The 144,179-nt window shown below is 38.8% G+C and overlaps 3 protein-coding genes across 7 annotated transcripts; all 3 read left to right on the forward strand.

Annotated features, from left to right (window-relative positions):
- The first annotated feature begins 4,585 nt into the window (after positions 1 to 4,585).
- Positions 4,586 to 77,370, forward strand: RGS17 (regulator of G protein signaling 17). Of its 4 annotated transcripts, none has more exons than XM_040060613.2 (5): positions 4,586 to 4,726; positions 46,836 to 46,979; positions 68,605 to 68,694; positions 70,550 to 70,784; positions 74,720 to 77,370. In XM_040060613.2, exons 2-5 carry the CDS (start codon positions 46,861 to 46,863, stop codon positions 74,906 to 74,908), a joined length of 633 nt encoding a protein of 210 aa, XP_039916547.1. In that variant the 5' UTR covers positions 4,586 to 4,726; positions 46,836 to 46,860; the 3' UTR covers positions 74,909 to 77,370. The 4 variants fall into 4 exon arrangements, with proteins under 4 accessions (XP_039916547.1, XP_039916551.1, XP_039916546.1 ...); XM_040060617.2 differs by having other exon boundaries at positions 68,617 to 68,694; XM_040060612.2 differs by having other exon boundaries at positions 4,605 to 4,730.
- Positions 77,371 to 81,434: 4,064 nt separating this feature from the next.
- Positions 81,435 to 92,408, forward strand: MTRF1L (mitochondrial translation release factor 1 like). Its single transcript, XM_040059983.2, has 7 exons — positions 81,435 to 81,927; positions 83,213 to 83,292; positions 83,914 to 84,097; positions 87,431 to 87,594; positions 88,500 to 88,617; positions 90,393 to 90,529; positions 91,128 to 92,408. Exons 1-7 carry the CDS (start codon positions 81,645 to 81,647, stop codon positions 91,341 to 91,343), a joined length of 1,182 nt encoding a protein of 393 aa, XP_039915917.1. The 5' UTR covers positions 81,435 to 81,644; the 3' UTR covers positions 91,344 to 92,408.
- Positions 92,409 to 93,814: 1,406 nt separating this feature from the next.
- On the forward strand, positions 93,815 to 100,164 carry FBXO5 (F-box protein 5). Of its 2 annotated transcripts, none has more exons than XM_040059979.2 (5): positions 93,815 to 93,856; positions 95,730 to 96,466; positions 96,777 to 96,867; positions 98,026 to 98,187; positions 99,418 to 100,164. In XM_040059979.2, exons 2-5 carry the CDS (start codon positions 95,745 to 95,747, stop codon positions 99,667 to 99,669), a joined length of 1,227 nt encoding a protein of 408 aa, XP_039915913.1. In that variant the 5' UTR covers positions 93,815 to 93,856; positions 95,730 to 95,744; the 3' UTR covers positions 99,670 to 100,164. The 2 variants fall into 2 exon arrangements, with proteins under 2 accessions (XP_039915913.1, XP_039915916.1); XM_040059982.2 differs by lacking the exon at positions 93,815 to 93,856 and adding an exon at positions 94,718 to 94,797 and having other exon boundaries at positions 99,418 to 100,084.
- Positions 100,165 to 144,179: the final 44,015 nt, after the last annotated feature.

The following is a 144,179-nucleotide window of genomic DNA, read 5'->3' on the forward strand; positions in this document are numbered from 1 at the left end:
AAGATTTTAATGGAAATACATAATAGACCAATTAAGTAAAAACAATATATAAAGCACAAGTCTTTGCAAATTCATTTTACCTTCACAAAAATATATGACATTATAAACTAAATAAAACACAATGAAAATTACTAAATTCTACTTGAGAGAGCAATCAATGTGCTTTTTTTACAAACCTTCTTAAGTACGGAATTATCACTAAATCTCTGTATAATTCTCATTTTCTGAGAACAATCATGTGCTTAAAGGATTTCTTGACTCAGGATCAATTTTTTAAAGTAATTATTTATTGATAAAAAAGTTTCAGGGACATCACATTACAATAATCCCATGACTTTTAAGGGTAGGGATGATAATGTGGATGTCAAAATTAAAAAGAAATATTAAAGATTTTTTGGATCAGCAAGCTAAGTAAAAACTAGCATGTCGTTGTTTAACCTTAATCTTGATAATTTATTGTGGATTTGTCAAGATTCATAGCCTTGGGATTATTAATCACTAGAAACAGACATGTTCCAAATAACTTCATGCTAAATGTCATTTCTTGAGAGATACAAGTGAAGTTTCTGACTCCTAATCTTAAATTTTACTATTGGTCCTTTCTGTTCTGTGCCACTTAAAAACCAGAAATGTTTTGCTGCCGAGTGCAAAGATCACCCAGTTATTGAAGCAAATCTCCATCTCCTGCCTCTGTGCAATGGAACATTATGGAATCTATTCACTCTGGCTGCTAAAGAAGAGGAATGGAATACATTTAGCTCTAGGAATCGTGCATATATTTGGTGAAATGGTAAAATGATACCACTTCACTACTGAGCTGTGATCAAGAGATCACCAGGGCAGCTCAAGCCCATATGAAGCCATCTCAAGCATTAGAGATATAGTTCAGTTTGGTTTAGTAGCAGTGACATTTTTCTTCTGAGTCAACAGACTTCGGATTTTGGTGGCTTTTGGCACATAACACCAGCCTTTGAAACACTGACTGCTCAGCCAGAGTTTACAGAAACAGCTGCAAAACAAGATGCCATTATCCCTGGGTCTTGCTCTGAGTAAGCTACAAGAGCACTGCCATCTGTAAAGAGCAGTTCTTTAATAAAGGGACTTCTGAAGCCTTTGTTTCTGCATACAAACAAGCCAAATTATAAATGTCGCTCGGGGAAATCTGAAAGTGGACTCTCAGAGACAGATTCTGTGCTCAATTTGCTGCTACTGAGGAAAATAAAAATCTCCCTACCACTGAGATGCTGTAGCTCTAATCACATTTACAGGCAAGCTTTCCATCCAAAGAGCCAACTGAAGATGATAATTTCTTCAACTCAGTTGCTTTGGGACAAGCAAGATGTGGGGGTTGGTAGTTATTATTTTCTTTTTTTTTTTTTTCATTTTCATGGTTTTATGTATAGCAGTACAGAAAGGTCTATTTAATTCTTTAAATGCATCTTAATAGTGTCAAGTAGCTTCAGACAGCCTGATAGTTACAAAAAAACCCCACGGCTGAAAAAGAACTACAGTATTTCAGAGACATAGATAAGAAGGATTCAGGAGTCACCTTTTTTGCATGAAGTAGACCATAAATACATAAATACATCTCTGTAACTGCAGGACATTTTTCTTACCTATTTCCCAGCTGATAGTACAAACACAAGTGTATTCAAGCTGCTACAGTACTGCTGCTTACAGGAAAAAAAAAAAAAAGAAAAAAAAAAAGGAAAAAAAAAGTATATGATCTGTGTTTCAAACACAGTTCAAATATTTTATTTTGTATCATACTGAAGTCATGCTGGGGCCACAAGAGAAGATCATGACTTTATGATCAATATTAGGTATTCAACTATTGAGTTGTTTTAACTTCAGCCTTTGATTTTCTTTATGTTTAAAATATGCAGGGAATACTATTAGCTGACTCTAACCTTGAAGAGATTATGAACATGACAAATTTTAAATGACTGGATTTCTACAGGTAGAATATGAAGTTGCCTGAAATTATATAGTCAACGAAAAATAATGTAGATTTAATACTGGAAAATAAGGAACCTAGCTTCACACCCATTAAATTCAATAGGAATTCTACAGATATTTAACCTTACAATGTTGAAGTAAAATGATTTTATTAGATTTATTTGGACTCTTTTTTCCAGAACACCTCCTCAAGTAAATGTTACAGGTTTTCACAAGTTCTTTTATAAAAAAATTTCTCCATCCATTTCCCTTCTTTCAAAAGACAGTGACAATTCTTTGGAAAAACAGTACAAATAGGTTTTAATTAATTAAAAAAAAATAAAAAAAAAGGAGAAAATGGTAATAAGGAAACCATTTGGATTAAGAAATGCAAAGAAGCATGGAACAAAACCCATAAACCAGGGAAAGAGGATAGAAAGGCCTGGAAGGAAAAGTCATTGAGAGCAATTGCAGGGCTCTAAAATAGGCACAAGGATTAGGCAGTGGCCAGAACAGAGCAGCTGAACAGCTATTGAAAGGAAGTGGGTTTATAAACAGGAGTTCAAGCAACAACAAGGAATGGCTTCAGTGCAAGAAACTACGGTAAATAGGAATGACTGGGCTTGTTCAGTGCTGTGGGAAACATTAAGAGAGTAATAAAAAGCGTTTATTAATTTAAACACTTTAAGCATAGCATCTTCAAACTTGTAGAATTCAGTATTTTTCTGATACATGGATAAAATTATTTTCCTTCAATCCTGCCCGTTACTCAGTCTCCCACTACTGTCGCCCTTTTAAGCTGAACGTCTCTATGCAGCTACGAAATCTGTAGCTGCTTTAAATGGTTTCATAGTTTTTGTCAGAGTAGGGCTGTCTTCCTAAGATTAAGCAGGTTCACAGTCTTTACTGTGAAGTATTTAAGCTTCAACTTTTGAGTTTAAAGTCAAACAAGTCTTGAGATTATTTCCTAAATATGGAGGTTTTTCCCAATTGAGGTCTAAGAATAGCACTAGTGCTCTTTAAAGCTGTGGTAAGATACTCAAGAAATATTTAAAGCATTGCAATTAACTAATAAAAACACTTAATGCTTCAGAGATACATTTAATCCTTTGCAATAGTCTTTTGAGCACTGTTTCTAGAGATAGGGAATATAACTTAGATTTCCATAAGGACTACCAAATTGCCATGCCAATAACCTTTGGTAATCAGGCTTCCAGTTCAAGGACTTTTTCTTGACAAGGATCAAGATCAGAAGAAAAGAGAAGCCATGGTTTTATGGGGAGAGACTTTCAGGGAGATTAACACTGACTTTAGTCCTTGTGAGATTCAGAATTTGAAGTTAGTATCCCAGAAGACAAAAAGTAAGCCAGACAACCATGCCTGCTACTGTCGTGTTTTAAATTAGTTGAGCTTTGAATACAGATTCCTGAGAGCCGAGCTGGTTTTGATGTGCTCTTACAGCTCTCATGCAAGCTAGCCCTTTTGGACTGGTTTCAATCCTTTTCATTTCAGCCTAATATATGTGTGATTTTGTCTTCAGTTTTTGTAGCACTCCACTTCGGGCTCTAGACAGGATACAAAGGTGTGTTGGCTGCTTTTGCAAAGAGAATTGAAACATATTAATGGCAAGCCACAGAACCACCTTAATGCAGCCTCGTGCCTTTTCATACCATCTTGCCAGACTGTTTTAGTGAAGTGGGAAATGCAGTGCGTCTTCTCCTTAGATATTAACATTTCTGGATTTGTAGCATGATTTGGCAGGATCCAGATGTCAAATATGTATTTTTCCAGTGCTGTTAATCTGGAGTATCAGGCTTCAGATTTCTAAGGTGTAGAGGGAAACGTAAACAACGTTCTGTAGTGAGCCAAAATTTGGAAACTGGAGTATGGAGATGGGACAAAATAACTGGCGAGACCTGGCAGGATTCAGGATTCACAGTCACATTTTCAGAGCATCGAGCATCCTGGTCTTGATTCTCATGTTTGACACCGACAGATCCATGCAGATCCACTCTGGTTCTTTACTCAGAAATTGTATTTCGGGCGTCGAACATCAAAAAATGACTCGGCCACTAAATCCCCGCCTCTCCCTTGGCTTCAGAGGAGAATGAAGCGCGGGATAGTAGCGGTTTATGGGCGTTCTGATTTTTTTTTTTTTTTTTTTTTTTTTTTTAATCTGTTCGGACATACCGATGTGGGCACCAAAGTAAAAGCAAAACCGCAGCCCAGCACCTCTAGCGCTTCACTCCTCAGCGCGGCGGCGTGTCGCTCCCGCCGTCACAGCCCACCAGCGGGGATGCCGCCGCTCCGGCCCCTCCGCCCGCCGAGCTCCCCGCCCCTGGCTGCCGGGGGACCGTCCCTGCGAGCTGCGGTGCTGCCCGGCCGAGCAGCCCGGGGCGGGCGAGCGGCGCTGCCGGGCCGGGGCGGGCCGTGACTCCCCCGCCGGGCCCGAGCGGGGAACTCCCGCCGCCGCCGGGCTCCGCCGGCGCTGGCACGGCGCATGTGCGGGGGCTCCCGGCTCCGCGCCGCTCCTCGCACCCTCCCGCCCTCCCTCCCTTCCTCTCCGCCGCCCTCCCTCCCTCCCTCCCTCTCTCTCTCTGCCCCCCTCCTTCCCTCCCTCCCTGCCTGCCTGCCTGCCTGCCCGCCCGCCTGCCGCCGCCTCCCTCCCTCTCCCCGCCGGCTGGGTGCTGAAGTTGGGCGGATGGCAGCGAACCAGCTGCGCTAGGGGACGAGCCGCACCAGCCCTTCCCGGGATCGCTCAGCGCCAACTGCACGCAGCCGGGCGGGGGTGGGTAAGGAGCTCCGCGCTTATTTCAGCCTGAACCGCGATAAACGGCACCAAAATGTCTGCTTTATAGTGATGCAAAGGGTGTGTGTGTGGAGGGGGGGAAACCACACCGACCAAAGGGAGGGATGTGGAGGGGGGAGAAAGAGGAAAAGGAAGGAGGGAGACCAGAGGGAAGATGGATGGATGGATGGATGGATGGATGGATGGATGGATGGATGGATGGATGGATGGATGGATGGATGGCGGGACAGTGCAACAGAAAATGTATTCACCGGGGGACAGGCTGTGTGTAAGCGTGCCTGTGTGTGTGTAACAACGAGCGGCTTCGGCGCCGACGTTGCAAGGTGGAGTGAGCGTGTGTATTTCTGTGTGTGTGCGTGTGTGTCCTGCCCGCGATGCACAAAGGGGTGGTGAGAGGCTCTACCCGCGCCCCGCCATCTCCGCCGCCCCCCGGTTTGTGCTGGGGGTGCCGCGGGGCATCCGCCGCTCCGGGCGATGCTGCCCAGCCCGGCAGGGGAGGGATTTGGGCCGCCCCCGGGGAAGCCGGGGGCACGGGCTGGCGGTGTGACAGCCGCCAGATCGCAGGCGAGGCAGCGCTCCTCCTGTCTTTCCTCTTGACCTTCCCGTGCCTGTAACGTTGGTCTGCTTCGCGCGAGCAGAGGTGGTGTAATTTTTATTCATATTATTACTGTTGTTGTTATTTCGATCCGAGGAGCCGGCGGAAGGTGAGGGTGAACAAGCGAGTCGTTGCCCTAAGATCAGGAGTTGCTTTCCCATTCCTCCCTCCCTCCCTCTGCCCCCTTTCTCGGCTGCCCCCCCGGGCCGGGCAGGACCGGGGCCGGGGAACCCCGGCGGGCAGCGGCCGCGGAGCCCCGGGCGGCACCCAGCCTCCCCCGCCCGCCGTACCCTGCGGCACCGCCATCCCTCTGCCCCGGCCTCCTTCCCGCCCCTCCCCTGGAAATGTCGGCGGGAGGCGGGCGGGGGCCGCGGGAGGAGCAGGTGGCCGGGCGGGGCAGGGATGCTCCCGGTGCGCCGTGCCCGGCTCCGAGCAGCGCGGGACGGCGGCGCGGCCCCGAGCGGAGCGGGGATCCCTGCGCCGCTGGGGAAACACCCGCAGCCGCGGCGCTCGGTGCGGCGGGGATGCGTGCTGCTGCCCAGCGCCCGACACCCGCCGTGCGCTGCTCCCGCGGGACGAAACCGCCCGCAATTAAGAACGCCGAGGTCGCCTCGCTTGCTCGGCTGCCAACCTAACGTTCATCTCTATCCCCTCTTGTTGGTTTAGAAGGAAATCTTACTGGCGCTGTGAGGCTTAGGAACAGCAGGGGTGAAATTCATGGTTTTCAGTATTCGGTTTCTTCGTTTCTGTAACTGGATTTTCACCAACGTGTGCCATAGGTTTGCAGCCAGATGCTTTTGCAAAATGGACGAAATCTGAAATACCCTCCTAAGTAAATATAAGTAAATTACATATTGGCTGGCAATACTGTTATGGCTAACAGGTGAAAAATAGCTTCTTACAAATGTACTATTCGTGCATTACAAACGTGGGGAGTTCTATAAAGGAAGTTGATTCTTTTTCACATCAGTGGATGTTAGTGACATCATCCTTATGTAAATCACTGGGAAATTTACCTGTGGCACAAGCCATTTAGGCAAACAAACTATTTAATCTTTATAGAGAAACACTGTTGCATGCCGTTATCACTGTTATCAAACACATATTTTTATTCTAGCCCCTACCCAGAAAAAGCAAAGTCCTAATAAAAGATGAGTGAGCCCCACCCCAGGAAGTTTATGGCCTAAGACGCAAATGCTATGATACACACAAGTACTTGCCTCCCTGAAATAACGTGAGCATTAAAGCATTTAAATGCCTTTCTCCATCAAGGCCTTAGATCCTTTTAAGTAGCCAAAATAAGAACATAATTTAATTAAAAGAATACGATCAAATGAATTGCTGTAGTGACTTGAACATCTAGTCCAATATCCTGGCTCTGACTACAGTCATTAGCAGACGCTGAAGGGAGAAAAACGTAAGAAACAGGACTGGCAAACAGGGATCTTTTCCTGGCATATCCTTTCAAGTTTCAGCAACACATAGAACATGGATTTCTTATAGTGGAGTTTGGTCTCAGACCATCATATTTAATAAACTTCGAGTTTCCCTACTCCCTTTTTAACAATCTGTTTATGCTTTGGTCTCAAACCGGTTCTGTGGCAATGAGCGCCACAATTTAATTATGATTTGTGTGAAAAAGTACTTCCTTTTGTTTGCTATGAACCTGTTGCCTGATAATTTCACTCAGTGCTCCTTAGCTTTCGTCTGTGACAAGGAGCGCATGCTGTATCTATCCAAGGTGCCAGGAATGTCCTCTCAAACCAGAGCAGGTACAGCACTGGCAGATCAGGTCCCTTCATTTTCCCTATCACCAAGCTGAGAGCCCTGCCTAGGAGCTTAAAGCTGTACTCAGCCCTCGGTCTTTATCTTGAAATCTACAGATAAGAATAGTTATTCTTCTTGTTATGCAACATGGACACTTATGCACAAAGAATTGCCCTGAACTCATGAACTCCTTTCAAGAAAGCTACTGAGAAGCTGTCTGTTGAAAAATACTCCCTGCACTATTGATTTGAAGTCTGACTGACAGCTTGGTGAAAAATTCCCTATCCCAATGCAGTTTTCTACCTACCCTGAAAAGAAGATGAAATATTTTATTCTTAATGGCAATTCTTTTTTTTTTTTTTTTTTTTTTTTTTTTCTTTTTTTTTCTTTTTTTTTCTTTTTTTTTAACAACTATAATAAATACAAAATGCAGACTCTATGTCCAGGGATAGATAGATAGATAGATAGATAGATAGATAGATAGATAGATAGATAGATAGATAGATGATATCTAGATATAGATATATATAAATATAGATGATATAGATATAGATAGGTGAACTCTGTACATTTGAAGTAGCATAATTTATAATTGTTCTGTGTAATGTTCATTATAAGGATGTGAATATTGAACAACATGCACAGTTTCAAAAGGAAAGTTTAAATGTTTGATAAAATGTAGCTGATTTGTAAGGAGCTATAACACAATTTCTTCTTCAGAAGAGTGCTCCTGAGTTCAGTCCTGCTTGAGGAGGTATTGATCAGACCAGCATTGCGGAATACTTCCCAATCTCAGTGATAGCCTCTCTTTGATTTTGTCATAAGAATAATAAAGGAATGAGGAACAAGAGAATACAGAAGCACAGCCCTGGCCCAAAGACACAGAAGTTCTCACAGTTTTAATTCGGCAGCAGACACAACTTGGAGCAACACAATACACAGCAGAATGTGATGAAGCAGAGAAGAGTAGAAACCCATGAGTTGTGAAATTCTTCACAAAAAAATGAAATGCTGGAAACCTCAGATACGTTAATCCCCATCTCCCAAAAGACTAAATGAAGGAGAGGCTGAGTGGTATTGTTATGGGGACAGGATAGGAGGAATGTCAGCCAGTCTCAGACTTAAGCCAGTCTTAGACACGATTTTCTACTTACAAGTGGCAAATATATGTCTCTGTGTGTATATGTAGCGAAATGTGTATATATATGTGTAGATATATATATGGTAGATACATTTTTCACTAAAAATACATTATCTCAATTAAATTTTACAATCCTAGTATTTTTAAATAGCACTTTCCTACTTGTATGCTTCACATGCATGCCTTTAAGTATGAACATATGGAGATTCTTATGAATACGCCAGAAGTGTACAAAGTGAAACAGTATTAGCTCTTGCAGAGATGTTCATTACAGTTCCATTATCTCCCTCCTGATCATGTCTTCATGATATCAGGGATTTATTTTGCACTCATATCAAGATTTCAACTTTTTTAGTGAAAAATATGTCCCTACCATACTAGTAGTGCTTATTCTGTGAATAAAGGATGAGTTTTCTAAGAACGTAAAATTCATGTGCTAATTGGCTTGAGCTAAAATTTGTTAAAAATTAAATCCTTCACAAAATTTAACGTTTTTGTTGACATACCCTTTTTTCTAAGTAGTTTTTAAAATGAAATAATGCAATCAAATTTTCCATACCATTAATTAATTGAAAGCTTGTGCATAGGGTATAAAAACAAATGAATAGATTAAGTTGTAATTAAGTTTATCTATTCATGGTTTTAGCTAATGGCTATGGCTATTCAGGCTGTAAGTAGAGTTGTGAGAATAGCTTTGCTCCTGACTCCTGGGGTTCCACTGAACCCTCCAAAGAAGCCCAGCCCTTCAGCTGGGTACCTCTGCAGGTCTTGGCTGCAGAGGGTCTGAGGAAGTGAGCTGCATGCCTGTCTCTCCCCGATTCTCTGGAAAGTTAACCATTTCAGAGAGGTCTTTTCTATAAAAATTTTTTGTCTCTGCTTGAAGTCCAGTAATTGCTCTCAAAAGGTTTTCCTTGGCATTGCTGCTGTCTCTAGCGTGCACAGAGGAAGCAGCCAAGCAGTGTGACTGTGGCAGAAACCTTGGGGAATGCTTAAAGCACACAAACAGATTAACTTGGGGTCTGCTCTGCTCCTCCTGCCCAGCCACCATGTAACCTGTGCCTCGACCAAACTGACATAAGGGCTTGATTCCCTAGTGTGCTTTCTCTGATTTGCACTGCTCCAGTGATGCAAAATAGATGTAAACTCAATTTAAATGACTTGTGTGCTTTGAAAAATTTTTGTTGTTCTGGTATATTAATGAATCTGGACTTAAATAAAAGTATTTTAATCAATTTAAGGTTGATTCTATCATATCATAAAAATGTTGCATCATAGCTTATTCTTTAAGTTCTTTGCTTATAAAATATAAATGAAATGCATCTTAACTTCCACACAATAGAAATTTTCATACATTATTTACTTTGTAAGCAAATGGCAGCATGTTTTTAGAAATCAGTGAATATCTAAATAGAACGTATGTGGAAAATTACAGGTAGGGAGATAAAACAGAAAGAAAATTTGATAAAATCTTAAATCCAGCAGCCAAGCATTAAAAACATGTGCACACCTTAAACACTACATCTATGCTGCATAATCTTTCTCCATACAAAACCATTATATATCTAGCCTAGTGAGAAAAGGGTAAATTAAACAGTGATGCATTAATGCAGCTATGTAGCCTGTGCTACCAAAGCAGCTTCATTTAAAGCAGTTTGGCTGCTCTCATCTCTCCAGTGATGCCAGCTCCGTGTATGCTGAAATATGAGAGATCACAAGCTGAACCACTGTATATAGCCCATCTCTGTACATACAGACTAGCAGAGAGAAGGTCGCAGTAGCGCTGCCTTTAAAAGATGCAGCCACTAGGTCTCAGGTCCCTGATTAATTGATTATGCCACTTTGCTAAGTTCAAGTCCAAGCAAGACTTGAGGTCTTGTTGTTTTTGTTTTGTTTTGTTTTTTTAAAGGAAGGGTGAATATGGTTTGCTGTATTATGTTTTTGCTGCATTATGTTTTGCTGTGGTATGCTGTAACAATGTCTTCATTTATCAGAAGCTCATGTCAGTTAAAGTAAAGTAATCCTGTGAGAGAAAGCAATTAAACCCCAGGAAGCATGGATGAAGGCTGTCCTGGTATCCTTAGCACAGCGCTTTTATACCTGCTTCCAAGACCAGGTTGGACATGGCTTTGAGCAACCTGGCGGGGGGGTTGGAACTAGATGATATTTAAGGTCTGTTCCGTCCTAAACCACTCAGTGACTCTGTGATTCTCCGATTCTGTAGTTCAGACAGCTCTCAAGAGAGAGAACTCAGAACAATGAGCACCCTTAGAGCAGCGTGTCCTAGGCACGTCGCAGCTGTGGCAAGGAGCTGCAGGAAGTTCTGACATTTCTCACAGTACCACTGCCAGATTAGTATCACCATATGTATGCTGGTCTCATAGAAGCTTAAATTAGAGGGAAGTCATAGAATGTCTGGGCTGGAAGGGCCCCTACATATATTTTAGTTGCAATTCCCCTTGCCATGGACTGGGACACCTTCCACTAGGCTGAGTTGCTCAAAGGCCCATCCAACCTGACCTTGAACACTTCCAAGGATGGGGCAGCCCCAGGTTCTTGGGGCAACCTGTTCCAGTGCCTCACTAGCCTCATAGTGAAGAAATGTATAGTAAAATTTTAATACCACTGTTGCTGTTTATGGTTTGCTTAATGGGAACAACCTTCTGAAGTAAGGAATTTCTTATCCAATCTGCCTTATTTTGACAGTACTGCAGACAGCACATGCTCTCTGATATTCACATTGCACCAGACCTTTGGGTGGTGTAGATTCTGCTCTCTCAATGATTTGCATCATATGAAAATTGAGAACAGTGAATAATAACTTCCTGTACAAGAGCTTCACAAGTAGCCTTGATGTAATGAATGTAGGTGGGAAGTGTCATCCCAATTACTCAGTGTCCAAAAGGTACTTTTATTTCCAAGTCTTATTATCTTCAGAAATTACAAAGTCCTAAAATATTAATCAGATGCTTCATAGCTTTCAAGATGGGTTTGGGAAGAGTGAGATGTAAAAGTTATTTTTTTATCATTCATGTAGAATAGTTTAAAAATATATCTACTGTGTTGTAATGCAGTTGTCTTATAATGGTCTGATAATCTAACTGATACAGTTTGATATATCTGATAACCTGGTAACTGGAATCTAATGTGTAGAATTTTTTCACAATTATATGTATTACATATATGTATTACATTTGTCCAAGTATTATAAACACTGACTCTCACAATGTAAAAACCCCAGATGATGTTAATAAACAGAATCTCAGCTGTATGGTAAGCATTGTGCTGATCACAATAGACTAGGCTATTTTCAAATTTTTGATTATTTGATATGTAAAATTAAGTCACAGAGCAACCACAAAAGAAATAAGTACTCATGTGGTGAGAATCTTGAAAGGATAGTGGGAATACCTCTATCCAGTGAATGCAGCTACTTCATAAACTATGAAGTTGTGAAGGCAGCAGCTTTGAGCTGATAGCTCGTGTAGGACTGGGCACTGGTCAGTGATTCAGAATACAGAAATCTGACTGTTTATTGGATTTGTCCCCAGCTCTCTCTGCAGCCATCCCATATCCAGCATCTGTCTCAAAGCCTATGCCTACACTGCTAATTGCAGTCTAGGATAGAGAGAGCTGACAAAGTTAAGACAGTCAAAAAATCTAGTTAAAGCAGCACTAGCAAGAAAGTTACCTTATTTTACCTCTACTATCTCTATGCCATCTCGCATCCTGCGGTACAGACTACTCAGAAACTGAGAAATACACTCCTGAAATTTTTCTATTTTTAACCTAAATGGCTCCTGGAGGCATTTACCACCAAATATGTTCCATACACCTTCTACCGTTGTCTTAGCTCTTTTTAACCTGCTTCAATTGATCAGTAACCATCTAAGAAAATCACAACTCTTGTTTCAATAGCAGTCAGTGCTAAAATACAGAAGGAACATGGCGTTCATGTGGCTGTGTAAGATTTCAGCTTTATCTGGCCAAGGTATCACAACTCCTGTGGGTGCAGGATTTCACTGAGCACTTCTTTTAGTTGCCAAGACTCTCAGTTTTTGTTAAGGGTCCTGGGTTTTCTCTCTGCAAACTAACAGAAGCCTGAGCTTTAGCACCAGAACTTGATTGTCTGTGTACTGAGTTCTTAAAATGGAAGCAGACCTGACTGGAAAGTTACCACGTTCCAGGGATCACTCCCAATCATACGCTAATATGAGGCTGACCTGTTATGCAGAGCAGGTCACTCTAATTGTATGAATGAAACTAAATTGGCCATTTAGCCTCAGAGCCAGAGAACAAGCCCGGGAACTGTTTCTTTCCAGCACAGGTACGTCACATCTCTTCAGGAAGGCTTCTGCCTTTGGCCTGCATTCTTTCTCCTCAGGAATATGACATTAACCAAAGGAAACTGTGTTTGCTGGGATTTACTTAACGATGGATCCAGATCATCTCAAGTCAGTGACTTGTTTTTTTCAGCTTATGTTGTTCCCTTGATATTTGCCTACCACAAACGAGAACACTGCAGATTTTTATGGTTCCTTCTATTTTGTTCCCAACAGAGGGGTAGGTTGTCAGGTTGTATTAACGAACATATGCTTGAAGGATCCAGTTAGTAACACACCTGCTTAATAGTTATTCCCCATGTCTAATTTCAGACCAAAATTTATGAGCTTTTAACAGATTTAATGTTTATCATGCTGACTTTTGCCATGTTTATTCTAGAATCTCAATGTTGTATTCACTAACAGAAGTCAACATATTTATATTGATAATACCATCAATCTGACAATCTTATATAAAATATTTATATAACCCTCTCAAACCCATCTCAAATATATATGGCTTTAAAAATTACGTTTAACAAAACTTACATTGAATGGCTTTAACTATACTGAGTTCACTCAAGTCCTTCATGTACATATTACTGTTAATATTCTATCAAACCTGTGGGACAAGGAAGTTATGATTTATGTTCAACATTAATAGTTTTTCATACATAACAGGAGAGAGAATTGTTTGAACATATTTTTAAAGAAAGTGTAAAGTTTAGGAAAAGTGAGTGGCTCATATCTCCACGTGCATGAGGTAATAGGAAAATTATGTATCTTGTATGACCTTCTGCTGAGCATTTTTCTTGCTCAGACATATAATGCTTTGGCAAGTACAGTGTCCTGGTTTCATACAATGTGACGTTTCAGGAACTTCTAAGAAAATGGAGACTCCAGAAAGATGAAAATAATAAAAGAGGAGGTGACTACTCATCACATTATTATTATTATTCTGAGAATCTAGCAATTTAGCAAGCACTAAGAATAAATAAAGAACACATTATGAAAATACTATTCCTGTCCTTCCAGATTTTTGGGATTTAGACCTAATAAGGGCTTTTTAATTGTTCCATCACGGTGTCTTTTCTACAAAGAGAGCTCACTTTTCGATCAACCACTACATTACCCTGGCATGCTAAGACAACAACACTGCTTTTCACAGAACAGAAATGCAGATACATATCACTTAACCAATTAGAGAATCGCACAATAAAATAGTGGCAGATGCAGTAATTAAATATACGGGGCAAAATTCTTGTTGATTTCAACAGTTAAAATCTAACATTAAGAATCTTGTCTCCTATTCCAGCTTCCCTGTTACCAAAGTAATGCTTATATATAAACATCAGAGAGAGCTTGAGATCCAGCAAATCTCCAGATCCAGACAATCTCCAGGACAAAATCGGGAATTTTCAGCTGAATAAGAAACTAGTCTTTCTGATCCAGTATTCTTACTCATTTGAAGATGACCAGGGTAAAACCTCTTCAGTATGTCCTTTTGAATATGTAATCTGAATATCAATATGAAAAATATTAATGAGGGCCATGTTAGAAAAAAAGTTGCTCAGTGAGCAAAACACTGCAAAAACATGAAGACTTTGGATGGTTGTGCAACGTAGGCCTGTATTTAGAAAATGAAAAAGAGAGAATGGAAGCATATGGCAAGTAGCATGGGATACCTCCTGCATATATGTAACCCATAATTTTCAGCTCATCAGTTCTTTAAAAAGATACGGGATTTCAGGGATCCATTAAACCTCTACCTCTACATCTGTCACCCTCATAAAATGACTTAACTCCAGTATAGTCAACTCAGTCCTGTTCATAACAGAATAGCATCTGTCCTAGCTTTATCAAATTATGTGTTAAAAAAAAAAAAATCACATTTCTTTTAGCTTGATTTTTTTTGTGATGTGGGTTCCTGTAGTATTGCAGTTATAATACAATAAATTACTTTTACAGGCTACAAAAGGGAGTGGACTAACTAGTCAATGCATACCTAATTCTAATAATGAAGGCAGCATACTTAAAATTACTCTGAATTTTAACAACATTTCAGTCTTGGATGCAATCAGAACTAGGGGAGATACTTTACTCAGTCCATATCAGCATGTACTTTATATATGCTTATATATATTTCTTTGTAATTTAGCCTCAGATACTTTGAATTAATTACCTTCTGGTTATCACTGTGAGAGGACGCACCCATGGGCTGTGGCATGAGTTACCACCAGCCACCTTCTCCAGTAAATTTCCCGTGAAGAATGCAGATGGCTCAAGTAAATGCTTATTTTGTAAAGAAAGGAAGTAAGTTACGGTATGTCCCTTGAAAGATGGGGGAGAGGTCTCCTTGAATTCAAGAAAATATGGTCTAAAAGAGCTTTAATGTAAGAAGTCTAAATTTATTGGAAAGCATAATGTATTGCTGATCTAGCTACAGATGGGAGACGGTTCATAGGCGTTTTAAGACTCCAAATAATTGAATTGCTATTAATGGTCAAGACATTTTTCCATTAAATTGAATGGACTTCTGTGGCAGAAACCATTCTTGCACGCGATGCTGGTCATCGTTCACATTTCAAACATAGGATTGTAAGGCTCCATTTATGCTCTGTTAAGTAGAGATTGTTCTGATGGGCAGGGAGATCATACACAACAGGGGCACAGAATGCCAGAGACAGTTTCATTTTGACTGCTTAATATTTGGTGAGGTACTATCTGGAATAATCTGAAGACAGTATTTTATGTTTTAAAACTAAGTTGGGTACTATTCGTACAGCAGACTGACTTTTTTTGTTGGTTTGTTTCTACGTTAAACCCTGAGCTATTTAGGTGAGACACTGTTTTAAATTGTGTTACAGTCCTGTCCTCTGAGGTGGAGAGTGTATGCAGCAGGGTGCCCAGGAAATCAGCTGCTATTGAACCAGGCAGGCAGTGTGTGCTCAGCAGCGCTCTGGGTTAGGCTGCTGTTCAGTAGCATGGCTGATTCCAGCAGGTGCCACAGTAGCAACTTTAGGAACATTGGAAAATAGGAACGGATGCTGAGGGAAAAGCCCTGACTAATTTAATCCCAAACTCTGTCTGTTTCCATCAACCAGTTCTTACTTTTTCTTTCCTTCTCTTGATCAAGTTGATATTAAGAGCAGGAAGTCTTTTTTGTTTTGTTGTTGGTTTGGGTTTGTGGGGTTTTTGCGGAGGGAAAGAGGAGGAGGTTTTTTGTGTTTTCTTGTTTCATTTGATTTGGTGGTTTTTTGTTTGTTTGTTTGGGGGTTTTTAAACATCTATTCTTACCCAGAGGCTGTTCCAGATCTCCTGTTGAAAACCTTTTTCTCATTTCCAGCCGCATTCACTCAAAGACTGCTTGTTCTTCATTTGCTCTTGTGCAATGATCCATATTAAATTGTTCTTCCTCCCTTCCATTTTTTCACCTGACACATTCATATCCCTCCCTTTTAAACATTTGTCCCAGAAACTCACTTTAGATCTTTAGAACATGAAAAAAAATGAAGAGAACACTTAGAATGCAGAATCCATATCTTGTAAAACAAGGGGGCTCAAATGTCCTGTCAAGAGCTCACCTCCCAGTCACAAAACCCCTCCTCCAGCCTTTTCCCTTCACAACTCATCTGTGGAGCTCCCTGGAGTAGGAAGACAGTAAAGCCTGTGTGACTGGTCCATGAGCATTCTCTCCTGTTTATATAAAGGAGATCCCTTGATGAGGAGTACTTAGGGTGCAGCTTGCGCCTGAAGAAATTTTAGAAGTGTGCTGCTTGAATTTCAATGCTGTGTGACCCAGTGGGATCATCCCTGTGAACAGTGGCAGCAAAACACATAAAGTCACATGTATAAGATTCACCTACATAACTACATAAACTTTAGGGCAACCTAAAGGGTTTTGGTTTTTTGTTTTTTTGTTTTGTTTTGTTTTTTGGGTTTTTTTTTTTGGGGGGGGGGGGGGGGGGTTTTGGTCCATCATCAAAATACATTTCCGAATTGATTTGAGTACAAAATAGCTTCAGTATTAGTATAATTTCTCTTCTCAGACAAAACGACTCTTTCAGGAAACTCTTCTGTGTGTTACTTAAAAGTGCTTCTCAGTCTTGGTATCCTGTGGAACTAGATAAAGATGTAAAATTTTAGCGTAGACATGTACTCGTCTAGAAGAGAAGGGTTCCAGCAGTAGCAACTGTGTTGCAAATGCATTGTTCACCTACATGAGATTGCACAGGACAAACAGAAATGTCATAACTTTGATTTGTTGTGCATGACTCACCTTCTAAAGAAAAGATCACAAGAGAGAATTAAACATTTGTCAAGGAAATGAAGAATCCTGGCCACTAAGATGAATTGGTGATTGTTGATGATTGTTCTCAGACTTCTGCTCTCTTGACCCACTTGCAGACTTGAATGGAAACTGATCATTCTTCTTTATGAGAGTTTCACAGTCACATCTAAAAAGTTGTTTTTAGAGCCAAGGAGAGGTTTGAAGTGATGATAACCATGCTGTATCCTTTATTCCACTTGTTAACATCCTACCTGTTACTGTGTACTGTGAAAAATAGCACTGTCTCAGGACAGGCACTTCACTAGGAGGAAAAAAAAAAAAAAAAGTCAGCACCCAAGCCCTTGGTGGCTGAATAAGGATCAAACATTTAATGTGATCAGCAGGCAGTTCTGCCTCCTACGCTCTCCTGCAATTATAACGTTCAGTTTACTTTTTCTATTTTAAAATAATTGTATTGTTCAAACAAAAATAAAACCATTCAGAAAAGGTCTAAATTTGGCTTTCAGACTCAGTTTTTGAATGCCTGGTCACTGCTTCTGAGTGAGGTATAATGGAAATGGAAATGTCAGTGCTATTAGCACATTGAAAACGTTTCCATCCACATCTCTTTCCCAAGATTTTGCATAGAAGAAATATCAGCAGGCAACGTGTGTCAAGTGTATTATCTATGTGTGCCAGAAAGGTGTTCCCTGATCAGAAGGAGCAGCCACTCCAAGGTTGTAGGTATGCAGACACTTTTTAATCAAGGCAGTATGGAGCTCAGAGACTCCCAACAAGCATGTAGAGACAACACTGAGATGGCCTGGCTGCCCAAGATTAGCACTTATCTTTTGAGTGTCCCGTGGATGGTCCACTGCGCATCCCACCTGAGTGCCTGAGCCTTCCTGGCCCTGCTGCTGTTGTGATGCCACACACAAGCACAACTAATCTTGTCATCTTGTTCCCCAGAGAGCAAAAAGTTCCCCAGCACATGCTTATTCTTGCTAGGACTCTAATCTGCAACTCCCCAAAAAGAAAATTTCAGGTGTGTATTTAAACAGAACACTAGTGGCAAGGATATCTATTCTGTGTCAGTCTTTCTCCAAAAGTCATAGCACAATTATATCAATAAGGCTGCAAGTTAAAGTGAAGCCAGAGAAAAAAAAAATCCAGGAGTTTTGAGACATTTAGATTGTGTTTGAGAAACTTTTAAAAATATTCTCCATGGAAGTATCACAATACTTGCCTACAGGTCTGCCCCAGTGAGGAAACCATCCAAATCAGTAATTGCAAGGCAAATCTCCTTCCTGCACTTCCCGCCAATGAAACAATAAACATGAACACAGGCATTCACTCTAGCAGAAAAATCTGCAAAATCTTGCTTTTTGACCAGACATGCAGGTGGTTCAATTTAATTCTCACTAGTTCTTTCCACAAAGCTAAAAAAAAAAAAAAAAAAATCCCTGAAGGAAGAAGTGCTTGAGTCAGCTCCACAGAGAACAGTTTATCCTTTTCACTAACTGGGATGAATCTTCTATTGAGATGCTAAGTGTTGTATCATTGCTTTCTATACAGCCTTTCTATAAGATCTAAAGAACTTTTTATGCCACATTTATATTCATTGTGAGATTTTTGCCCCTGGCTCTCCAGCTGTTTCCTTGCTTACATCCTGAGGCAAGAACTGCTGAACTTGGGGAGCAGGAAGACTGAATTATTGACAGGGAGAGACAATTTTAGAGTGTGTACACCTCAGAACTGGCTACCCAGATGTTCCAGGTGAAGGGACAAATCTCAAGAGCGGAGGTAATAACCAGCAAAGACTGATGGAACACAGAGAAGTTGAAAAGCACCTTTAAAGTCTGAAGGGGCAAGAAGCAGGCATAATAGACAGTGAGACAGAAATCTCAGTAGGTACCAGTGAAGGGTACTGAGTGTAACATGGATCTGGATGCTAGTTAGTAAAGAAAGAAGGAAATTAGTAAAGAACAGGTGAATTAAAAGGCTACAGTGATAAAGTCTGGAAGTTTGGAATAGCAGAGACGGACACTGAAAAATAAATGTCTTAGAGTCACTTTTAAAAATATAAGCTGATTTCTAATAGCTTTTGATTATTAGAGGATGTCTGTAGCATTTGAGGAATTGGGTCTTATAGGGAGACCCATATAATTAGGCTTTGTTCAGCCTAATTATTAAGAAAGATATTACAGAAATCTTGCCTTAAAAAGAGTTAAAAATTAAAATAATCCCTTTATGTGCAATAAATAATGGCATATGGGCACCACCAACAACAAAACCATCCACACTAAACCAGATTTTCTTTTCCTATCTGCAACTAGAATTTGCTCCTGAAACACTTAAAACTATGTGTCATTCACCGAAATTTCCTTGATCTTGAGACAACAGGAGATAAGAGCCAACAATTAGATTCCTGCTCCTGCTTTCTGATCCTTCACCGTGGTCACAATAAGTAAAACGCCCCTAGCTAAGCAAGAGCAGATGATCTTGAAAAGAAAGGAGATCAGCTTTCCCAGCACTGTGCATTCTTTGGATCTGAAGATCTGCATGAGAAGAGGAAAGAAGGCAGACAACTTTTGATGGCAATGAAAGGTTACCACTATTTGCTGCATGTGGCAAATCTACCTGAGACCTTTCTTACTTGCAGCACACTTTCTATTACGAGACTGTGGTCCTAATGAGGAAGGTACTGCTGAGTTAACTGCAAGTCTCAAGAAGATTTTATTGCTGTTACAGATAACTTGAAATTTCCTTGTATCTCTTAGAATTTAAAACCTAATTTTGTTGAATTGTTTTTGTCTTTTTTTTTTCAAAGAGGCAACTTTCTACTATCCAAAATTTCCCTAAAATTATTTTCAGCAATTCTGTTTATGGAAGAAGGATAGATATTAGAGTAGCATAATTATTGGTGCCACTGGTGTCCTCTGGCAAACAGAAAGTGGCCATTTCAGTAATGCCATAAATATATATTCCAGGATCAAATCTAAGAACTTCATCATTCAAAGGATACAGGCATTTCCAATAGCCATCTTCTTGAGGAAAGCACTGGGCTTAGATGAGAATTAAAAAACGCGATTAAAATATTTCTCTTAATTTAAACATTTTCTGTAGCTCCTTCTTCCATGCAGCCTTCTAGGGTGAGGTATCTGCCCAGGTGGAACTGGCCTAGCATAGAGATGGACAAGGAGGAATTTATCTTCTTTACTGGGATAACAATAGCTGCTGTATGCACCTTGACCCAAAATTGCTACATATTCCAGGCATCCAAACTAGGACTGAGTTGGCCTTCAGTCCTCTAAGAGGACTCTGAGTTTTTAAGAAAACACAATATCCCATTGCCTTCTTACCCTTAGGTACCCAAATTTCCCCAGTCAAGTGCATTGAGTGCCTATTACTCATGCTTGAAACTGCATCCTGCTAACTAGGTCACAACCAGCTCTCAGCAGGACGTGTTGTCTGCCAGAAATCTCAGAGGAGCTTGGTCCAGAAGACACGCTGAGAGTGTGCTTCTCATTTTCTAAAAGAGCTGAACTCATCACAAAACACTAGACGCAAATGAACTGTCATTCCAAAACACAGCCAGGGAAGGAGGTTGGTCAGGTGTGAAGTTTGGGGTTATTTCATCTCTCCTGCCCTCACCAAAACTCTTGCCATTTTCTCAATTTTTCTTTTAATAAAATAGAGGAGAAGGGTCAGGTTCAGCCAGGATGTGATACACCTGCCTTCATCCAATGTGAAGCTGAGGGAATTCAGACCTTCCCGTCCCCACCACAAAAATTCTGCTCTAATCACCAGTTTTGAAGATAGTCAAAGGCAGAATCAGTCTCCACTGTTACCGTTGACACTGTGCTGTTTTGCTAAAAAACCTACCCAAGGCCCCATAAAAAAATTAAAGAGAAATTAGACAGGAAGACAGTGGAGCATCCACCATTGCAATGTTCACTGACGAGTAGGAACACCTTGATTTCTGCCTTTTTCTAAGCCCTAAAGAGCGTAGGAGCCACATTATTTGATCTTTGCAATATTGAATAAAAACAAGAAAGCACATCCACCATCTCATTTTAGAAAGCATGTTCTAGTCCATAATGTGTTTTTCTTTTAATGAATGACTCAGGGTCCTAAATCTAGGTGAGGGCCATGGCTGCAAATGTCAGTCATTCTGCAGTCCAGGCGGGCTTTCTCCATCCTGGGAAGGGAGAAGGGCAAAGCACTCTCTTGGTTACCAATCCTTCACTCTGAGTTGTGCAGCATTTTATGCCAGTCCAAGCCAGAACTGCTGCCCCTCCCTCTCTGCCACATATAAGTGACTGCAGTGAATCAATTTGGAGAGTTAATCCTCCTGACAGCTAATCATTGCTGCTACAGAGTTAGTTTTCTGCCACAAAACCTACTTGATTCGTGTTACCACATGGTAGAAACACATCAACCAGAAAACAGGAGTTAAAGGATTGATGGTTTGAACTTAATTCGCTTAAGTTGCCAAGGAACCTCATGCTTGGGATGCTGCTTTTGGGAATTCATGCTGAAATGTCTTATGTTATCAAGGTATTGCAGGTGCCCAGGTACTTTACACAAGGTCTTTCTCTTCTATGAGAGGGAAAAAAAGTACAAATCCAACAAAAAACATACAAAAATATACACACACATGCACACACACACTCACCTCCAACCTCCCCAAAAAAACACTCTAAAAGCAAATGGCTCATAGCCTCTCTGCACCCAGAGCTCTCTGGTCTGAGTGAGAACAGCTTTGGGGAACCCAGAACTCTGCACAAGGCACACCAGAAGCAGAAAGAGCATCACACTGGCTTTCTTATTTCCTCATTTTGGTAAAAGCGCACATGTAAACTGATTTTTTTGTTTTTTCCTTTGGTGTTCTATTTATTGGGTTCCAGTTATAACTTTCACAGTTATGCTTGTGTTTAATATTTTTTATGTTACAAAAAATATGACCATATGCAATAAGACTAACTTATAATAAATAACTGAACCAAAAGCTAAAAAAAAATGGTCAACTTACCAAAACTTACTATACCTACAGAAAATGTTGCTTAGAACAGACAGACTGCCAAGTTCTCTTCAAAGAACTGGACATCCTGAAAGGTGTTTATCCTTGCCTAGAAGTTTGGCAGCTCTGTGGTTATCCTAAACCTGTTATCCCATAGCTTCTTTCTCTTTTGTGTTTACTAGCTACACTATAATCAAGTCTCCTTAAACTTCACCTGGGTGAAAATACTTACCAAACCTGAATGCTGGGTGAACTAAAGACAGACCTTTTCTAAGCATTTCATCTAACACAGCTTTTGGTCAGGGCAAAGATGAACTCTTCTGAGAGTTGTATCAGACAATTTTGAAATTGTTGCTTTCTGTAGAAGAAAAAAACAACTTTTTTTTTTTTTTTTTTTTTTTTTTTTTTTTTTAATCTTTCAAGTGCCATGGGAACATCAAACAAAATCACTTGCTGGGGTCATGACCCATGCTGATGGAAGCAGAGTGTGGATGGATTTAGAAAACTCCACTTAACATTTCTGAATTACCTGTCAGTGCCTGGTTCCAGAGACCCATGGAAGGGAAAAGAGAATGTTCCCCTAGTCCATGAAATTATCAGTATGACAGGTGTCATATGTGGGAGATAAAAGCTGTTGTTTAAAAGCAATTGTGGGACTGATCAAATAATGCACATCAGTTTTGTTAATTCCGGACCTTAAGGGTTTCCTTAATACAGACAGGTACCTCCCACACAGCAGCTTAGAGAAATACTAATAGTAAACTTTTACAAGTTAAAATTTTTCTCTTGCCATATCCATTTCTTTTATATCTGTCATTGTCATCTTGTCCAAGTGCCTCAGAATCTTAAAGATCTTCCACTCAAGTCCAAGCTCATCTTTTTGACTATAATCAAAAAGAAAAACTCCTTTCTCCTCATTGTCAGTCACTGATTCTTCCACCTGGTTTTAGAAAGCAAGGTTCCCGATGAGCAGAAAAGGTACTTAACCCACCTCTCTTGCTTCCCCTGTTGGCTTTGTATCTGCTACGTCCCCTTTGATGCAACCTGCTCAAAGGAGAAGTCTGGAGCCACTCACTTCAAACCTGGAAAGATTTTTAAATCATATATACGTTTCATGAAATGGAAGAATTAAGCTTTTTGAGAATACCTGATATATATGATTTCACATCCTCTAGTGTCCAACTCCTATTGAAAGAAGAACCTTACTAAAAGACAATAAGCAATAATTTAGTCAGGTTTCTTAAATTCCAGGATAGTCCTCAGCTACTGGATTACCTTTCCTCTCCAGTTTGTTGACTATCTCTGATCAATGTGCTACAGGCACAAGTGGAACTTCCTTTGTTAGCTGTCTATTTGAGTCGTGAATGGCCAGCTGTTCTAGAAAGTTCAATGCTTATGTTCTTTAGTGGAATCTGAACACTTTCTCTTAAAACTCCTCTGGCTTATCTACTGAGACACTGCCAGATGTGAAGGGTTGCAAAAACTGAGAAAGTGTTCACATCTCCACAACCAGATTTTCTATTTAGTTAGTATAAACATTAACTCTATGCTGTTGGACTTTTTTTTTTTTTTTTTCCTTGAAGTAACTGACACATTTTAGAGAGAGCAGTGAAGATGAACACTGAAAGACAAATCAAAAAAAAACACCTGTGTGGTCTGTTAGGGGAATGCAACAGCAGAGAAGACTGCTAAAACCAAAAAGCAATAAGTGAGAGGGGTTTTTATTCTAGATTAAACTTTAATTATAAGGATTGCACCAGGAGCTCAGAACTTATTTCTTCAGTTCAAAAGCGTGCAAGCATCTTTGTGTGAATCCAAGAAGCAGACTGACCAATTTTTTAAAGGTTCTCATGAAAGTGACACAAATGGACAGAAATGGGAATAAATGAATAAATGGGGAAGCAATATTTCTATCCATTGCTACAGTAACTTAGATGGAAAAGAATATACCATTAAAAGTGAAACAGTGATAAAAGCATATCACTAGACCACTAACTTTGCCTTGCACTTTGTTGTAAAAGCTAGGGATCATCAGTCTGAGTGTTCTGAAAGCTTCTCCATTCATCAGGACTCAAAAAAGCAGTTCCTGCATTTTGTTATGAGTCAAGCCAACAAAATGTTTTTAATGGGCTTTCAGGCTTGATTTTGGAATTATCATAGTGTCACTTATGGTAAAACTAGAAAAAATAATAGCATCTGTCTTGAATATAGCCATCTCAGCCCCATTACACCATAGCAATGCCATTAAAAGCAAACTGGTTTTCCTGTCTTGTCTGCCTATTAAATTATCTTCCAAAGTGATAGCATTCTTACCAGGAAAATTTGCCAAGCATGTCTAAAGAATGATTAACTGTTTATATATTACATCAATTTCTCCATCTATTGCAGTTTCTGATTTCCTTTCATTTATGTCTTGAGCATCGCATCTAAAAAGTAATTTGTTGCCCCCATTTGATAAAAAACACACTCTGTATATGAAGAAAACTAGTGTTCAGCTTGCATCTAGGTTAGTATAAGATAGTTAGGAGATTATGGATTAGCGACTTGAAATTTAAAGAAATTCATCTTTTCAAGAAACTGTGGTATGTGAAGTATGTTGCCGGACTTTGGGTTGGGGTTTTGGTGTTTAGGGTTTATTTTAAACATCATCCTTCAACCTTTCCCAAAGGAAGCACACTGAAGTAACCCATGTAAACTGCAAGTGTGCCCACAGGGTAACTAATGTCAGCTGTCACTGAAGAAAATGTTCAAGTGTGCAATGGTGTAGATCATTTAGGATGGGATGGAAAACCCTGAATCTTTCATATCATTTTGGGGACCAAATATGACATGGTGCTGAAGAACAAAGTATTGTTCTCTTGAATTGAGTATTGTTCTCTGCAGTTCATCCCTCATAAAGTCACTTGAATTAATGGACTTTGATCACTAAACTACCAAAAAGGCAGAGCTTCAGCAGGAAACCAGACAGATTATTCCTGAAATCTGAGGTCAGTCTGTTGTAACTACATGGCTGCTGAACCTCACTGCCTCAAATCAGTTTTCTGACATGGTAAAGCATAAACCATCATTTTTTTTGCCAAGTGGCTGTGAGCTGCTCACTAGAGCCTCACAGCAGATATCTCTGCGACTGAAGGATAAGCACTCACTGGATAACAAGGGAGGACAGGGAGCAGAGAAAGGGACCTGAAAAAGCTGAGGCAACTGGCAGAACTGCTTTTGTAAAGGAAAACAAGTCCAGCACCTGCAAATCCCTGCATCATGGCATATGTCATTCTCTTGAGCAGGAGCAGGGAGTAAACTGTCCTCTGCACTTGCCCAGGAGTAATCCTGACTCATTTAGGAGACAGGGTGTTTCCAAGCTATTACATGGCTTTTGGTAGAATTAATCACTCTGCTTCTGCTTGTTCTTAGCAATTCGATATCTCATTATCAAAATTCTTGACTGTCAAGAAAATAAGACAAAAATCTGAGTCCTATACCATTTCCTCATTCTTTGTAAGAGTAAAATATGCAAGGAAAACATCCATTCTGTTTTAAGAACCTTGTTCCTCATTTCCCTGACCATAAAAAGAGAAGAAAAGAGGGAAAACCCACCAAAATTTTAATTGTATCCAATATGAAATATATTCAATTCTATCTGGAGACCTTTGGGCAATTCAAGAAAACCTTGTGTTCTGAATACTTACTCTGTGATTTCCTGTATAACTGCAAAATATCCTACCAAAACCTTACACACTTGCTTTTATGTTTAGATGGACAGTTACAGGAAACCAAAACTCCACTTCCTTCTGGGGTTATTTGGGAACCTGATGCGTATCTCATGTGTTTGGAATCTGATGGAAATGCTACGCAAATGCATAAAGCTGTTTTCTTACCAAAATGTGTCTTTGCAATGGGATAAGATGGAGTTAAACCAGAAATATATCTGGGCAGCTTTATTGGGTCACTGGTTGAAATGATTATTCTTTGATCTGCACTACAGCTGCTCTTTAAATTATGCTTCTTTTCCTACAGCTCATGTAAAGCTTTTGGTCACTGTTCACTTTCTCATTTAAAAATACCAGTTTACATAGCTTTTCCAGTTTATAAGTAAAAGGATGGTAAATGGCGCCTAATAATTTCTAGGTGCATTTATGATTCGGCAACAATAAAAAACAGCTATGCAAATAACAGATTTCTTGTGATTCCTTGCAAATTTCTTTCTTGTGAAAGAAATACCAGGGTAATTTCATAATCTTTGAACCACAACTTTTCAGATACCAGTCACTTTGTATCGCTCAGTTTTGCACCCCTGATCCATTCACTTGTCCAGAGAAGAAACCTTTCACCCAGTTCAAGTGCTGAAGGTGCAATCAAGACGAAATATCTTGGCATAACATGCAGTAAATGTGATTGTAGTCACTTTGTAGTCACTCATGGCTTTAAGCATGAAGAGGAGTAGTTTTTGTTATCACATATACAATCACATGATTTGTTTTTGCATAAACATAAGGTTTGCCATAAACATCAGATATTATAATTATTATATCAGGTATTATATAATTATACTATTATATTTCTCCACATACTTTTTGACTATATGATGCTACCTGACTGTGTGAAGCTCTAGCTTTTCCTCTCCATTATGCCCAAAGTGTCCCATTCCTTCAGTTCAATCGTCTACTTGTCTATTGGTGCACTCAAAAGGAACTGAGCTAGCTAGCAGAGGTAGCCTAGATGTCTGTAACAGAGGAGATTAAATTGCCAAAAAGTTCTAAATGTTGTCTGGTTTTTTTTGTTTTTTTGGTTTTTTTTTTTGTGAGATACTCAGAATAACCAATTTACTTCTAGCTTTCATTATTTGCTTTTGTACATACTATTGCCATTAAAATATGATTTTTTTTATTTTTTTTTTAAGTGGAAAAGCTTTGGTAACCTAAAAACCTTTCATTAGTATTCATTCTAAGATAAATACTAAGCTTGCTATGGGGGAACACTTTTCTCCTGTAAAATAACCAGGTATACGTAACTGAATCAGTAGCAATCAGTTGATTAGAGACAAAATTAAGGTATTTATTTACATCATAAAATGCAAGCAAATATGGTTTGGGTACAAGAAGAAGTCTCAGTGTGTTCGTTAAGTATTGGTTTGTCTGTTTTTCTTAATCAAGAATTTATAAATTCTATAGCTTGAGCTCTGCTTTCTCCTCTGAATTGTTTGCCCATTTTTAGCTATACTGCAACCATTTTCACCATTCATGTGGAGGCACTCAGGGTGTTCTCAGCACAAATGCTTGAAAGCAGAATAAATTGGATTCCAGAGGGGAATGAAACTTCTAAATCTAGAAAATTAGTGGTTTATAGGCAAGTAGGAAATGGATATTATAATAAATATTTGGTATTCTACTTTTCACTTGCTGGCATCTCTAGGAATGTGTTGACACAGAGTCTTGAACGATTCCAGTCTAGAGCCAGAAAGATCTGGCCTGTCCCAGGAGCATATTAATATTTTCAAAACTGTTTCTGCCCTGAATAGTAAAAAAAGTCTTAAACATAACCACCCTTCACACATGGGAAAATGTGGGTATTTGGTTGGACTTACTAAAACAAGGTTTTGTTATTCCTTTATTTCGATTCACAATACAGATTGATTAATTTTGAACCAAGGATTTCTTTTCATTAAAAGCTGCTCTTCATTGATACAAAACAAAGCTAACTAAACCCTTTCAGAGAGATATTTTGGCAAGTTCCAAACTTGCTATATAAGGGTTTTTTTGACAACATCTGTAAAAAACTTTTTTTCAGCAGTCAGTTTAGATTTTGACAATTGTAGTTTTTTCTAATAAATATTTAATTGAAAAATTCCTGACCATAACTCTACTAGATTGATGTGGGAGTTCCTAGAAGTTGGCACTGTGCAAAAGAAATACGATATTTGTGTAACCCAAGGAAGAAAAAAAAGCTGGGGAGTGAGGGCATAAAAATTAAGGTGATGTTTTCTCAGGCAACTTCTTCCCCAGAAGAATCTCTGAGGAGCAGAAAGCATAACTGATTTTGTTGGCTGTGACTGCAAGGGGAAGTAGCATGGCCGAACTGGGATTGCTTAATGCCCTGGCTATTTCCCTGGAAATGCCCTGGAAAGCATCTGCACACCTCTGCAGGACTCAGGATTTCAACAAGCACAATGCCGGTAAATAAAAGTTGAAATTTCACAGGAGACTGGTGTCATCAGTATCTCTTTTTGATGAAAAAAAAAAAGATTAAAATCTAGATTTTTATTTTCCCCATGGAATAGCCTTTGTGACAGTGATGCCCCAAAAAAGTTTATGTTCTGCTAATTTCAGGGTTCAGAGAAAACTCTGTGCATGAGCAGAGTTGCAGAGCTACCTGTTCCTCTTGAAATGCCTTAATAGAATAATTACCTTGCCAGTTACAAATTAGCCCTGCTTATAAAGCATCCCCCCCCTTTTTTAGGCTGAATTTTCAAGAAAAACAATGAGGTTGTTCTTTGCTGCCATTGCACCTCCCACCAGATTTATTACTGCTGCCTGGGCAGAGGCGGTGGCAAGGTGCACAGACAGCAGAAGTACTTGCAGCAGGAGCTGTACCTGTGGAGGTGGAAAAGGTGAAATCATAAGAACCGCATCAAAAGAGTTGGGTACATGTAGGATGAGTTGGAATTCCTGCACTCCTAGGAAGAGGAAATGAGATGCTGGAGAGATTTCAAACATTTTTATTCCTCCAAATCAAATCCTATTTTTTTTTTTCCTTTGTTCTTCTAGAGTACAGCAGGAGCATAGTGATTACAGTCTCCCTGTGCAATTCCACCTTTCTATCCAGAGAGATTTGGGGGCCAGATATAATTAATCCTTTTCTTGTGCACTTGAGAATGCCTTGGGATATTCTCCAAGTCTCATCTTCAGCAGACACCTTTGCTCCCCAAGGGGAATTTATTCACTGCCACGAATCACTCACTTTGAACATCTTAATCAATATGTTTCAAAAGAGTTTGAATAAATTATGCTGGGATTCTCTGGTGAATAATTCTTCATCTAAAAGAAAACAAACTCTCCTTGAGATGTGCATTGTGTGTAATTCCAGAGGAGAACTGAAAAAATCACAGACATACCCTGGATACCTGGTTCACTACAGCAGCTGCTCTACAGTGTGAATTTTAGGCAACAATAAAACAAAAAGATAGAAGATACTCAGGGTTTTAGTGTAGTGGCAGAGGTTGTTCTTTGAATCATAACAGCAAAAGTAGTCTCATTTGCATAGGTCTTGCTGACATTAAAGCCCTGGATGCACCAAGGTTATAACAGATCACTTTCCCAGCCTCAGCAGGTAATGGAACAAAGTCTGCAGTCTTGAACTGCTGAGTGAGATGTAGGTGGGGACAGAGATGGAATCAGTAGAAGTGCCAAAGTGGCTGGCGTTCCTGATCGGTGCAAGAACACCCAGGCCCTCCACACCTCTGCTAACGAAGAACACCTACAACAGACTCAACAGAGTAATTGCATTTACCACTAAACAAGATGATAAGAATTTGGCCTTTTGTCACTAAAATGTCAAGTTGTTAATACAAGTAATAGTTTCAATACAGGGAATTAAAATAATAAGTAATGAGAATAGGAAAGGACCCTCTCCAGTAAAATTATTCTTCTGGATTAATTTGAATTTGAAAAGAACACAAAACTGATTGAAGTGACTTTTTGAGCATCTTTTCTGTAACGTAAATCAACTTGCACAAAAATTAGAATTTCAATCCAACAGTAATCTGCCTTATTTAAATATTTGTGTTCATTTCAGATAATTGAAATAACTCTGCAAAACTTCTGACCTTTAATTATAACAACTCCAGTCGAAGTATTTCAGGCATTACTTGCAGAATAGCACCTTCCCGTTGCACCAAGATCTTCTTCCTGTGAGGCACTTTCAGTAATGGGACTTCAGTGATACATTGTGGGGTTTAGTCAGTGAGGGAAAAGCAGTACATCAGAGGAGATAAATCTACCAAATGCTCACAGCATTCGGGAAATTGATGAATCATGGCATCAGTGGCAGAAGCAGTCTAATATTGAACTGAACAAATCTGAGAGGAGGCAGGGAGAGGGGAGAATTCCCCCAATGAGAAACTTAGAACGTAACTAGTAAAATCTTTCCACCACTACCACACCGCTGGAAACCTTTAGTGTTGAAAAGATTCTGTTTTCCAGCAGTCACAGGGAAACTGATTTATCCTTGGCAGAACAACATTACATGTTGTTCTGTAATTTGCAGCAAGACACAACTTCCTGTTGGCTTCTGCAGAATCTTTTGTATTCCTGAACTATAAAACTCAAATATCTCTCAAAAAATTTGCCTAATATCTGCTATGAGCAGCAACATTTAATTTGAGTCCTTTTTTTCTGGGAAAAATGTCCAGTCATAGTTGTGAATATTACTGAGTAATTCACAAGTGTTTCAGGATAGAGTAGATTATTTTGAAGTTTTGTTTATGGATAAATAAATCACAAGTAAGATACCTGGTGAGTTCACAAGAACGTGAGCAAGAGTGTCCAGCAACGTCATCTAAATAATTTTTCGTAAGCCGTTTTTTGTTTCAGCTGAATTGCTTTCCTGTCAGAGTGCTTTTACTAATGGAGCACACAACTTCCAGGTTCTCACCTTTTTCATTAACTAGATTCAGGTTATCTGTAATGATTAATCAGCTTGAAAAGAGCTGCTTGCACCATGCCTTTAACCACTTCCTGCTTGTGATTGAGAGCACTGTCTTGACATGGGAGGGAAGGGCGGCAGATGTGTTTACATAAAAACAGGGAAAAAAATTCTCCCTCATGTCAGGTTCCTGCCTCCTGCAGTAAGAATTTCTTGTGGTCTTGTCTCAGCCTGTTTTGGGGGACCTCATTTCTGCAGTTCCCTCTGTGTAACAGCATCCTTCTGTGGGCTGGAAGCAGGGGTGGAGCCACATGCTGGGTTTGGAGGAGGGAGGACACGGAGGGACCTCTCAAGAGATGTTGACCTCGGCCAGGCAGCAGTCCAGAGATGACAAAGCAGTAATGGAAACTGTCACCCCAGCCTTAGAAGAAGAAGAGAGCTGGGCATCCTCCACTGAGAGCTGGAAGTCTGGAAATGGGAAAGGCTAATAGAGAAGTTTTAGATATTCTTTGATTTTGACAGGAGTCTGTGCTATTTGAATAGGAAGGTGGGCAGGAGCATTATGTTTCCAAAAGTAGATGGTAATAAAGAATCTGTCAGGTTTTATTATTTTTAACAACTCAAGTAGAGGTGGCTAATGGCCTATGGTATGCTCAAACTAGGAGCAGTGCACAAAAATAAGCCCCAGAAAAAACAAATTTTATAACAAGATATTACATGCAAGTAAAAATAGATTAAGGACTGGTCTAGATTTCAAAGGTAATTTGGGGAAGGTGAATTTAGATACAAAACCCCACTAGGAGTGCAATTTGAGACAAATCCCTTGGATTACTGAAAGATCTGTAATTGACTCCTATCAATATGTTTAATAGGCAAAGGAAGGTCCTCTGCCTGAAGTTTCAAATGATAAGCAGGACTCTGACTTCTGAATGCCATTCTACTTCAGCACTATTTCCAAATGCATTTTATTTATGTCCTTGTATTCCACAATGTCAAAGTCCACCATGGGCAGCACCACACAAACAATATGAATACGTCTGGCCAGTGTGGAGAAACCAAAGGAACTGTGTTAGATTTTGCCCTTAGGATGACTCTGCAAATTTTTGGAAATGTGATGAGCAGAAGAATGCTTTGTTACAGTGCAAGACAGCCCTGAAATAGAAGATGAACGGATTATTAACTGCAGGTATATGGTGTGCTCGGTTATCCAACACTGAATGTTGATGAACAGTTAGTGCTGACAGTATTTCAGAGAGAAAAGCAGTAGATAGTAACAAGTAACCAGAAACAGAATTGTCCAGGTGACTTTTCCCCTACAAGAGGACAGCTAGATGACCAAGAGAAGAGGTAACTAAACCCTGCCGTACTGCTGGGGGAAGCATTCCTGTTAGGGCCTGTATCTGTTATATGTGTAATATCTCTTTCTTTGTCTGTGAGTTGTGCTCCCTTCAGAAGAGGCTTCAGTTGGCCTCCAGTGGAATGGTAGTCCAGAGACCTCTGCCCCCACATGCTCTGTGGGTGTCACCTGTGCCTGCCCTATCAGCCCCACTTTGTTCCACATCTGTGAGCTCCTCTCTACAGTACAGGGCAATTCTTCTCCATCAGTTGTCTCCAAGCATAAATGAGTAGTTCCACTGGGACTTTTTTGTTCTTCTTGTGTGTAGTGTGGAATGAAGCCACTCCAAGAGATGTGTATTGGAATTAGCAAGGACTGGCAGAGTGGCATTAGGCATTCTGACCTGTGTCAAGTGAGCTGGGAAGAAATGCTGAGATTTGCTGTTTTGGTTGTGCATTCACTGAATGTACTAAAACTTTGCAAGAGGCCTGAGTCAAATATAAAACTTAACAGGGAAGAACAATTTCGTTTGAGAGCTCTTGAAACAAAGCAGTGGTCTCTTATATTGAGAAATATTGTTTAATGTCCCTCTCTTAGGCTTGTGTTCTTACTTGTCATTGCACTTAGTTGCACACCATTCAGATATCAACAAGGAAAGACATAAAGTAGAACTCCGAGGCTCCACAGTTGTGTTAAATATTCATCTTGTGTCTCAAAGGATAAGGATTTATTTAGCTGTAGCAAATGTAATATTTTTTACTCTGTGAAAAACTACCATGTCAGAGGAATCTCTGCTCCACATCCTGAAACCTTAGAAACCACTACTATGAAACAACCTTATGTCTAATACTTAAAACACAGATAGCTTTGTAATAAAATTAATTTCACGCAGTTTTCTGTGATTTTTGTATTTTTTAGGTTATTTTTCTAAAATCTTTTATACCTAAGGTTTTAGAGTATCGTCAGAGATCTCTCTTCAGAGTGAGAGCCTCATCTTCACTTTGCTTCAAATTAGAGAAATTTTAGGGGCTGATTCAGTACAGAAAGTACTACAATAATATGGATGTTTTTCAAAGTCTTATCATACAGAACATGTTGTATTTTTCGTAAGAGGAAATATATGTCTCAGTCCATAACAAGCACAGTGCCCTAATTTCCAGTTTGTTCACTCAACAAAAGCTTCATTATTCTTTTATTGTAAAGGGTTTTAGAAGAAAATGTAGAAGAAATTGCTATGGTAGAGATTTTAAAGCAACTGATTCCATATTGCATATAAATATAGAGCATACACTACCTTTTGACTCAAAAGAATCAGCTGAGGCAAATTAAAACAGAATAGAAATATTTTGACCTGAAATGAGAGCTAGGTGAGGCCCTTCAGATGGAAAATGAAATTTTTATGGCTTAAGTGACTAAAAAAAAGCCTAAAGAAACAATTTTTTCTAACTCTTGCCTTTTTTAAAAAGAGACTTAGGTAGTTTCTAACATTAAGCTTTCTCCTTAGCCTGCTGCAAATCTTGGTAGCTTCAACCATATTTTCTAATTTTATTGCATAGCTTGTTTCTCCTCCCCAAAGCAGCAGAAGAAACTGCACAATTGACAGGACTGAATCTAGCCTAAATACTCCTGACACAGGGAAATAAAACCACAGAGGGGTCTAGCTCCACTGAATTCAATGTAGCTGAGCTAGAGAGCAAGCGCTAGTCTCCTTCCACACCCTCTTCCAGCCTTTCTTCTTTGCCTCCATGACTGAAGGTAGCTCCTGGATCATGGATGTGGCTGGAAAAAACAGAAATTATTTGGTGGTGAGCTATCCAGAGCTCAAAGCTTTTCACCATTCATCTCGTTTCTGACTTTTCATGTTGTTTTCCCAACAGCTGATCCTTGCTGTGTCTGCCTTTCTCTCTCCACTGATTTCTTGTATGTCATTCCATTTCAACCAAATGACAGGTCACACTTTCAGAGACAGTCTCAAAGGCAGAAAATTAAGCCAAGTGCCTGGAAAAAATAAAAAAAAACCAAGTAAAGGACAGAGGCTCTACTGAAGCTTTTGTGGAGAGAATCACAGCTGAGTATCTGGGAGAGGGCAAATTGTGGGGAAGGTGGAGTTGCAGATAGCTGGATGGGCCAGATCTGCCATGACCATCATTTTTTTTTAATCCACTTAATGCTGTACTTAAACATACAGTCAACAGGCTTCCCAGAGCTCCTCTTGCACAGTTCTTTAAAATTAAAACATCACCTTGTCCTTTTATCATTGCAGACATTATTTTTCTAAAATTCAGCAAAATCCCCCTAAGTATATTTCACTGGCTAGAGGATGCATTTCTGTTTCTGCAAAGCTCTGGGTTTGGTGTTTTTTGGGGTTTTTTTTGTTTGTTTTGTTTTCTGGGTTTTTTTCTGTTTTTTGTTTTGGTTGTTTGTTTGTTTCTTTTTGTTGTTTTTGTTTTCTTTATGTTATGAAATATTGGGTAAAAGGCTGCCTCTGAACTTCCCTTGTGAAATCTGTCATCTGTGTAGCATTAAACAAGGACATCAGGCTGTACTGCCAATGAACAGAGCTTTTATGGGAGGGGGATTTTAAACCAGACGTTCACATCAAGCTCCACTCAGTCACGTGACAGCAGTGTTTCAAGAGGTCTTCTCAGCTGATCTTCAAAAACCTATCTTTTTAAGTTAAGTCAATTCGCTCTATCTCATTGCATACTCTGGTGGAAGAGCCGCTTTACTGCCTCGCTGTGCAGTGACATAGGTAGTGATTGCAGTCTGTGTTAATGCTCAGCATGAGAGCAGAGAACCTGTAAATGTACGGATATGACTATAGAAGTGAAAATTTCATACAAATTTTTCACGTTTCCAAAGATTTTGAAGGTTTTAAGTTTTTGCAGCATGTTTTCCGTCCCTTGTGGTTTAGCAGATTTTTTTTTTTTTTTTTTTTTTTTTAAACGTTGGTATAATAAAAAGATTATGAAAAACCATGAACTTCATATTATGGAAGAGTAGTTTAAAGTTCCATCCTTTAAACTTTATAAAAACAGAGCATTACAAATAGACCTTTTTATGTAAGACTCTTTTGTAATTCACTTATAAGTGGTATTCAAAAGGTTTTCTGTGTTTGGATGTATTTTGCTCTTTTCTGGTCATCAAATAATTTGCAATTTTTTTTTCTCTCCTTAAGCTTTGAAAAAATGCAGTAAGACCACAGCCTTCCCTAGGCACATATTGCTTCAAGTAAACATCATAGAAAGAAAAAGGAGAACAAATTAAATTCTGAAATATCACTTACTATTGTTGTTTGTCCTCTAAAGTAAAATATCCTTTCTGAGAAGGAAAAATGATGGATTGTTTCTATCAATTTTTTTATTTAGCATTTGTAGAAATTATAGAAAAAATAACTCACATGCTTGGCAGGGTAAAAAATGGGAGGAAAAAAAAGGAATAAAATCTTCTATATTGTTTTGCAATATTAAGTTTTCCATACAGCAATAACTGTCAGATTCTGCAGGAAAACATAATTTTTCTTTGCTGTTGGTGAATATGAAAATACATGCACAGCTTGCTATAAAAAATTTGTTTACTGGGATGGTTGGCATTTTGTATTTTCAAACTGACACATTAAAAAATGACCATGGGAAGAGAAAAGAGTGGAGAAGAAATAATTTGGTTTGTTTTCTTTCTCTGAACCTCCATACTTCCCCTCCAACACACAATATGCTAAATAGTTTTCCACAGTAGTTTCAGAACATCTTAAGCTCTCTGCCTCAGTGTGGTACTTTGGAAATTTCTATGAAATGAGAGATACCACTTAGACTGGTATTTTCTGTTTAATTTAGACTTTATATTTTTAGACTTCACGCTTGCACCAGACCTCTAAGTTTAGAGGAGGGAGACTGTGCTACAAGTGTTCTCTTGTGAGTGTCTATGGAGTAGCCATTCTTCCAGGCAAGGTAACAAAGAAGACACTAGTGAGCATTCAGGCAGCTGAGGCAGATGCTCAAGTGATGAAGTACACAAAGGAGGCTGCAGCTTTCTGCATGGGAATCCTTTCCAGCAAGAGAAGGGATAAAATGAGGACAAGAGAAAGGAAACTTGCTTTGTCTCTCTGAAAAGACAGTAAGCTCTCAAATGCTGTTATAGTGGCAAGGAGATTTCACCTGGAACTCTGCTTTTGGGTTTGTTCATTTTTTTTTTTGTCCGCAAATCTGTTTTTATTTTCTGTGCTGCCTAGTGAGATGTAGTGAGTCTTGCTGCAGCAGCATTAGGCACACATCTCTCTTGCTCTGCAGATTATCAGTTTCACAGCAGAGCTGGCAGACACCGTAGCCAGGCAAAGAACGTGACCTCAGAAGAGGGAAGGAGGCCATGGGAAATGAACTGAGCTAGGACACTGGTACAGATCAGGAGAAGGCAAATAGTCCCATGAAATCCTGTCACATTGGCTGAGTGCATCCTGTACCACTGCCCTGGGTTGTTGCAGGTGAGTACAAATCAAGGTTTGAAGAGCATAGTGCCATAATTTTTAAAAACCCTGTTCTCTGCTGTCAGAGAACCTTTGATGCAAACAGCCTCAGGGCCTAGACTGGTGGCTTCCACCCCACAGGGGTGTGTTAGGCTTGGGGCATGGCTTGTCTTTTCCATCAGATCTAGGTAGAATTTTTATATATTTGACCACAACAATGTTGTTGCTGAAATGTTTGTTTTGTTAGCATATAAATATTGTTCAAGACACACAGTAGCTGAAAGCTGTGTGCCTGGTCTATATATTAAAAAGTCTCCCATTAGAAGTTTGGCTTTTCAAGCCATATAGTTTGTGTTGTCCCAGACATCCACTCTAATTTCTTGCTCCAAAATGGTTCTAACCCAAGATTTAGTCAGGTAAATTCATGGTTTTTTCTTCCATCCTTATTTTTTCATTGTCTTCCCATTTTCCCACTCCAGTCAGCTTTTTCCTGGTAACTTGCTGGTGGCTGTGATCAGTCCCCCATCTCTCTCTGCACTGGTGAAGCCCCAGCCATGTCCCAAAAACAGCTGTAAGGGACACAGAGCTTGGGGGAGGGAGAGCACCTATGTAGCAAAGCCTTGAGGAAGTATGTGTCCACAGCACTCACTCCAGCACATGCATACATCCTGAACCCTTCTGCTACTGAAGAAGAGGGCCATATTCTTTTAATGAGTGGGAAATCCTCACATGTGATAGACCATGAGGGATGTGATGCAGATCACCTCTGTATCAGCAGATGGAAAAATGAGTGTTGCCATATGAAACATGCAGGTAAACGAAACAGCACTCAACACAGAACAAGCAAGTACGGTGGAAGATTCAGACAGTAGAAATACAGGATTTCAGACAAAAAAAAAAGACTTCCCCAAGCATGGCAACAATGGCTAATAGCTAATTCTAATAGCATGTGCCAGCATGGTGAAAAAGAGCACGTCCCTTGCACATAGCAGAACTGGTCTCCTCTTATTTCCTCAGCAGCAAGCATCAGCACTGTCTATAAAAGTACGAGTACCAGGAGCTTGCTATGAGTTTAACAGAAGTAGCAAGGCATGTGAGAGAGACGTGGAGATTCACTACAGGTGGGTAGGCACCAGCCTGGCCACTCTCTGCCAAGGGCAAATATTTTTTTAGTTCTATGATCATGAAGTTCATAGAAACTGTAATGTGAGCAGAGCATGGCACCTAGACAAGCCCTGCCCCTGCCTTTCAGGCTGGAAGCAGCCTATCTGAATGTAGTGCTTGCATTCACCTTCTCCCACTGTTCCAAGCCATCAGAAAGACTTTAAGACTTCATGCCACCTTCTGCTTCTCTCCCTCTGTTATACCATATTAAACAAATACCTTCACTACACCATCATCTCTTAATTTTGTTTATACTTATTGTTGTATTTTATTTTTTTCCTTTTGAGGGTTACTGAGGAAAGGAGGGCTAGAACACACAGAAATCATGTCAGAAGATATCTCAGAAGTCAGTCAGTGTAACTAAAATCAGCATGACTACCAAATATTGATTTATTTCAAAAAGCCTCTAGTCAGGAAGCCTTTTTGAAGCTCCTGTTCAAAATTTGAGACTTTCATTTTGAAAAGGAAATTGAAAAAATAAAGGGCCTTTGTAGTAGAGGACGCAAGTCTTCATCTTACAGTGAAAATGTGGATTCTGTCATTTCAGAGACTACAGACATGTCCAAGGTGGTTTTGAGAAAAGCTCTTCTCACATTAAAACAATTTTCCTGATCCTTTCCTTTGTCTTTCAGCCCTTAGCAACATGTGCACCACAAAAGTTATGTGCACTTATTTGATTAAAAGTTGCCATTTCTGCAGATAAAAATTTTCCAGAATGGTCTTATCTGCAGAAAAAGTACTTCACCAACAATAAAGCTTGTTTGACGCTTGTATTGCACCTGCAAATCTGTTTAGCCTATGTTGGACACAAATTCTTGTGCTATGCCTATGACTTTTTTCTTAAATTTCTGCTGAAATTTATACAGAATCTTTGCAGTTCACATAACCCCCAAATGACAGCTGGCTTTTTATACACAGAAAAGGCTTTGAGCACAGGAAAACTTATTTAGAAATTACAACGCTAATGCATAAAATGAAGCTCTCTGGGTTCTCAAGTGTCTTCTTAGTGTCCTCTTTATGAGGAATGTCAGAGATCTTAACAAAACACTTATTCTCAGTAATATGTCAAGGTCTGTATTTCCCCACTGTAAGGAAATTATCTTCTCAGCTTTTTAAAGTGTACTTGCTTCATGTCAGTGGAAGCCATGCTAGCTATAATGAATAGTTACATAGAGGTCATGTAAACAGGATTTTTAGATCTTTTTCAAACAAATGTTATTAAAAACAATACACTTAAGAATAAATAAAAGGTTTCCTGAGGAGTTTTACATTTTGCTTTTTATAAAATGTTCCTGAAGACTGTAAAGTGCTCTTAATCATAATTTTAGTGCAGCTTCTTAAAAACCACATGCAGCCATCTCAAACTTTTCAATAATGCATTACTGTCAGGTTTAGTGTTTTGTTACTGAACAAGAATATCTGATTCAGAAGCACAAATATATATCTACTTGATGATGTGAAGATTTAAGCAAAGCTTCTTCAGGATACCAAGTTCACCATAACATAACAAAAAGAAATCTCAGACATCATTTATGAGTACAGAAGGTGTCTGGCAAAGTCATAAAAAGAATATTACTGTACAAAAGACAAGGATTTCATAGTCTTCGGCCAAATTGCACAGTTTCAATTTAAATGAACATTTGCATAAGAGTGTTCTACCCTAAATAAAACATTTAATGTCTGAATACTTTCTGCCAGTTTTCCACTAGATTTTTTTTTCTTTTTATCCTATCCTATAATGGATAGAATTTCCACTTTATCACCTTCTCAGGGCTTGCTGTGAAAGACTTTAGAAAGTCCTACATCTCCAGGTCAAAAGACCTGATGGGAGAGAGATGGCAGTAGTAGATCACGTGTCTTGAATTTTTTATTTTTTCACAGAATCACAGAATACAGAATTTTTTAAGTTGGAAGAGACCTTCAAGATCATCGAGTCTAACCCATCTCTAATACCTCAACTAGACCATGACACCAAGTGCCACATCCAGTCTTTTTTTAAACACTTCTAGGGATGGTAACTCCACCACCTCCCCAGGCAGAACATTCCAGTATCTTATCACTCTTTCAGCGAAAAACTTTTTTCTAATGTCCAACGTCTATCTCCCTTGTCGCAGCTTGAGACTGTGTCCTCTTGTTCTGTCTGTTGTTGCCTGAAGAAAGAGACCAACCCCCAGCTGACCACATCCGCTCTTCAGGAAGTTGTAGAGAGTGATGAGGTCACCTCTGAGTCTCCTTTTCTCCAGGCTAAACAACCCCAGTTCCCTCAGTCGTTCCTCACAGGGTTTGTGCTCCAAGCCCCTCACCAGCCTCGGTGCCCTTCTCTAGACGCACTCGAGCATCTCAACGTCCTTCCTAAACTTTTTTGCTGAGTTTCAGTAACTAAATGAAGAGCAAGATATTTTGCTGTAGATGTTCAAGTCCTTAGTTCTCCAAAAACAAAAGTCAGTAACTTGCAATAACCTGTTCTCTGAGCCAACAGGTATTCAAAACCTATGATGTCAAATGTTCAAGATAACTCCATTGCCCTTCTTCTGGTAGATTCCTTCTTCTCCATTACTTTGTATGAATTTATTTGTAAAGTACTGCATGGCTTTCAGGATTTAGCAACAAAAAGAGAATGTACCCATGTGGAGATTTCTCTTGTGCAGAGTGAGTAGTGTGAGTGCCATTGCTGTAGGGTAGCTGTCAAGTGGTCAGCAGCACTCAAATGGGTGCCTGTGGTTCTGCTGTCTTGATTTTGCTGTTCATTCAGCATTGCAAGGGGTGCATGGAAATCTTTGTAGCTCAGAGACAGCTGGTAAAATCTTGTGGTCTGTCTTCATTTATCTTGTGGTACCTTTAAAACACTCCTCCAAATGAATTAATACAGCACAAATAAAAAAAATCGATGTTGTGTTAGGGCTGTCTTTGCATTGCAAGTACAGCACATGCATCGATGATATTATTTAACTGGCAGCTGTATCCAGACTGTGTTGCATAGTTCTGTTACTCTAGAATGTCTGTTCTTAAAAACCCTGTGGATTTAAAACAGATAGCATATCACACTGGATTTAAAAGAAATAGCACATCACAGATCATTGCAGCATTCCCTGAGGGTTTTTGATTAGTGTTTTGAGTTTAAAAAGTGGTCTATAAATTGACTGACTGCTGAAAAAGACCTGACTATTTGGAAAAAAAAGCAACAACAACAACAACAACAACAACAACAACAACAACAAAAAGTCAAGAGTATTTCAGGGTTATCTTTGTCACTCTCCTGCTGGCTATTTTAGGAAATTAAAACCCAAGCAACCAATCAAAATCTTGTAAAAGCCATCCAATTATTCCCAAACAACTCATTTTAAAAATTCAAGGAAGTGTTCTAATAAACATTGAGATTTTCCAAATACATGGAATATATTCTAAAATGGTAGTTTGAAGTCTTGAATCCACAGGATTCAAAGCTTTCCTCAGTCTACACTTTGGTTCTCACAGTGAAGTCTGGATGGGATCTTAAATAGATATTGTCTACCTTAATACTTAGGTTTTAAAGGCTTTCAAAATCCCTAAACTTAAAAACAATCCTTGTTAAGAATCAAGTGAATGCCACTAAAGACAATGAAAACAAGTATGGTTGAGTGATAGATAGAGTCACATCTAGGTCTGAAATAAATTGGCATATAAAGTACAAATTTATATAAACTACACAGTTGAGGTTTGGGTCCTTTATTTTCAAAGTCAAAAGAAGTACAGCAGTGTGGGAGAACTGATGTGATAGATCACAAAAAAGGAGATATTTTAAGGGCTAAGTTTCTTGCCTGCAGAGTAAATCACCCTCTATATCCTTAAGTCATTGACTGCACCTTTCTCTTGCAAGGTGATCTTTCTTGCCTGTTGTAAATTTTGAAAAAGGACAGATTGCTCTAGCTGATTCTGCACCAGTTCTGTCCCAAAATCTTGGCCATTATGTGTCCTGCCTGCAACAAAGACAAAATACTTCTTCCTTGCTGTATAAAATGGTGTGTGTTTATCCTCACTCTTAGATGATCTCTCTCTTTCAAAACAGCTGTTAGATAATGGTTCCAGAAGATAAGATAGAAACTCTTCTCAATCCCCTGTGGAGTTTCAAGATGTTTCTAAGATTTCATAGCACAGGAGCTTCTCCAGGGAATGCTTTCACAATGCTAAGAAGGGGACAGAAATTATTACAGGGGAGTCATGTGCAAGGGGAAGCTCCAAAACAAGCAAAGAGGGCCAGATGGGACCAGTGCCTAAAGTTCAGAAAATTGCAGTACTGTAATGACAGCCTTTTGAGGCTAGGGGAAAAATATCTATTAAAAAATATATATATATTTAAAAAAAAAAAAAACAAAACCCCTCTTTATCAGAAGAGAGACATCAAGTTAAATGATTGAAATTATGCAGCCTGTGTTTTTTGCCATGTCCAATACTTTGGGAATCTCTGGGGAAAACACTTTAAAACCTGTCTAAAACTTAGCACAAATCCTACAGGAGGTAGAGAGTCAGGGAAGTGCAGCAATTCAGAAATTGCCTTCTTTTTATTTTTTAGAGGTACTCTGTGGAATTTGAAGGAACTACAGTCTGTATTCAATAGGGCTTCCCAGGTATAAATGTAATAAGCCAAATAATTCTTCCATCAGTTATTTCTTTTGAGCAGTCTTCCCAAGACAGTGCGCTTTGCACAAGGGGATTTCTGTAATAATTACTCCTGGGAACCCAGTTGAATAAGTGGTAATTACACTATCTAAACACAGAAATAGATCCTTCTGCCATTGGTTCCAGAACTAATAGGAAACCTTAGTCCAAATTTCTAAGAGTATTTTAGCATTCATGGTCTTCCAGCACTGCGAGATTGAAGATATACACAGGGTTGCACAGATTTTCTTGCTCTGCAGCTTATAAAAGCCACCTGTCTCATAACTGGTAAAATAAACAGCAGCTGTACCCTTGGGTTCCTTTCCTCAGCTACAGAGTAGGACCAGCAGATGTTCTGCAAAATGAAGTCCTCCATGATTATGGGATTGCTCAAAGGGCCATAATACCAACCCACCTCCAAGAGAATGAGTCAGTCAAGCAAGCTCGAATACTATTCCTATTTCCTATCAGTACAAGCAGAAATCATAACACAGTTAGTAAACCATGCCACTAAATGGAGGCAAAGAACCAGATGCAAAACTAGCAGAAGAAATTAATGCCTTGTGATGGTCTGAGAGATCATATGTAGCGTGCCAAGGAGAAAAAGCATTTCCTTGGACAAAAGTCCCACCTTCAACACCCGGTACTTTTGCCAAGCTAGAGGGTCTCGGGAAGAGTGAAAATGGTGAAAAAGCTAAAAGGCAAACTGAGGTCTTGTACTATCTGTACTATTCTAAAAGGTCTACTCAGAATCAGTTCACAACATTCTAGTCCTTTACAATTACGTACTAACTTTCACACTTTGGAAAAATTGTTCATCTCAGCAGAGTGACTTGCTGAATCAAAGATTCTAAATTTCTTTTTTATGCCTTGGACCATGGCACCAAATATAAACCTTCTGTCTACTCAGTCTCTAAATATAGTCAAGAATTAAGATATTCCTGCTTCTGCATCCTAAATAATCTAATGGAATCAATTACTGTTTTGCGTAGATGGCATCTGGTATTTGCAAATAAAACAGGAAACATGAAATCCAACCAAAATAAGCATGAAACTAAAGTTTCCACCCATTCAACTACATCCTCAGTAAATGTAATAATTTTGCATCACAGGGTGGGTTTTTTCCTATTTCTTATAGACTTCAGCCTAAAGCTCTCTGAGAGAAAGTAACAGAAACAGAAGAACAGAGCTGATGACTTTGACTTCAGCCACTAGTTAAGCCAGTGAACACTTCATCTATTCACTGAGAACACTGTCCCATTGCTTGGAGTTTCAGCCTCATGCTTTTATTGAGCAGGGGAGCAGTCATGCCAAGCAAAATCACTTTCTTTGTACCATGAGACACAGCAAGGTTCAGAGTGAACACCGATGTCAGCTGTGGAAAGGAGAGAATTGATTATATACAACTTTTTCCCACTGTGCCACTAAGATCTTTGTCCATTATATTTGGAAGATAAGGATAATCCCACTGTACATTATCTGTGTTTACAACCCATTTCAAAATATATCCCACTGCAGCACTTTGCTGGGTTTGCAATTAATGCTTTATTGTGCTAGAGCCAGAATCTCCTTGGATGTACATACAGGATTTGGGGATGATGCTCACTCTTTCTTCCTCTCTTCCTTCCTCAGGAAAAAAAAATCTTTACTGTGAGAGGAAAAAAATTCTTTACTGTGAGAGTGGTGAGGCTCTGGAAAAGTTTGCCAAGAGAAGTTGTGGGTGCCCCACCCCAGCAGGCCATGTGGGATGGGGTATTGAGCAACCTGCTCATGGCAGGCAGACTAGAACCAGATGATCTTTCAGGTCCCTTCCAACCCACGCCGTTCTATGTGACTCTATGATGCCTTTCTTTTTTTTACTTCCCCTCCCCCCAAATACAGCCTAAATAGATAAAAATAACTTTACCTGCAATCAAGGACTGCCCTCTTCCTTCACTAAATAATGCATGGCCAGAAAGGAGATGGGTTGTGCGCCTCCCCTTACTCCAGAGCTGTTAAAACATAGCAAAGCAAGCATCTCTGCTCTAAAGACTGGCTAGACTGGCTCTGAGCAACCTTGGAGGAAGCCATTTCTCCTGAAATGCTCCACAGTGGAGAGCTGTATTTCCTCACAATTCTGTGTCCTGCCAGACTTGCAAACCTCTGAAACAGTTGGCCTCAGTAGTTCATACCAAAGGATGAATGCTGGAGACTTTTCAGTGGTTGAGGTTGCTGGGCAGGATTAAAGGTGTGAACCATTCCTGTGAAACCCCACTTCTGACAACATTCTGTGTGTTGGGAACTGCAGTTGTAGATTTTACCTTTCTGCAGCTGCATAATTCCCGCCCATTTCACCATCACTTGTTGACAGTGTGAGCAGGAATGGAAGAAAGTGGTCCCCAAATTCTCCTTGCCTGCCTGATGTTCAGTTTTCTCCCCTGCTCTGTCCAAGTGCTCACATCTTCCCAAGGTAAATGAGAAAGTCACTTGAAGCAAGTTAAACCTATTTTTTTTTCCTTTTCCTTCTAGATTAAATTTCAGTCATGCCTATTCTTTTATCAGATTCACCAGGTACCTGTACAAGTGCTGGTGCCAACACAGAGAAGGGGGACAGCTCAGGTGAGGGAATCAGTGACCATGAATGCAGGAGAAAGAAAGAGGTATATTTATTTTAGTGGTAGCAGCATCTTGTGGAGTGGTAAAGTTTTTGTGAAACTACAGTGAAGTCACCAACTGTCATCATCATCGTCTGAATGGATAACCTTCACCCTGTCCCCTTTATTTATAGTGCCACATATTCTAGCCAATGTACATTTTTTATATATATAGATAAAATGGTGAAAAAATATTCAGGTACACAGGTGGAATGAATGGGATTACAGCCCAAAAAACGCCTAAATATGAGTAACTTACTGGTTTTGGAAAAAAATAATTTTTGTTTGTTTGTTTGTTTTTGTACAAATATTTCTAGAATCAGTATCTTACTTTAAAGAAACAAAAGTTCTATTCGAAACTTGCTGGAAAAAATACCAATTCACAGCATGGCACAGCTATCTATGAAATAATTTAGCTGCATCATGCACAGTCAGCAGAAGTTCTGCACTGTAATTTGAAGAAAGAGACTTCATACAGTCACTTACTCTCTGAGCTACATATAATGCTTCACCAATTTTCCTTCCTTCCTATCTGTCGAAAAAATATGGGCAGTTATCCAGTTACACCAGAGCACCCCTTGTAAACACCAGAAGTTTGCATCTGACATGAAAAAAAGGTGTGGGTTTTGTTTGCATGTCATTTTAATTTTCAAGAGCAGCTATAAACCATAAGTAATGTCAACAGCATAAGCAGGTGCACTACCAGTGATAGTTAAATGGTTCTTCATTGTTTGATTTGACCAAACACTTCAGAAATTACTTGATTCTACTCAGTGACAGTATACGTGGAAAAGGAAGGTATGCAAGAAGCCAGAATAACCACCAACCTTGAGTTTTAGAGCATGAGTGTGAGTTCTGATGCTTAGTATCCTTGTTGTGTGTGGTTGTGTGTAAGCCGTCTAGAAGGACACTATTGCAGAATAAAAACCTCAGAAGTTTTAGCAACCATGTGAATGAAAACTCACAGCTGCTGCTTGAGTGCCTGTAGAAGAAGTGGCATGTCTCTTGTTTGTCTGTGCATGGTGTACCCAGGTGGCAAATCAATTAGAGTTTGCCTTTCCCCAGCACTCCTGGTTGTAGCAGGCTGCCCTGGGAGTGTGGAGCACGGTACACGCTGCTCACACCAGGCCATCTCTATCTGCTTCTGTTTCAGACCAAGCTCCTCCCCACAGTAATCTGTTGGTACTTTTTCAAAGGCAAAAGGACTAAATTTTACTCTAATTTATGTGGTTTTACTAGCCATTACTCTGAGAAACTTATAGTTGTTGTACAAAGACGTGAGTCATTAGAAGGACCGTGACATCTAAACCTTCCTAAATAATGTAACTTAGCAGTAAATGTTTAACTTCTTTTGAAGACTTCGATAATGCATAGTATGCTACTTCCAGCTGCATATTTTTAGTCACTGGAAGGAAAAAAAAAATCTTGGCCTAATAAAACCTAGGAAAAACTGGCAATGAGCAAAGAAGGTCTGTGGCCAGAAAATATTCTCAAAGGTGGAAAAGTCTTTTATAAATACATATTTATTATTGATTTTATTTAATAAGAATAACTCTTAAGTAGAAAGACTCTCAATTATGACATATAAAAATCTTGGCCCTTGCCAGACAGCTGCCCTTGATATAATATCACTTACATCATTGGTCCAACGTAGGTTAAAGAAACCAAAAAGTAAAAAAAGACAGTTTCCAACTCCTGTTTAAGGTAAATAACCATCCTGCTGTATTTTTAGCTATATATTTAGTACGAAGGAAACAGCTCTGATAATCCTATGGTAAGGAACAAGGCAGTCTCTCCCAAGTGCTACAAAAGCTGTATGGCTTGCTGTTAAAAACACTGATAATAAACAGCTCTCTGAGTCCAGCCAAAGCAGTGAGAGTGGGCGTGATTCAGCGGCACAGGAGCGTAAGCCTGTCACTGAGATGTGGTCTTCTGGAAACTCCTTTAACACAATGGAACTATTTCTTGGCTCGCTCAGTCGATGGTCAAGTGCTTTTGTTGCCGTGAGCTGTGAGAACCAGTTTTATCAGACATTGCTGTAGAAATGTGAATGTGATTTATGACGGTCTGTAGTAATTCTGTACATCTCTTATGTCTGTGTTCTTATAGCCACTTGGGCACTGAAGTAGCTGAAATGAGAAAGAGGCAGCAGTCACAAAATGAAGGAACATCAGCTGTGTCTCAAGCACCTGGAAACCAAAGGCCCAACAACACATGTTGCTTTTGTTGGTGCTGTTGCTGCAGCTGTTCATGGTATGTCCTGTAGTATATTTGCTTCCATATCCACCACAGGTAAACTATGAGAATGGAAAGCACTGGGAACATGTTAAGTTCGGGGAGAGGAGACACAATTTAACTTTTCACTTAAAAAATTGATATTAATATTCCCTGGTTTGGTTGGATATCTTGTGATGGGGAAAAGGAAAGAATAGTAAATTCAAGCTATATTTATCCTACTTAAACCATAACTAAATGAGGAAATTTCAGGTGTAAAACTTATATTTATGAGTGAGAGACTCAATAATGACTGTGTTATAGATTGCATTCAAAACTTTTTTTTTCTGCTTGTACTTTTGATAGTGCAGTTCTAGACATTCAGGAGAATAAAAGGGAGATGGTCGTAAATGTGAATATGTGGTGTCCTGTTATATTACTAATATAAATCCTATAAATAAATTCCAATTTATCTTTTAAATGGAGTGGCGTAATTTTAGTGGCTGCCTTTTCCTCAACAAAGAGGTCCTTTTCCTCAACAAAGAGTTCACTTCTAAAGGCAAAGATTTAAAGTCAGTTTCAGAAATAGCTTTAAATTCTCAGTGTCTTGAGACGCATCAGATCTTTATTTCTTATTTTTATGAACACAGTATTGAATATAAGGTAAATGACATGCGGTACTGTTTAGAGCCTCTACATCATATTAGCCAGACAGTTTAGCTTTCTTGGAGTGACCATTCCTCTGTGTATCTATGTTATTTTCACTTCGGTCAGCCATCGGGCCGCAGTCTAAAATCTGAGGCTATTTGCTGCAGTATGTTTAAAAATACATACCAGCATATATGCACTAGGTACCAAATGAGACAGGTTTTTTCCAAGATACTGCCACATCATGGGGGCAGAAGCAGGGTGGACCTGCCTTGGCTGTTACTTCCAGTTTCACCTGAAGACGGAGTATATTTGGAGCAAGGATGAGCCAGACCCCAAGTTTTACCAAGTTACTTTGCAGTATGTTCAATCCATATTGAGAAATAGGTGGAAGTGTATTAAACAGGAAATAAAGAGAGAGTGTTTTGTCACTTTTCTCTCTGCTCTGGGACAAGGGCACAATATCAGCTATACTGTTACAGGCCAGAGATTCATTTACCTCAATATCCTGTTTCAGGAAGTGACCTTTATCAGATACCACAAGACAAGGACAAAACAAGCAGATATTAACCTCCTCAAAATACCCACAGTAAAACACCTCACGACAATTGCCAATCTGCAGCTTAGGGATTTCCTGGCCCAGAGTTCCTTTCTGTGCAGTTTATAGACCTTGGTGGAATTTCCTTAATTTGTCAAACCATTTTCTGAAGCAACTTCCTGAACTCATCTAAAGTTTTGGCATCCAGGGTTTCCTCTAGCAATAAATTCTTCAATGGACTGTGCACCTCATGAAGTATTATGCCCTTTTATTTGTGCTAGCCTACTAGAAACTAATTTCATTTGAGGCTTCCTTGTTCTTGAAGAACAGTGCCTAATCATTCCCAGGATGGCCAAGATTTTGCAGAGCACTCTCATACCTCCCTTCAGCTGTTTTTGTTGTTGTTGTTTGCTTGTTTTCCCCACAGTCTTCTCTATTTTAATCTTTGTGATACCAAAACTGACCCAGACCATGATTTATCCTTATCTGTCCTATTTACTCACCTACCTTGTATCTCTCTATCTACCTTTCCTATTCTACTATTTCCTGTCTGAGATGTGTGACAAGATCTTCTTTGTGGTTGAGACATGGGTGCACCATGTTTTGTGTTTGCTCTTGAGTTTTGTTACTCATTCCTAGCACTCTGCTTATTTTTTAACAACCCCAGAGATGATATTTTCATGGAATTATCCACTCCCAATACAACATCTCTTTCCTGAATGAAAATAAAGCCCATCATTTTGCATGTACAGAAAGGGTTGGCTTTTGCCTTGCTTAATAGAATATGAATAATAATCATATAATATCAATAGTATTCAATAAAATATCTTTATAATTTCTAAAACTTAATGACATCTGATTTCATTTTTTAAGCATGCTGCAACTCAAGAAATCTTAAATTTTACAATGATACTCTATTTTGAAGCTCTTGTGACCCTTGGAGTGCCTCCAGTCCTTAGAAGGCAATACCATTATATATGTAAACAGCTTATGCATATTAAACCTAAAATAGAGCAATTGTTGATTTAAAACATAGGATTTACCTTCAGCTGCTCTAGTAATTGTTTTTACTGTCTTTCGGGGTTTTTAAGGGCTTGAGGTTGGGATATTTTTTTTGCAAAATAGGTTAGACAGAGCATGGAGAAATCCTGTTAGCTAGTTTTCAAGATTAAGTCAAGTGATCAAAGGAATAGTTAGGAATAGTTTGCTAAAATCAAAAAGTATTTTCCAGCTTTAACTTCTATGATTCTGTAGTGGAAACTCCATTAGAAGAAAGATGGGACATAACTTTGAAAAATGCAGTATGAAATGTTTCAGAATCTCAGCTAAAATGAAGTAACTGACTGTGATGGCAAATTTGTTTTGTAAATCAAAACTGTCTGGGAAGAGTATGTTACTGTTCTTGCCTCAGTTGTCCACACTAAAAAAAAATACAAAAATAATAATAAATTTTAAAAAGTAACTAACTTTATTATTCTTTCATATATAGGGGGTTCTAGCTAATTCATTCTCTAGGGTAGTTCTCTGTAATAGAAAATCCTAATCAACAATTGTAACAGGGACTCTGGACTTAATGTAATTACATGCTTTCCCTAATTCCACAGGTCTTTGTATTTGAGTAACATGAATTCCTCAAGAAATGCCTGTCTGGAAATCTTGCTGGTTTCATTAATGGGGAAGGCAATGTTCTATCATGATTAGAATTTTCTTCAGTTTTTCACCTGTGTGTGACTGACCATAGCTCTTGCATTACTAACTGCTTATTGCCTCAACTTCTTCACCATTCACAGATATGGGAGGAGCATGTCCAGATTTTAGTTTTAAAAAATCCCTTTTTACTGTTCAGATAGTTAGTTCAATAGTTCCTATATCCAAATAAATCATTAGAATTCTGAAAATATCTTTTGTGAATCATATGGTGCTTGTTTTCTTCTGTTCTACCCCATGTCAAAATCAAAGTAGGCATTAAGTCTTCTGTTTGCAAAAGAGCATAGGCAAATATTCACACCTTTGTTTGAGTAAATATTATCTTGCCTAATAGACACTTGTTAAGAGAAAAAAAAAAAAAAATCTGTACATCTTACTAAAAACCTTTTTTTTGTTGTTGTTTTTCTCTAATATATCTTTCTTAAAGATAACAACTATTTGGAGGGTTTCTCTGTTGTTATGGGATAATCCTTGTAGGTAGCTCAGCCCCAAGCAGATGCATACTACACCCCTCACCAGCAGGATGGAGAAGAGAAATTAGAAAAGCGAAAGTGACAAAATTCTTTCATTGAGGTAAAGAGTTTAATTGATAAAGCAAAGCTGTGTGCACAAGTAAAGCAAAACAAAAAATCCATTCACAGCTTCCCATCAGTTCAGCCGTGTCCTGGAAAGCCATGGTCTGTCACATGTTACCGTGACTTGGGAAAACAGATGCTACACAGCTCTCAACCTCCATCCTTCCTTTTTCTTCCTCAGCTTCTGCTGCTGATCACAGTGTCATGTGGTATGGAATATCCCTTTGGTCAGTTGTGGTCAGCTGTCCCAGCTGTGTCCCCTCACAGCTTCTTCTGCACCCCCAGCCAGCCCACGGACAAGGCAGTGTGAGAAACAGAGAAATCCTTGATGCTGTGCAGTGACTGCTATAACATTAATGTGTTACCAACATTGTTTTGGTCAAAAATCTAAAACATAGTGCCATAAGGATTCCTATGAAGAATATTAACTCCATCTCAGCCAGACTCAGTACATCTATTGGCACTGAAATTGCTCAGTTTAGAGGGACAAACAAGACTTATTACCAAGGTTTGCTCAGACTGAAAAAGAATGGAGATTAACAGGACTGTTAAGATGGCTATCTTATTTTAATAGGTATGCTCATTATGTTGCCCAACTCGTTTAAACTCTGAACTTGTTTCTGAGTTCAAGTAGTGAAAGAAACACTAGTCCTCCTCAGTGGAAAAAAATAAAGTGCTTCTGAAGTTCCCAACAGGAAACACTTGCCCTTACAGCAGAAGAAGATGATACATCCCTGTGTTCTCTAGACCTTCCTCTCTTCACTGACCAGACATAGACCTTAGGCACTCATTTCAGGAAGACTGCCAAATTAAAGTAGCTAACAGACAAGTACCAGTCATGTACCTATGGTCCTGGACTGAATCACCCCATGTTTTAAGCTTCTGCAAAGCTCCATTTCAATAGAGGAGAGAAGAATATGCTTCCTTACAAGGCATAATTTCAATGACTTGGGTAGCCCGAGACTTGCAAGATTTGCAGTAAGTCTTCTAACATGACAGTCCATAATTGCCTCAATTATGCTTTCTCCAGAGAGTTGTCCATTTAGTACTTAGAGCTGTGACTTTATAGTTTTGAGCTGTTCAGCAAGGTTAGAGGAGTAAGTCTGCTATTTCATCCTCCCAACTCTGTTTAATAATCCATTACTCCAGCTTCCTGAGCAGATATAAAACTAGTTGTTCTCTTGCAAACACTTGTAAATTACATTCTTCAAAAAAAGTCTTCAGGCACTAGCACAGGAAGATTGGCTTTTCTGCCAATTTTATTTTGCTTTCTCCTTTGTCTCCCACCCAGAGCAGGAGTCATATCTTTTTATCCCCTCTTCCTTTCATAAGGTGCTCAGTGAATTTGAAAACTGTGGGACACTCTGCTGCCTGATAATCTGTCTCCTTTTACTGTACACAGAAGGCTCAGAAGGGATCTGACATCTACCCTGCAAGAGACCTTAGCAGCATGGCAGTCTGGTGGACATGACAAGGCTCCCAGGGGATAAGTGAAGATGATCACTTAGCTTCACTTCTAGCTTGATTGAAGTGAGTGAGCTGAAAGGCCTTTACCCAAAAATGTAACCATTAAAACAGCTGAAGACTTGTGGAAGAGAGTTTCCCACACACAAGAGATTCCAGGGAAGATAGGGTATTTGCCATCTTGGCAGTAAACAAGAGTTGCTCTTGGCAAGAAACCTCTCTCCTCAATTTTTATAACTTGTCTATGACTGCTGTGAATTACTCTGAAACTTCTTCCTGATGAAGTTGCTATACAAATATTTTTCTGTATTAAAGAGAACATTTTCCTTGCAAGAGTGTCACAGTTTACTTGGGCCCACGAGAAAATATTTCTGTCACTTATGCCATGAACATGAAATGGCAGACCCAGTTCTAAGAGCAATTTTAAATTGCATTTATATTTGTTCTCTATGGGGTTCAGTGTTATCCTCCTAACAAACGCTGTGCTCTAAATGGAGGGAAAAAAAAAAAAAAACAACACCCAGTTTTTTCTTTTTTCTTTCTTTCACTTCCCACCTCTCTAGTACTTTGGAAGAATAACATTTTCCTGGCATATTCAATGTTAGTTTGCTATCAAAAAATTGTGTAAAGGCTTTGTGTGAGTCTATACAAGATATTTTCTTGTATAGTCATGGCTGCTTTATTTTATTTAACTGTGGTAGAAAGTTTGAAGGACAGGGAAGCAAGGAAAAGATAGAAACAAAACCAATTTAATGCAAAAAATTATAGCCACATGTTCATAAGTATGTGGAAAACAAAACCCATATCCTTCTTCCCATGCCTGTCTGCAGCAGAACTTTTAGACTAGTAGAAGACTTAGAGGTGGACTGGTACAAAAAAGTCACCCAGGCCCCAGGACTTTGTTAAAGCTTCTGGCAAGAAAATAATATCTTTGAAACAAAAGCACTGATTTTGAAAAATTTATTTCGGCTTTTAATTTTGTTTTTAATTCTTTTCCTCCCTGAACACGTAGGACAAGGCGTCTAAAACATATGTGCTCCATTCACAGTGTTTTACCTTTTCAAAACATCACATCTGTGAAAAGGGAAATATGGAAAAGTGTATCAGGAACTTTTTTTTTATTCTAGTTTAGAATACAGAAGTGCAGTCTCTATTTTATTGAAATAGAAGGTGATATTTTTAAAAATATTTAATGGGAAAAGATGTTCCAATCTGAGCCTTTTTATACTTCAAAATATCACAGAACACCCTTACATTTTTACCACTTGCTATTGCAGAGGTCAAAGATGAAAATATTCCATCTCTGTCCTGGAGAATAATTTATTCTGAGGGAGAAAAGGCTTAGGAACTCATGCTTTGTGGAACTATGGGACAATATCTTATGATTATCAGAGTGCAATGGGCAGCACTGGTGCTTTCTTAGGAAAGTAGCACTAGTTCTTTGATGGGTAGTATTTAAAGCTGGATAAAATCCATTATCTGGTTTGTCACAAAAGCTAATGAATGTGATATTCATGAAAATCAGTCTTAAATCACCTTTTCTTCAAATCCACATATCCTCAGTGCCGAGCTCTTGAGAGAAAGCTGGCAGACATTCCAGCTGTCAATAGAATGCACCATGGGGTGAGTGGAGACTGAGGATTCAAGTATCTAGTCCTCAGAAATGGGCCTCTCAAGGTTCCCTGAGATAGTTAAAATAAAAGAATTAAATTATCAGCATTTGGAAAAGTAATCAGAATGCACACTAAAAGTAAATAGCTTGTCAAGCTGTTTTTTCTCATACTTCTCTAAGTTAACAGTGCTTATTAAATACTGCCCAAGTAAAGCATTTCTTTTCCCTTTAAAGCAAAAGAAAAGGATGATCTCTAAACTGAAAAAAAAAAAAAAAATAATCAGAGCAGGAAAGCAGGTCTTCCTAATAAGTATGAAATTTAATAAGCTCTTTCTCCTTTACAATTAAGACAGGGGAAGTGATTTTGCTGGAAATTTATGGAAGTTTAGGTCCTCAGGGCAGGCTGGAGACAGGTGGCTCTGTGCATGCTTGTTTACACAACTCTCCTAGGGCAACACAGCCTGACTTGCCAACCTCTGGGCTTGTACCCTTCTGTGACACTGGGCCAGATTGTCAGTGTTAGCCTAATAACTCCCAGAAGTCTGCTCTCTCCTTGAGCCAGACCACAAATTTACCTCATATGTGATTCAATACACAGCTTATCCCAAAGCTCCAGAGCTGACAAATAAAGGCAGCTTTGACCAATTCTTGCACCTCCCTATGAAGCAGATGTGAAATGCTGCCTTTTCAAAAGAGGGGGGCATATTTCTTTGTCACAAGATGTAAAGGTAGGTGGGCTCACAGATAAGCTAACTGCTCCTAACTACTAGTCTATAATATTTCCTGCATCTGCTTCTAAAGAGTAAGATGTGAATGCAGGAAAACAAGATGTTACTGGCAAACCAAAAGGACTTTAGAAATAACATTTACAGAAAACAAAAAGTTAGTGTAAAAATAATGAAAGGAAGCTTAAATTTAACCTATTGAATCTCATGGGAACCTGCCTTGGTCACTATGGAGCCCTCTTATGAATTACTCAAATATATCTCACCTGCCCTCATCAAAAAGCAGCTAAGAAGTCCCTTAATCCAAGCTAATGCACCACCTTTTGTCTTCCTTTCTTCTTCTTAGCCTCTTGCCACCTACCTCCAAATTCCAGTGGGAGCACAAGCTCTTGTGCAGCCTTGGAGCAGGGCAAAGGACAGTGAGCCACCAGCCCCCACAGCAGAAAGGGGTTTCCACAGGAAATTTGCCAAGAAGTAGATTTGACGCAGGCCATTGCTTCCTGGGACATGTAAAGTAAATTAAAATCATGACCATCTCTAGGAAAAAGCTGTAAGCTACACACTGCATTTATTTTGGCAAGTGGTGCAAAGAGGTAATCACTAAGACGCTGCCAGTCTACCATGAAACCATGGTGGAAGCACAAAGATATGCAAGACACTACGCAGATGTTCAGCATATATAAATAACTCTAAAGTAGTCTCCAACCAAGAACCCTGGTTTGAAAAAGCTTCTAACACAGTAAACTGAGTCTAAGTCCATGCAAACTGATGTTTCTGTTTTCAAAGGTATGAGGAAAACTTGTTTCTCCCCATAATAAAATAATAATAAAAATAGAAGGCTAATGGGAACAGTGGAGCAACAGCTTCTTCAGCAGCCAGTCTGTTAACTTTCATCACAAGCCAGTGGTAGAATCCTCATTAACGTCAAACCCAGCCCTGGGCTCTCTGTGCCAAGCTTTCCTAGTATCAGGATTTTATTCTTAATAATTTAAACTTTGAAAGTTCATTTCATTTTGAGGAACAGATGGAGGGTCATGTGTTTACTGATATTTTTCCCCATCTGTGATAACACAAGCAGGTTAGAGAATGAGTAGATTGTAAGCATAAGAGATTAGCAAATTTTAAATAAATGTTTCTGAAGATTCACAAATGAAATGCAGATTCCTTTGTGAATAGTACTACTAAGACACAAACCCATGATCAGTTCTAACTGCGGAAAATAGTCCTATTTCAAGCAAACATTTCTGTAAAGAAAATTACAGTAAAAAATCAGAACTGCAGTTCTTCTAAATTAAAGAATAAATACATGCTCAGAGGGGATTTGGGATTACACAAGGTTCATTCTAATTCAGTGGTGCAAAAGACACCAACAGTAGCTCCTTAGAAGGAGAGAGCAGACTAAATCTAGTTTACTTTAGAAAATGATCTTGATTCTGTCCTGGCACAGAACACAAGAGTGTATTCAGGGACAGCTGCTCTTGAGGAGATTGGAGGGAGAGAAAGCAGTGGCAGAATCACTTCACTGCTGAAAAGCAGCTTGATGCCTCCTCTAAGACTGTTTAAGAGATGGATTGCTTCAGAGCATCAGCATCTCGGCTCTGCTTTCCCCCTCATACCCATTTCCCACCTGCCTGCACCAAAATGCTGTTCAGCTTGGTGGCTGTGGAACACTGGCTGGAGAAAGACTCGTAATGTCATGACAGATTTTCTGTCACCAGAGCACAGCTTGACTGTTTCTGTAGAGAAAAGAAAAAAAAATAAGGAGTGCTGAGAATGCCTGAATCCAGTTTAGGCTGTGATTTACAGATATTAAGAGTTTGGAGCCTTTGAAATCTTCCCTGACAGGGTTTGGGCTGCTTTTGGTTTTCTTATGACAAATCTGAAATTAGATATTTACACAAAGATTCATTAACTCAGACGTCCATGGAAAACCACATAAACAGAGAAGCACGTGAAAGGTCACAATGGATCTGAGATCAAAATATCACCTGAAGTAAGGCATGTTGGTAGATGGTGAAATTTGAAAAGTGCCAGAGTCCCCTTGCAAACCCTCTGAACTTTATTCATTGTGGAATAATAAAAACTTTAATATTCAACATGCACAAACAATAACAAAACACCCTTATCCAAATTAAACACACTGACAGTGTCTATTCCACTAAGCAAACTAAGCAGGGCCGGGGTCTAATGGGCTACAGTCAGCCTGTACAGTAAATTGTTAGCAGGTGTTAATTCCCTGGCAGAGATTTGGCCAGTGCCAAAGTGCAGTGTCGGCCAATGGCCTGCGGCAGGGGCAGAAACCCTGTTTTGAGTATGGGCTTTGCTGGACTGGAGCTATGTGTTGCCAGTCAAACTCAGGACTCTCCTAGACCATTTTATCTGCAAGAATAAATGCAGCCTGTAGTTCCAAAGCAAAAAGGAAAAAAAAATTAGGCTTCTAAAATCTGTCAGCAGCAGAATTTCCATCTTGCATAGGTTTCTTTTTTAACCGTGCATAATTCCAAATCGGTTTAAAATGTCAGTTAAAACAGGAATAAATGTCTAGCACTTTGAAGAGAAAAAAGGAGAATATTTCATGGAAATGGGTCTGGACCCCTAGTAGGAAGCACCTATTAGGTGGAGATCCTCTCACTAGAAAAGTGGGTTGGACATTCATTATGCGAGTCAGAAAGGCAAAGAAGATATGAGTCTTATCTAGTCATCCTTAATAATTCCATAGCACATTCATTTGTCTATATGGCAGTTCTGGTTCCTCTGAAATACCTGGTTGAGGGCTGGATACTGGAAGATGCTGAATACCCATTATGAAAGGATGGGTAATTTCAGTTCTTGTTGACATCCATGCTGAAAGTGCTTCCCAACTGAGGGCCTTGTCTAACAAAATTTGGAAACCAGCACCAATGAAACAGATGTCTGTAATATACACAGACTGACACGGAGGGTCTCAATCCCATTTGTTATCTGGAAGAATGTAAAGTGGGACATCCCCCATCTTACTTGACTGCGATATGAATAAGCGTAAACTAGTTTAGTCCAGGATGATTTCACAAAATATGATGTTCATAAACATCATAATAGGAACTATCCTTTGAAATTTCCTAAAGCACTCTTTAACTGGATCACTCTGAAATACCTTATGAAAAGAAAAATGTGAGTTCAGTATTAATGTTTCCAGGCATCCCTTCCCACTTGGAAGCTATATGTAAATCTGTGGAATCTATCTACATTAGCAAAGTAGTGACCCTATTCAAGCTCAGTTCTTTACTTTTGCTCCAACTTTAATATCTGAAAACCAAGAATAATAAAGAAAAAGCCACTACAGAAGCTGAGACTAGGCTCATTTATCAGAATTAGTTGAGACCATTAGGCTTGCTTGCTAGTGATTTGGAGGGCTTTTATTCATCTAACTACCCTTTGAAGGGATGCATTTTCCATTTCTTTGAACAGTACAGAACTGTCACTTTTAATTGTCTCAGACACATGAAGGAATTGCTTGCAAAATAGCTGTAGCCAGGAGTAAAGACACTGCAGATTGTTTACTAATTAAATGTGTCCATCATTCAAGATGGAATATGAATGGTATTATTATTCTGAAGGAAGGAATGAAGCTGACAGCCAGACTATAGCGAACTGTTGGGTGACCTGCCAAGAGAAACACATCCTTGAGTTGAATATTGCCTAAAGCAGAAACCATCTCTAAACTAATGGAAGAAAGCTAGAGTAGCTCCAATAGAAATCACTGGTAAGCAAACTTTGGCAAGCTTAGGGTTTCTTACCTGTACAGAAATTACATTCCACATATGAGAACAAAAATCTCAAAAAAATATCCTTGAAAGGACTATCAGTTTAAAAAAGTTGTAATTACTTCTGTTGTGGCTATCAGGTAAAAGTAATATAATCTCTTTAAGGTAAAATAGGCAGAAAATATATTTTCTTACAGCTTTTTGGAAGAACAAAAATTGTAAGCAAAAAAGAGTTTAGGAAAGTCAGATTGCTTTAAATCACTAGTTCTTTCCTCTCTTGCACAGGTCCAAATTTTGCTTTGTGCTAGTCTAAATTTGAGGGAAATATTGTCCTTTATTTCAGAAGTTCAAGTACAGTGCACACTGGTAGTTTCCATCTGCCTTTGAGCTCCTGCTGAGCTGCAATATCTGCAGGTAGGAAGAATAAATAAGTCACACAAGAGCAGAGGAAGAAAACAACACATTCAGCAAGGCTGTCCATTAAAAGGGCCAGTCTTTTTTCACATAACATTTAACTTGGATTGACCTTGAGAACAATTCTCTCCTTCACCCTGAAGTCACCCTGAAATCACCCTGAAATGTAAATATAATTGAATTTTTTTAAGCAGACCCCTAAACTATTCCTCAGTTGCACTCTGTTTTTAAATATGTTGTTTGTGGCACTACTGGCCATGCCTCGAGCAGCATACACAGTTCTGGGCTCTTCATTGCAAGAGCCCTGGGTAAACTGGAGAATCCGGCAGGGGGCCTCTAAAATGATTAAAGGACTGGAGCTCCTCTCCTGTGAGGAAAGGTTGGGAGACCTGACATGGTTCCACCCGGAGAAGAGAAGGTTCAGAAGGATCTTATCAGTATGTATAAATATCTGAAGTGAGTGAACAAAGAAGATGGAGCCAGGGTGTTTTCAGTGATGCCCAGTGACAGGAGGAAGGCAAGGAAAACAATCTATAACACAGGAGGCTCCTTCTCAACATCAGAAAACACTGAGCTCAGTGCACTGAACTCAGTTTTAAGATTGCAACTCAGATATTAAATGTTTGCAAAACATTTCTGGGTTTTTTTGTGAATATTTTAGGAGAACATCCCTTTTATCAATGGTTTTCCAGCAGGTTAGTTTTTCCATTACCAATACTTCTGGACATTTTCTAAAAGACAGAAGAATCAATATAAAAATTACATCAAAGATCACATTGCAAATATCAATTTATGATGGAAGATGTATTGATATATGGATTTTTAATTCTACAAGGCTTTGCTTTCAAAATTTTCATGGGGTCCAAAAAGAAAATGTAGTTTGGACAAATTTGACAATTTGTCTGTTAACATACACTAATTTCAACTTTGATGTAAAATACATAAGAAAAATATAGCTCGTGGTTTATAAAGAGACTGTTAATCTGACTGTCCCTTATGAAGGGAAAAGGTTACCAGATTTTATATTTACTCCATTTTAAAATATTAAATGTACAGGAAAGGGAAGAGAGTGAAACACTGCAGATTAGATAAAACCTTTTAAGTACCTGCCTTACCGAGCATATCGCTCTATGACTTACTTTAGTTTAGCACTCATATTTCAGTAAGGATTATCTACCTTCACAGTGCCATGTGGGATGCAATTAATAACCTTATATAATGATCTTACATAAACTCCAAAATCTTGGCCAAGACTTCCCATTAACAAAGGGATGATTATACTCTTAAGAAGTAGATCATCTGGGTCCGATTCTGCTCCTACGCAAGCTGAGGAATAGCACAACGTAATACTATCAGGACAGAGTTAAATGTCTTAACTGACTAAAACCTTAATAGCCTGAGGTGCTCCAGATATCTTAAACTGTGATTTCCACCAATCTCCTTTTTCTTTTATGGTTTATAGTTGAATCTATATTGACTTTTGACCAGTTAGGCTGAATGCTGCACAGTATTAAGAAAGCATAACAATTGAAAACCAGTGAGAAATCAAACCCACTCTCCCCCACATTCTAAGTACAGCAGAAAGACACAATCTCAAATGAACCAAGAAGTTTCTTATTTTTCATGGAAAGTTCACAGCTCTCAACATAGATGATCTGGCCTTATCATAAACCTTTGAACAAAAGAACTCACAACTTAATCCAGGTTTGCACAATGAAGAAAGTTTGGACCCTATTAATCTGTAGTATTTTAAAGTGTATTTCCTTCTGAACTCTTCAATATCTCACAGCACTAAAAGCTATTCCTTCACACAGAAAAGTTGAAATAGCACTGCAAGAGCAGCACTAAAGAATAAACACAGGAAAATGGGCAGTGATTCTCTCAGTCACCCTGGATTGCTGCTACAGCATTGGTGTCAGAAATAAGAAAGTGAGTGGGCCAAGATACCCATCTTTAGGCACAAGAGGTTTTGACTTCATCTCTGTTTCTGTGTCCACACACTTCACAGCCATACCGTCAATGCTACTCTTCTAGAAATCTCAAGACTCTTTTAGGGAAGCAAGGATACTTTAAATACAAAAGACAAATGCAGTTTTTGTTGTGCATTGGGATTTTTAAGGCTGTAAGGCATTGTTCTTCACACCTCTCTCCACAGTTCTAAGTATAAACACAATTCTGAGGGGAAAATGGAGGTGCTGTTTGCAGGACTCTGGGAAATGAGGCTTTAACAAATACTCCATGTGTCATGAAGTTAGGAGTTATACCTGCTGGATTTCCTGATGAGCTGTTTTCTTAATAGAAAATCTCTCCTCTTGTAATCAGAAAGCCTACTGGAAAAGAAATCTGCTATGACAGAACATAATTCTTTCAAAGAGCTTCTTTAAGTTAAGCATAATATTTCATTTAAATCCATTCTTTTATTACATTAACTAAAATTACTCACAAAAGATTAGTAAGAATAGTGACAAATAACAATGAATAAATCCAAGACAACTGATTATTTAATTTTAAATTGTAATGATAATTATTTTTAGAACTATCAAAAGCAGTTAGGAAATATCATTAATTAGTAAACTAATTTTAACTGTCAAATCTGTGCAAAACACAAACTCAGTTCCATTCAGCTGCATTCTCCATAAAACCCTGTTCGAAGGGCCTGTGAAACCACTTCTGTATCCATCCTGGGTAGGAAAAATCAGACGAGAAAATTTACACCTTGCGCTCCTGCTTGGCCCACAGGATTTATGGTATGCAGAAATGTGCATATGGGAGTCAGAAGTCTGCCTGCATTTAATATTACTGGATTCCAAGCAGAGGACCCTAAGCTTTTTCACTGAAAGCACATTCACAGTATATATAATATATATATATAGTGCCTAACCGTCTGTTACAGACTGTTTCTCAGCTGTACGCTCCTCAAACAGACAGGAAAAAAGGGGAGAAATAGGAACTACAACACTACACACACTACAACATAAACTGAATCAAGGAGGAAAATACAATGAAGAAAAATTGGAAAGGAAAAAATTGTTGGTTTTCTAGCCATTGGAAGAAACAAACCACTTATTTAATTTTTACTTTTTTGTGACTTATGAGAAAAAAATAACAGGCCAGTTATTACTGCAGCTCTTGTTGTTAAAGTCTAAAACAACGAGACCGCACTGTAAGCTGAACAAAGAGCTGGGAGGTTTGTGACTCCACATTCTATCCCCCACCTGATGCTTTGAAATACTGGAGGAGTTTTAGCTGAAGTACAAAATCTCTAGGATGGTTAACTTGCAAATACTTGCATCATTAAAAAAAAAAAAAAAAAAAGTTTGGGGTTTTTAGTTACATGAAATAAGACTCACAGAATCAGATGTCAAGTTTATAAATTCAACTTGCAAACATGTTTTTTCCACTCTAAAACAGCTGAGTCCAAGTTGGAGTCTATGCTTGTTTGTTTTTTCCTTTTAAAAACAATTTGGATGATACATGCCTCTTGCACCATCTTATCACCTAAGGCAAATGTAACTGGCACTCAGAAAACACAGCACCACAGGTACCTGGGCTTTTTGAAAGGAGTTTATAGTTTCAGTGGGCACTGCCAAGTGGGCTGATTACAGCCTTATGGTAATTGTTGGCTTTCCCCCAACAGACTGTTTTCCTATGTCAGTCTGCTAAACACAATCTCATCATCTAGTTTTAAGCACAAGACAATTAATTTTTTACTCAGATTAGGATGTAGCTATTTTTCATAAATTTCTAACTTGTTTTCAATATAAAATTTTATATCCTACATTTCTTTATTGAAGTCAGTGAAGAGCTGTAAATCATTATCTTGTTAAAGAACTAAGATTGACACTAATGACAAAAAAACTTTCACTTTTTTTTATCTGTTTCTTATGTGTAAAATAATTATTAGGTTCTGCTGACTGAGTTAAGACCATATTCTGATCAGTTTAAGCAAATGTTTCCATAGGCTTTTGACCACTATTTCCCTTCAAAGTAGTCTCACAGACTACCAAGGCAGACATATGGGAATAACAAGTTTGCTATGTATCACTTATGTTCGACTTGCAGACCTCCAGGTATCCATGCAAGCCTCCACTCTAGAATTCATTTATTGCCACAGATTTCCCCAACATTTTGAATATACTGATGATATTGGAAGAGTTGTAGAGCTTTAGTCTGTCTTGCTATTCTTACAAGGACATAAACTCAGGGTCAGATAAGAGATGGGTCCCCTTTCTCTCTAATACAGCTAGGGACTTGATGGATATGCTGCAAGTTTATCTGAGCCTATGAAAATATTTAGTACAAGGCACCACCTCTTCATAAAAATAATTATTGTAGGTCCAGTTTTTCTCAGAATAATTGTTCAGGATATTATTCACTTACTGTAACAAAAAAATCAAGTCTCAACTTAAAGGAGCAAATTTTTTACCCTTTACTCAGCTTGCAAAAAAAGAGCTATCCTTGGATAATATGGTTGATGTAACATTTCATTCTCATTATTACCTATTTTTGCGACATTAAAAGGGAGAAGACAGTGATTGAGATTAACATAGCTATATTGTTCTTTATGAATGGATCACAATATATTGCCGTTATTTTTCATTATTGCTTTGCACAGTGTCACAAAATCATCATTCTCCTCTGCATAAACAAACACAGTCCCGACTAGTACTCAGTAACATCAAGGTTAAATATTCCAGCTGTCAGAAAAAACAAGGTGACAAAATGATTTTGAGTCATGAGTTAATTCAGGTTTCATAAAAGAAATTAAAGAATCCCAGTACAGTTGTCTTCTTCATTATCATTCAGCATATGGGATATTGGGACCACAACTATCTCTGACATCTAACAGAGCATGCCTCAGAATTTAGTAGTGAGCTTCTGAATAGAATTGTGCAAATAATTGATTTTTCAGTGACTGACTGTTGAACCACAGTATTGAAGACTATTTGATCAGATTGAACTACACTCAGAAATGAAAAAGATACTAGCATGCAGGTTTCTTGCATCTGAAATAAAACCAGAAAAAATATATTTGCTCATATAGCATATGTTAAGCCAAACACTTGTAATAAAATCAAAGGAATCAGAGAGTGTGGAGATCAGCAGGAGCAGACCCATTTTTAATTGAAGAGTGAAGGTATTTACCCAGCTGGCAAAAGACTGAGACAAAGATGGGCACCAACACTAAAGTTTTCAAAACTACCTTCCCCTCATTTCAGGAAAATGCACTAAAGATATGTTCTTGTTTTCATGTACAGCAATTTGTTTGTTTAAAGGCTCTTCCTCTTCCAGTCAGAAGAGCAAAAATATTTCCTATCTTAATCTATTTGGTAAATTTGGTAAATTGTGTTTTTCAAGACTTTTGGGGAAAGGTCATTTTACATCATCTACCATTGTAATTTTAAAATCATATTTAAATCTTGATCTCTTGAGGTCTTTTGTGGGGAGAGAGTTGTGGTGGGTTTTTAAAGAAAGCTAAAAATACTATATATCTTGATCTGATGATAATAAAAATTTCTAGGAGTAGGATAGGGTGAAGTACAGTGCTAGTGAGATATATTCTTTCAAAGCATTGATCATTGAAGGAAATCTGTCAGAACATCTGTTATCTGGAGAATCTTATCTGAATATTGATTTTCATGGGAAAACAAAATTCTACCTTCAGATTATGTATGAACAATTGATTTAATGTGACCTTTGGCCTAGAATAAAGAAGATTTTTCTGTTACATTTGTGGCTTGAGGGCTCATGGCTCTGCTGCTTGACATAAACAGGTCCAGCCTAAAATGCAGTCACTGCCCAGCAGATTACAAATTCCAGCCAAAAAATAGAAACTGAGCACAGATCTCCTAAATGGCCAACCCAATAGCCTATGAAACTAGTTCACATTGTCCCAGTTTGATTTCTACTCCTTATCTGCATGGCAGTACAAGAAAAAACCACCATTAAGGCAAGAGGTTTTAATAGTCACATTATCTTCAGTGCCAGACATAATTGCAAAGTACTGTGATGATATACTGCATATGAGGCACATAGCAGAGAAAATACCTGAATGAATAGTACCTAGTGTCAGCTATGCATGGGCAGAATATTAATCTTGGCACCTCCCACAATGGCATGGTTTTCTTGCCATAGTGAAAACAGTAATTTCACTGATTCACCAGATTTAGGCTACTGGTACTTGAGAACGTGACTCTTGGGAACCAATTAAATTCCACTTGTTTACTGGATATAAAGAGAATGAAAGATCAGGTCCAAACTCTAAATTTCCTTCAGTTTCTTAATGGCAGTTGAAGGTAAATGCTGCAGTAGGGATGCAGCTTACAAAATGGCTAAAACCATCCGCTGCAAATAGCTGGAGAAAGAGTCAGTGAGATACATGCCCTTAAATTAGTTCAACTCTTGATGATTCTGTACAATTAGCTTGTCTTTTTTATCTTCTCACGCAACAGGGTGCTTCTATACTCATTTAGGTACATAATTACTCAACAGAACAATTACTTTATTGCTTAACTTGAATATTAACAACCAAATAAATAAAGATCAGTTTTCTAAATCCCGGCAGCACCCCCAAAAACACATCAGCTAGAAACCTGGACACACCTTTAATTGTGGTTATTTGTTCAATATGTATGCTTCTTCAAGTAGTCCCTGATCATTAACTTTTTTACCAATAAGTATGTGAAGTTGCAAAATATAAACACCTTCACTCCAAGAAGAAATTACTGGTAATAATACTGTTGCTGTAAGTAGTTCAAGAAACTTATTGGTTTTGTAGCAGTCAGGAAAGGTATGTTGAGCTCAGGCCACAGAAATATTTTTTACTATACACTCCAGAGCAATAAAATCAGCATAGAAGTGGGCAGAACAAACCTTCCATACAAATAGAGAACAAATTCATGCTAGTGCTTTCCATTTAAACTCTGCCTTTAGACATCCCAAACTCTCCCTTTTTAAGGCATTAATAGTTTGGTTGTGCTTTTGTCACGGGTAATTTGCATCTCTAAATTTTAAAGATATTTCCTGGGTGTATTCCAACTAATTAATAATAGCACCAAAGATGTCAGTTTGCATCAGATGTCTCTCTAGTGCACCTCCCTTTCATTTAACTACTTTTTGATAAGCAATTTCCTTTTCTTACAGCCTTAAATAAGATAATTTTGTTAATCTTTAGGCCATTACTTTTAGCCTGTTTAGTATTACACTATACAGCATAAACCTTCTGACACAATCAGCTAGCTTCAATGATGGATTAATGTATCAAGGACATCAGCTCCAGGTATGCAGAACACCTTTCCTGCTGCAGACTGCTTGAATTCCACAGAGAAATGTAAACACATAGGGTGTTTCCAGCTGAATATAGCAACATGGGAAAGGGCAGTGCAGTGTTGTCATTTCACGTTAAAAGGTAGCAATCTGTTATTGTGATCAGTTACTTAAAGGCTGCTTTCAAGCTAGCTTTGCAGTCAAAAATGCTTAAATATTTAATTCTTTTTCTAAGATAGCATGAACCAGTTCCTTGAGTGAAAACAGAACATGCCTGAATTGAACGTACTTCGGTATAAAAATTATGGTTTCATTCACAGTAAAAAAAATAGATCAAAAGTAACATATCTGATGGAACTCTAGCCTTGACAGATGTAGATAAATAAAAGTTGAAAGGTAGTGCTAGTTTTGTCACAGGAACATAATGCAGAATTCAGGCCAAGATGAATTACAAAAATATCACTCTTTTAAATACAATGTCCAAACTTGTTCCAACCCAGTGTGCCATTTCTGTCTTTGGAGCGTTCTCTGTTTTGCAGCCCTGATTAACTTCAGACATTAAACTCCAGTTATGGATGGTGAGATGAAGGAATCAGGGCCAAGTGTGTAGCTTGCATTGTCACTATGGTATAGATACCAGAAAACTGCACACTATGTTCCAGGCCCACAGTCTGAAATTTCTATTGTTTGTTTTGTTGTTTGGGATTGTTTTTGTTTTTTAAGAAAATAAAAGTGCATACTGTCTATTAGTTATTCCTTTGATAAAAAAAATAAAAAGCATTGCAATGAAGTCAACATGGCCTTCTTGCTCCTATTCCTATTTCTCTTATTCACTGCTCACTACTTCACTATCCATTGTTTCCCCTTTATCAACCCATGACGGTTTTCCCAAGTCTAGCAGAAATTTTGCATGAGCAAAGCAAACAGTATTTGACCCCAAAAACCAAATTAAATTAGGAATGTATACTGACTGCTCTCAGATGAGTCACTTTCTGCTTCCAGTAAGACTCTGCATCCATACTTTGAATGTCTAGTGCTTGACAAGTAAACTATCTCAGTCCAGTTTAGTTGCTGCTCATGTGATGGAGGAAGGAAATTGGGCAACTTCATTCTCTTTTAGACAGACTCAGATGAACATCTTATTGCATTCACAACGTACACAAGCTGATTCTTCCTTCCATGGTGTTATTCTTCCATGGAACCAAAGGATAATTTGCTCTCTGCTAGCAGCAGAGAAGACAGAGGATGCTGCTCTACCTATGGACTGCAAAGGAGGGAAGGAGGGAGGGGGAGAGAGTTTTGTGCCTTCCCTGCTTCTCCCTCACTCCAGCTTTGTGTTCTGGCCAGACGCAAGGTGACCCTAAGAAGTTACATGTGTGGACTTAAAGATTACAAAACAGAAAGAAAGTGGATGGTCCTATTTTTTTTCTCCTCCTGTATATGGAAATCCTTTCTGTCTTTCCTGGGTGCTCCCTCTGTAGACTGACGAACATCAGATCAGAGGAGATGGAAAGGCTTTTTACCTGCCAATCCCAGAGTTCAGGATGTGTTGTTTCTCCTGCAGCAGTTGATGACACCCTAACAACCTTAGCAGCACTGGAGCTGCATTCCTACGCTGTAACAGGGGAAGCAGGACCAAGGGCCTGAACTAAGGTCTTGGCAGGTAAGTGAAGGAGCAACCAGTATCAAAGAGCTTCGTTTGCAAGTGTACGTCTTTGTAATGTTTAAGTCTTAATATGTGCTCTGCTTTACCTGGGAGCTTAAACTTCCAGTTTTCAGAAGAGTATTTGAGAATACCTATTAGCTCTGTCAAATGCTTGGGAAAAAAAATGTTGAAGAAACCCATAAATACAGAGAACCTATAAAGATTATTTGTGCTAAAGATATCTCAGAGCTGGAATTTCTTCTTAGAGTTGAGCAGGAGTTATTTAGATCAGTGGGGAAGGGAGAAGCTTATTTTGTAGCAACACTTGGATTGAGAGCATCATTGTATGGTGAATACTTAATATTCAAAATATGAGCTCTTGAGATCGGAAGGGGGATTTTTTGCTTGGTTGCTTGTTTTCTCTCAACCGGACACATAGGGAACACCTGATGAAAGAAAATTTCCATCTCCTTACTACATTCCACTTCTTAAGCTTAATTATCAGAACCATGTTTTCCATATGAATATCTATATCACTCAAAACATACTTTATTTCAATAGTTGTGGGTTTGCTGGCAATACCGTGTTCAGAAGATTCACAGAGAACACACACAGAGGAAGTCTTTACCACTACAGCAAGTCTGATTAAAAAGATATTTGCAGAAAAATAAGTGATTCTATCTAGCGGTTCAAAAAAGGAGTTTAAAAAAAAAAAAAAAAAGTTAAAAACATCCTTGTATAAAGGAAGTCTTTCTTTTCCTTGCTTGTGGTAATATGAGAGTAATAGATGCCTTTCTTCTCGGAGGCCAGTGTGCTTTACTTTTTGGAATGGAAAACAAATTTAGGTCAGAAGAGGAAATCATAAGGAGCTGCCACATGCTAAGTTCTGTATCTGAGCCATCTACTGCTACTGTATCTTGGAGAGAGAAAAGGGAACATTTATAAAGACTGAAAAACTATCCAGAACTGGTGGGGCATCAAAGCCCCATCAACACCCAGTTCAGATATTCATATCCTCCCTACTCATACTGTTGCTAGTATTTTCAGTTAACGAAGTGAAATTACTCCAAAAGTGACCTCTAAGTATTTGCCCATCTTTCAGTCAATAAACTGTGAGCTTCTAAAAATCTGCATGTGCTAATAGTAAATTAATATTCATCACAGTTCAGGGGAAAAATCATATAATTTTTTTTCTCCAAAATTTTAGACACAAGAGTGAAAAGTTATACCCTATACAGGTCTATATCTTTTAAAAGTTTGCATTACTATAGTCATTGTTTTAAATTAACTTTCTCTAGACAAAATAAAGTGTTGTACTACATTGCAGCCTCACTGTTAGGAATGAAGACAGAGGAGACAATGCAGGAAGGCCAACACATACGACCAAACTGGAGAGTATCCAGGTCACAGAAGAATGGTAAGTTGGTCAAACTGTTATCTAATAAGTGTTTTGTCTTTAACTAATATCAAGAATTGTCTTGGGTTTAATTCTTTGGGAATGTCCTTTCGATTGCTTTTCCTACAAAAATTCTATACAAAAGGAAGCAAAATCTGTCCTGACAATGAAATGACAGCAGAGACATTCACAAGTCAGGCTTATTTACAGTTTCTTATTTATGGGGAAGTACCACGGGGAGAAATGGAAGTGCATGACAGTTCCATAGGTGGGTGTCTGTAAGAAGCCTCTGCTCAGGCTGAACCTGTGACAGCATTTTTTCCTGTCTGTCCAGACAAGAAGAAAAAATTATAGTCAAAAGTGTACTTGTACTTTGTGACCAGACTTTTAACGTGACTACCTTTCATAAAACAGCTTGAACTACAGTTTCACTGCAATTAACCAAAAAACACATACCTTCCAATCTAGGTTAAACATACTGAAAGTCTGAGCTTCTACTTCTGTCTAAAGCTTGGAACCATGTTTCTTGTGTGGGAAAAAATGGTAATCTGTCAGGGGCCCTGAGTTCTCTAATCCCATAAGAAGGCAATTAAAACTTTAAACTACATATGTGATGGTAAAAACAACCCAAACAACTCATTGTCTTTATTCCTAATCATGGTCTTTTATGAGAAGACAATATCATAAATTTCTACAAAATACAATAGTGAAGAGGACTTCCCAATAGACAGTAAGAGAGCACAGGTTGTTTGTCAGCCCCATCCACTTCAGCAAGATCTTTGCGCTCTCTGCTGAGGAGAGTGCAAAGTCCTGAGAGGACTATGCACCTTAAAATCTGTGTTTAAACTTTTTCATTCCGTTTACAATTACATTGCAGTTAAACAATTTTGATTTATCACAAATAGCGTCCCATCATCCAGTCTGCCTTGCATGCAGATTAGGAGTTGATAAATTGACCTTAACAGAAATGATATAGACAAATGTCACTTATTGTGCATCATGGCAACACAGAAGCTAATGACAAGAGCTAGTAAAGCTCTTGTGTTGGATCAGGAAGGAGAGGGCGAGTGCTCAAAATTAAGTTTGAAACTATATCAATTGTTGTTAAGTAATCTGGAGAATTACTTTCTTAAGGTATTCATTGGTACATTAATGGATTAGTGCTGCCGTTAAGTCTTCTGATCTCTTACCCGGTGCATCCACTGGTAAAAGCCACAGATAATTTCCTTCAGGAAATGGAAATAAGGACTTTTCCCCGTTTCTTCTCTTTCCAGTCTTGCCATCAAAATCCATCACATCTCATGCCAAAAGGTCATTATTCAGGTCAATAGCATGAAACACAGGGAAGCTTAGTAACCCCTAGGTACAAGCACAGAAAAATATGCTCATTTAAAATGTCTCTGAATTACTACTTTGTTTGGCCTCATTCATATACCTTTGGCTGCCAAGAGCTATTTGTTTTTCTTGTTCTTCCCAAACCGTGTACAGTCACCATCAGAGGCAGGCAGGGACATCAGGTGTCATCTAAACTCCTCACAAGAGTCTATTTCCAGCTTCCTGGAATCTCCTTTAACTGCAGAGAGAGGAATTCAGTGCTGTTGTGGGATTTTGTCTTTGAGCCACATGGATAAGAACACCAGCAGAAAAGTCAAGTGTAAAGTCAAGTGCATGTCTCATAACATTAAACACATTTCATGGGCTATTGGGATAATGAATGCACAAGAGCAAACAAAATTCCCCTGTTACTACTGAAGCCTTGTTACTTCCAGTTTTCATTTGGGAATAAAGTGCAGTTGAAAGGAGAATTTTTGGATGAATGCATGAAAACACTGTTACAAAAATAGAAGCATATTTGTAATGATATTTCCTTTTGCAGCCAAAACCCTACTGCAGATGAAATTTTGTCTTGGGCTCAGAATTTTGACAAGATGATGAAAACACCAGCTGGGAGGAACCTTTTCAGAGAGTTTCTCAGAACGGAGTATAGTGAGGAGAACCTGCTTTTCTGGCTTGCATGTGAAGATTTAAAGAAGGAACAGAACAAGAAAGTTATTGAAGAAAAAGCAAGACTTATATATGAAGATTACATTTCTATACTATCACCAAAAGAGGTAAAGCTGTAAATGTTACATTTGTTTTCTGTTACACCAGAGCAGAAATGTTATACAGTGGACTACCAGGTGAGGGTCTGAAAGTCTGCCAGATGAAAGTCTTAGTATGAACATTAGTTCAAGAAAGGGAGGGACAGAAACAGTAGCGATGCAGGCACTGGGCCTTTTAGCATTACCAGCCACAACAGATCCAATTTCTCTGTAAGGTTCAAGAAATTCCAGTAAAAGAAGGCTGAGAAATATGTTTGCTTCTTTAGTAATGCAAATGGATTTCTCAAGAAAAAGCACCAAAATAAAGGAATTTAAACCAGAATCTTTATAGATTTAGCTGCTGCTACAATTGTCTGGGAGAAAATCCAAATTTCCACTGGTTATTCCTATGTGAGAGTCCAAGAATGAAGCTGACATATTTTATCTAATGAAATGCATAATATCTAAGGAACTGTATAAGATTTTTTTCAACTCTAACTGAAATAGAAAAATTTTGAACTTATCTTCACCTCTAGTAAAGAAAAAGCATCCCTATCCTACCATGTTTTGTAATACAAAGAGATATATAAATATATAAGCACTATAGAAGAGTTTTTCTTAGGCCACATCATGTACCTTTATCTTCTTTTCCTTGTCTTTGTGCATTGCATTTGAATTTCTGCTCAATGGCATTATGCTAATTTATGCTCACTGTGGACCTTGCTTCCTACTTTTTACGTCTTCACTGCATTCAGTAGTAATTTGCAACTTCATTCATATGAATGAAGTCAAAAGTGATTTATAGCTCCATTATCTTCTCTTGTGCCATAGTATCTGCTTTTGCTTTGGAGTGAAATACAATTGCCAATACAGCAAGCCAATAATAAGTCTTTCTTCTAATACTGTATTTTTACCAGATAGGTACGAGATGAATGCTCAACTGTCTTTTTAAGCTGAGATCAATCAGCATTTAAAATTCAAACACTAACTAAGCATTGTTTGACTTAGAGTTTAACAAAACTATTCACGCACTGGATGTGTACAGATCTCATCAATGTGGTTGCTCCTGCCCATACTGGAAATCTTAAGAGGCAAACAAGAACTCTTTGCAATGCATTAGAACAGCATGGGAACTGAAAAATTCTTGTTCATCCAGGCATCCCTTTCCAGATATTGCCTTTTGGCATAAGAGCAGAAATATTTAGCATAACTCATTCATTAAAGAAGTTATTGAGGCAGAAGGTCTTCGTGTTCCAAACAGACACTTCATATTCATCTGTTTAGCAAGAAAATACCGTTAGTAATTCCAACTAGTTTTGCCATCTGGCATTACTGAGTCACTGAAGAAATACAATGCAAATTAACAGTTCAATAATTAATTTTGTTTTTTGCATTCTCTAAGTGCAATTAACTTTTATTATGCTCAGTAGCTCAAAACCCCACTATCATGAAAAATTTGAGGAGGTTTTTATCCCATCTATTATGTTTGATATTGAAGAAGCAATTAGCTGCACAAACTGTTTTTACTGATATAAATGTGTGTGCCTGCATGTCAGGGGGAGAACTGCTTAAGTCTTAGTGTGTCCTTTCTGTGCAGCAGAAATGCATTAGTCTGGGCTTGAAATCTATTCAAACACATTCTGAAGACACATGGCTGCAACACTGCCACTCAGAACTACCATAGCACTGTACTCCTGCCTGCACTCACTGGCTTGAGTAGCACCACTGGTCTCTAATAGTTGTGCCTGGTGACTGATAACCAAGTGACAGCAAATATTGAAGGAGAAAGAGCTTGTGTGCTCTGCACTCCAATATGCCAACAAACCAACAATGCCAGATTCTACGGCTGGTACTGAAGATAGAATGCAAATGCTTATTTACTTCTCAGTACTGTACCATACTATGTCACACCAGGGTATTTCAAAGACTTCTCTTTACCATGTATGAAAGCACAGGTTCACACATCCAAACATATTCTGAGTTTCCATCTTGCTTATCATCTTTCATGTATCAAGGTATCTTAAAGCATGGGCCTTTCCAGGGTTAAAGTCAATCCTTCAGGCAGCAAGAATATCTTTGTATGGTGGCAGAGCAGTAGGGTCAGATTGCAACTTGGTGTAAATCACAGTATCTTAATTGATCTCTTCTTGGCATTTATCTACTCTGGATTTTAGGCCTTTTCTTCTTAGCTGAGTAAACCCTTGCTAGTCCCAGTGGGCTTTGCTGCTACTGCCATTTCATTTAATACAGAACACATTAATTTAGTATGTTTTAGAGCATTTTGTGGATAAACTGTACATTCACTCAAATTTCTAAAGGATATTCTAAAATCATCTGGGCATTCATCCCAAGCATAATATGACCAGCCAGTCATTAGTGGTGTCCCTCAGAGGTGTGTGCTGAGGCCAGTTTTGTTCAATATTTTTATTGACAACATGGATGAGGGTGTTGAGTCTTTCATTAGTGAATTTGCAGATGACACTAAGCTGGGATGGTTTGTCGTTCTGTTGGAAGGCAGGAGGGCTCTGCAGAGAGACCTGGAATGGTTGGATGGATGGACAGAGTCTAACAAGATGAAGTTTAATAAGTCAAAGTGCTGAGTCCTGCACTTTGGCCACAATAACCCCCTGCAGCATTATGGGCTGGGGAAGGTGTGGCTGGACAGTGCCCAGGAGGAAAGGGACCTGGGGTACTGGTGACAGCAGCTGAACAGGAGCCAGCAGTGTGCCCAGGTGGCCAAGAGGGCCAATGGCATCCTGGCCTGGATCAGGAATGGTGTGGCCAGCAGGAGCAGGGAGGTCATTCTTCCCCTGTACTTGGTACTGGTGAGGCCACACCTCGAGTGCTGTGTCCAGTTCTGAGCCCCTCAGTTTGGGAAGGATGTTGAGATGCTTTAGTGCGTCCAGAGAAGGGCACCGAAGCTGGTGAGGGGCTTGGAACACAAACCCTGTGAGGAACGACTGAGGGAACTGGGGTTGTTTAGCCTGGAGAAAAGGAGACTCAGAGGTGACCTTATCACTCTACAACTTCCTAAAGGGCAGATTTAGACAGTTGGTCTCTTTCTCCAGGCAGCAACTAACAGAATAAGAGGACACAGTCTTAAGCTGCACCAAGGGAAATACAGGTTGGATTAAGAAGAAGTTTTTTACAGAAAGGGTGATAAGATACTGGAATGTTCTGCCTGGGGAGGTGGTGGAGTTACCATCCCTGGGTGTGTTTAAAAAAAGACTGGATGTGGCACTCGGTGCCATGGTCTTGTTGAGTTGTTAGGGCATGTGTTGGACTCGATGATATTGAAGATCTCTTCCAACCTAGTGATTCTGTGTTTCTGTAGTTCTGTCCTTTTCTGCCTAGGCCCAGGAGTTCATCACAAATGGTAAGTAAATGAGAAGCTAAAACTGAAACTTGCCAACAACTTCAATGTATATATATCCATCATACATATCCATATGATCTCCTGAAAGTATGAATGATAAATAGAAATCTTCGAAAAGTTTAACCACAAATGCTCAGAAAAAAAACCAAAACAAAAAACCAAAACAAAAAAACCACCACCAACAACAAAAACCCAAACAAAAACAAACAAAACCAGACCAAAACTGCAGGTCTGTGAATGGGGAAATTTAACACTCATTTCAGAGAAATAATTTTAAATACAAACAAATTATTTTTAAGGGAAAACAATATATTTTGGAAAACGGCAGTTGCACTGCATTTAATCTGCTATACAGCTGCATTTCAATGTACAGATCTTAGGATGGATGCAAAGACCGAGTCAAAACTGAAATAGAGTTGATGGTCTCAGTGCATTGCACAGTAATTGTATGATGGTTCTGAAAGAAGCACAGATCATTACTTGAAAAACTGATAAACTCAACATGTTCAATGGAGCCCTGAGAAATAAAGATACATGTTACAGCTCTTCCAATGTTATTGCTTTATTATTCTGTGCTCATCTTCTTCAGGTTAGTCTTGATTCCCGGGTGAGAGAAGTGATCAACAGAAACTTGTTGGACCCAAGCCCTCACATGTATGAAGATGCCCAGCTCCAGATATACACCTTGATGCACAGAGACTCTTTTCCAAGGTTTTTGAACTCTCAGATTTACAAGTCTCTTGTTGAAAGTATTACAGGCGCTACTTCTGAAACTTAATTTTCAAACAAAATAACTTGGGTTGGTTTTTCTTTTTTTTTTTTTTTTTTTTCTTTTGGTGGGTGGGATGGAAGAAAAGTAGTTTAATAACATCTGGAGCTGGGTTCCTGAAGAACTACAGTTTAGCACTACTCAGGCTACTGTGAAGAAAAAAAATACATATTATGGTCTCTGTCTACATTTTTACCAAGGGCCTCCTTGCTCAAGATGGTATGGGAGGGAATCAATGGATTTGCCAAAATGCATTTGTTTCACACTTCTTTCACCCTACTGCAGTCAAGATTACAATGATGTATTTGTAGTTTTATGAACAGTCTCCTTGTGTATCCTCACACTGCATGTGCAAGGTAAAACTGCTTCACTTACCACTTAGTTGTTGAAATATTTAATCCAATAACATAAATTATATCTGTATTTAAAAACTTTTTTTGTGCAATACAGTCCTATGGTACATAGAAACAATTGCAGCAAACCAGAAAAAGGCTTGCATTTTTTAACATCACTAAAAAGCCAATTTTTAAGGTGTAGCATTACTCTACATGCTCTACTGAGTATAATACACTGACTTTTTGAAGCCAATATTTCTGTACAGAGAAAAAGAGCTATTTATCACTGTTTATTTAAAATAAATCAAGTGGAGGATTCCTCTGGTTGTTCACTGCCAAAACTGTGGCATTTTCATTACAGAGTTTGCAATGTCAAAGAAAAAGAAAAATAAAAGAAGAAAAAAAAAAGCACAAATCACTTAAAGGGATCCATTTCTGGGTGACACAATCTATGCGCTGATATTGTTTAATTGTTAAAAGAACAAAGATTTTCAATGTACATTTCAGATGTCAGATACTGTAATTGATTTATTAAAGACTGGCTATCCAGTTCTAACACTGTTGTTTAATGTTATGTACTTCAGAAAAAAACAAACAAACAAACAAACAAAAAAAAACCAAAAAAAAACCAACAACAACAAAAAAAAAACCTAAACAACACAAAAAGCTTGATAATTTAGTTTTTGAATAAAGAAATTTAATAAAAGATTGCCTACATGTAGCATTTTAGAGCATTTTAGAACATTTTGATGAACTGCATCTGTTCTGTAAGATTTTTTTCTGAAAGCTAAATCCAGTAAAAAATGTTTTTAAATAAAGTAGTGTTTTATGAGGTGGCGGGTTAATGAAGACTTAGCTTAGCTTCTAGCCTCATTGATTTTGAACACCTCCTTGAAAACAAGGAGTTTGGAGAGTAATATTAAACCAAACTTCAAGGGCTTCTATACCCACAGATCTTACCCAAGCAAAATGCCTACAGAAATACAGTGGGTATCTTTCCTGGGTAAAGATTCCTGTACTGAGCCCTTAATCTGAGTTAAGGCAGCACAGTACTCCCATCACTAGGCTGCCATGGTGTTTTTTAATAGGTATTTGCTTGGCTTTTTATCAAAGAATGTCCAGTTTCAGGACACATTTTCATGTTTAAAGAGACAGTGACTTGGAACTTAAAAAAAGCCCATCTTCATACTTACCATATACAAGCAAAATGAGTGTTAGCATCCCTCATAAACTGTTAAAGATATACCAAGAAATTGCTCTGAATACTTGTTAAAAATATATATATATATGTGTGTGTGTGTGTGCACATATATATATATATATATTTATATATTTAATACTGACAACCATACTAAAGACTTAACGGGCAAGGTTCTTCTCACTTATGTAGGACTAAAGATGGCACAAGCCCATCGTTTTCGACTGGCTTGAAAGGTCTGGCAGTTGTGTCCTAGAGTGGAATCTGGCCTGAAGACAGTTGGCTCCAACCCCTCAGTTACTTCCTGCAGGCAGCCTCCGGTGCCGGCTTTGGCGGGAGCTGCTGCTGCCGAGGCAGGGCTGTCTGCTGTGACACCGTAACTGGGAGGATGCAGGTCTTAGTTTATCTTCTGGGGCTTATTTTTTTCCCTTTGTTTTACTACCTCTCATTTTCTTAATTTATTGAACATGCTTCAGATAGCAGGTTTGGGGAATTTTTTAGTCATTCTTTTTACTTGAAACCTGTGTGCTTTTTTTGGAGATATATATATATATATGAACAACTTAACAAACTGTTTCTTAAACTCATTTGGTTTTGTAATTTATATAGAATTCAGGAGATGATTAAAAGGGCTATTCTCTATTCCCTATGCAAATATTTTAACTGTTGTAGTGTTTGACAAAATGGGATCTAAAACAAAAATCTGCAGTGGAAAAACAAATCTGTTTACAGTGGCATTGCTGACTATCCTACCATATTCAGCACTTTTAAATATTGTTATTTATGAAAATGTAGTTTAAAATGCAAGACAAAATATTTATAAGTGTTTCTTTTAATAAATACCTGTTTTGTCTGAAAGTGCTACCGTGTTATGACAACTTTATTCATGTTGGTTAGCTACTTACCATTATGAATAAAATATTCAATTATTACACTGATAGAATATGAGCTATGATGTTTACAAAACCTGAGGGGGGGGAATTCAGTGAGAAAGGACTGCCTCCTTCTACTGTGAAATGCTGTTAGGAAAAAAAATAATTTTTCTCACTTTTTTCATATTTGGAATTTAACTATGGTCCTACATATGTCTAGTATCATTTGACTAGTTATATTTACTTGGTACTAAACATATACAGCATCATATATGTATATATTTACATAGTGTAATTTCAAGTTGTTGGTGTTTGAGGCACAACACATTTAGTGCACACATCTAAGCAACGTGTAAGAGACAAAACTGCATGCATAAGTCTTGAAAAATGTAGACTTGAATATTCTTAATGTTACTATTTGATGGTGACCTGCTAATCAAAGCTATCTTTATAAGATATTTCACATGGGTAGAAGTTCTTGTCAACACAGACAAGTCATCCTTTCAAGACAGTTTTAAAGCTAGATGTGCAGGCCCTAAAATATTACCTTGATTTCTAGCATAAGATTCAAAAATCTGTACTTGGAAACTGTGACATCATTTTGAAAAATATTACACCAATCTTCAGTGTAATACTGCAATGAAATCACGTTCTAAATTTATTGTCTAAAATCCTCTATTGGGAGGGATTTAAAAGTTGAACATAGCATGTAAAATTTACTTCTTGGAGCAAATGCTCATACTAAAACATTTAATATACATTTCATTTATCGGTTTGGATTTCCCAAATTTTTTTATGACAAAAATGGATGCCGTCCAAATGGACAATAAGTAACATGATCTCATTGCCTGTCATACAGTTCTTTGAACACAAATTGTAAAAAAGTCAAGCTATTAAACTGATTTATTGTGCATGCAGTGTACAATACACTTTGAAAAACTGCCTAAATACACTTATTCTATAGCTTGGAATAAAATAAGTATGTATTTAACTTGTATTTTAGTTTTTCATGAGAATATATATAGCAAATGCACTACAGAAAGTGACATTTTTGTCACTTTTGCCTGCCGTTTCAAATTCCTGTCAGAGCCTTATGCCAAAGAGCCAAAAATAAGCAGTGCACTTCTATACCCTCCTGTCCTTTAGGCTGCAAAGAACTTGAATCTGTATTGTGTTATACATGAGCTCAACTTAGCTGTCTACAGCCAGCTTTCACATAACTGAGCTTAAAGTAGCCTGGGATACCCAGGATGAAGAAAAACACACAGTATCATGAGCATTCAGATTAGCCTGAAGGCACATGTGGTATGAAGGAGACTAGAGGTTTGATGAAGAAAAGACAGATCAGTGCCACAGGCGGCTGGGCTGCAGGTTAAAGAGCTATGGCACAGTACTATGGAAACGTGGTCATAGTCCAGCATGTCCAGGTCCACAGCCAGTCCATAACTCACTTGAGTACCTGTGGAGTCCATATAGTGCATTTGCAGGACAAGAGAAAGTGGACACAAACCAAACCAGACTTCAGCTAGCAATAGCTATTTTTCAAATTAAAAGCACGCTGAAGTGCTGTTAGGCTGTGGTATAAACCAAGAAAATAAAGGAGACCTACACTCCAGCTTCAACAGACAGGGTTTAAGATATCCTCTCACACCAAACTTGATTCCCTAGGCAGCAATTAAAAGGAGCACATGTCTGTGGAGCCAATATCTGAAATCAGGCGGGGGGCTTTTTCAGTAAGAGCAGCTTGTTGGACTGACCGTGCTGTGAGCTCGCTCAGGAACCCACAACTTCCATATGCAGGAAGTGGCTGTAAAAGCCATTTAGCAGCAGTAGTCCACAACATCAATTCAAAAGCAATCAAAGCTGATACAAGAAAGTCTCTAACTTCAGCAACTCTCTACACCTCAAGGAGTAAGGTCTGTATTTCCACAATGCCTGTGAGCCTGTTCCTGGCATTGTTGACTCAACCAACAGAGCCTGAGCCCTTATCAAAACCAACAAAGCAAAAAATTAGGCTTGCACACAGGCAGACAACTGCAATGTCTCCTCCAAGTTGATCTGAATCATGTCTAACTATCAACTTCCAAATAGGGTTATTCGCAGCCTATAATGCTGTTATTTTTTAAGAGACCCAAGAACAGTCCTGTAGCACATCCTGGGACTCCGATACAGCGACAAAAGTCCCATCCTGTTCACCAACACGCTGAGTACATTTGCAGTGACAAAGCATCAGCCCTGTTGGAAGATGTCCTGAATACTTCTGCCAGCAATACAAGTGATATTGGTGGGATGAAAGAACAGAGCAATAATAGTGCCAAAATCAACTGGATGATGACTTCACAGAAATAGTGTCTGCATATTATTTTAACTTTTTACTAAAAGCCTGATTTTGCCCCTTCCTTTATCCATGAACTCACCCTGTGGAAATGCACCAGGGATATGATTCAGCTGATTGAAAGGCTGGTCATTGACTCAGATTACTTTTCTCTCTCTCTCTTTTTTTTTTTTTTTTTTTTTTTTTTTTTTTTTTTTTTTTTTTTTTTTTTTAATTTTTTTTTTATTATTATTTTTATTTTATTTTATTTTTCCTCCCCCCCCCCCTTTTTTTTTTTTTTTTTTTTCTCTAAAGCTTTATCTTAAATTACCCCTTATGCTAAGTTTCCTGAGTTTTCCGTAAGTCTCTTCACAAGCTGGCTTCACACAGCAGTTAGACTCATTCATTGTTACAGAACATGAAAATATTTTCTCTGTTAAAGCATAAACTGGGTCATTTCTCCTTTATGCTTCCGGAAGAAGACTTCAATCTGTGTGATTCTGTGATTCAAGGAGCTTCATTTGCAGGCAGCAGTAGGTGCAAAGGAAGATTTTGGTAGGTGAGATTTCATAAGTGATGGCCTGGGGTTTTTAGCAACACCAGACAATTCACACAGACTGTGCATTCTCCAGAAAGATCTTCTAGTCTGACTTTTACTTATAAATTATTACTACACCATTTTTTGCCAATACACCTTATCAAAAGTTGTACACTTAAAATCATAGGAAAACACTTTTATCTAACCATTAATTTTAATGTTTAATATTTTGAATAGCAAATTAGCACACTGGCCTTTGGATTTCCGTCATGGAACAAAAACTTCCAAATTTTCTTTTCTGACTACCAAAACTACTTAGGTTTCCAGGAATTACTCTTGCTTTGGATATTACATGCGTGAAAATAACAATTTACTAATGTTTCATAAGGAAGTAACTGTTATTCCAACAGTGCAATTTACTTGTAAGATGTGACTGCCTAGTTCTGGTAAGACATGAACAAGGACAGAAGGAAGGCAAGGACACAACTCTGACTCCTTGGATGATTGTAATGTAAAATAGTGCCTAATAAAATTTTATGGATAGGTGCACATCTTTATAATAAAATATATTCTTGAAACTGTTTTGAGTTTAGCCAAGAATCTCATTAATAATACTATCTAAAACAAGGTCATATACACTTGGTCTGCATTTCAGGAGGGATTTGCCCACATCATCCCACAACACACAGTTCCTAAATGGCTGCATCCTCGCCGCTTTCCCACTTGAAACTAATACGTAAAACACTCTACTGAGATCCGTATTTTGTAAATGGGTTGTCTTTTAGTCTCGCTGCTAATCTCTGATGTGAAGGCACTTTGAATTGCCCTTCTTCGTTCCTCTGACAATTCATTTCTTTTTCTCTAAATGCTTAATTTTGCACTTGCTTTCAATGTGGGCCCATCCTTCCACAATATCTGCATGTTCCTTCTCAGCCTGCTTTAACTCTGAAGGTTTCTTCTGGAGGGAGAAGGTCTGTAAGAGTAACGCGGATACCCAAATCCCCTGTTCACGCTTCCCACCAACCAATGCAGACTTTAAACTGCCCCGCTATAAACCTCAGTACCCCCGAGGCTCTTGCTCATAAGTCCTGCTTTAAGCCTGGGGTACGGAGGATTTGGTGGTGTTTGAGGCTTTTCTGATTTTTCTTTTTTGGTTCAGAATGACTGAAACCCACCATCCGGAGCCTGCAGAGGGCGCTTGAGGCGCTCGGCCTGGGCAATGAGGCGGAGCCCCGCCCCGACAGCGCTGGCCAATCAGAGCCCGCCCGACGCACAGCGGCACAGAGCGAGCCGAGGGAAGCCGAACCCCTTCGGCCATTTCCGCCAACGGACCGCCGATGATTTCCGACTGCGCCCAAAGCCACCCCGAGGCTCCTCGGCAACTTCCGGAAACCCAGAAGGGAGGTTGCCAAGCGCGTTCGGGCGTCTTCGGCACGGCAGGGACGCCCGGGCGACAGGAGGGCGGCCGCGCTCCGGCCCCAGCAAGACATGCGGCTGCTTTCGCGGGCCCTCCGCGCGGCGCATGGGTACCGAGCCGCCGCGCTGCCCTCTCGGAGCCTCCGGGCAGCGCCAGCGGGATGGCCGCTCCCGGCGCGGCGCGGGCTGAGCGCGCGGCCCGGCCTGGAGCAGCTGTTCGCCGAGCCTTCCCTGCGCCGGCTACTGGAGGCGCGCGCGCGCGGCGAGGGCGGGACGGCGCCGGAGCTGGCGGCGCGCGTGCGGCGGCTGCGCGACAAGGAGCGGGAGCTGCGCGACACGCGGGAGCTGGCGCGAGGTACGGGATGGGCTTCGCGGCGGGGTTGTCCTGCGTACCTGACGTCATCGGGGCAGCCCCGAGGGGGCGGGCGGAGGGCGGTTATTTACATACGCTGACGCGATTGGGCGAGGGGCGCCGGGGGGCGGGGCGAGAGCCGGCGCGTGGCGCCGCGCACCTGCCGGGGTAGCGGTTGCGCGCGCGGGGGGCGCGCCCCTTTGGCGGGAGAGCGGCGCGTGTGTCACCGCGCGGGGGCGGGGGACGGTGACACACGTGTCACCTGCGAGAGCCGGGGCGGCCTCCTCGGGCCTTCCGGAGGCAAAGAAACGGCCCCAGCAAAGGTCGGGGATACGAGTGAGTGGGGAGAGTACTTCCGCCGGCGTGGGAAGTGCTGATACTGGAACTTGTTTCATCTATCAAAATTTAAAACTTTTGATGGAGCTTTTTGTTTGTTTGTTTTAATCCGTCTTTCCCTTGCCACCAAGACAGCCCAGTCCGCCTGCCTGCCTCCGTTTTGGCAGTCATAGAAGTCAGCACCCGTATCTGCTGTCCACACTGATTTGACTTTGTTGTATGTCAGTAGCTGCACACTTTTAGTTCTGCCAAATAATTGCCTTTTTTTTTTTTTTTTTTAACCCAGAATCAAACTCCGTTTTGATGGCAGTTAGAAAACGAAAATGTAGAAAAGAAGTACTTTAGAATCAGTAAATATTCGTTAGATGATTAAGTATTCCCTGGAACTGTAGTATTCAGATTTTTGCAGATGGTGATAGGGGTATTAGTCCTTTTAGCAAGGTGTACCAGTTTTGGGGCTGCTGTGCTGGTTAAATCGTTTATGTTCTTGCCACACTGAAATACAGAATAGCGTTTTTTAGAGCCATAGAATGTCTGGTGTGGGAAGGACCTTTGAACATCACCCAGTCCCCCCTCCTGCTCAATCAGGGTCACCCACAAGTTGCTCAGGGTTTTGCCCGATGCCGCTGTTTGACCACCGGCACACTAAACGTTTGGCTTTATGGTTGGCTTGGATTTTGGTTTTGAGGTTTTAGTGGAAATTCTTTAATTTCAGATTTTTTGCATGTCTTATACCTGCACAGCATTGGAAAACACTTAATATGTACTTAGAATTTTCTTCACAGATCATATTAGTAATTGGATTTTCTGACAGGTTTAGTGTTTTGAGACAGGGAGAGGTTGTGTGGTAAATTTTTTTGGTAATTTCTTAATGTGGTTATTTTTTGAGAAATTCTTCTCAGGTTGGCACTGATATAAGTCTGAGGATTAACCATACTCAAGTTTATTTCAGATGAGAACGAAGATTTCCGGAAGCTTGCAGAAACAGAAATTGCTTCTTGTGAAGAGGAGATAGCTGAACTGAAACATCAGGTTAGATGCCCTTATAAAGCCCCTGTTGCCTTGCCATTCTTAAATTAACAAAGCCAAATTGTCTTACTGGGTCTGTTGGAACTAGGTGATATTTAAGGCCCCTTCCAACCCAAACCATTCTCATCAAGATGTATGTGATAAGTTCTTCTCCTCCCCTGTGCTAGTTATAGTCCTCAAATAATGTCTGTTAGCTAAGGAAAATGAAAAAAGCAGGTGTTGTTGTTGAAGGACTGTGCTCCTGAACATCCATACCTTCTTAGCTCTGCAGCTGAGATGGAATTAAAGGGGAATCTGATTAGAAGGGAGATATTCATTTGTCTAGAGAGAACAAGCATGTGTCCTGCAGTTTGTCTTCACAGTGCTCCTGATGGATTAAAACTCCTGTGACATTTTGTGGCTCTCAAGAGAGGCTTGTGTAGCTCCTGTGACCGTGAGCAGACACAGGGAGCCTTCCCACAGTGCAGCATCACCCTTATACCCCTTTGCCTGGCTGAAACCTGTCCTCAGGGGAGGAGAACACAGCCTAGATCAATTACAAGCTTGTCTGGCATTTTTACACTGTCTCAGATATGGATAGCAGTGTCAGAGAGGAGTCTTAGCTGGGTGCTTTTGTATTCACAGATAGTGTTGCTTTTGATTCCTTCAGAAGAAACAGATGAGAGTGATCTTGTCATGGAAGTAACTGCCGGAGTTGGAGGGCAGGAAGCCATGCTGTTCACCTCGGAGATATTTGATATGTACCAACGATATGCTGCTTATAAAAAGTGGAAATTTGAAGTACTAGAATACTTTCCCAGTGAAATAGGTCAGTAATGAAAATAGTGTAACTTCTTAATTCAAGTTGAAACACTCATTCATATGACATTTTAATTTCCTAAGTAAAGGAAGCTAATTTGCACTATCTTAATTTTAGAAGTGATTTTAGAAGTGGAATATTGTTTGAATGTCTGAGTACAGTTCTCCTCAGCTTCTGTATTTGGGCATGAAACTCCATTTCAGAAAAACTATTAAAATACTAAAGTGCTACAAAGAAAATGTATCTTTTAGTAATTTCATTTCTGCGTTTTAAAACTACTGAAAGACAAGTGCTTGTCAGAAGGAAATTTAGAAAGTGATACAGATACGTTGGTTTAGCTTTTTTTTTAATAAAGATTATGTAAGCTTTATTTGGCTACGCTGTTCTACTTAGTTATCTAACGTTTTATTATTTATAGGTTAGGTTGGTGGAAGATTGAAAAATCTAGTTTCTATTATGGATCTATTGGCATAGAGGACTCAGTTTTATAAAACAATTCTTGAAGTTTAATCTAAAACATCTTAAATTTATGTGTAATAGTATCTTGCCTGTAATGTAAGGGAATGGGATATTTGGATATAGCTTATCTGTAACAGCTGTTAAAACCTTTATTAGAATTTGATTTTAAACTGTTCAAATAACTTTAGATTTTCAGCAAGTATCTTATTTCAAGCTGATGAACATGAACTGTGGCTCCCTTCTAGAGTGGCTCACTTCCCTCTAGAGTGGTTGTTAATGATTCAGTTAATACAGTCTTTTTTTAATTTTATGACACTTGAATTCCTTATTTTCTATTATCTAGATTCGTTAATATTAATAAACTTCTTGTATGGTTAACAGCTCATGTGCCAAGTAAACTGTTTTTGCAGTTTAAGTGATGATAGGGATGAGAAGCTTCATATTACAGTTCATCTTATTTCTGAAAGAGCAGAGTCATGTTCATCCCCTTTCATGACCAGATCAGCTTTGCCAGGAGCTGAACCAGTTCAGCCTTCAAAGCCAACAGAAATCTGACTACTTTCTTTTTTTTTAAAAGTAAATGGAATAAACATTATACAGGTTAGGTGGGTGTAAACAGAAAAGAGGAAGGGTATGGGTCTTCATTTTTCACATACTGTGGGGAGAGGGGAGTTGCTCTTTCCATTGATGCAAGACTTGGACGGGGCAAACCCCAGCAGTCTCACATAGTTCACCTTCAGAGCGCAGTTTCAGCCAGCTTAAGCAAGGCTTGTCTCACCTTCCAGTGGCTGTATGTTTTTCTTTGTCAGCTCTAGCAGTTTTGAGGCCACCGTGCTAATTGGATCAGTCCACTGATTTGGCTTAAAAGCCCTGTTGTGGAATAGTTGTAAGTCAGGTCTGACTCAGCTTACACTGTGATTAGAAGAAAAAGGGAGTTGGGCTTGGCTACCCTTTTGGTGAAAACTTGGACAAGGAGCCCACACACTCAGAGATATTCTCATAAATGCCTTAAATGGAAAATTGACTAATATGTTAACCTAGTGTATGTCTATCCATATTTTCTCTTTGAAAGGGCTAGGTATTTTAAATGAATATGTGTTTATTTTAAAGTCTGTTTTGCTGAGGGTTTGTCTATGCACCAAAATTAACATTTAGGATGTAAATGTTGGGAAAAATAAGGGCAGCCCTAGTTTTTGTCAGCCTCTTGCAGGTTATTTTTTGATTTTGTGTAACCACGTAATATGAAAATGGATGCTGGAAATAAATTGGGAAGTAGGGGCAATATACATGGCACAGCCAATGAAATGGGTGTTTGAACCCTCTGTTTCAAAGTATCTGGGCTGTGCTGAATAAGAGTGGGGCCCTTAATAAGTTCCTTTATTTCAGAGATCTCCTGAATTTGAAATCTGAAGGTGAGCATGTGTGAACAAGGTGTATGTTAAATAAAGCTGCAATGCAATACAGGTTACACTCCACTCTTACGTGACCTACACTCACTTTAGTGACCTACCCCAGGAGATGCCACTGTGCAAAATAACATGTTGAAGATTCAGTGCACATGTTGAAGCACAAACTCAAAAGTTAGTATTTATCCGCTGCTTCTCACCCTGTAGCGGGAAGCAGAGACAAGATGTGGGACTTTTCCCTGATCTAAGATGCCACATAATAAATGAGTGCAAACTTATACCCTTGTTCTGAGTAAATCAGATATCACAATAGATTAGGATATTTTATATGAAAGGGGCAAACGTAGTTATCAAGAGTTAACTGTATTTGACAAGCCTACAACATGTCTGCCAGGGTAAAAGGTCTGTCAAAATTTCATTAGATTTGGCTGCAGTTCATAATAAACCTGTGTTGGTAACAGTCAGTTTGAAGCGCTATGATCGAAATGCCTGTCATGTGAACCCATTTCTTGGTCATCTTATTCTAAGCACTGTACAAAAATGATGTGAAAGAGAAAGCCAAACTGCCTCTTCCTATCTTTCACAAGCATGACTATGAAACAATGCATGTTTTAATGAAGTTATGAGTGAACAAACAACCTGGCCTCTGTTCTGGCGGATGATTTTTTTTCCTGCTGTGCAGGGCATTTTCAGATTCCATGTTGTCTTCATTTTCCTTTTTTAAAAAGCTGTTTTCTTGTTCCTATGGTTGAGTTTCATAGTCTGAGAAATGGCCTAAACCAGTATTTCTGAGAAGTATGTGCCTCTTCTTCTCCTCAGCTGTGGTTTCATATTTCAAGGTTTGAAGAGCAATATTCTTTTTAGGCCACCTGTGTCTTTTTCAGTCATTCCCTTGGCACACCATCCACTGTGATGGGATTTGGGAATTGAGCTGGATTAAAAACAAAAATGGGTGAAAAGTTATATTCATTTATGGTGCCATCACTTCTCTAATCACTTTTCCTGCACACCAGCAAACAAGGAAGATCAAGAATGTCATGAACTAGTAGAGCAACAAACTGTCTCAAAGCCATGATTGCTATAGGCTTGACTTCCAATTTCCAAGCTGTTCACTGTTTATAGGATGTTACTGTCAAGTGTTTTGCTGCACGTATTGGTAAGAGGTGCAGGAACCTGTGTTCTGTTTGCTCCAGGAAAAAAACATATATAAGTGTATATAAAATATATAAAAAATTAAATTGGACTCTATAAAAGAGAATTTGACAGTCCTTTCCTTTTTGAGGTAGTGTGTGAGTAAATATGTGTGGCTTTCAGATTTTTCTTGCATTTTTGACATAATTTTGCCCAAGTGTTGAAATGGTAAATTCGTCATTTTAAGAAGCAAATGCCAGTGGTGTGTAAATACACTATTTGAAGTATAACAGCATAATACCAGCAGTTCTTAAAGGTTTACAACTGTTTTTCTTCTCTGTTTAAGGTGGCCTAAGGCATGCAGTAGCCAGTATAGCAGGTGTTGAGGCTTACAAATACATGAAGTTTGAAGGAGGAGTGCATCGTGTTCAGCGAGTACCAAAGACAGAAAAACAAGGACGCATTCACACCAGCACAATGACTGTTGCAATATTACCCCAACCCACTGAGGTAATATTTATCTTTTAGTGTAAAGGACATTACCAGGAGCAGTGTTTGATACCAAGTGTTTTCTGCCTCTCTTGATATTCTCACATAATGACTTTTTTAATCTTAATTTTAAACTAGATGATATTTGTTATTTTATTTTTATCACAGGAATGAAATAAAGAATTTCTCTCTTTTCTCATGATACGAATCTCAATAAAGTCACTGACACTTTACTTAACTATGACTTGAAAATTCACTGTGACTGTCTTGCATGTTTTGTGAAAAAGGACATTTTCTTGAAAGTAACAAAAGCCTGAATCATTTTACCAGGCTCATAGATTGCTGCTTTTAGCAATTCTTTTTTCCCATTTTTGTAGCATCCTCACTTGCCCATTCTAAAGTGTATGATTATTCAGTTTTGCTGTATTGGCTTGCTTAAAAGCAATGGGCTGAGAAAGCTTTGTTTTGATCCTAATTTCATGTTGACCTAGCAGATTCTCAAAGATGTTACTCCTTCCTGCACTTCCTTGAAACTGCCTTCTCCTTCCTCACAGAGATTATTGCTCTACTCCAAAGCCAAAGAAGGGAATGTCTGCCACTTCATTAAAAAACCATCTAATCAAGCTCCAGCTCTGCTGGAAGAGGATGCAATGCTATCAGAAGAGAGGAAAATTAGTGCTAAGCAACAGTTATGCATTAAGTTACTATTTGGCTGATTTCTGGAGTTCCATCGTGATGCATTCCAATCTGATTATTAAGATTTCTTAGTATGTTTATAAGAGGATTTGAGCTAGTACCCATAAACATTCAGAAGTTTGATCTTGCATGAATGTGCCTTCTAAAATAAGCTGACTGCATATTTGATATCCGTCCAGAAACAAGCAACGTAAAATACTTTTTTTCTCTTCTTCTGTCTCCCATGACAGATGAGGCTGCAAATTAGTCCAAAAGATCTACGGATAGAAACAAAGCGAGCCAGTGGAGCTGGAGGCCAGCATGTCAATACCACAGATAGTGCTGTACGGATAGTTCACATTCCAACAGGTGCTGCTTCATTCTTTCCTTAGTACAAGATCTACATTCCAAAACCGCTATCAGAATTTCTTTTGAAACAATGATTTTCTTTTCAAACCTGGGCAACAATAGAGCAGAGGTTTTATGTAGTTTTCATGTCTATTCATACTACTCTAAATGCATCATCTTGTGCCCACTCCAGTTTTTAGCAGTGAAGACTGCTGGCTTCAAGAGGTAAGCTATTAATTTTGCTATTAAACATGACACTCTAAAAGCATTCAGATCAGTTGATACCAAAAAATTCTATTTAAACTTTCAAATAATGAAAATGACACTGGAAAATGGAGTAGGTTGAAATCTAATGATTTGAATTTTCTTGACTAGTTTCCAAAAGAGAGATTGTGCTATTTCCATATTAAAACATTACCTTTAATTGCAGAGTCTACTCAGGATGCCAGCTCCCATTTGTCTGCTGGCTCCTTTCCCGTAGATGACACACATAATTAGGAGGCCCATCCCTCTGGCTCAGGTTAGGAAACATAGCAGGGATAAGATACACCCTCAAACACTACCTTATTTTAGCTGTTGTATGGGGGGTTTTTATTGCCATTCCTAAGCCTTTTACTTCCCTTTGAGCAATTCACAACAGCCTTCTTGACTTTCATTGCATTTTAACTTTTCCTCTTCTCTACCACAAACATTAGTCAGGCTTTACAGGGTTTCAAGGTAATCCCAAGCACTGTTTATCTTGGATGTATCCAGATTTTTGCCACCCATTTCCTTGTATCTATTTAAAACATCAACCCATTCTCCACTTGTTGCATCGCCCTAGTAAAGCAGAAGGCAAGCAGTGCAGAGGTTAAAATTCTGTTCACAATACGGTGACAGAAAGATACCCCAGATTAAAAATTTTTTGTATTGCCTGTATGTTAAGATAAAAATGCAACAAACTAAAACCAGCAATTGATCTCAGTTTTTGCTGATGGCAGCTATTAGGGCGTCTTACAAAAATCTTGTAGTGTATTGCCATTTTTTTGCAGTTATACACGATTAACAGGGGAGTTCATACCTCACATCAGCTTGTGACTTTTTCCACATTTCCCTTTTTCATTTCTCTCATCCTTAAAATTGTCCTGTTACTTCTTCTGTTTCTATCTTCCTAAATCTTTTTATAAACCTTCACCATGATCCAAAATGTTGTTTATAAATAAGTCTTTCAGAAAGTAATACTATGTAATCTTATAAAATCATTCTCTAATATTACCAGAGCTATTTAATAAATCCAAATAACAACTTACCTCGTACTGTATTTCTTCTCCCTGCTCCTGTTTTGGGCTTTTCATTTCTTAGCTTTGATTGTGTGTTTTGGGATGAAAAAGCACACCCTTTGATTTTTTAATATAAAATGGTGCTCACTTTTTTATATTCTGATCATATTCTAAGCACTCGCTATCTTATGTACTTTACTGTTCCTTAAATCCTACGTTTCCTGGAACTGTGGCCAAAATTTATGAGTAATGAAGTCAGATCACATCACATATCTTTTATGTCATTATGTATCTGTTGTCCAGGTGAAATAAATTTCCACTGAATTAAATTTCTTGTCTGATGGCTTAAAACACCTGTACAACTCAGCCTACACTTCTCTCCCAAAATGTATCATTACTCATTAATAAACCTGGATTTCTACATTCCCAGTCCAAATGTAACAGCCTAATGTAACATATAAAAAATCTTCCAGAAATTGCAGGGCTGTTTTAGTATGCGTTAATCTTAAGTGCTAAATGTCATGATATTTTTGACAGGGATTGTGTCTGAATGTCAGCAAGAAAGATCCCAAATTAGAAACAAAGAGAAGGCTATGCAAATGCTATATGCTAAACTATACAACGCCAAACTAGAAGAAGAAACCAAAAAGAGAAACAGTGCTCGAAAGATTCAAGTAAGTTTCATTTAGTTGTGATAAAATTCTGTACAAGCCTATGTTTTTAGTGTAACATCTTTATTGAATAACAAGTAGAAAAGGAAATATAGAGCAACAGGAGCCCAGGAAGGACTTACACAAGGCAAAAAAAAGTCAGTCATAGAATGGTTTGGGTTGGCATGGACCTTAGAAATAATCTAGCTCAAACCCCCCTACCATGGGAAGGGATGCCTTCCACTAGGGCCACTCTGGAGAGCAAAATTTGTGGAGTCCCCAAGCTCTCGAAACAGCAACATTACATTTTACTTCAGCAATAAAGGTCATGTGTTAGCCAGACTTTAAATTTCAGCAGTATGTAAATCCTAGAGATCCAGTGAAACAAACTGGATTGCAGCGTGAACCAGAATAGTGTTAGAAAAAGATGCAGTAAAATGATTCTTTTACATGTTTGAGAACAGTTACTGCAGCTGTTGAAGTGGTCCGAGTACTATGTAACTATAATAAATTTTGTATAGTCACATGAGGAAGAGAAACCTTTTGCTTTATATGCCTAATCAATATTTCATCATTTTTGTAAGATGATGATGATGATGAACTGATTTTTCTTGTTCAATAGATTGGGACTAAAGGAAGATCAGAGAAGATCAGGACATACAACTTCCCACAGGACCGGATTACAGACCACAGAATAAGCAGATCAGTGCATCATGTCGAGTCTTTCATGCTAGGGGAAGAAATGCTAGATGAAATGATACAAACTCTGAGAGAATATGCTGATTATGAATCTCTAATGGAAATTATTTCAGAAAATGAAAAAAACAATTCCTCCTGAACATTGCTCTTTCTCAGGCCGTTACAGCAGATATAGGCCTTGGTCTGCAAAGAAGCTTCTTGGAGCATCACCCAGAAAATTTAACTTCTTTTCAGATCATGAAAAACATCCCAACTTGTTTCCTCATGAACATTAAACAGTTTTCTTACGTGCTGAGTGAAAGACTTTATTATTTTCATATAAGACATTATTGCTGCAGTAGTCCTTTTGAAAATTTTATTTGACTTCACCAGAAGTAACAGCAATTTTTAACTTTTTCTATGGAGAACTGATGCACCACTATCAAAAGGTATGCATGCATTTAAGAAGGGATTACTTATAGTTCCAGTTTTCATTTACTGTGGCTTAACCATCACACAACAGTGTGAAATAGGCTTACTTAAGAGAACAACAACAACAAAAAAATCCTATTTTGTTTGAGTGATTGGAAAAAAGTGATAAATAAATGACCCCATTCTGCTATCTACATATTTATTAATCACTTAGATGTGTCATGGGAAAAGGAGTATCTCTGTCATGTTTTCAATGCCTTCTGGCCTTTATTTATAAACATAAAACTAGTTTAGGAATATCCCCTGTTCGAGGAAAAAAAAACGCCATAGAAGCTGAGTGATGAATCATGTGAATTGGTTTTGGAACAAATGTTTCCGTTCTTGAGTCAAAAATTAATATAATTGTTACAATATTGTTCGGCTGATATTTTAGTATCCACTTAACTTCAGTTTCTCCTTTATGGTTTCAATTGACTGTCCCAAGTTCTTGATCTTCTAAAAGTTATGCGCTGTGACTGGCACTTACTGTTTTTGTGTGTTTATTTAACAGCATTTTAAAACATTTCATACCTTTTTCAGCTTTTTTCATAGTAAACACTGCAAGGTAACTGTGATTAAGTTCCAAGTCTTTTAATTTAAGATGCATACTTCAGATGCATTAACTTCAGATGGGGGAATGTCTGTGTGCATAAGATGAGAGATTCATATTTCCTGTTGGTAAGCATGAGACCTAGGTTCGTATTTACTAGCAGTTTTGTAACTCCAAACTGGAGCATTAAAAAGTAAAAAGAAACATTGACTCATTTTTGTGTAAAATAATTAGATACCTGTTGGAGCAGAAATTAGGACTGAAGTCTTCATTTTTACCAGATCAATATTGTAAATGGAACACTGGAGAACAGTTGTGACAGTCCTGCTGACGTGACTTAAAGCCAGGCCTTCTTATGCCAGGTGATAGATGGAGTTGGCTGTTCAGCTTCATATTCTTCCAAATAAATAAGGGCCATTGACCAAGTCTGTGCACTGGACTACTGCATGAAACTTAGATAGTTGGAATTAATGGCACAGCAGAGCACAGCAGGGCAAGAAAAGCTCAGTTCTCCTCTGATATCTAATCAATCTCACACCCTCTTTATAGTTGTTTAGGTTTTTGTCACCCTAGACCTTCCCTGATTTTCCAGCATGTAGCCAGATCCTGCCTCCCTATTTCTCAACTGGCTCTTGAACAAATGCTAAATGTTGTTGCCTTGCAATTGAGCAGGCTCTGATCAGTGTGATCATGTAGTTAACAGATATCATGTAGTTCTGGCAGGAGGCTGAGGTATTTCAAACCTGGCGTCTGGCAGTGCCATACACAGAGGGACTTCACTGTCCTCTTTGGCCTGTCATGGCAAGCTTTACTGCATAAAGACTCGAAGTCCCCTGCTTGCTCTGTATCAATTTTGATGCAAGGGATGTTGTCTCTTCAAATGCAGCCTCCTTGAACTGTGAGCAGTGGTGGGAATCGCTGCACTGGTGTCCAGTCAGTCTAGCTCCCAGTAGCGCTCCCTCTCACTGCAACCACTGGTAGCATCGGTCATATAAAATGCGTACAATTCTTTTATGGGGAGGAGCCCAGATGCACCGCCAGACTCGAATCACAGAACGGTCAGGTTGGAAGGGAGGTTGGAGCACATGGCTCAGGATTGCATCCGGGCTGTTCTTGAATATCTCCAGTGCGGGAGGGAATCATTCCCCGGCAGAGGAGGTTTGCACGTTCGGAGCGTGCCAGGGTGATGGGAAGATCCCGGGCGCGTCCATTTAAACGAGCAGACGCAGATGTGGCTGGGCGCCAGGCTGCGCTGAGACGCGTGTCAGCGCCGGGACGCGGCCGCCGCTGGCTCCTTGGGGGCCGCGAGCGGTGCGGGGCCGAGGGCGGGAGGAAGGGGCGGGCGGGGGCGGGCGGGAGCGGGCGGGAGCGGGCGGGAGCGGGCGGGAGCGGCCGGCGCGCGGGAGCCGCGGCCGCGCCACTGCGTCCCTCCCAGGCGGCCGAGAGGGAAAGCGAGGGGCGGGCCCGGCCCCGCCCGCCGCGCCCCAGATTGGCCCCCGCCGTCTGCCCGCAGCCCATTGGCCGCTCCCGGCGCTCCGGCGCCTTGCCATTGGCTGGCGCTGTTTTGGATACCAAATTTAAAGTTTTTAAAAAGCGCCCGGCGCGAGCGGGACTCATTCACGGCCCGCGGCGGCGCTGGTGCGGCCCTGCAGGTGAGCGCGGGGCGGGCAGCGAGCTCCGCCGGGAGCCGCTCCGGGACTGCAGGGCTCCAAGGCTCCACGGCCAGGGCTCTGCTGTCGGGCCGGCTCGGGGGCAGCGAGGCTCCGCAGTCAAGGCTCCGCGGTTAAGGCGCTTTGGCTGGGGTGGCGGGAGCTACCGGCGTACGTGGTGGCGGGACTGTGCGGATGCTAGCGGGGCTGCGGCGGGACCAGACGGACTGCGGATGGGGATTCCTGGCGGCCGTCCTTTACCGCTGTTCTCCTAGCCTAGCCCCACAGCTATCCCGCCGGCGGGATGGGACGGGGTGGGAGGGGAGGGGACGGGACGGGACAGTGGCGCACTGGCGGCCGGGGTGCGCTCCGATCCCGCCAACGAGACCCGTGTGGGGTGGTCCCGGCTGCACGCCGCACTGGTGGGGCCGGGGTGGGGAGCGCTGCGCGGCTCCCGCCGGCGGGCAGCGACGGGCGGGGAGGCGCCGCGCTGTCTCCCGCCCGCCGGCCACGCCGTCGGAAGGGCATCTCCCCGGGGCGCTCCCGCCTGCCCCGCCACCACGGTTTTAGGGGGAATCCTCCACTGCGGGGAAAAGGAGAGGCCTACGAAGTCATTGGGTGAAGTTCCCGGTGCCGTGGGGCACGATGGAGCCGGAACCCTGTCTATCTGCACCGACCCGGGCCATCTTGAGGGCTGGCGGGAGCAGCCTGACAGCGCCGCGGGGCCCCGCGGCTTAGCCCGCTCCTCCGGGGGTCGGGGCAGGCCCTGGTGCACCGAAACGTGATTTGGGGACATTTTCCAAATCATCAGGATTTCAGCCCAAAGGTCTCTCTGATCGTTCGCAGGGAAGCGGGGGAAGGAAAGAAGGAGGCTTAGGAAGGAGGCTTATCTCTTCCCCCAGCTCACACGATACAAACCAATTTGCTCCTTTCTCCCACCGAACGTAGGTACAAAGAAGGAACTTTTTCTCTAAGTCGTTCATGGAACACATTTTTTCTCGTGCTTCTTTCCAAAACTCTGGAACTGCTTAAGTCTTTTAAAATGCTTACTTTAATCGGGGATCCTCTATTTGCTACGGGTTGCAAAGCATGTTGAAACTTTTTTTCCCCTTCAGATTTAACCTGGTGAGAGATGATTTCCTTCCCCGCTTCAGCCCTCGCCCATCCCCCCGCAATTGTTAATATAGATAGCACCACATTTCGCGGGGGAGGGGAATGGAGCAGGACAAGAAAAGCTCAATTCCCCTGTGATATCTATCGACCTCCCACCCTCTTTATATCATGCTTGAACCTTTATTTCACTCTGACCATTGTAAAAGGATGGCCGCTTTTCTCTGTATTTTACTCACACGTGTGAGCACTCAAGCCTTTCCTGTGCCACCCAGCCTCCTCCCTTCTCAAAAATGCCAGATATCTGGCTGCAGCAGCAGCATTGCCTCTGGTCTTAGATGCAAACTTCAGGCTTCTCTGGCCTGCGCAGGCCTGCAATCACTCATGGACCCTCTGCCACTGGTGTTCCTTGCAGGGACCTCAATTGTCTTGACTGAGTTGCTACCTTTATGGTAGGAAGTGGAAGCGCTGGTGTGTGGAAGCTTCTATGCTGGTGAAAGGGTGACCAAGTAAAGCACCCAGTCAGCTTTCTTGCCCTAGTTATATGCAGCATAAAACTAGTTTTTGGGAAGGTCTTACATAGATTTAATCAGTGGCTGTTCAAATCCTTAGTTCCACCAGTTGTATTTTAGACACTAGCGGGTGAGTCAGATAAAAGCGTAAAATGCATAATGCAGAAGGGAAGCAGGGTAGAGTCTTTATAAGAAAAAGAATTTGTGATCTAGTTTATGCTGTGTTTTCATACTGCCCTTGTTGTTTCTTGCAGAATACAAACAACAGAATGAAATCAAACCTTAACCACTCTTGCAAAATGAAACGTGATTTTGATTGCACATCTCTTCGTGCTGGGTTTGCACCATTGAAATGCTCTGTGGAGAAAACAAGACTGGAAAAATCCTGCCCCTTGAATTTTGAGGAAGGCTTTTGTAAAAGCTGTGCAGAAAAACATCAGAAAATATTCCTTAGTGACTCACACCACTCAGCCACCAGAAATCTAGATCTTGACGATGGACAAAGACCCATACATAACAAAGAAAACAACCAATTAACCCAGAGACTTGATGAAGGTATCTGTGAAACTGAGACAATGGAAAGCAGCAAACTTAATGAGGACAGTGGTTATTCCTCTATGTTAAGTACTCACTACGCTGAGGCAATAGAACATGAGGATAGTTTACCTTTGGCTGGGAATCTCTATGGTACACCAAAGCATTGTCTCATGAAAAACCAAAACCAAGAACAGTTTTCAAAGAAGACACTGTTGCCAGTAATCCATTATGAAGAAGTGATTTGCTCAACTTTGAAAAAAAGTGGTAAAAGAAATCTCAAGTCTTGGGCTGCTGTAGACAGAATTGTTTCTAGGGGAAAATTTGAACTTTGCAACTTAATTGGAAAGAAAATGGGGCTGGATAGAATAGACATTCTTGCTGAACTCTTCCAAAAGAACCTGAAACATATATTAGCAAACATTTTAAGGCATCTCAGCGAGATGGATTTAGTAAAGTAAGTATATTGATGTCATTGTATTTTACTGGGAAAGGAAAAAAACTAATCAGACACCTTAATGTTTTAGATATGGGGCTTGTGACATTTACTCAATGTTTAGTATTATGTATTAATTTATTAAAACATGAACTGACATTGTGAGGCAAGATACACATGGAGAATGTATCTTTTCCCTAAGAGACAAATTAAAGACTACAACTGTGAACATATTCTATCTTTACATAAAAGAAAATTATTACAGTTATTCTTGCTGTTTAATAAATCCCTTTCCTAGGAGGCAACTGATGTGTTTGTATCGTTGTTGCAGTTTTGCCAAAGTCAGCACAACATGGCAGAAGATTCTACAGGAGGATAAAAGGATTTTCCAAATGTATAGCAGAGCTGTGAAAAACCTTTCTGTAAGTCTCTTCACTGAACCATCAATGTTTTTCTGCTGTTTCAGGTCTCCACCTACACTTAAGAGATCACAGAAAAGTTTCTTAGATTGAAAACTGTCCCTGGGTTGTCTGAGTGTCTTGTTAAGATGCCTTGTCTCAAGCATTGCTAGTTATATCAGTGACTTCGGGCACCCCAAGGAAGGTTGTCTGAGAAGCTGACCCAAGGAGAGATGCAGATGCTTTTAAGAGCTTCCACAAGTCCTGTGTTACAGGGATGAAAGGGGAGAGTGATTGCCAGCACAGCCCACTAGGCAAGCCCTAGAGTCACCCAGCAGAGGGCTCGCTTGCTTCAGCATCCCCACTGTTCCAGAAGGGAGGAAGAGTGAGATAAACCACTCAGCTGGCTCTGTGAATCAGGGTCTCTGTTTATAGCAGTAGTCTCTGAAGTCCACCATGCCTACTATGGAAAACTGAAAAGCTGAGTGCACTATGAGTTGTTCCTAATGCTTCTGTCCTATGAAATAAAAAAATACTAGATCCATCTGCTCCAGACTAGTGTTTTATCAAGTCAGGACTCTCAAAACACTAGCAGTGTTTTTCCTTCTTGAGAGATGGAGACACAGAAAAAACAAAGGCTTAGGATCTGCCACAGGATAAGGTTGTTAACCAGTTTGAGTTTTGTGTAGTATTTTACAGTGCTGTTGGGGTGAAACATTTGTACTGAATATTCATCCATAAAGTTTGGTTTCTTCCATGCTATTGTATGCTTTTTTGTTTAATTTGAACTGGAAACTTGGAAAATTGGTGGGTGGAGTTTATTTTTCACAAAGAAAGCTTCAAGCCCTCCTGTTCACCATGAGGAATTAGAAAAACTGATTTTTGCTTTAAAAAAATATGATAGGTTACATGTTCTGCCTAAATAACTGTTAATATGAAAGTAGGACTACATAATGAACTTGGTTGGTTTTTGAACCAGGAACGAGGGAGCTGTTCTATGCATTTATGAGAGAAGTGACTGTGAAAGTTATGTTAAAATCAGTAGCACTCCTTGGTGTGATGCTTTATTATTGGAAACCAAGATGAAGGATCTAAAACTACTTATTGACTTCTATTAAACAAAAACACCTGAACAGGTAAGTTCTCTTTCCAAATTTAAGTCTTTGTTTTCCTTTTTGTTAGAATGTCACTAAGGCACCAGAGCATGCTGCAACAAGAGAGTACGTTCTCTACAGAGTGTCCTTAGCTTCCATTCAGAAAGCAATCCCACCAAAAAACTTGAACAAGAAAACCACGAGATCTAAAGCATCTAGGAATCACAGCAGGCTCACAGAGTTTTCTGAGGTAAGTGGTGACTTCCACTAATCTTTAATTTCTCTCATGTTGTCTGGCAAGCAATCATCCTGTAAAGCATATTTTTGAAAGCAGCATCTCCAATTTCAAGTGTTTATAATTCTTATTAGTATAGCTGCCAGATTTTGCTTAGCAAGATTATTTTAAGACAATAGAAGCTAAGTGGAGAATATTGATTTACTGGTATGTCCTACGTCCTTTTTTTTCCTTAAGAATTTCACTTAGTGAATTTTTTTTGCTTAAATTTTGTCTTGTCAGATATTAAAAAATTTAGTCATTTCCTGTTATTTTCCACGGGTTTTTTAATGAATCACATGTTTTCCACACAAGCACTATCACAAAAATTGTCAACTTTGCTTCAAAACCAGTGGAAAATTAGAAAGAAAAAAACCCCAAAGATTAATAGTTCTGTTTCAATTTTTTTAAAAACTAGCAATGTGTATTTCCTTTAATCATTCTATGGGGTTTTTTGCCAACTAATTACCTGGCATTAACTACATATTTACAGTGTGTCACACATTTGGAATGGGCAGTAACTGCCAACACCCTGTTTCCCCTTCACCTTGTTTTTTGGGGTTTTTTTTAAGATGTCTTTTTTTTTTTTTTCCCCACATACTTGCAATGTAGACCTACACCTAAAACTTATAAGACTTAAAAATGCTTATTGAAAGTTATTGCTTGTTAGTAAGCAAAAGATTTTTCTAACTAGAAAAAGATCTTATGCTTATGTCTTATTCTTCAAATTGATGCAACAAGAGGACGAAATATCACTGGAAAGTATTATCAGGATGCTGTAATACTACTATATAGGACTTTGTAGCATTAGGAATGTAAAAGTACAACTGTTCAGCAGCAGTTTTAAAAATTCCTGACATATGCATCTATACACAACTACATCACCATCCTTGAATGAGGTTTGGAAGATTCAGGAAGGCTGTTATCCTTACTGCTCTTGATTTAGCCTGTCCTTTAATTTTCAAATTTTAAGAATTTTAAATTGTCTACCTCTATTCCCGTACAAAATAGCTAGAATTACAAACTGACTATTTGTGTTCAGTCTCCATCAGAATTTGATGCAACAAGAATTAGGCTAAATTTTTAGTTTTTCTCTCTACATTAAGAGAAGTTATATGTTTTGTGTTACTATGATAATATCAGGAAGTGTTTGGAGAGTGTACATACCCTCTCTTCATGATTTTCTGTGTGTGTTTTTTCCAACAGGCTGCCAGAAACTTGAAAAACACTGAAAGCCTTAAAGCCTGCCATCGCTGTGGCTCACCTGCCAAGTATGACTCCTACCTCCAGAGAGCAACGTGCAGTCGTGAAAGTTGTGGCTTTGACTTTTGCACTAAGTGCATGTGCAGCTACCACAGCTCCAGTGACTGTATGAGCAGCAAACCAGGGAAACACAACTCTGTCCCAGGACCGCTTCCTGGGACTAAGAAAAGCAAGCAGAATCTAAAGAGATTGTGATCCATTCCCCCCAGATTGACAAATGTCCCATAAAAGTTCTAGCTGTCCACAAAGAGTATGCTTTCTGTTATTCCATATTCACAAAAATGGTTCATTCTGTTTTTCCTCTGTACTATTTAATCATCCTGCTCAGAAAGGTTTTAAAAACATTTCTAGTGCTGTTGAGTGAGGTGAGTGAAGCCCCTTTTAATGTCAAAATGAGGGAGACTAGATTTTATGGTATTTCAAAGTTTTGCCTTTGATTTTAAAATGTGGACATTCATAATACCATTTTCTCTGATGGCTTCTCTTATGTGAATATTGAATTGTTCTTCCTTCATTTCTCCTTTCATTTCTTGAATCTTTTCCAAGTTAAAAAAAGTACTCTATGTTGGCTATACTGCTAAAAAATACTTTGACTTTTTTGTTCTGAAATCACAAGCTAATTTTAATATTTGTATATATTTGTAAATATTATTCATATTTGTCTTGTAAATGTAAAAATAAATGAATCTCAACAACTTGGTTGGCAAATTTGGCCTTCCTGTTTATCATCCTAAAACATTGCTTCTCATGCTCTTTTTGCTGTTTTTCTAGTACGCGCTTCTTTAAATAGTTGATTTAATGAAGGGGAAGTACTCCTGGGTCTGTGTAAAACCTACTGAATCCATTGTCATGCTGTATTCCTGCATCCTACCTAAATGCTCTTATCAGTAGTTGCCTAGTGTCAAAAGTGCCAACACCTTTTCATTTCAATGGAAATTTTTCTTTTGCCTGTATTTATGCTCCTATTGACATACTAGCTCTGTCAGCAAAATATTCCTGATGCCACTGTAAAAAAAGGCCAGCTTTTGAGAAATACACTAATAATTTTGTGGAATTATCTGGGGTGGGTTTTTTCCCCTTTGGTAAGTAAATGACAAACTGGGAGGACTGCACTGTAAGTCCTACTTCTTGAACTGTAGTGCATTTAGTGACAGGACAAGTTGAGAATGGCTTCAAAGTTAGGAGAAAATAGGTTTAGATTAGATATTAGGAAAAAGTTCTTTACTCTGAGGGTGGTGAGACACTGAAACAAGTTTCCTAGCAAAACTGGATGCCCAAATCCAGAAGAGTTTATGGAGCTCTGAACAACCTGGCCGAATGAAAGGCGTCCCTGTCTCTGTAGCAGGGGAGCTGGAACTATATAATCTTTTAAGGTCCCTTCCAACAACCCACACCACTTTATGAGTCTGTGATCCTATTATATTTTATTCTGGTTTTTAGACACTACCATCCTGATATAAAACCACACCAAGTGTTAGGCTGAGCACATAGAGATGAGAAATCCCACAAGCAAAATTTATTAGAAATTTTTCATCTGTGTCTACTGTAATTCCTGTGTCCTGAAGAGCACAGATAATGGGATCTGAACAGAACTGCTATTTCCTGTAATAATTTCAAGAAATATGGCACAGGCATTCACTCTTAGACTGGTGTTGCACTGCAGGATACATCTTGAATTAAAATTGTGTTTCCAAGCTGAGTGTGGTAAATCACATTTACCTTTTCATATTTTTGACCTTACTAAAGGAATAATGCACTTTCTAGTAGGCCTAACAATTTGTACACTGAGTATAGAATAACTGTTCTTTTCTCTCTTTTATTCTTTTTTAGCTGTAGAAATTTATCTGTTAATGAAGAATTTTGAGAAAAAATTCCTTGTTACCTCCAGGTAATGAAGAAATTGACATTTTTCACTAACTTCTGAGTGATAAGGAACAACTACCTTCTACCTGAAACCCTGTTGGAAATGTCAACTATTTTGATTAATGAAGCTTTGGCCAAGCTGTAATGGATCTGCTGCAAGCATTGTGGCTGTTTTCACCTGCCCAACCATTTTTTTATTTATATGATCCTTAGATCCTTGCCTACCAGCTTTAGTTTTAATCAGAATAGACGTTCAAGATTGCAGCCTTCAACAGGCAGGTGACAGCTTCTTAAGGACCTTGATCTGTTATCAACACTTAAAATTTTCTTATGTGTAGGATCTGTTAGGGTGGCACAGCTATTTCTTTATCATAATCCTACCAAGCATTTGAAACCTTGCCCAATAACACTGAGCACTGAGCCTGACTAAAACCATACATCTGACTGAAAATCGCAGGATGTTTGGTTTCCTCATAGTTTCAGTGAGTGGTGAGCTGCAGGGGGAAAAAAAAAAAGTGTACGGTCAGTCCCCACCCAGGAATGCCACCATGTACTGCTGAGGAAGAAAGCAGGTCCTCAGAGAGGAGGATGATGGGTGTTACTACTAGTAGGTGCCCCAACCAGTGCTGAGGAGAGTGATTTGTGTGCCAAAGGCGTGAAAGTCGTAGATGCAGATTGTTGTTAATGTCTCTGCTGAGCCATCTTGGACCTGCCTTTGATATGCAATGGTGTGAGTCATATCTTGGGCAAGAGCACAGCACTTGCCATATGGAGATCAGTGCTCCTCAGGTACTGCAGCTGCTGTCAAAAACCACTTTCAAACTCAGCAGTTGGCAGCCCCAGTGACTTTGCAGGAATGTGATAAGCTGCTTACCCACACTGCATACGCCTTTCAGATCTACAGAGGGTGATAAATACCTGCAGGCTGCCAGAGCCTCCTGCCTGCCTGGTGCAAGTACAGATTTCTTCCAGTTTCTTACTTATCTCTAGCAATGGCTCTGTATGGTGAGGAAGGGTGGGACGTTTCCCTGCTCTGTAAATTGCTATGTCTAGCAGCTGTTCCCCCCATGTTGAACAGCTGTGAAGACAGATTATTCCTTCATCCTAACCCAAGCTGAGAGACAGGCAAAGGTAGGCTTTAAGGACTTTCTGAAAACGACATTGAATATCTGCATTTTTCAGCTCTTTTTTTCTTGCGCTTAAGATGCTGTCATGAAAAACCCAAGGAGCTGCTCGAGGTGCTTGCACCTTCCTGCAAGTCATTAAAGGTAATTTCAGCTCTCACCACAGCAAGGAGAAAAGCTGAAGTGCCTGATGATGATAGTCACTTGTATAAACAGGGACAAGTTTGGATGCATTTATCAGTTTAATATATCCTCCAGCCTTTGTGCTCTGAGGACTGTGGGACATGTGAGAACCAAACCAAGAAAATAACCTTCAACTCTGCAATTACTGCCACCTTAGCCCAACTGGTCACCTCGGAGCCTGTTTTTCTATTGTGGCAAAATTGCAGCATGTGCCAGATATGTTCTCCCTAGCCAAAGGTTTCACTGCAAGGAAGCAAAAATTTAGCATGTTGAAGTTGGTTTGGGTTTTTTTTTTTGGTTGGTTGGTTGGTTTGGTTTGGTTTGTTTTTGTTTTTGTTTTAAGTATAAAAATCATAGTTGTGTCAATGACCACTCTCAAAAAATTCTGTATATCCTAAAAGATGAAGTCTGCCTTGACATACAGACTTTAAAAAGAAGGAATCGAGATTAAGTTTGAAAATGAGAATTCTTTTCTCACTTCCCAAAGCCAAGGACTGACAGCCCTTTTGAGGAAATGATGCTGTAGTATAGGGGTTTTTTAAAATGAAATCTGTTCTGGGATGGGAAAACCACGAGATGGTGCTCTTGACTCACTCACTGCGTGAAGCCGGATTCATCGAGTTCCTTTCGCTGTGTTCACAGAGAGGGTATTCCCTCCACCTCTAACAACTGTAGCTGTAGACATCGTTACTACAGTCATGGGGAATCAGATTAAATCTGCAACTAAAAGAATAAAACCCAAACCTTGAATTAGATTACTGATTTTAACATTTGTTTCAAACGTATTTGTGTAGGGTATGTACACACTTGCTAAACTTAAAAATATGCAGGTGCCTTTCATAAAAACTTTGTTTTGCTGCAAAGTGCATATGCCTTCTTCAAGCAGTGATTAGCTGCCGTGAACATGACATTACTTTGCTCACCTTGTGCCCTCATAGTGACGACTGGAGAGCAAAGTCACCACTCCTAAGCAGTGGGTGCAAGCTGTCCTATGGAGCCATCAGTGCAGGTCTGGAGGAAGCAGCAAACAGAGCTTTGCCTGGGATTGGACATGGTGTTTCTGATTGATGGAGGTTTGCTGAACACCTCAACAGCTGGGGGGGCCACCTTGAGGTGTCTTCTGACAGGAGCTAATGGTGCAGACTTGCAAAATATCTAACAGGCACAGCATGCATACATCACTTCTTGTGGAGTGCTTCCACTATGCTTAGAAGGGGCTGGCATCTTAAGCTGAAATTACCTGAATCCAAGGATGGACCAGGCCATTAATGTGATAGAAGCTTGATTTTTGAAGATGTTTGCCGTGATGAAAAGATCCCCCTTCTAATATATTTGAAATATGGAGCAGAGGATGAGGAGTTACAGAGATGGACAACTCCTGGATTGTGAGTCTTTACATAAGGATGTACAAATTGTCAGGTCCACTGAGTTTTAATATAACCTCAGAATGGTTTCTCCTCTGAAGTAGTCCATGGGAACTTAAGGATAAAGGCCAAAACATAGTGCTGATATTCCCAACACAAAATACAAGCAGCTAGGCTCTATGAGCCTGCTGGCACAAGGCAGAAATAGTTGCAAGACTCAAATGATGGAATAGACATTGTTGTAGTGGCAGCTGAGATGGCTCAGCAGCAGCTGAGGCTTTGTCCCTTAAGGTTTTATATTGTTCTGCTTTTTGCATTCAGAGCTGTCCTCACAGTACCTCAGTCCAGCATTCAAACAAGCCATCTGCAGCCCTCAGGCAGCTGCAGTGTCCAGGCCAGGCCATGGCCTGAAGAACAGCCCTGAGGATGTTGCCTGGCCACGCTAGTGCATGTCTGGGAAGAGGGAGGGAACTCTGCCCTTCCACTGCCCTATTTCCCACCTCATAACTGATGGGCTAGCTTTTGGGACGTGCCAGTAGCACTGTTGCCCTGTGCCAGGCCAGGGCTGAAAAGCAAAGGCCTCTGGGCATTTGACGTTTCCCGTAGGCAGACCAAGGCAGTGATGGTTCATGCTGGTTTGGGGTTAAAAACCTCTCTGGCTTCATCAGGCCCTCAAGTCAGACTCACACTCAGAGGGTCGGGATGTCTCTGGCTTAAATTATTTGCCATGGGCATATATGAATCGGGCAGCCCCCGTCGCTGTGCAGAGGGACTGAGCTCGGGAGACACTGCCGGGTGTTTCAGGAGGACGCACGGCTCTTCCAGGGCTAGCGCAGGGCGCTACAGCCCCACAGGCGGAGGGGCGCCGCTGCGGCGGCCATCGCCTCCCTGAGCTCCCCTCGGCTTCCTGCCCGCGCCAGCGCTGCGCCCACCAGAGAGCGCAGCGCCCCGCTCAGCGGGATGGAGGCTGCTTCCACAGGCTGCTTCCACAGGCTCCGCCGGAGCTGTCGGGTGCGTGAATCACTGCAGTCATCACGACACAAGAGCTCTGAGACGTACCTCTTGTGTTTAGTGTCATTTTCTGAGGGTCCACCTTGGCTCAGTTAATTACATTGTACAACAGATTTTTGTTAGTCATATGTAGACCTAATTTTCAAGATTGTCCCTCGGTACCGAATTAGCAGAGAAAACAACAACTGCAATTTGCTTACAAACATACTTAAAACACCAGCTGCTTGTAAAAATGCGTATGATGATTTAAAATTAAAAATCTCTGTGTTGCCTTAAAAGTACTCGCAACAGACAGCATAACATTTACTCTCTGCAATATGTTTACTTACATACCCAACGATAAAAAAAATCTTTGTGCCAAGTCGGAAATCCCGAAAGTTTGAATTGTTTCATGTCCCTTTCTTTCTTTGTGGCACGTCATGGTTGTGTAAACAATTGTGGTGTTAAACTGTAGTAGTAAGAGGCCTCTGAAGAAGGATAAAAAAAGATGTAAGCTGTCATGTTTAAGATAAGTAGGAATACCACAGGACTTCCAATCTCACTGTATGCACTTTAGCAATGGCTTTGGCAAAATAAGCAGCTCATGTTTGTTCTGACTTCCTCACCTCTGTTAAACAGCAGTTATGTTCTCAGTATTAGTACTTGATATACAAATTAAAAATATATAAAATAAGACCTCTCAATATCTTACACCACTACCACAGCCCCACCACTCTACCATGAATTAACCATTTAGTAGATAACAAGTACACTTTTTAATATTTCTATTTATACTCTCAGTGTGCTAATACTCATAGAGTTTTTCTCTTGTCAGTACTGATAATCTTCACTTTTCTCAACACTCTTGTAAATAGTTTATATCCTGAAGGCTAACTTTCTTAAAAAGATTGACAGCTCTTTTACTGCTTAACATATCAGAACAGAAGACATATTCTTTCCTTGGAATTACAATCAAGAGCAAGGTTTTCACTGTTCATACAGAACACTTCATCCTCACTAGATCAAGATTTTCACAAAGTTTCTTGTGTAGATTGTAATTCAATATATTGCATTATGTTTGCATGCCAGTCTCAAATATGATTAAAATTCTTTCAGATTTCTTGTCTGTACACTTTGACACTGAAGCAAACTAAATCTCTTTTTGGTACTTATTTTACTGCATATCAATTTCTTAAATTTTGAGGACCAAAATCAAAGGTACCTGTTGTGCACCTCTTAGTAAGATTTGGGGTTTTTGTTACCTGATACTCAAACAAGCAATGAAACTTCTGAGAGTATGAGGGGTGGCCTACAAATGAAGATTATTGGTTTAATGCATTAATGTTTGAAATCGGGTTACTTTATTGATTAAATAATATATATACAGATAGATAGATACAGCTATAAATGTACAAAAGAGATTGTATGAAATGATAAAACCAGGCTCAGCTCATCACTCAAACACCTTTAAGACCAAGAAAAGATCAGAGGTAACAAATATCTTTGCTTTCTCTTTCTGATATGAAATTCACCTCTTGAAACTTCTTACTGCAGATAAGTGATGTACACTTGTACAGCCCTAAGTCTACATCACATAAGTCTACTGCTTATGCAGCTGATAAAACCAGAAATTTATTCTCTTTTATAGAACCAGGATAATCATTTATCACTGCTAACTGAGCTGAAATAGTCATTCCAAGTGAAAATACCTGTGACTTGACCAGTGGATTAGGCTTCCAAAGCTTAACAGATGTTAATTATGGAAAGGATGGTGGAGGGTAAATATTGCTTTTCCTTTGCTATCTTTCCTGAATAAATTAAGCATATAATTTAATATGGGCTTACAAGGACTATAAGTTAAAAAGGAAAAGCCATCAGCTATATTACTATTTATTTCTGTTCCTTTGATGTTAAATTAGTAGATTCTTTTTCAGAAAAATCATTAAATTGTAAAGTTCAAAAATATTTCTGAATATATTCATTGGCATATGAACAGAAATTCTTTCTTACTAACCAGCTAAATTTTTATTCAGGGAATAAGGTTCTCCTATTCAAGAGTTATCAGTATACTTAATTCCAGTAATTGTTCATGGAAAATTTATTCAATTTCAAAACAAAACACATTACACATAGAAATTAGAAAGTTTCTGTAAACTGTTGTGCTAGGACTTAGTTGCAAGTAGGGACATTATACAATTTTTTTTTTTTTTTTTTTTTTTAGTACTAAGTTTAGTTTTAATTTGCAGAATTTTAAACTTATATTCTTGACACTTTTTCGAGATTTAAAATGTGTTTTATTAAAACCTTTTTTAAATTTTATAAGTCTATTAAAATATATAAAGAACATGAAGGATAACTGCAGGTATATATTTTTATCTGATAAGTTGCATTTTTGAATGGGGTTTTAGCCTCTTTTTTTTCTTTTCCATTACCTCAGTTCCTTTCAGAGGAAGGGAGAGAGAAACATTATATCAGCTCCATTCAATCTGTCTCTCACTTTCATTAGCATTTAACAGAAATATCTGTGGGAATTATGCTGAAAAGACATCAGTTGTATAAACTTGTAAACAGCAAATTGTGAAAGTATGAAAAATAAAATATGTATGCCATGTCTTTTTTTCTAATGAAAACATAAAAACTAGAAATAACGTGATTTGGTTCTCAGTTTGTAATCCATCTTCCTAGGGTTATAGGGGAAATACATGGTTGTTATTTATTATACAACTTAAAATAGTTTAATCCAGTATGATAAGATGTATTTGCTTTAAAAAATCAGATTTTAAATTGGTGTGTATGAGAGAGTGTTCCCTTCAGGCCACCACAAGTATCACAGTTTGCTGGTAGTGAGCCATACACCTGGTAAAAAAAGTTTGAAGGATTAGAAGTTAAAAGAAGTTAGCAAATATTTTGGCTACCATCTCTGAGACTTGTTCAAAGCCAGCAATAAAGCACATCTTTTTAAAAATTAAGGCAGGAAACGTGATCCAAAAGGCTTGTCCTTAAGCTTGCCCTTAAGGGCATGAAAGGAGCTCAATACAGGATTGTGATACACAGCCCACGGGCAAGAAATTGATCCATAAATCTTTGTAAATTAAGCCAGTATTTGTGTTACTGAAAAATGGATTTCATCTGCTGGTGAACTCAGAACACTCATAGGCACGATATATCCTCCATATGAGCTTGGTTTAGAGATGCTGCTATGTAGTATTAGAAGCTGCTGCAAAATTGCCACAAAAACCCCTACTATATTTTCAATGTCATTCTAGTCTTGATGTGTTTTGTAGGTAACAAATGTCAACACTGAGGAGGGTGAAAAAGCATTGTGATAGTTTTTGTATTTAACCTCAGCATGACTTAATTTTAAATTCAGAGTAGTGATGCAATGTAGGTTTTTTAATTTATGCTAAAATTTAAACACCATAAAAAGCACCTAGAATATATAATTTAAGAGATCAGAGAGATCACAGAATTTAGTCCAGAGAGTACAGGACTCGTCTATAATGAGACTTTATTGTCTTCTTAATATGTGGTGTGTAATTTTGAATTTGTTGATTTAAAAGGTTGTACAATTTTGAAATAGCTGTCTGCTTAATATTTCTTGATTTTCATCACCTTTTTGATAAATTTCAATACTCTTCAGAATATTTTAGTATCTTTCAAGCTAAGGCTTTCTGAGTCAGCAGATTTAATCTTTCGCAAGGTCATCTTACAGAATGACCACTGGGGAAAAAGTCAAAAAGAAAAGCACTTATTTCCAACTGCATTAAAAAGCTTTAGTAAACCTTTCTGCACCCCAAAGAATTCAGAAATTATGAAACAGAACAAAAGATGACACCTAGAAGTTTGGTATTTGTTACTTGGAGTCTGCTGGTGTAATGCCCACGTCATGCACGCTTGTGGCATAAGACACAGTATGGCTTGAAGGGGGCCTGAGTTGAAGCCTGGTCCATCCTTAATTAGAAAGTGCTTGTCCAAGAGATTCTTTTTGCATATGAAACTAGTCCTCAGATATTTCTTTTGTCATCAGTGTCAGTATGTAATGAGGGTGTGTCTATAGAGCCTTTCTCTTTTTGCTTTTCCACACTTGTGATTTCTCTGCCTATGCTCTGAACAAGCAGGTAGCATGACTGGTTCTATGCCAAAACAGGCATGCAACTGAGATAGCACCATCCTGAATGCAGGCTGGTGAGTTCAGGATTGCCCCTCAGCTTTGCTCTTTGCACTGGTATGACATGGGTATCACATGCACACCGTTTCTCTCATGTCCCATCATTCACACATGCAGGTATTGCATACACAACTCTCCTGCTCTCAGTTTACAGCACTCTGCCATGCAAAGCTCACAGCAGGAACACTGAAAATCGCATACTATTATTTTAGCAAAAGACAGGATTGTAGAAGGCTTGGTTCTTCTCTTGGGCAGAATCATGTTCAGAGCAAACAAAGGTTGAATTTTTAAAGAAAATTTTAAGTACTTTAGTACTCCCCCATTTCTAGTCAACCAGAGGCAGGTGGGAAAAGCGGTGCTGTTTTCCAATACTATATAAACACTCCCACAGCAGTGCTTCACTGCTTGGGCCACTTCCTCCCTAGCAGTGTGGGAAGTGCCACCACCCACCTTCACACCATTGGAACCATGATATCCAGCCCATGTCCTGAGGCAGCTGGAGGCTACACTTTTTAATTTGAAAATACTTAGTATAGAGAGCATCTCTAAAAAACAAAACAAACAAAGCCAAAACAAACAAACAAACAACATCAACAACAACAAAAACAGTCAGTACTTTAACATCAGAACAGGGGAGACAGAGCCATCTTCTTGCCTGCTTTCTGGATGGATGTAAAATAAGCAGGTGAAAGCACATGCACGTACAATTCTTGATCTTTGTCCGGGGCAGTTTGTACTCTGTGATTTCCTTGGGGAAGCTACAAACTTGCAGAACTCATTACACTAACACAGTGATATTTTTCTTTCCTGCTGCAAGGTTGGCTATAAAAAGCATACGAGCTCATGCCATCAGTGCCACCCTACATCCTTGGCACTAAACTTGGCCACAATTTCAAGTTTTCTATAATGTTAATCTTTCTGTGATGTCAACAACCATACCAGTAGCCACACATTCCTTTAAAGTAAGACCCCTCTACAAGAGGAGGAAGGCAAAGAAAAGTTCACAAAAAAAGTGTGTACCAAAGATTTTTTCCTTTCATTAGACAGATGTCATGCTTAATGTTTTTGAGTCCTATTTTGCTGTGAATTAAAGCCTACATTGTTGATTATCATTAACTTCCAAAAGTAATATCAGAAAAACATTAGAGTTCAACAAAATATAATTGAATTTATCTGTTTATTGATGCATAGTGTTGTTTAGAACACACATTTTTTTTTAACTACTGCCTTGTTTTATAGTCAATGCTGTTTAGTTTTAAAATCTACTTCACTGAAGTTATTTCTACTTCTTTCAGTTCCTAGCACTTCCTATCTTATTAAAAATGTAAAGCCATCTCTCTGTATACAGACTTGCAGGCACGATGAGGTGGATTCAAAGTTAATGAATCTTCCTCTTAATTTTAACCCCTGAATACGGCCATGACCTTCTCTTCCTACACTGTTGAATTATAATGAGGTTGGGGGTGGTTTAATCTATTGATCCTGTTGTCCATGACAGCACTGCTATATTATTAGTTGCAGACACAGACTACATGTGCGTACTCATCCCTTACTTCAAGAAGAGATACTTTTCAATCTTTATGTAACAGAGCCATGTTCTGCATCTAATTTTCACATCTTAGGCTTTCTAACTAGAGTATGTTCTTAATTTTTTGTGGAATGCTAGTCATCATAAGAACAATATATACTACACTACAAGGCATTCATAACACAGCTGTATTTTAGGCATCAAGTGTATGGTGAGTATGTTGCACACGTTTAAGGATATATTGGGTATCTGATGAGTGTGGTAACAGTCCCAAGACTCAATCTTAGTCCTGGTTTTCAAGATGCACTTTAGTTTAAAGGCTATCCAGTGGTGTTCAGAATAATTTTTTTCTGCTTTGCAATATGAGTGGGTTTAGAGCATACTCACAGCTATAAGCTGGCAAAATACAAGTGTCCAAAAATGTTTACAGTAACTGAGGATAACTAGTACAGAACAGCCCATGTCTGTGCTAATGAATCCCCAGTGCCTCCAAAAGAGGTTGACTATGTGCATGTGACCTCTTTGTGGCAACGTCCATTCAGTGTTAACTTTTTCCAGTACCCAGGAATTATTTGGGAAAAAATTCGTTGGTACATGCTAATAGCACAGCTCTAGATGGTAATTTATAGTTTGCTTGCATAAAGACAGCCACAGTGGACCAGATAAGCTGTTATAACCTCATCAGTTGAGGTTTTAGAATACAGAATGATCTCTACTGAATCTATGTCACTTTAAAAGTGATTGGAATTTGGCCCACATTCTTAATTACATTTATAGAAGTGAGACAATTTGTTGGGTAACAGTCGGTTCAAATTCAGTTCTTTAACCAAAGGGGCAAAGTGTAGGGAAATCTCTGGACCCTAAGAAGGTCAATGGAGAAAATACCAGGCTGGGGTGTTAAGACACCTCCTGGCAGTCTGTGTCAAACTGCCTCAGCTTATTCCTGTTTCCAGTGACTGAATTCTGTTTAAGAGACAAGTAAAAATGTACTGATTTTGTAAGAAATGTGTGCAGTTTCTGTTGTTTCCCAAAGGGTAGTACACTTCTTAGAGAGAGAGAGAGAGAGAGAGAGAGAGAGGGATGGACTGTAGGAACTTAGGAACCAACCATAGTGACTAATTACCATGCATGTATAGATTTGACCCCCTCTTAGGAAAGATGCAGATCTCTAACCATGCCATGGAAGAAAAGTGCAAGAATGATACACAGCCTCAGATAACTGAACTGAATTGAAGGAATTCTGTCCTGTTTCACCCTGGGCACACGGAAAAGAAGGGTTTTGTCCTGTCCTGTAAGGAGTAAACAGAAATGTAAAGAGGGATGTGTATAATGATAGGAGGGCAGGGAAAAAAGACTTGAGCAATGTCAAGTAAATGGAAAGAAAGCCTTTTTCCTGAATTTCCTGCTACAGGTTAGGAAGAAGAGGTGGCAAAGGGCTGAAAGTATGGCTTAACTTCCTGACCTTCTTGCAGTAGCTGTGCCTGAGTATAACCTGCAATATTCAGCAAGTTAAGATATATAGATATACAGGCTCTGTATATGAAAACAGCACATAGATTCCATGTCAGCCAAAGATTCCCAGGGATTTATCTCTCAGATGAAGCCTGTAATTTATGTTTGGTGAGACAGATCTTTCCGCGATTGTAAATCAAAACACCTACATGATTCACAGCATATGAGGCTCTAGTCCAAATTGTGTATAGATAATTTCTGTTAGACTGGAAGGATTATGGGGCTTGTTTTTCTTGCAAATTCTGTGAGCATAATTTTGGAATAACTGCAGTGAATGTAAAAGTGTTTCTTCATTGATTGAGAAGTGAATTAGCTCCAAAATGTGTGTTGCAAATATATAAATGACAGATCATGTTGTGTTGCTTGCTGTCATTGTCAAGTTTAAACCCCAGCAGGCATATAATTTAAGTCCATTGATAATCATGTCAAATTGAGCACATAATCATGTTAAATACACTATAAATTTGTAGCTAAATCACAATAAATTTAGTCAATTCTTTCTTTTTAGTACTCTTCCAGAGAAAAAAAACCAAAAACTGACTGATTATTCAATTCAATTGATGCTGCTAAAATATCAAGAATATTGAAAGAAACAAGCATTTTCCAAGCAGAAAAGCAAAGCAAGAAAACTATGTAATAACTCTTGAAAATGTGCTGAAAGGTTATAGTTCTCAACAATTCAGCAAGGAATTGTCGGATCTTGTGAAAGATTTTTATGAGATGTTTCCTTAATAACAGTGTTAAGAACTGGTGTTCCCCTGCAGAGTATCTTTTGCAACCATTGTACTGCTAGCAGCTACTGTTTCTGTCTGTACAAGGGGAAAAGTTTTCTAGAGTGGCCCAGTCCAGCTGAATATTTACAGCTAAATCCATATAAAATTGATTTAGATTCCAGGATAGTTCTGCCTGATTCCTCAGCCTCTCCTCAAAGGGAGGTTATTCAAGTAATGTTGGTAGTCCCAGAGATACATCCAAAAATCTCCCACAGTAAGGCAAGAGGGCAAGCCTCTGCCACTGTGGAAGATTAGGTGGAAAAGGGAGCAGGTATTGTCCTGCACCTCCATGTGCTCTGCATTTAGATTTGCATCTGAAGCAAGCCAGCCCAGAGACAAATCACTCATCTGGAATATGGCCCCAGTCCTGATGGATTTCATATTACTGTCTAAAATGTAATTATCTCTAATATGTATAACAGAGAGTCTGGAAGAAGAGACTTTGAATGCTGCTTTCCAAGATGCTTGTGAAGTGCTGGCATGAGAAATTGGACAAAATAAAATAAGAGGGGAAGGCTAAAATAGAAGTGATAGACATTTATTAGCCATTTGTGGAAAGTGTTGGTCATCATGAATGCTAAGTGGTGATAATGATGCGCTGTGATTGTGTGGTGACTCAGAGCTGACTCCAGAAGGCTGCAGCAGCTGCTGTGCTTCCAAGTCATCCTCTTCCCCACTGCTATGGGGAGCACTGCTAGTGGAGAAGCAGTGTTTTTGCCCATTCTGCCCAAGATAGAAGACTGGAGGCTGGGGAGGAAAAGCTGGCAGGCTGTCACGACTGCTTTCATTTTGTATTCCCCTTTTACTCTCATGGCAGTAACTCCGTCCAGCGACTGGAGGAGCAAAGGCAGCTGGGACATTTCTACAGGAGGTCAACATTGGTATATGGAGCACCTGTAAAAAGTGGCTACTCTTCCTTTGCTTGTGACTCAATAGCTGGTGGCTTGGCTGGGTCACTCACTCTTCTACCACAGGCAAGATGAGGATCTCTAAGTAGCCTCGGGGGTTCAGGGAAAGCAGAAAGACTTGGGGCCCCAGAATTTTATTGGATGCTGTTATTCACTGTAAGGTGGGGTCTGCTTTAAATATGACTGGCAGCTCTTTCAAAACAGCTGGAGGTGGAGAGAAAGGTGGAGGAGTACAGGATGAGCTTCTTTCTTCAATGAGAGAGAGGGAGTGGGGAGATGCATGACACTGAATCATATCTACACTCTTTTGTATTGAAAAATAGACTGAGGAGAGGCTCTGCTCCTGACACAGGCCTTCAGCCAGCGGGTATCTGTGGATGTTCAGAGCCCATGAAACCGTCTTGCATGACTTGATGCCATTAGGAGCCTCTCATGAAGCACTTCTTGCTAGGTATGTCTGTGTTGTGTTCTTTTACTTGTTTCAGATTTAGGGATTGAGGTCATTGAAAAGCAGCTGCACTTTAATAGGCCTAGGGTACACAGGGCTGTTTCACAGCTTCGGCACATGGCACCTCTGTATCACAGAGTCTCTAGAGCAGTGCTTTTTCCCACTCTTCTCCCCAAACCTTTTTGGTTTAGTAATTTGATTTAGAAACTTTCTATCCTTTAAATTTAATTTTTGTAGAAATAATTATAAACCAGCACAACATTGTACCTAACTTTGCCATGTGGCTGTTGTAGGTGCCAACCAGCTCATTTCTGTCTTCATCCTCCCTCCGCAATCTGACCCCATGCTTTGCTGCTGTTGCTGCTGCAGGAGCTGGAGGAGAACATTAACACCCTTCCTGTAAGGTGTTTTTGATGGTAAATCTGATGCACTGTTTAAAGGAAAGGTGTCTGGGGTCAATCACCAAGCCACATCTGATTGAGGGTGTTGTGCTCATATTTTGTTATGACAGGTTGATAGATGTTTTTTGGCCTTTAGAAGGACACAAGTTTTTCTCTTGACAGTATTTAACACTAGGCTGAAGTTTTCATTATCATCATATCATCTCAGGGAAGTCTTTACATTTGCTAAGCTAATCATTTAACATAGACATCTTCAATGAATAAAATCCCAAACAATCCCAAAGAAAGCCTTTTTTTGTATTATGGACTAATGTAACCTCATAATACCAAGAAGAATCTTTCAGAGGGAAACGCTGCTAAGGTATGAAGAGAAATGAACTCAAACTACATGTGAATTGTAGTGATATTCTGAGAAAACATCTCTCACTTCAACCCTTGGATGCTGCCTGGTAAACTTCTCTAATTGTCTTGGGAAAGCTTATTATCAAATGCTTGATTCCCTTCCAAGGCCTAACCCAAGGTATGCAGCAAGGGACCAGAATGGCTCAGCATGGTTCCAGATGGTGCTCTGGTTGATGTGGACATGGATAGCCTAGAGGGGCTGTAGAGTCAAGAGGACACAGGTACCTAACTTCAATCGCGACAGACATTTTACCTGATGGGCTCTGCACTAGAAGGAATGAAATCATTAATGCCACCCAGATCCTTCACTTCCTAGGTCTTGCAAGTACAATTATCTTTCTTAATACATTTCTTTGACTTGCTTTGACTTGACCTATGCCTCAGTTTTCCTAAGAAAAGTTTTATTAATTACGCAAGCCAAAATTTCAAGTAGATAGTTTTTGTGGAGGGAGACAAAGGTTACAGAAAGCTTGTTTATATCTTTATTACAAGGGAACTAGACTGTTGCATTTGTGAACATAGAATACTGATTCAATTATTTAAAACCAAACAGCTTTTGTTCAAGGTGAGAAAATGTAGTTTCTCTATTTTATTCATAGTAGAACTCTGCAGCCTTCAGTGGAATTATTCTAGTTTATGATTACCTAAAATGGGAAAGAACAAGACATCCCTTTTTAATTCTTCATTCTTTCTTTTCTGGTACTTGTTTCTCACATTTTTTTTAGTGTATACTGAGGATGAAGGAGATGTGTTGTGGTGTGTAAAAAATTCTGTGTTACCTCTGCTGTTTGTCTGAAAGCTTGCTGAATACAGCTCTGCAATGTCAAATGTCTTTGATTTGATTTGGACTGGACCAGATGTCAACAAATTGAAATTTAATGTTGTTGAGACAGAGGACAATGTAGGAAGCAAAAAGGGTTTCATTATAAATTACAATTAAAGAAAACATTCAGATGCAGTTGAGCAATTTTTATGTACTGCAACTTAAAGCAATTAGGAAAAAAAATCAGAAATCCCGTTTTTTTCTCATTCCTTGTGAAGAAGTGAATGGGAATTTAGGACTTGTATCATAAAGCATGATCATGGTGGGTTTTTTGGCTTTCATCATAACTTTTATTTTTGAAATAACAGCTTGTGGTATATAAGGGGATATTATTCCTTGGCCCTTTTAAATTATACATATTTTGCTTTATTCAGTGACTGTGATCCTGAACCTAGGAGCTGCAATGCTTAATTTTGCAAAAGAGAGCAGTTCTTCTGATTATCCACAGCTAATTTTCTTCCTTTTCATTTTTTGTTATCATGTTAAATATAACCAAAATGTCTATCTTGACATTTTGTCTAACTAGTTTTATAGACAATTTTGAAATTATTTAAAGCATATTCTCTCAGTACCAAGGTACAGTAGCACTACAGTTTTTCTTGCCAATTAAAACCAAAGCTTGAATTCAGTCTTTCAGACTCCCTTTTTTTTATTTACCTACCTTTTATCACATCCCCAATGTTTTATAGTAAAATAAAAACCGTGTGCTTTATTATTGTTATGATTATTATTTATCTCAAGTATGTAGAGGAGCAAGAAGGACAGAAAATACTAGAAAGATAATACAAATAGAGACAGAAATCTATAAATGAGGCTTCATATATACTTCAGAAGAGTGAATGGTTAAAAAATATAATTTGAAAGGAAGAACACATGGCAGTGGAATCTATTGCTAAAACTTAAGATTATACTTTCTCACGACTGAAGCAAAGGGCAAACTATTCCCTACCTTTTTGCAAGGGTCTCACAAGTCTGCTCCACTTTATCGATCCCAGGATGATTTTGCTGCTTTGGTAACAGCAAAACTTTGGTAACTCATGTTAGCTCTTATCTTTTCTACTCTTCAGCTTCTTTTCTGAGAAGATATAGAATCACAAGATAAAGTCATCAGGAAGGGACGTTGGGACATGGGTGTTTAGTCCAACCTCCTGCTCAGGGCAGGGTCAGCTGCGTGCTCAGCAGGTTGCTCGGTGTTATCTCTGCCCAGTATATCTCACCCTCCTGACGCAAAGAGCCTCACTCCATCTTCTCACTTATTTTCCCAGAGATGCAGGGGAGTTACAGAAAGGAACCCCACAAGCCTCCTCTGCTGCAGGCTGAACCATCCTTGCTTTCTCAGCTTGTCCTCACAGAGTGAGTGCTCCAATCCCTGACCATCTTGGTCTACTAAATCCTAGTTTATTTATGTCTTTCCTGTATTGGGAAGCACAAAATTGAATGCAGTACTATACAAGGAACGCTGTGTAAAGAGGGATGATTACTTTGCTCCATCTCTTCTAGTCACAGCTGAGAATACTGCAGTTCTCCTCTGCTGCCAAGGCACACTGCTGGCTCCTGCTCACTCTGTGTCTGCCAACACACCTTACATCTTGCCAGCAGCGCTGCTCTCCTCAGTCAAGCCCAGCTGGCATAACTACAAGGAGCTCTTCCTTCCCAGGTGAAGGACCTTGCACTTGTCCTGTTGCCTCAGTAAGTCTTTAGTTTGTGCTAAATTCTAGGGTTTTTATAAAACACACCTGCATGACTCAGAAAGAAATCCTCACCCTAACAGCAGAGTCTGGGTAGAAATTTTCTATAAGGAGCAAAAGCCTATTACAGTGTTTAGAGAAAGAGAAGAACATCTTCAGTGAGCTGAGCATATATTTTTCAATTAGTAGAGCAAACTTTTCCCTTTCAGTTATCTTTCTCAGAACAAAATCTGTGGGCCAGTCAATGTATCCAAATAAAAATAAAATTAATCTTAGAAACATAAAATCCTATAGTATAGTGAGTTGGAAGGGACCTGCACAGTGCAGTTCTCAGTTGAGATAATTTTTTTGTTCTGTGATTTATTTAAAAATGTCATGCTAATACTTCCTGGGTAACAGACTACTACATTGGACTATGCACACCCCAAATCTGAGGATTGTCTGCAATCACATCCAAGAAATCAGATCCTGCAGGAAACCCAGGACAAACATGAGCATATTTCTTTCTGTTGTAGGAGTCATCAGTGACTCTCTAGGAGAAGAGAATGTTGCCCCCACAGCAGCCTTCCAGTATCTGAAGTATCTACAAGGAAGCTGGAGTAGGACACTTCATCAGGAACTGTAGTGATAGGACAAGGGGAAATGGCTTAAAACTGAAAAGCAATAGGTTTAGATTAGATGTTAGAAAGGAATTCTTTACTGTGAAGGTGGTAAGACACTGGAAGACACTGGAACAGGCTGCTCAGAGAAGTTGTGGATGCCCCAACTCTGGATTTGTCAAGGCCAGGCTGGACCAGGTTTTGAGCACCCTGGTCTAGTGGAAGGTGTTCCAGCCCATGGCAGGGCTGTTGGAACTAGAAGGTCTTTATAATCCTTCAGACCAAATCACTCTATGATTCCATGATTCTACTATTCTATGACTCAAAATTGTTATGCAAGCCTATAATGCTTTTTTTGAGGTGTAAATTCAGTTCTGTGATGGATGCCTTGTTTTCTTAACAGCACCTTGAAATTACTCTCAGACTAGCAGGTATGTTATGATAATGTGAACTTCTCCCCACTTTGTCGCTTCATTTCTACAGTTCTGCTGAGATTTGGAAGCTGAAATTTACTGAATTGTCTAGTTTATTAATCTCTTAGTACCATGCTCATCACTATGGTTTGAACATTTGTTTGATTACCAAAACTTTATTGTGTTTCACCAGCATATGATAAAGAGAAAACAAGTTACTTACTATTATCCAAGCTTTAATCTTCCAACAGGATGCTAAAACAAGCTAACTGCCTGTTGATCATCATCTCAAGCTAGGAGTACTATATAATGGCACTTCAGCTCTCACACCTTTGTGCAGTGTAATTATAATTATATTACTGGAACAAATGCAATCTAACCTGCCCCAGGCAACAAAAGCTTTAATCTACAATTATTACTTCCTGTGCTTGTTGCCTTCATGTTTCTTCTGCAGAGTACATTGGATCATTCCAGTATGAATTTAATCTCTTGAAGAAGACAAATGATTTTTTACTTTCTAGTTAAAATATGTTCTTGGTTTTCTATTCATAAACATCTTATTTAAGAGGGGTATGTTTTTGTAGAATGACCACAAGACTTGAACATTTTAAAATAGCTGCCTTTTACGCAGAGATTAAATGTGCTTTCACTGGCCTTCTTTGAGTAAGAAATTGGAGAATTTGAGTTCCCTTCTAACCTAAATAATTGTGTGGCTAGCCTGCACATCCTTTTTGTAGGAGGTATAATTTTAATTTCAACTTCAAGAGATATAATAAATCATTGTTATAGTATAGGAATAATTTTGATTATGAAATCTTTACATCAGCTCACTGTTAAATTTTAAATTCCTAAAGTCCTCAAAGTCTTTCAATACTTTCAGAAAATATTGAAAATATTTGAAAGGGGAGATAGAAAAATTTAATCCTAGGAGTTGCAATTTCATTTTTGACTTCAAACTGTCACTTCAGATTTAGAAGCTGTTTCTTCTGACAGATAAAAAAACATGTGTATGTACAGATACAAACCTTCAGATTAGTTTGTTTGCGGAATATTTAACTTTTCATTTGTTTCATGTGGGTTTTTTCATCTAGTATCAGGTGATTATGAAAAAAAAAACAACCCCCCTTTTTTTATCCTGTTGTTGATCAGCAGTGTTATCATTAACAGTTCTGAAAGCTAAGGAGCTAAGTGAGAACTACTGCTGCTCTTATTCTGGAAGTTGCAGAAATCCAAAAGCTATTATGATCAAGATTTTCCTGTTAATAAAAATGGCTTTATTAAAAAAAAAAAAAGGTTTCTTGTCTCTGTGGCTAGCTTCTGGGAACAAACAGATTTTTAAATTTTGATTTAAAATGCAAGAGAAAGATAAAACATTAATATTTAATGTTAGTGGGTTAAATCTGTGCTAACCTTAGTAGGGAGTGACCTGTAAGTTCAAATGTTATTATAACAAAAAGTAAAGAATTTTTTTTGTTATTTGTCTTATAGCAGAATACTGCTTTCATCTTTCCTCATCTCTCCCCAACTAGGAGACAGAATAGGATTTTGAATACTGATAGGTATAGCAGTTCATAAGGTAAATCCTTTCTTACAAAAATTTTCAACTTTTTTTTTTCTATTTTCTTCACACATTATATGGTTTCTTTAGTATATTCCTATTAAGCTTTAAAAATTTAACATTGCTTTTATAATTTCAAAATTTGTTTAGCAACCAAGTATTTCCTAATGGTCTATTGTGCCAAAAAACACGTCAGAAAGGAAACTAAACACACTAAAACCTACGCTGGCAGTGCCACAGAAGTTGGGAAAATAATGTCCAAACTGTTATAAAGCGGAATTGGTCACTGTTTAAGGTATAACATGTTGTATGGTTTCAGAGAAGGTTGCAATAGCACGATTTCAACATATGTTATACATATGGCAAGAGGAATCAGGCAGCATTTTATAGCTGCAGTCTTACATCAAACGCTCAATTCATTTGTATGGACGCAAGTGTTAGTTCCACTTATGAGATTCTAGGGTATCTCACTCAGGGCCTTGAGGAGACCCATGTCCTCCTATTGCAGCAGCAGGAGGGATGTGAGGATGCACAAGGCCACACCCAATGGTACAGCCTGCCTTTTCCTGGAGGTAACTGCATGTGGTTGTGCTGGCTCTCAGCCTATTCCCTGCAGGGTGTTCTCTCTAAGACATCATCGATCTGCCAGGTGTGCATGGAGCTGAAAGATCCATGGGAAATAATGTGCCATTCTGTAGCAGCAGTTAGGAAGCAAGTGAAGTATTGTAGAGTAACTGAAAAGGCACTAAATTACCATATCTGAACAGCTGGATCCTGCTTCAACTTCAGGTGCAGACGAATAAAACCTGCTCATTAATTCAAACTGTTCTTTAATTGAGAAAAAACTGTGTATTCTCATAGATTATATCTTTGTCTTAATTTAGGATTGCCATAAGCTAATTTTGTTTCTGAGAATTCAGAGGATTTTTGACAATGACTTTATGCAGTATGGAATTAAAAATAAACAACACCAGAAATTCACCTGGTTTATTAGCATGTCCCCAAAGCAGACACACCTGCACCTAAACTCCTCCTGATGGACATTTGTTCTAAAGCTTTAAATTACATAAATGCCATAGGGTATCTATTATATTAAAAAGCTAAATCTCTCCTTCTACAATTTAATACATTCTTTATGATATTCAGAGAAAATTTAAAAAAACAAAACAAAAAAACCCCAGAATATTTTTTCATTTCTTCTTTGAAACAATAGTCTAAATATTTGAAAATCTTTCTTAATAAATGGCATCTTCCAGATGTTTTATTTACTTGGTCTGGTCACATCTTTCAATGAAGCAATACACTGCACACAAAGCTTTTCTTTCTTGCTACCCTATCCCACTAAAAAAGACCTTGATGATGGTGATGGTGAGCATTGAATCAGAGATCATCTACATTTGAGGAACATGCTCTTTCCCTGCCTTTGTTTTTGAGGAACATTTACTGAGCTTAAATTCTGAGACCTTCAAGGTTTTCACAGCAATAATTTGTAATGAGTTGGGCCTGGCTTGTCTGAGATGCCATCTTTTTCCTCAGGTAATAATGATGCAGAGTGTCTTTTCAAGTTTGTGCCTTGCCTGTGATTTAACAAGGACTGTTTGTTTGAAACTTTTGTTTTTGTTAGTTGTGAAGGTGCTTTAAGCTTGTAGTGCAGTGAGGGAGCAGCAGACTGAAACACAAGACCTTTCTAAATGCTAGGTAGGTCACCAAAAATTTACTAGGTTTAACCTGATTCTCTGAAGTTTACATGAAAGTCAACTAAACTTGCCTATACTCTTACTGACTTGCCCATACTGTCGTTGGACCAAAAATAAATTAGAAATTTAATAAAAGTATCTTTCCAATTAAATAAAAAATACCAATGCACCACCTACAGAAATGCATGGCAGCAGGGAAGCTTGAAAGTCAACTGCTAATGCATTTTATCACATCCTGCAGAAAGTTCTTCTCTTTGAACTTCCCTGGTGACAGACACGAGAACTTTGACATGGGTGATTCCCAGAAATGTACCATGGCTTCATCTGAACAGAGGCTGGGTCACACACTCAGTAATGGAATGAGCTTCCCTGGCTGAGGGGACATACACTGCTCAAAGCAGCCAACTGCCTGCTGTTCCATGCCCAAACCTGAGGAAAACAATTTGAAGAAGTCTACACAAACATTTCAAAGTTACTATTTTCCCCCCATTCTTTCTTTCTTTTTCAGTCACTGGGCTTAATGTAGAGAGTAGAAGACAAGAATACTAGAATGTCACTATAAGACAAATTGGGGGGATCTCGGATGCAGGGGTATGTCTATCACTGCTTTTAAAGTGATCAGATTTCATCATATCTAAATGTGACAGGTTTGGGAGTACAGCATCACTTTGATGGCTAAAGTGTAGTTAGTGATCAGATGAAGTATTGAATTAATTTGGTGAGCCTGGAATATATAAATCACAAGGAAAATAGACACTTAAAAATAGTTTGTCAAATTATGGATGAAGATCAGATGAAAGAAATAAAAAATAGAAACAGAACAGCCTTTGGGACGTCAGTGGGATCCATCAAAGTCTAATCATTATACAGCTCTGGCATTTTGCTTCAGTGTGGGGGTCCCCCAAGCACTTCTGGTTGGTGGCTTGCTGAGTAAATGTCAGTTTAATGCTGTTTTCCTGTTTTTGGAGAAAACTCCTGTAGGGTCTCTCAGCTAACCAGTTAGATTATGTCCTCATTGCCTGCAGTCAAGCATAAATGTTAGTTCTAAAAGTAGTTGCTTTCTTACCTTGTTTCTATTTCACTCAGTGACGTCAGGTATTTTAGCCATCAAAGGTCCAAGACCAGCTATTTTTGAACAATGAGCTAGTGGTGGTTTTGATGTTTCTAGCAAATCATATCCTTGGGTGCATGCCAGTGAATTTGACATGCACACCATTATGACAGTTAAAATTATTATGCATAGATGATGAAGCCCAGTGAACACACAGGAGACAGGTTCCACTCTGCTTCTTTGTCATGAGCACCAACAAATAGAAAAACTTGTCTCTGTTCTTCTGTTACATATGGTATGGGGAGAGAGACACTTGTCACTTTCCTATTTGCAGGGTATGTTTCTGATCATGATTGTGCGCTGTATCTCTTCATTAAAACATGTTTCACACAAAACAGGGAGAAAATATTTTTGTGAGTATTAGTTAATTTAAAAAAGCATCATCACCTAATAATGAAAGTAATGCAGTTCAATATTCTGTTCTAAACACTGTAAGCATCCAAAGCAACTTACAGTGTGCCATACAAACAACATAATCCCTGCATTAGCAGGGCATCACAGTCTAAATGCATACTAAGCAGGCACAGTATAGTGACCTTGACCTATGAAAAAATATGTATAGAAGAATTAATGGCATTAGAGATGGGCAAAACGAGGGGAGAGGGCTCATTTACTGACCTTCTGTTATAATTTTTATTTAATTTGGGGTCAAAGTTGGAACTTTTCCATGGGGCTGAGCAGTCTTCCCTGAGATAGAGCACTAAGAGTGGAGAGAGTTTCAGTAATGCTGCCAGACCTGATAGTTTACAGCCTAACCTCTTGCATGTTTTTTTCTTAAGGAGTCCCTTGCTAAGGCAAGGCACAGGCATGACCATGCTTTGACTCACCTGACTTCTCTGCATAGCTCCCTGTCAGGCTCTGTGAAAGGTTGGACTGTAAACCTTGGGACTGCGTACATCTGTGAGTTATGGTGGGAGCAGAAGCTCTGCATTTAGACAAATACCAGGTTTATGTTTTCATAGGACATCAGCTCACAAAGTTCTGCTAGTAGTAAACAGGAGCTGAGGTGAGGTTGCCATTAAATTTCTCTCTTTGCTAAAGAGTGAATCTGTGATAAAGCAACAGAGCAGCCATGTTTAAATTTGCAGTCTAATATCTCACGTGCAGATACTATTTTCTTAGCATAAGGGTGTAAATTTTTAAAAGATAAGAAAGCATCATTACTTGGAATAACTTTGATTTAGTTACAGTCAGATTATTAGAGTATTTTGATGCTGGGTTTTTGTACATAAAATATAAATGAAAGCAGCTATTAAGATTCTGCCTTTTACTGCATCATAATGTGCTGCTATTTTTAAATAATCATCCCTTAATGCATCACATGCTTCATTTTCATTAAATAAACATTTCAAATGTGTAAAAGTCATATTCATTTGTAATTTTTAAATATAAGCTAATGGACATACCTCTCTATGAATACATGATATTTTGTCTCCTGTTTCATATAAAGAGTTAGTTATATTAAAATAAAGGGGGTTCTTTCCCTTTTTTTTTTTTCCTTAAATTTCTTCTTCTCCTTTAATCTTCAATATATGTTAAAACAAGTCAAATACACTTAGTATTTGTCCCATTCTCTCTGTTTCCTCTTGGCTCTAGGGCTCTAGCTCCAAAGAGCTGAGAAGTTGCAACTGTCTATTCAAACTGTACTTGTCGCCACGCTGCACTGCACATTCCACTTACAGTTTTGCCTGTTATCCATCCTCCGCATTTTTTCTCTTTATGGTACCAGGACCCATTAAACCCAGGCTTCTTGCAGCTTCTAAGCTTCTGTAGTATGTGCCATTGATAGCATGTTGCCCCTGGGTCTGAGCTAGATGCCAGTGTAGTTGCTGGAAAGGCAATAGGAGTTGAATTAAATCCCTCCATAATAATTTTCTGGCCAATGGGATATGCTTATAAAATGTCTTTCACAAAGAATCACAGAATTCTGTGACCGAATGGCTGAATTGGGAAGAGACCTGTGTTGATCAGTACAAGCCCTACTCAAGCAGGGTCACCGACACCAGATTGCCTGGGGCTGTGTACAACCAGGGTTCAAATATCTTCAATGACAGTGTCTCCACAACCTCTCTGGATATCACATGGAAAGGTGGAAGTCATCTTTTTCCTCTACTTTTTTAAAAAGTCAGGCCTATCCCTTCTGCTTTGGGAAGGCCTGGAGCAGACTGGAGATGCAGTGTGAGTTAGGGGAATTCTAGAAAAACAGTAGTTGTACTGGGATGTGGCTCAGCAGGGAGGAGCAGGTCTGTACTCAGTGCATCCCTCTGTTTACTTCCCTAGCACAGGATGAAAGCTCCTGGGATGCACACCAGTTCTCTGGTGATGTTGGTGTCATTGACAAGCAGGTGTTTGTAAAGACAAGTGGAAAGCTCCAACAGCAGACTCTACTAAGTCCTTGTTCAAGAATATTTAGTAGGTAGGTGCTCCTAGTACCTTCATGGACAAAGAGTGGAAAAGCAACACTTGTATTTGGCACTAGGACAGGATTTCCTAGAAAAGTTTAAATAAATAAGGCAGTGTGCCTGTGGTCTATCAGAGACATATGTAGACAAAAAATATGCTTGATTTCCATTTACTTGAAAAAATATTTTTTTTCTATCTATTATAGTTGGTTAAATGGTGAAGAAATACAATGTAAACAGATTAAAGGCAAGCTCTCTAATGAAAAAAGAATCAAAAGTCACAAATATTCTGATTTTTTTTGTTCTTCCCATAGTACCACTTTTTTCAGGCTTTTGGGAAGCTTAATTCCTGAGTAAAAAAAAATGTAATTAATATATTTAACAGTGGGTTAAATCAGACACTGAATTTTGGCAACTTCTGAATAATTGTACGAACATATACATGATACATATGTGTATTTTCATGTACTCTTTTCCTAGTACACCTATTCAAAGTATCATCATGTCTTATAATAACAAGATAATTCCGTGGTCACATCTGACAGGGAGTTAAAAACTCAGTTGTAGTCTGGGCTTCACAGATTTCTTGGAAGGAATTTGCTAGAGTAGTAAAGCAATGGACTGTCATGGGGACTAGGAAAGATTCAGTTCACAAGTTGTCCATTGAAGCAACAGAGAATTCATTCTTCAGGGTTAAAGGTGGTTTGGAGTAACAAAACTTTGTTGGTTAGAAACTAAACATGATGAGAATGTTTTTTTTTGCCACTGATATGGGACTCCTTGGTAAATTTTGGTATAAGCCAATAGTAACCTGAGGAAAAAGGAATTGCAGTAGACAGCAGTTATGGCTTGTGCATGAAAGGAAAACACTTGGGTTCACTCAGTGCGTATGCATGACCAATTAATTGCTTCCTTTGAATTCCCTCTAAGTTCTCTGCACAATGTTTTCAAGGACAGAAGACATTACTCTGGGTAGACCATTAATGCTTTTTGGTTTGGGTTTGATTTTGTTGCTTCACTTAATCCCATAATTGTACAATCCTCTTTTTCCACTTCAAATTTACTTCCATTTTGTTTATGAGATTCTTGGAACTCATACCATTTTTTTTCCAATTCTGGGGACAGAGAGACACTTACCTAAATCTCTCTGAAATGAGAACAGTGACTCTCAATGGAAGAGTGACTGGGAATTAGACTAGGAGATTAGAAGCCCTGGGCTCAAAGGTTACTTGTATTTTAATTTTTACTAGGCTTTGAGTCACTTCTCTATATTCTAGTTTTTCTATCAAGTGAATACTTATTCCATTAACTATTAAAACAGATACACTTCCTCCTATCAGGGCAATGGTTATAATAAAAGACCCATGACTAGTTTTTATTTCCTTTTTCTTTTGTAATTTCTTATATTTGTGCAAGTGAATATGTAATAATAAAAATCCCTCATATTTTGTCCTGTTGAAATCTGGAAAAAAAAATAAATGTTCAAAGAAACCTCAAAATGCTTACAAAGTACTCTTTATGGAAGTGTTTCAAGCCCCCCCCAAAAAATTTCCATTTTTTAAATGACTGTTTTTAAAGCTGTTGTATTCACACAAAAATAAGGACAATTCTGCATGGAACAACTATTATGTAGAAGTAACTTCCTCTCTCTGTTAGGAACATCTTTGCAAAGATCTTTGTAGCTTTCCTTCTGTTATCCCTCTTGAGCTCTTCTCTTGCATATTGATTACTAACTGATTAACACATTGCTTCTCATGCTCCTGAGCAAATCTAAATCTTAATTTTTATTTCTTCAGCTAGGTGTTTCTCAGAAATGTGTCTGTATGCCTTGTTATGATTTGTTGGAGGTTTTTAAAGTTAATTGACTAGATTTGATGCTTTTACCTTCCCTCTTTTTACAGATTCAATATTGACACTGAAAGAAGTTTAAAATCCCAGAAATTGTAGCAGAGTTGCATTTAGAACTGATATGTCCTGAAAGTTCACCATAATTCTCTCTTGTTAAGGTTAGTTGTGATGTCCAGTCACCATGATTCTGGTTTATGTTTTAACCATGTCTCTGTAATTTTTAAAAAGTCTTTTAGGCTTTTCAGTGTTAAAGAAATCAAATATGAAGCCAGGCATTAAATGTAAAAGAATTTAAGATTCGTGTTCTGCACTAGTCTCTGAAATTGAGGAAAAAGGAAATAAAGGAGGAAAGTTCTCAACAGTCATTCTCACTCTGTTTTCCATAGTCAATAATCTGCTAGTGTGTCTTTATAAACCTCCCCAGGAAAATGAGGAGCACCAAGCCTGACAGTGTTCAAGAAGTTTGGTGTGATCCATGTGGTGTCCTGTGCTGATCCAGGAGTCATACTCAATGACCCTGCTGGGTCCCTTCCAACTCAGCATATCCTATGACTATATGATTACAAGTCCAGACTATAAATCTACATGAAATATCCATTGCTCAACAACACAGGACTCTATAATGATTCTACTGCAAAAGGAAATAAAACAGTTGCATCCTTGTCCAGATTTGTTGAATTGGTTTTTATTTCCATGCACAGATCTCAAGTGGCCCTGCCATGAATCTGCAACACTTAATTTGACTGCAGAAATCAGCCAGCTGTATCAAATATCTGCTCTGGGTCAATCTTAAATGGAGACTGAATATTCAGCAAGCAGTGAAACCCACTGTAGTATGATAGAAATACTTTCTCTGTGGATAAACATGGTCTCTCTGAAGTTACTAAGTACTAAATGTCTGTTATATTTTTGTGGCCCTCATTATTTGAGAAAAATGGGCAAATTTAATTTAGTTGTATTAACTTCATTATATTTTTGATCTTTTTACTACAAAGGGAGGCATATGAAAAAAAATCCTAAACATATTAGTAAGCTTATTCAGTTAATATTATTATATATTAATTATTCAGTTAATACTTCTGTTAATAACCAATTTTGAAAGATAGTATTAAATTTACAAAGACCAGACAAAGAGATTCACATTCATTTCTTAGTTTTATGCTTTAAAGGGAATATTTGTTCATTAACACAGACGTTAATGACCAGGACAAAGTGATGGTAACAACACAGTGGTTTTTTTGATTATTTGATTATTTCTATTATTTGTTTAGGAAAACCATCTCACTTTATCTTCTTCCGTTGCTTCATCTATAAGTACAGCATCTTTCAATTGACTTTATTTAAAAGCTAGAGAGTTAATTTGAGCTGTTCATTTGGTTAAGCTACATATCTAGCCAGCCCTCTTTAACAAAAAAGAAATTTAGATTTCTTAAGGATGAAATTCATACCATAATGGAATCAAAGTTAAATAGGATATATATTTTTTTCAATATGCATGCGTCTCTTCATTGACGATAGAAGTAGTCTGAAAAGTTTACCTTAGTACTTATCTTTTATGTGGCTAAAATTAGGAAAAAGAAGCCCACTCTAAGATTCTGTCCATTATCTGGGATTTTGGATGATATCCCTGACTATTTTACAATTTAGATTCTTCCCCCTCTCTCATTTCTGGGACTGTTTTCCCTGCTTTGTAGGGCTCAGTCTTCTTAATCTCTCTGTTATTTTTCATGAAACCTGCAGCTGAAAGACAAGACTACAGGTGTTTAGTATTAGCTATTAAAAAAATCCAATAATACCTCAAATAATAGTTTATTCCTCAAAATCTAAGTTTGCCTGATTTTTGAAATTGGAAGCTCTAAAACATTTCTCCAGAAAATGTTTAGTAGTATAACCTGGTCTCCTTTTTCAAATAAACTTGTCTAGAGGGTATGTTTTGCTCACATTTATAGTTAAAAAGTAAGTTATTTCTTTATTTCTTTAGTTGCTAAAAGTGAATATTTAGTTATAATGAGGTAAAAGAATTATGTATATTAAAATCTTTCATGTCATATGAGTAATGTTTCATTTGAGATTGACTGTTTTTATTATGCTGTGATGAATAACTGTGGTCTATTTAGTTACATATTTCGACTCTTAACTAAATGTGGTTAAGTCATTAATCTTATGTATTTCTTCTCTTTTCTTTTTGATTATTATTTTTAATTTTGATTAATTTCTTTCATAAACATGCAGAGAGTGTTTAGAGGAAGATTTTATGAACATTAGGAATGATGGCAAAGGTCCTTCTTCCTTTTTAACTTTCACTAAGGTAAAGAAGTTATAAAAACTTAGAGAGGGAGAAAGAGGAGAAATTGAAAAGCCGCATTTTCCCCATTACTGAGATCTATCTTGGTTAGGAGTGCTTTGTAAAAAGCTGGTAAAAGTTACATAAATGTTTGCTTTGCCTTTGGGAGCCATCTCTGTCAAGACAGGCAGGTAGTCTTTTACACCTGTCTGTCTCTTTTCTTGTTTTTATTTGGCACTGCTCACACTGGAACTGGACAGTACAATGTTGCTCACGTTTTCTTTGAAACCCTCATGTACATGGTCTTTTCATGCTGCTTACAGCGACCGCTTGAGCTGATGAGAGCGTTTATGTTCAAGAGAGGGCAGCCAGCTTTCTGGTAAGGCTGCTGACAGAAGGAATTGATTTCATAATTAGAGCTAAATGGCACCTTCCTGGCAACAGACACGTTGAGTCACATCTGCTATGCATGTACCTCTAGGCTGCTCTCTTGGAAACTGTCCTTTATGGGATCTGCCTGCCTCTCAAAACCAGAAACAAAAATGGCCTTTTTGAACACTTCATCCCAGCCAGGATTTCTAGCTACTGAATGTTTACAGCACCTCTTACACCAGTTATTTTTCATGGTTTCCAGATATCCTGTCTTAAGGTTAGTGTCTTCATTGTATCCCCTAGGCTGAATGGGATGTCATAAACCACTATGAACTCCGCCATTTAAACAAATTTACAACAAGAACCCCATACAGCTTCCTATACAGCCTTGTGATTAACTAGAGATCAGTGTTTTCCCCAAACTTTTTGAAGCAATATTCTGTTATCAAGATACTGCTTATACAAGGTAAGGAAAGAGCTGCTTTCAAAATTTAATGCATACAGGCACATAAAAAAGGTAGAAATTAGCCAGCCAACAAGACTGAAACAGCAATTAGCCAAGGAGAATCCTATGAGCTGACCTGAACAGGCAAATCAACCTTCACGTGCACCTCCTACATGAAAGGAGGAATCAGAAATTTTGTCATTTAACATGATTCCTCCTCTAGATAGGAGGTAATTAATCATCCTCTTGGCCTTTATTAGGTAGATGGAGCTGTGATTGAAATTACATGCTCATTAGAGTAATCACACCTCAAAAAGCACTTGACTTAACAAATTACGTAGATCAATACATAGCTTTACTTTTCAGTAACAGAATTACATGTAGTGTAAGAAATTGCAGTGTAATTAACACCTGTATTTTCTTTCCCTTCCCTCCATTTTTTTGTCTTTCCTCTGTTTTTTTTCATGTAATGAAGGTTCTCTGATCTTCCTAAAGAAATCTGTTTCATATTGTCAGATTGTTTCATATTCAGCTTTTGAAAAAAATGTCAAATTACCCAGGAGTACAAACAGCAATTACAAAGGAAAAGAAGGAAAAAAAAAATAAAAACAACCACCACCCAAAAGACATAGACTTCTAGAATTTTTAGTGATGAACAATAAAAAAGTGATGTCATTTATTAGAAGGTAGATTCCAAGTGGTCCGGGAAATTATTTGGTGGTTTAAAAATGACAGTGCAGAATTTCCTGTTATTCATGTATTATTTCCTCACTCCTTCAAATGTAATATTAGTTAAATGATAGCTTGTTTTTTCATTATGTTCAGGAAATATGATTCAACATTTCTGCAATGTTTCTTGTAAATGGAGGTAACTATACTTCTAGAAATTATAATGTTCAATATTAATCCCTGTAGATAGCATTTCACTTGGAAAAGTAAACACAAATGTAAATGGAAAATACTTCCAGCTGATTAGACAAAATGTGAAATCAAAAGTACTTCCAAATACAGTGCTATGATTGCTTCAACAGAACATTGAGTATAATGAAAAACAATTTTCTGTGAAAGAAACAAAGAGCTCATATTGATGTTAAATACAACACAATCCCTAGAATATTATTCCATTTTTTTGTTGAGCAGTCATTTGCTGACAAAATCATACCTTTAAAATAGTATTTAGACATCAAAAGATGAAAAAAAATCTAATTTTGGTTTGCAAGCCTCGCTGTTTAAAACATGGTCTTCATTTCTGCTTTGACTTTGATAATCTCAGAATAGGTCCAGTGAAAGCAAGATGCTCAGGGCTCCCTTCAGCCAAGTCTGGTCTGAGTATCTTCAACCCAATTCTGAGCTTATCCAAGGACAGAGAATGCAGAGCCTGGGCAACCTGTTCCAGGGCTTAATCATGTCCAAAGCTTTATGGTGTCTGAGGCCTCTTCAAAACATTTTGAAAATATTCTATTAACAGCTCTTTCAGATTATTTGAAAAGCCTTTATTACACACAGAAAAATTGTGAAAAATATCCAGTGCTATAGAGTATTTTTCAGAGACCAGAGTAGACATCTTTTTCATTGCAATTCTTAGGATGCCACCACTCCATGAATAATAAAGAGATAACTGTGTTATAAAAATCCTTAATGTTTTGGTTTTTTTTTTCAAGAATAGACTGAGCTAAACATATTTGAGTTGAGGTTCCATCAGGAACCTTATATATCTTAATATAAAATGACTCTGGTGTGAATTTTCAATGTGTTTATCCTACCTTCCCAGGACTGATTAAAATCACTCCCATTGCATACATAAACATATCTCTGTAAAATGATCAATGACCAGGACCCTCTTAGGCATTATAAAATGGAAGACCTTTCTCTGCATAACCCATATATGGTTTTGTGAAGCAAAACGGAGACCTTTCATAAAGGGTCAAGAACTTGGAATGTGGAAGAAAAGAACAGGGTTGGAACTACTGAATTAAATGAAACTTTTTAAAATTTTCTGGAGATATAAAAGTTATCTTCCAATCATTAGGGATGCTGTATACCTACAAATCAAGGCAAGATCTGGAGACAAAAAGTTTCCTTTATATTTTTCTCCTCAGTGTCTTTTTCCACAAAAAAAAAAAAAAAAAGGTGTATAAATGCTACTCAGACAGACAGTGGTACTTAAGTGGTACTTAAACTACAAGTTCCTGAGGGAAAGAAGGCAAATATAAAGTTTATCTTTTTAAGAGGCAGGGGGGAGATTGGAAATTATGGACCAGTTATCCTTACTTCAGTTTATGAAATAATAGCAATATGAAAGGATACATATTTGTAAACACCTCAAAAATACACTGAGAATTCCTACCAACTAATATAGATTTGTCAAGAACATATCATAGACTCTGCATTTCCCTCTCTGTTGATAGGAAGTTCTGAATATGCAGAATAGTATATATTGTATATCTTGACCTCACGCAATACTCTCTTTTGTTTTGTGTGACATTTTCATAAAATGAAGATCTTCATGATATTGCTGTGAGGCATATTCATGTTTAGGAAACCTTGTTTAGTAGTCAAAAATGGTTCTTTGTTTTCTAGCATTACGTATTGAACAGTGTTCTGCAGAGATCAGTCTTGTGCCCGGTTCTTATCAATGTTCTCATTAGTGACTTGAGTCATTGAGTAGGTAGTCAATGATTAAATAGCGTAGTGTGCTTATTAAATTTCCAATGACATCAAGCTGTGAGGGTCTGTAAACATATATGAGGACAGACTTAAAAAGATCTTGACAAATTAGGGAAATCATTTAAATAAATTGGATGCAATTCAGTAACAAGAAATGCAGAACACTAAATGATAAAAAAATTCAAGATAAGTCATAATACGTGAAACAGTAATTTTGCAGATTAGAATCTGAGGCAGTCTGAGTTGCCTTTTTCCATAACATTAGATATCCAAAATGTTCCAGACATTTTTGTCTGATGTATTTATTTTATTATCCTTTTAGACATCAGGAAGAAATCTCTTTTCGTGGAACCTTACTTGTTCTAAAAATCTGCTTAAGATTCCTTAGAAATGTATGTCTCCAACAATTATCAAAGAACAGAACAGAAGCTCAGATGCAGATGTCCATGCCATAGAAAAACAAAACACATTAGGTGTTAGAGACAGATAATTTTCTCTTAAACCAAATGGGAAAATTCTCTTCATTTGAAGCAATTATGAAGGATTCAAAGTCAGTTAATGAACAGGAAGTCCTATATGTGGATTTACCAGACATAATGAGGGAACACCACTGGCTCCTACAATTCCTTAGCTCCTCTTTGCCTACTCCCCACCAAAATCATAACACCAAACTCTCACTATTCAGGAAAAAAATATCTGAAAAGCAGATGTGCAAAACATGAGTCAACACTAGTCAAACAGTGCAATGTTGGTGCCACACATATGAAGTCTGACCCAATACACCAAAGCACTTCATACTTCTCCATGTAGATCTCATGGCTGGCTGGTAGAAATCACTTAGATTACTCAGGTGCCTTGAGTCATGCAAGTGTCCATCCTGGCTACTGGCTTTGACAAAATTTCTTGGAAGGCCTATCCAAATATTGTCAATAAGCAGCAAGCGCCCGGCTGCTTGAACAGCTGCAGCCCAGATTTTCTTCAAAATGTATGAAGTTCTTGTTCTGATCCACAGAATTTTTTCAATTACCCGTCACCAAGACCTAATGGGTTGTCATAATGAACAAGAGCTAGTGATAGCTGTGTGCTAAAGACTTTGTGCATGTGCACAAAGGCTAAGCAGATGTTCAGCAATCTACTGAAAGATATAGATGACCCTCCTGGCTAGTGTCAGGATTTTGGGGTCACTTACATTTGCTTATGAACCATGGATTTTTAAACTGACAAACTTAAAAGTAGAAAACCTGGGAATAGCTGATAAAGCACTGAGAGTCTAGCTACCCATTACATGTAACCAGGCTGATTTCAGTTGACTGAAAATGCTTGTCTTTTTCTACTGAAGAGCTTTGTAGGAAAAATATGATAGCCACTTCTGGCTCCAAACAGGCAGCTTTTGTGGGGTTTTTTTTAACACAATGTCAAAGGAATTTTTTGGAACTTAGAGAAATTTTTATATGGAGTTCTAGGATTCACAGTATTGTGTAGTACCCAGAAGTCCCAGTGACTGCTTGTCACAAAAGTTTCAATATCCATTCTCTCATCCAGAATAAAATTGGGAATGAGTAACTGAAATGCCCACATCTTCCATATTTCTTTCTACAGTATCAGAGGAGTTAGACAGAATCTGTCAGCAGGAGATTGCATATACTATTTTAGTCCCAGCAATAAATTGTTTTGAAAAAGAAAGTGCAGACTTAATCAAAATGAACAGTAAAAGCAGCAAAAATCACAGGATTTCTTTCTTTAATCCGCTAGTATTTAGCTTGTGAGGATTTGAGCTTGCACTAAGCAGTCATATGGACCATATAAGTCAAGTCTGATACCTGCTGTCACTGGCTGCGTCAATCAAGCGACAGTGTTATTTCCATCAAATTTATTAGAGCTGTGTGTCCCTGGACACTGGCTCTGAGAGCTGAACAGCCAGCAGCCTAAACCAGGAGAAGTTCAGTGACATTTGGATGAGAATGATTCAGCGCCTGTTTCTTATTGAGGAAGGGGATAGGAACAGATAGGTTTATGCATGAAAGGAGCTCTGTGCTCAAGGTCTGTAAACAATGAGAGTCACTATTTCATAAGTGTTCTGTGACACTTTTGTTATGAAGTAGAGAACACAAGGTTGTCCATAAATTGATAGACATAGGTGAGGATAAATATACATCTCAGAGATATGTTGTGACCAGCAAAAAGCAGAAAGGCAAGCACCTTGTGCCCTGTCACAGACAAAGCAGGTCTCAGCCTGCCACTGTGAGACTGGTTTCTTCCTTTCATCCTCCCTTCTTCCTCATGTCCTAACACCTCCTGGGACCTGGGACCTGGTCCCTGGCACCTTGGATGTCTTTTCTGCACTCTCCAGTTGCAGATTCCATGTGTGTTGTGACCCCTCAGCCCACAGCTATGTACTGCTATTGCCTTTCCTCTCACACTTCTCTGGATGGACTTGCTTTTCTCCCTAGAGTAAATTTTCACCTGCTAACTCTCACTCTTTCATGGAAATACTTTGTTAAAGCTTTAGAGCATGATAAAGTGACGGAAGCATGGATTTTGCTGACCTCGGTAAGGATTACTGCAAGAGTTTTGGCAAATGATCTTTGTAAATTATAAAAACCTTTTGAAAATACGTATATAAACTGCCAGTGGAATACATCCTGACAGATGTCTTCTCAACTCAAAGAAATTTTTTTTGTTTTGATAGGATCAAGCTGTTCTAGTCTGACTTTTTATGCCCACAAGCCCAAATAAAAATCAGAATTGTTTCCCAGAAATAAAAGGGGACTTATTTTATATAAGAAGTTCAATGCCAAAAAGTGGACTGGCATGAACTCCTGGGCAGCTAACTTGCTGATCAAATTTGAGGTCACAAAAACTAAAGAAAACACAATACTAGTAAAAGAGAATGTGACATACCCGTAGACGTGAATAAATCTTCACTGTCGCTGTCTCAAAATGGTAATTTACTACATTGTAATCTGAGGAAAGCTGTCTACACTATGGAAATTTTTACAGAATAATCTCAGAATAGGACTTAAGCAAGATTTTAATCTGCCCAGGTTATACCTTGACTGTCTGAAAGGATATAAAATCAGCAATAGTATGTGCTTTGCTATGTACTTTCCTCTTTGGAAGTATTTGCATTTGTGTATGAAAATGAAGACATTTGTCTGTGTCTGTAGAGTTCTTTTGTAGCGGTTCTTTGCACTGAAAAAATATTTTAAAACTCCTTTGTAACTGACTCTTATCTAATGACATCCATCCTGAGAAATCTGACTGCCCGAACTCTGTGTGCAACCCTTATTTTCTCATTGTCCTAAGGTGACTTTATGATGCTTGTATACCCAATTGAAAAGTTCCATTGTTTAATATTACTATTTTTTCCATATTTGTGAGTACTTTTCTTGTTAAATAAAGTTTTCTCCGTTGCTCTTGAAGGAGGTTTATGTCTCCCAAACTGGTGGGGGGAGGGACAGCTTATATTTGTTTTCTAGAGGGACCCCATTCTGAGATTTCCTCCCAAATTTGCCCTAAACCAGGACATTCATGCACCTCCAGCCTTATTCCTCCATCTCTCTGTGGAACATTATTAGATGCAACCTTAGGTCTCTGTATTATAAGTAAAATGTACTCTGATTGCTCAGTGAGGATTCTCTCCTGCATCACAGCCATTTATTCTAGCATAACATTCTCTACTGTATTGCACAGATGCAGCATAAATATGCCCTCAGAAAAGAACTATTACAGCTCAGGCCCTTGATCTCAGATCCTCATTATGCAGTCCACCCTCTAATTCACTTGAGGACTTCCTTGATGTTAATTTGCATAATACTTCATTTTGTTAGCTGAATACACAGTGTATTTCCTATCACGAAACATAGGCATATACATGAAGCAAGATTTTCTGTGGAAAGAACCTTATTTAAATAACAATATGAATGTGCAAACCAAAGGCTAAGTTAAAATTAGGTCTGTTTCTCTGTGGGAGCAAGTATTTTGCTGATTAGAGTATACAAAAAATCTCACTTTTGTTAGGATTTGGATAAGTAATACGATGACGAAATTTTAAGTGTCCGACACTTAAACACACATTCCAGACTTTGGATAATCATCCTTAACATCAAAATATGTTTTTTCAAGGATCCTAAAATATTACTCTTTGATAAAGGAACAAATATTTATTCCAAAGTTAGAAGCCATAATGGATGGTGTTTAATTGATGGAGTAAAACCACCCTGCTTTTTATAGACCTGAAAGGTTTCTTCCATAACATAGTCCTTCATAAAATATGACAAAACCTTCACAGCCTGCCTCCCAAGTCAAAAGCTGTAGATAAGATATGGACCTCTTATCTTTGTTAATCTAATTGTTAAACTATTACATTAAGAAATAGCCTAATTTTTTTATCACCAGAGCTTTCAGAATGACCCCAAATGTATAACACTGTTAGACTGCATGACCATACTGTATTTACAGTGGTCACATTGCCAGTATGATGGCTGATAGATTTTTTATACTTTCACTATTAGTATGAAAACATACTAATAAACATATGAACACATATTTTACTCACATTGGAAAAAAAAATCAGGATATATTTGAATCTTTTGTAAGGGACGTAATGAAAGCTAATGTTTTATTATATATTTTATATGGCCTAACACTGACTAGTTTATAGAAAATATGCTATAATTTTTTCCTAAAATGGGTCCCCTTCCCTGACACTTGTGGCTGTTGGCAACTGACTGGTAATAATTTTACACTGATATTACATAAAATCAGCTGCTATCGTGAGCAACAGTTCAGCATACTAAGTGCTTATTTGAACTTATTTGAAGTTCTGATTTCTCAGTACATTAATTTTACATAGCAATGTGTGGTGTACTCTGGTATGCACTGACAAACTTGCCCACCTTTGCGAGTTGGGACTGAGGAGATGCCACCCTCCATCTGTGATCTTCTCACTCCTTCTTGACATACTTCTTAAGAAATGTCTCCATCCGTGTTCAGTTGTAACATGAACACATTTTTCAATATAAAGATGTAATCATTTAGACATGGACTACCTATTTCACTGAAAAGCCCCATCTTATAAACATTGAATAGCCATATTTCCATGTCAGGCTTTCTTTGCTCACAGTGGATTAAGAAACTAAGAGGTCTGAGATATATCAACACTTTGCATTGGATTAAATATTGTTACAGGAAATAATAAACTCAGCTTTCTCTCAATTTGTCATTTTCTCTTTTGTCCTATTTTTTTCCCTACCTCATTCACTTAGCAGCCCTTGTACTCTTGCCTCTTTCCGCTGTGAATTACGTCAGACAGCACGCTGGTGTTCACTGAGACACTGGGCAGAGGTCTCTGAGGGAATGCTGCTCCCACCTCCAACTGAGAAAAGCAGAAGAAGCTCTGCATTGCAACGCTGCTGTACCCCAAGACAGAGAAAAAACAACATGCATTTTCTAATAGCCATGAACAGATGATGTGAATGATTTTGCAGGCCTCTCTCCTACTAGCTTGTGGGTCAGATGGGAAGTGGCTTTTTCTTTGTTTTATTCTGCAATACAGCACAGTGACTCTGTAGACAGCAATCATTCCCTTTGGAAAGATTTTAAGCAGTGCATCCAGAAGCTTGTCATCTATCTTTAATACTTACAAGGATGTGACATTAATCAATTTCCAGTAAATCTCTGTTTCATGTCTGAGCATGCAGGTTTTATTCTTCCTGGTAGCTGTTGTAATTGCCCTGCTAAATGCAGCAAATCTGTACCTCTGGGAGCAGTAACACTCCAACACTCTTTCCACAGCTCTGAAATCAGTCAGTGGTTGAACATACTAATATCAGATGGCCAGATACTCATTTTCTCAGTGTTTTTAGCCTGCCTTCTTAAGGAAATCAGGTATATGTGAAAACATTGTTTCACTGGCATTCAGCACCCCCTCTTTCCCTAGCAGCTTCTAAATACTTTTTTGGGCATATTCAGCTATACTCGACAATGCCTAGATTACTCAAAGCTATTTCATTCCTTTGACTTTTGTGAAAGTAGATGGCCATAACTCAATTTAATCTCTTTTACCTGACTTCCTAGCTGCAAAGAAAGAGTGGTCCTAAAGCCAGACTAACTCATACAAGACAACCAGTCAATCTGCACCACATCAGATTTTGCTGATGCCCTTCTGGCAGATCACGTATGGACAGAAAATTCAGGAGGCTGTGGGTGGTTTGAGAGAGCCGTGGCAAGAAGGGGAAAAGTTGCAGTGAAGGCTACAGCTGAAAAAGTTTAGGACACAGAGAAAATTGAATGTGCTTGTGAAAAAACAAGGCTAGAGCTTGAACAGGTAGAGAAATTCCAGGAACGCTGTAGTGACTTAAGGCTAATACACTTACGCCAGTGGAAGACATGCAACAAATCAGTATATTGGAGCAAGAAAACAAGGACCAGAGGAGGCATCTACATCCCTAGGTTAATTGCTTTATTGGTTCTGCAGCTCAGAGAAATATGAATACCTGCTTTTGTTTACTGCAGTGTAAAAGATTTGAAACAACTCCAAGAAGGTACTTTGCAAAATCCAGTACAAGTGATTTTTATCTTCAGTTATGGAAATTTGTGTCACTTTTAATAGATCAGAATGTTTCCTAAGCTGAAAAATCAAATGTCTTTTCTTTTGTTCTTGTGTCATTCTGGAATTGAAGATTTTCCGTGTTCTGTCAGAAAAAAACAACAAATTTAGCTCCTAGAGCTGTCTGAGCATATCACTCCTAAATTAATCTGCACTCATTGCTTTCCTTCGCTTCTGTTGGGGTATTTACCTTTCAGACTGAAAAAAAACCTCATTGTGTTCTGACCAGTGAAATGATCATTCTAACACACCAGTGTTAAAAATTCTCGGGTCATTTGAAAACACAAGTGACATATTAAATCAAAATGTCAAGCTATTTTTTTCCTTTTACGACTTTTTATGTTCCTTTTAATTTCTCTAGTTTCTGCAGTTTTATTTAGGAGAGGGGTTTACTTAATTTTTCATTACTGTCATAAACTTGATTGAGGACTATGGAGAGTTAATCAGACACTCAAAATGGTAACTTAGGAGACTTTACAGCTGACTGTATTTTGTCATTGAAATTCCTCTTTTGAACTGCATAGTTATGAAAAGTTGCTTTCGATTTAAAAATTGAAACAATATCCATTAGTTTGGGGTTTTCTTCAGTAACAAACAGCACACAGTAAAGAATTCATTCTTTTTAAAATGAAATATTATCTGTAATTTGTTGATCTTTAAAAAGAAAAATATACTAAATGAATATTTAGTGATTTTATTTACTGTATTTATCAATGTTTATGCAAAAATATGAGTTTTCTTCCTTAATTCAAACTCTTCCCTAATTTCAACACAGGATTTCAAAACATTTTTATTCTTCCAGAGGTATATATTTTGATAGAATACACTAAGAAAATTCATCATAATTTTTAAACTAATATCTATTTTCATTTTCTCTCTCAAACCTCATTAAATCCAGAGATAATGTTAGTCTATCTTGGTCCTCTTGTAAGTGGAACAACATAAATGTGTCAGTTTAGGATACTGTCACACATGCTGCAAAGTTCATGGCTTAAAAGGAGAGATAAAAAGCAATTGCTTTTCACAAGCTTATCTTCCAATTTGTTTTAAGTTGTCTCCCATTTTTCTGCTTGCAACCAATGGCTGCAATTTTATGACACAGTTTTTTTCATGTTACCTGTGTAAGAAAACTTTCTGTACTGGGAGTAATCAGTTTGAATTCAGCAGTAGAAAGTAGAAGAAATCCAAAATCTACCCTGCTCCTCTTCCAGGGCCATGCAAAGAGACAGTGCACCATGGAGGAACCATATTGCTGGAGTCCAAAAAGGAAAAAGGGATGAAAAAGGCCCCATACTCTTTATTCTTTAGGCTCAGTCTTAAGAAAGATGGGTATTTGTGTAAGTTGTTGTTACTTTCTTGAATTTGCTTTCTAGTGGTTCCCTTTGTCCGTGTCAGTGTTGGAGGCCTAGCTGCACTCTGTGGGGAAGTGAGCCAGAGGCTGGGCCAGCAGAGATCTCACCCGTGGGCACTATCCTGAAGATGCCAAACACAAGGAGAAACAAAGGCTGTCCTTTGACAGCCCCAAGGAGACGACCAGCAAGGAGGTGAAATGGAGTCTGTGCCAGCCAGGGTCTCCAGGTCTGGGAGTGATATCAGAGAAGGGGCAAGGGACAAGGGGCAGACGGCACTTGTGCAAGGGGTACCTCCATGGGACCCCTCGGCTGGGGTGTGAGGCCAAGGCGCGTCCAGCAGGCAGGGCCAGAGGCAGGGCTGGAGACCCAGCAGCTTTCAGCTGGGCTGAAATCTTGGAATTTGCTGATGAGTCTCTCTCATCAGCAAGGCCCTTAATTAAAAGCATTAATTACGGTGTTTTCTCCCTGAGGGACATTCTCAGTAACCAGCTGTCAGCTGGTTTTGTGCTGCTGATCACCACCCAGGAGACCAGCTAACTTACCAGTCACTTCCCAATATCCATGTCTTCAGCCCGTATTTTACCAATCTGGATATTGGAAGACAGTGGACTAGGCTTGGAAAAAGTCACAGTGAACAGCTTTCCATGCCATCTCCACCAACACAACCCTGTCAGTACAGAGGGCAATCTCTTTACGACAGAAACTGCCACAAGATTGCAAAACAGCTTAATTATTTATTTGGTCTGACCAGCATTTCACTAGGACCCTGGATCAGGGCTTTGGCTAAGCAAACACTTGTCTTGTGTTATCTCTGCTGTAAACTTCTTTTTCTTGTAACATAGCGGTGTTTTTCCTTCACACCAGCCACCTGCCTTACAGAAAGTGGTTGTATTATACACTTAAGATGCTGCACAAAAAATATCCAGGTTGCTTTCTCCAGGTTGTTCAGGTCATCAGCTTACAATTATTATCAGTAATTTGCTGAGGTTATTGTCTTGAAAATTCTCTCTAATAACCAGTTATGACATTCACTGACTTCTCTTTGTTGTCTAAAATGCAGAAAAACAATATTATGACTGCATTTTATATAAACAATATTATGACTGCATTTTATATATATATTTTTTTTTTTCACTACATCTCCAAATATTAATTTAATTTAATTTATTCTTCCCTGGTTGACTAACTTTGGGATATGATATGATTTCTACTTCCTCTACTCATAAAAATAATATCAATATAACATAAATCCATGAAAATAGTATCACAAAAAAGAAAACACAGAAGAAGGAGCACTTTACTTGCATGAGTTCTCACATGAAAATATCAGAGCACAGTTTTGTGCAGGAAACCTTCTGTCTGAGCTTTTGCAAATCAAGTGATAACACTGATATTCATAAAACAGTCATGCCACAAATAATGCACTCATGACAGAGTTCCAGGTTTGCACATTTCTAATTCAAATAACCACAGTATAATACTGCAAGCTTATTAAGTGGTTCAAACAAGTTGACTACCCATCTTCTGCAACCATTTAAAATTTGTTATGCTTCTGTCTCATATGAACCAGTTTCAGTTGATTTCCTTTTCCTTCCCTTGCTTTTCCATCCCTTCCTGTCCTCCAGATGGTTGATTTTGTCTATCTGCTAGGAGATCCTTGTGATGTGTGCATAACATGCAGTTTTGTGTCCTAAGGAAGTATAAAGGGTGGAACAGCCATGAGAGCTACCTACTGAGATCATCCAAAGAACTAGCATGAAGTTTTGAACCAGAAAAAACATCTTTTATCAATTATATTTTGATGTCCCTGCAGCAATATGAAGCACAGGGAATCTCAAAATACTCAAAACTGCAGAAATAGAGTGAAGAAAGCAATTTTGAGAATTTAATTGCCTAGATGAAGATAAAGAAGTTTGCATTTTGAAAGAAAGAAATGCTTTAAATATTTTTATTGCATTACTTTTTTATTTTCTGATTCTTATTCATGTGGGTAAAGGTTAACTTTTTGTTTTAAATAAATTGTTAAATGAAAGCCAAACATTTTGACCCAAGGTCAAGAAGGCCATCTAGTCAGATGTCTATACGGCTTAGCTTCAGTTTCAAGTATTTTGGCCTGGAGGCCAAAATATGAGTCTAATTAAGAAATTCTGTTTGGCAATAGTTTCTTTCATAGTTAGATTGGAAAATAAATTAAATTTATTACCATTGCTATTTTCTCATTTAGTTCAGAAGTGCCTCAATTACTATTCTAAGCTCATCTCCAATCACTTTTCAAGCACTAGCTGAACAACTAATATTGATCTTTTAGATATATCATATCATTTAGATATTCTACATACTACTAAAATCCAAATCTGATTTTAATAGTACTTCCATGAAGCTGACAAAGAGTTAACATGAAATAAGATTAAATTAGTGTTATTTGCTCTTTAATAGTCAGTAAAATGTAAATCTGAATCTAAGATTGTTCCAGCTTTCTTTCCATAACATATATTTGTATTCATATAATAAACCTTGTTTAAATATCAGGTTCTAGCCACAGTTTTAAAGACTACTGAGCTAAAAACTCACAAGAAAGTAAATTATAAGCTTAGGGAGCTGGGGATTTTGGTGCCATTTTAGCAGTCCCAGAGACTGAAAGTAGGTGGGTTGAGTATGATTTCAATGTTCTCTGATTATGCAGGAATGATTTGCTGCAATATTTAATACTGCAGATACTTTTCCTTTCTCTTTAGTAACCCTAAAGCACCCCTAAAGTGCTTTAAAGAGTTTCTAAATTCACCTTCAGCTAAGAAAAATTCATTCTTTCTGTTACATCTTATTAAAACTTACACTGGACTCCCTGCTGTATCTAGTTCTAGGAGTTAATCAAAAAATAAGGGAAAATTGTAACATTTTTAGGCTAATTTTTAAATTAAAAAGAACCACCCCCCCCCCCCAAAAAAAAAAAAAGGTACTTCAAAATATCCAAAGCATCTAAAATAAGACATTTTTATTCAAAAGGCATTTTCACAAAGGGACGTCTCACATACAGAAGGAAATTTGCCAACTTAAATAGCTCCAAAACAGGATTCAACAATCAGATTGCATTCACTGTCAATAGCCTGAGCCCAATTTTTTAAAATCAGCTTATCCTATTTGATTGTATAGGGTAATACGCTTCTATTAAAGT

Source organism: Hirundo rustica, chromosome 3, assembly GCF_015227805.2.
Source record: "Hirundo rustica isolate bHirRus1 chromosome 3, bHirRus1.pri.v3, whole genome shotgun sequence".
Lineage (NCBI taxonomy): Eukaryota > Metazoa > Chordata > Aves > Passeriformes > Hirundinidae > Hirundo > Hirundo rustica.

What these genes read in the sequence shown, in the direction of transcription:
- RGS17 (XM_040060613.2), top strand. Translation starts at nt 46,861, where the DNA reads ATGAGAAAGAGGCAGCAGTCACAAAATGAAGGAACATCAGCTGTGTCT. An exon ending in TGTTGCTGCAGCTGTTCATG is followed by an intron (nt 46,980 to 68,604) that starts GTATGTCCTGTA and finishes ACTACATTGCAG; the next exon opens with CCTCACTGTTAGGAATGAAG. An exon ending in ATCCAGGTCACAGAAGAATG is followed by an intron (nt 68,695 to 70,549) that starts GTAAGTTGGTCA and finishes TTCCTTTTGCAG; the next exon opens with CCAAAACCCTACTGCAGATG.
- MTRF1L (XM_040059983.2), top strand. Translation starts at nt 81,645, where the DNA reads ATGCGGCTGCTTTCGCGGGCCCTCCGCGCGGCGCATGGGTACCGAGCC. An exon ending in TATTACCCCAACCCACTGAG is followed by an intron (nt 87,595 to 88,499) that starts GTAATATTTATC and finishes CTCCCATGACAG; the next exon opens with ATGAGGCTGCAAATTAGTCC. An exon ending in ACAGTGCTCGAAAGATTCAA is followed by an intron (nt 90,530 to 91,127) that starts GTAAGTTTCATT and finishes CTTGTTCAATAG; the next exon opens with ATTGGGACTAAAGGAAGATC.
- FBXO5 (XM_040059979.2), top strand. Translation starts at nt 95,745, where the DNA reads ATGAAATCAAACCTTAACCACTCTTGCAAAATGAAACGTGATTTTGAT. An exon ending in AGCGAGATGGATTTAGTAAA is followed by an intron (nt 96,467 to 96,776) that starts GTAAGTATATTG and finishes TCGTTGTTGCAG; the next exon opens with TTTTGCCAAAGTCAGCACAA. An exon ending in GGCTCACAGAGTTTTCTGAG is followed by an intron (nt 98,188 to 99,417) that starts GTAAGTGGTGAC and finishes TTTTTCCAACAG; the next exon opens with GCTGCCAGAAACTTGAAAAA.